At 35.5% G+C, this 138,010-nt stretch overlaps 1 protein-coding gene and 1 pseudogene across 1 annotated transcript; one reads left to right on the plus strand and one right to left on the minus strand.

The window, feature by feature from the left end:
* The first annotated feature begins 27,978 nt into the window (after positions 1 to 27,978).
* On the plus strand, positions 27,979 to 118,348 carry LCORL (ligand dependent nuclear receptor corepressor-like). The gene is made up of 5 exons (XM_011969481.1): positions 27,979 to 28,046; positions 39,105 to 39,234; positions 90,215 to 90,466; positions 112,585 to 112,678; positions 114,007 to 118,348. The coding sequence occupies exons 1-5, from the start codon at positions 28,008 to 28,010 to the stop codon at positions 115,037 to 115,039; spliced, it is 1,548 nt and encodes a 515-aa protein (XP_011824871.1). The 5' UTR covers positions 27,979 to 28,007; the 3' UTR covers positions 115,040 to 118,348.
* Positions 85,980 to 87,581, minus strand: LOC105531545 (annotated as a pseudogene).
* Positions 118,349 to 138,010: the final 19,662 nt, after the last annotated feature.

Here is a 138,010-nt window from a genome sequence, read left to right on the forward strand (position 1 = left end):
GGCTTTTGCATATTTGTTTTCTTTCTGGATTACAGTAGCTGCTGCTCCATTGCTACTTTTTGTAAACTGTTGTTTCTAAATAGAACTACATGGAAAAAATGTATCAGATCATGATCTTACACCTCAGTGAATAAAGTGAACATACTCTTATAACCACCTCCAGATCAAGAAATGGAACCCCCAGAAGTCTCTTCATATCCCTATCCAGTCACTAATCTCTCCCACTCAATATATGAATAGTATTCTGACTTTTTAACAAAGTAGATTATTTGTGCCTGTTTTGGGAAACTTTGAAATGGGATTATATAGTATGTATTTTGTGTTTAGCTTCTTTAACTAAGTATTTTATGTAATTCATTCATGTGGTTGCCTATAGATATAATTGGTTCACTTTTAGTGCTCTATAATATTCTGATATGTAAGTATATCAAAACATTTATCTTTGAAGGATATTTAGGTTGTTTTCATTTTACAGTCTTAGAAACAATGCAAAGAACATTCTTAGACATTATACATTCTTAATTTTGATTCAACTCCTGGTATATTTTTAAACTTCGTTTTAGTTGTCGAGATTTTACTTTTTCCAGGAGTCCTTTTTTAACCTCTCCAAGTTTGAGATTTGCACCCTTCTTTGTGCAGTGATCATCACTCTGTTTCTCCTATCATACACATTTACGCTATTTTTAATTGTTTGCTTTTTTCTCACCAAGTTCAAAGTGTATGTGTGTATGTCCACAAAGAAGTGTACCATATTTTCCCCTTCCCTGTCTTTCTGGCACCTACCAAATACATAAATATTTGTTGAGCGAATGACTTTTTAATATTGTCACTCTTTCAGTGCAAAAAAAAAAAAAACCCCACAAATCTAATGGAAATTGAGTAACAAACTTAGTTACTCTCTGTCTTTGTTTTGCTCAGTTAGATGTGCAGAGTTACCTTAAAATGGGTTATTGTCAAGTTATGCTAAAATTTTTTCATGTGCCAGGCATCTTGTCCCTTTTGTACACTCATTCTACCCCACAGCTATTGTGTAAAGTATTTCTGGACATTGTTTTTATAACTTGTGGGACATTGAACAACCTTATTTGTAGCAGACTTAGTATGTGCTCTTCGTGGGTGGTCTTGAGTGTTGAAAATTGCCAAAAGACATTTGGAAACTGCCAAAAAGACTGAGAAATTGTATCAAAAATGAATTGAGATTTTAAGGAACATTGACTTTCTTCCCCTATTTCCCACCTACTAGTGTCCTTAAAACAATTTCTTACCAAATTGTCACTGAATTTAGGTTAAATTAAGTCACTGAGATAAACCAGAGTTTATAGTATATTGTGCTTTTGCCTTAAAAATTGATTACTCTTGCAAGTTACTTGTATGTACTGTCATATGCTACGTAAAGACATTTTGGTCAACAACAGACCACATATAAGAGGGTGATCCCATAAGTGTATAATGGACTTGAAAAGTTCTTATCATCTAGTGATGTCTTAGACATCCTAATGGTTGTGGTGCAATGCATTACTCACGTGTGTGTAGTAATGCTGATATAAACAAATTACTGCCCTTCAAAAATATGCCATATACAATTATGTACAGTACGTAATACTTGATAATAAGTGAATGTGTTACTAGTTTATGTGTACTATACTATGCTTTTTTTTTTTTTTTTTGGAGACAGGGTCTCACTGTGTCACCCAGGTTAGGAGTGCAGTGGTGTGATCATGGCTCACTGAAGCCTTGACCCTTATCGGTCTCAGGTGATCTCCCACTTCAGCCTTCTGAGTAGCTAAGTTTCCCGATGTGCACCACCATGCCTGGCTAATTTTTGTAGTTTTCGTAGAGACAGGGTTTCGTTATGTTGCCCAGGCTGGTCTTGAACTCGTGAGCTCAAGGGATCCACCCACCTTAGCCTCAAACTGCTGGAATTACAGGCATGAACACCATATCCGACCATGTACTATAGTTTTTTATCGTTATTTTAATTTTTAAAAGTCCTTCAGGAGATATTCCAGAAGAAGGCGTTGTTATCATAGATGACAGCTCCATGCCTATTATTGCCCCTGAAGATTTTCCAATGGAACAAGATGTTAAGGTGGAAGACAGTAATATTGAAGATCCTTACCCTGTGTATGCCTAGGCTAATGTGTGTGTTTCTGTCTTAGTTTTTAACAAAAAAGGTTAAAAAAATTTTTTTAAAAGTTTAAATAGAAAAAAGTTACAGAATAAGAATATAAAGAAGTTGTATTACAAAAGAGCCAAAGATTTTTTAAAAATTAAAAGTTTATAATGTAAAAAAATTATAGTAAGTTAAGATTTTTGAAAGAAAATAAATTTAGTGTACTCGTACAATGTTTATAAAGTCCATAGTAGTATACGATAATGTCCTAGGCTTTCACATTCACTCATTACTCACCCAGAGCAACTTCCCATCCTTCAAACTCCATTCATGGTAAGTGCCCTATACACGTGTACTATTTTGTATCTTTTATAGCATATTTTTATTGTTCTTTTCTTTGTTTAGATATGTTTAGGTACACAAATATCCTTGTGTTACAATTGCCTACAGTATTCAGTACAGTAACATTCTGTACAGACTGTATATAGTAGGCTTTTCTATTTAGGTTTGTGTAAGTACATTCTGATGTTTGCACAACACAACAACAGTAGTAACACCTCAAAGATGCATTTATCAGAATGTGTTTCCATTATTAAGCAATGCACGAGCCCTTTATACTTGAATATTATTTCTTCAATTTGCAAGAGTATTTTGTTTTTCATTTTTAGCCTTGTTTATCCTGAATTTGTCTTCTCTGAAATTAAAATTTTCATCTTTGTTTTAACCATTGTGTCCATTACTGACACTCAAACAATAATGGTAGTATATCTTCTACCATCCAGAATTTGTCTTCTCTGAAATTAAAATTTTCATCTTTGTTTTAACCAATGTGTCCATTACTAACACTCAAACAATACTGGTAGTATACCTTCTACCATCCTCTTTCTCCCAGTTTTTCTTAGGCTTTAGCTCTTTATTCTTGCTGATCTCAGACGTTGTATGCATCTTTATCTTTCTTTCCCACTAAACTATGAGTTTAAGATAGGTGTTTATTGGGAGCTCAATAAAACTTAAAAAATGACGACTTTTGTCACTTGTTTTAGTGTTCTCTAAAGCATTATCATTTGCCACAAGTGCTCATTTGTATATTAGTCATCTTTCTTATTATTTAAAAACTGTTGTGCTTCTTTATTGAAAAAGCATTATGTTAAGTAAACCCTTTATCAGCCATAAAATTCAATTACTTTTATTAGGTGAATCACTGTGACAGATCCGGAGGGTAATATAAAGGCAGTAATATTGTTCCTGTTGTCAAGGAGCTAAACATTCTAGCCCTCCTCCCCAACCCACCTTTCCCCAAATTCTCAAGTCATAAATGTAATTAGAATATGAATGTGCTTGGAGAATGTGGTGTTGGTAACAATGAATTCCAACAAATAAGATTGGAGAAGGCGTTGAGACTATAGACCAGTACATACTTGTTTGTATGTTACATATTAACAAACTGTTGTTTAGTGTGGTTAGGTAATTGTTCAGTTTGTGATAAAACTAGAAGAAAACGTTTTAGTTTAGTTTGGAAGACAGGACACTTGACAGATGAGCAAAGATGGGTAAAAAGACATTTCAGATAGTACGTGCAAAAGTTCAAACGTTTAAACAACGTAATGGGTTAGTTGTTTCTTATAAGTGCCTGTAATTTACTTATGATGGAATGGTTGGAGAAAAGGCAGGAGTTAGATCAGGGAAGGCTACGTATGCTGTCTTAGAATATTTATAATTTGTTTTGTAGACAGTAGAGAGCCAGAATTTAGTATAGACTTTTTCCTTTCTGAATGGTAAAAGTTGATTAAAACAATGATTCTGATATCCATTATAAAAGCCTTGAAAGAGATATTTTAGTGAACCTTGAATTTTCTGTACTGCTGAGAAAGATGTTCAACAGGGTTGAATCTTTGATATATCAAACTTACTGTTTGGAATTATGAAACTTTTTTTTTTCCAAGTTATGAACGATGTCAGTCTCTGGAAATTTTACAGAGGAATATAGTGTATGTTCAGCTACCTTGCATTTAAAGGAATAATATATGACAGATGAAATTGAAATTCCCATCTGTCATTTGCCAGTCCATTTTCCTTTCCTCCATCCTGGAGGTGTATATTTTTCACTCACTATCAGTCTTCTGTAAAGTGTTCATAGTCTTTTCTGTAAGTTATTTCAGTATAATGAATCAATTATACTTTATTTACTAGGTATATTTTATAAGAGTTTTTCTGTGTCTGATTATTTTACTCAACAAAACTATTTAAATTGTATCTTTTATAGCATGTTAACCCCAGATTTTGTCCTTTCATTTCTCTACATCTAGATTATTTAGCTACATTTGCATAAAATGTACTTATCAGTGCTATAAATATAAAAATTCTAGTGTTACAACTTTATAAGTAATAATTTACCAAGTTAGTAAAAGATAAAGGGAAATAATATGGATATAGCCTGTTTAGAATATATCTCCTGAATTTGTGCCTAAGAACTTAGGTATGAGTAAATCTGGTTCACACATTTGAATTGTATATTTCTAGTTTCTGACAGCATCCAGCACTTGTTTATTGCATTACATTTTATCAAGAAGTTCCAGTGCAAATTAATTCGGTATCTGGAACATATGTGTTTTACTAAATGTTTTTCTTGAAATAATTAAATCTTCCTATGAGGTGTTGATAATATTCCAAGTCTTAAAGAAGAGGGATCAGTGATTCAGATAGATACATTTGTCCAGAATTACTACAGCTAGTACCATGGCAAATCATGGACTCCAGCCTGAGTCTTCACTCCATATTCATTACATTCTATATTTCATGAGAGGGCAAAACAAACTTACATAATATTAGATATAAAACTCAGGACACTAATGAAAGGGTGAGACTAGTTTCCCCAACAGTAACTAAGAAGCATTTAAATAGACTGAAATATTCTAGCATCAAATCAGTTGTGTTTAAGCCTTCAACAGGGGAACCATATATCTTGTACATGTATTTATTCCTCAGTAATTCTTTATGACTAGTTTGGTTTCTACTTGTTGCATAAGTATAAATTAGGGAAATCAGTGGATAATTAAAGTGTTCTTTGGATTTTTCTCATTTAGTGTCTATTTAGATACATTGATCCGGTTTCTTTAATGCTGAGTTTCTCAGCCTTGGTGATATTGACATTTTGGGCTGGTTAATTCTTTTTTATTGTGAATTGTTTTGGATATTTAGCAGCACATTTGGCCTCTTCCCACAAGATGCCAGTAGTTTGGGATTAAAGAGACCAGGACCTTGTAATAGCAACACCTTTACTAATCGAGACACTGTAGTCCTTAAGTCATAGCAGAGAATACATCTGACATATACCTAAAAGAAAGGACTGAACAGAATAGCAAAAAAATGCTTAAAAGAAAGGTAGTAGTTACCCTGAAACTAAATAAATTGAAAAAGCACTAAACAAAACCAGACAAAAGAATGGGTTGTCTTTCTTAGAAGAAAGTAGGATGTAAATAAATAGAGCATTGTGGCTGTGAATTTCAGAAAGTTACCTGATGTGAGGAAAGATAATTATTAGTAATAGGCAGTTTTTAACTTGCAAATTGGGCTGCATTCTACAAGTTGTTTTGAGGATGAATATATTTGGTTTCAGAGTGAAATTTTTCCCTCAAACATTTATGCAACAAATATTTGAATGCCTAACATGGGCCAGGCATTGGGCTAGCATAGCCAGCAAGATGACAGGATGCCTCTGCTTCTTTGGAGCTTATAGTATTTTGTGGCACTTATCAAATAAAAAATCACATAAATGTTAATTTATGTGTTTTTTTCCCCCCTTCTGTTACTCCCCTTCTCTCAGTTTGAGTTGAGGGCACAACTCTTGTCTCTTTTTACTCACTACTGTATCCCCAGAGCACCTGGTAAACATGCAAATATTTGTTAAATGAATAATTGATTAGTTGAAGGAGACATAAAAAAATTACACATGATGAAGTGGAGTTATGATCAGTGCTCCGAAGGGAATAATACAGGGGGTTATATAATTTAAAGCATGTAACAATGAATCGAGTCTAAAGCAAAATAGATTAGATGAAACTTTAAATTGAGGCAGTGATTCTTAAACTATGACTTTTAAGAATGAGTAGGAGTCATCCAGACTTGTTTTAGGAATGGAAATGGGGGTTGGAGTGTATTGTGACTGAAGAAACAGCTTCTGTGAATACCTGAAGGATCCACATTTTATAGGGTTTGGGTGTTGGCAGGTGTGAGGGTTAGGGAGTAGCATGATATGAGATGGAATATTGATTTTTCTTCTGTTTTGTACTGAAATATGGAATATTATAAAACAAAATAGCATCATGACAATATGGCAATGAAAATAGAAAAGCAGCTTTTAAATGGTAATTTTAAAATATTTTCATTTTGATACTTGAAGAAAACTTGTTTTAATTAATTTAATTAGGAAATTAGACCCCATCTTCCACCTGCATACTGATGTCCTCTAAGTCTTTGTTTCTACCTCCTGATATATTTGTTTAGTTTATTCCCCACATATCCAACCAAAAACGAACTTCATTTGAATCTACCACTCAAAGCAAAACAAACCTCATGGATTTCTTATCTTAGTGAATATTTAATCACTCTATTTCTCAAGCCAGAACTTTTTTACTTCTCTCACTCCCACCTCAAAATAATGAAGCTGTGTCACTAAATTATTTCCATTTAATTGTATTGCTCAACACTATCTTCTTTCTCTCAGGTAAACTTCCACCACCTAAATGTACATTCTTGTCTTTCCTCTGATGTATTTCTGCAAGCTTTCTAACCATCCTGTTTTCATTCTTTTCCTTTTTCAGTCTATCTGCCACGTGCTGTTTGAGCAGCCCTTTCTGGATGTAAAGCTAATCCTGTTTCTTGACTTCAAGGCTTTCTATGGTTCATTTGGCTTTCAAGATAAAAATTAACTCCTTGGCAAAATATAACTAGGCTCCTCAGGATCTGTGTTGCACACGTCTTAAGCCTTTTATATTGTCCTCCTTTCATATCACATTCTTGCCCATTTTTTTTTTTTCAATTTGAAAACATAGGTATTTAAATTTAAGTTAATTAGGCCGGGTATGGTGGCTCCTGCTTGTAATCCCAGCACTTTGGGAGGCCGAGACATGAGGATCACTTGAGGTCAGGAGTTCAAGACCAGCCTGGTCAACATGGTGAAACCTGCCTCTACTAAAAATACAAAAAAAATTAAGGCAGTTGTGGTGGCACATGCCTGTAATCTCAGCTGCTTGGAAGGCTGAGGCAGGAGAATTGCCTGAACCCGAGACAGAGGTTGCAGTGAGCCTAGATTATGCCACTGCACTTCAGCCTGGGCGACAGAGCGAGGGTCTGTCTCAAATAAATAAATTTAAATAGAACTAAATAAAATTTTCTCAGCCACTGTATTGAGCAGCAAAGATTCAGAATGTTTCTGTCATCACAGAAAATTTTATTGAATAGTGCTCTTCTTAAGCATATCAAGTTTTCTTGTCCCTGTGTCTTTATACATGCTGTTCTCCTTTTCTAAATGTGTAATGTGCCCTTCCTTATTTTGCCTAGCTAACATTTGTTCTTCCATTAAGACTCCACGTAGGCATCATCATTTCTGGAAAATGGCATCTTTTCCTGTCTCCCCAACCCTAAAGTCTGTGTGTTGTTACCTTTTGTCTTAGTGTCTTTTTGCATTTAAACCCAGGAGTCAGTACATAATAGCAAAATTCTAACAAAGTATAAATTACAGTTTTACATTTATGAGTATGGTGCATGGATTTACCAGCATGTGAGTGACACTTAAATGGATCTCTCATCTGAGTACTGAGTAAAGAAGCACTTCACTAGTTAAGTGTGACCTTAGGAAAAGATAGAGTCAGTTTGTTTGTTATGGAGGTCAAAGTTATCAGATTTGCTCCTTGACTGATAGTAATTGCATACCCTTAAGCAAATTTTAAAAAGTAGAATTGAATCTAGCAACTTAAGAATCTGTTCACAGATAAATAGGTAAATTTACAGGTAGATAGAAAAGCATTGCATCAGAATTATACAATGTAATTAAATCAGACGTATTTTCATTATGAAAACACAGCATTAAATTTGTAGCCATCAGATCAGTTTTAATAGCATTATGATAAGCAGTGATATAGTCTGGCTCTGTGTCCCCACCCAAAATCTCATGTTGAATTGTAATCCCCACGTGTTAGGGGAGGGACCTTGTGGGAGGTGATTAGATCATGGGGGTGGTTCCTTCATGCTGTTCTTGTGATAGTGAGTTCTCACGAGATCTGATGGTTTTATATAAGGGGCTTTTCCCCACTTCACTCAGCACATCTCTCTCCTGCTGCCATGTGAAGAAGTACACATTTACTTCCTTTTCCACCATAATCACAAGTTACTTGAGGCCTCCCTAGCCGTGTAGAACTAAGAGTCAATTAAACCTCTTTCCTTTATAAATTACCCAGTGGGTATTTGTTCATAGCAGCATAAAAATGAACTAATATAAGCAGATTGGGGAATATTGAAAACGTTGTGGTATGTATTCTGAAGTTTATAGTATGATTACTTGTCATCAGAAAGTTTTACCTCTGCTCCCCTTTTATCCATTACTCTGCATCTCACCATCACTTTGTGTGCTTCACTTCTGTAATCATAATTTCAGATATACCTCTCTGTGAGGGTGAGGATGAGGGTGAGGAGAGATTAGATTGAGCAAAGTTTAGGGCTTCAGATATGGTATTAGTGGGTATTATAAAATATTTTATTTTTTTCTTTTTAAAGGAGGGCAGGCTTGAAATTTTTGTCCATGGCTGGTCTTGTGCCCTAAGAAAGGGGCAAAAGACATGTTCTGCCTCTTGTCTATTTGTAATAAATTTGGTGACTGTATTTTATTTACCAGAGATCTGGATACATGTTCTAAAAAGAGATGGGTTTTTACAATTGTGGTTTTGGGTTTGTTCATTCAGCAATATGAGGCTATCGTGGAATAAGTTTAGATGCCAAATATGTGTCAGAATGGCTTATGGAAATAATAGATTTCCCAAGATATTTCTGATTTCAAATATTGCAACTTGGAATGTGTGACTGTCAGAACCCCAGTTTTCTGAACTCAGTTGACTCCAGTTACATTTGGGATTAGAAAAGCTTCTTTGATATAGCTTAGATACTTTGAATTGTGTGACACAAATAGGTATGGTAAGCATTTAAAGATGAACAGATATTAATGAGGAATGGTTTAATTAGAGGCTCTTTCCTTGAAGACACAGAATTTGAGTTAGACAGAAGAAGGAATGGAGAAGAACAAGGAGTAGAGGCCTTAAAGGCAAAGAAGAATGAATGAGCAGAGTATTGGGGAATAATTGAAACAGAGGAACACCAGAGTAGAGTGGAGGATTAACTAGTGATAAGAGAGATTATGCTAGGTAAACTAGGACTAACTTAAATTCTTTTATTAATCTTTTATTTATTAAAAAAATTTATTTCTTTGAATTTTCCTCTAATTTTCCTAAGCTCTTCTATAAAATGTTATATTGATGTGAATATACCTCATTATCCTTACATTTACTCTTAAAAAACTTTTTTTTAAAATTTTTTTTGAAGGTAGTTTTTCTGTGTGTATTCTGGAACATGATTTTGCTTTCGAATCATTGTTGTGCCCCCATACAAAATGCCTTTTATTTTTGAGGATCATGGACTTTTTAGTATGGCATGAGTGTGCTAAAAGCCAGATATCTTTCCATATTCACTGGTGGCTTTGACACCTAGTTTTTAATCTGCCATCCTTACTTTAAACGCTGATAGTGCAGTCGTCAGTCAGGGCCAGGACAGGGCTGATGCCCTGCGTGGAAATGCTACACCACCAGCAGAAGGCCGAGACCTGCTTACCTGTACCTGTTCACTTGTAATAAAAAGAATTCTCCAGAAAAAACAAAAACAAAAACAAGATGGGAATTTAATATATGAATTTATAGTCACTGTCATTAATAATGAACTTTACCCTTAGTGCATATCATGATGCAGTAGGCAGAATTCTAAGACAGCCCTCAAGACCAACCCTCCCACCCCACCCCACTCCCCCACCTCATGATTAGTTTTTTACAAGGCACAGTTGACATTAAGAGAGAGATTATCTGAGTAGGTCTGACCTAATCTTAAATGAGCCTTTTCAAGCAGAGGATTTTTTTGTTTTGTTTTGTTTTGTTTTGTTTTTCCCTGCTGGTGGTAGAAGAGGATGTGGGAGATTCAAATTCTCTGCACAGTTGCTGGCTTGAAGATGGAGGGAGCTACATATTAAGTAATAAAGGTGGCCTCTAGGAGCTAGAGGATGGCCCTTGGCTGACAGTAAGAGAATGAGGACCTCTGTCCTGCAACCACACCAAACTAAATTGTGCTAACAAGAGGGAACTTGGAAGCAGATTTTCCCCGGCACCTCCAGATGAGAACTCAGCTTGGTCAACCAGCCACATCATACCAGGCTTCTGACCTAAAGAGCTGTGATGAATAAATTTGTGTTCTTTTAAGGCACAGAGTTTGTGGTCTTTTGTTATATCGTCGTAAATAAATAATACACATGCCTTGAATGATCAACTAATGATTTTTACGACTTGAACAATATGAAAATATTTTATAGTATTTTTAATTTTATCTTTTTCTTTTTTATTTTGAACATACATGCAGATATTGAGGGTACACAGTCAAGTTTTTACTGATGGGACTTGTGTTCCAAAAGTTTGGGAGATACTTCTGCAGACTCTGTACCTAGAATTTTTCAATATCTGAAATCATAAACTCTAGTGTAATTCACTGGCTACTACTTTCTCAAACTCAGTAAACTTGTTTTGGTGTCATTGAAACATTTTGCCCTTGACACTGCCCATGTCTTTCCCCATGTGCCCAATTAACAAATTCTTTTACTCTGGATCAAAGTAAAAAGAGGTGCCATAGAAGGAAATCGTTATTCTGATAAAGATATGATATCTACAAAAAATCTACGGCAAGTATTATATGTGACTTCAAAATGTTATAAGAATTTCATTGTAATCAGTAAAATGGAAAGGATGCTCATTATTTCCAGTTTTGTTTAACATTACCTTGAGGAGATCATCAAAACAATAAAATAAAGGAAAATAATTTGGAAGAGGAATTACAATTATCGTTTTCCACAGGTATTTGTATAGAAGTGTAAGAGAATCTATAGATATACTATTAAAGCTGGTCAGTTTAGCAAGTGTTTTGGATGCAAATTGGCCACATCCATGTAAACCAAAAAGAAGGGGTTGTTTTTGTTTTTGTTTTGTATTTATTCATTTATTTTTGAGATGCAGTCTCACTCTGTCCCCCAGTCTGGAGTGCAGTTGCGCGATCTCGCCTCACTGCAACCTCCACCTCCCAAGTTCAAGTGATTCTCCTGCCTTGCCTCCTGAGAAGCTGGGATTACAGGCACACACCACCACACCCAGCTGATTTTTTTGTTTTTCATAGAGAGAGGGTTTCGCCATGTAGGCCAGGCTGGTCTCGAACTCCTGACATCAAGTGATCCACCTTCCTTGATCCCAAAGTGCTGGGATTACAGGTGTGAGCTGCCATGCCCAGCCAAAAACAAGATTATTTTTAAGTTAACATTTTTGATGATTATAAAAACTATAATGTAAGCAAGAATAATTCCAATAAACAATGTGCTAGACCTTTATTAAAGAAATGATAAAATGTTACTAAGAATATTTTTAAAATCATAAAATAGTGATGTTTAACACACTGCGGTGTTAGCTTAGGAGTAGATGAGCAGATGAATGGAAAGTCTAAAAAGAAAGTCACAAAGAAACATGGGAAACATAGCGAAACCTTGTCTCTACTAAAATAAAAAAATAAGCCAGGTATGGTGGTGCATGCCTGTGGTCCTAGCTACTCAGGAGGCTGGATCAGGAGGATCACACGAGCCCAGGAAGTGCAGTAGTGAGCTGTGATAGTGCCGCTGGACCTCAGCCTGAATTCCAGAATGAGACCCTGTGTATTAGTTTGTTTTCACACTGCTGATAAAGACATACCCGAGACTGGGCAATTTGCCAAAGAAAAGAGGCTTACTGGACTTGCAGTTCCACATGGCTGGGGAGGCCTCACAATCACGGTGGAAGGCAAGGAGGAGCAAGTCACATCTTACGTGGATGGCAACAGGCAGAGAGAACTTTGTGCAGAGAAACTCCCATTTTTAAAACCATCAAATATCAGAGATTTATTCACTATCACCAGAACAGCATGGGAAAGACCCGCCCCTATAATTCAGTCATCTTCCACTGGGACCCTCCCACATGGGAATTATGGGAGCTACAAGATGAGATTTGGGTGGGGACACAGAGCCAAACCATATCATCCTGTATGAAGAAAAAGACAATCCACAGGCTTGAAGAAAATATTTGCAGATGGATGAATATCTCATAAGGGATTTGTGTTCAAAATAACTCTCTCTTACAGCTCTATAATGAAAAGACAAATAACTCAATTGAAAAATGGGCAAAAAATTTTAATAGACATTTCACCAAGTAACTTACATGAAATGCCAATGAACACATGAAAAAATGTTCAACATCATTAGTCACTAGGGAAATGAGACTGCACTTTGCATCCACTAGAATGACTATAATCAAAGTGTTGGTAAAGATGTGGAGAAATTGTTATGGGAATGGTGCAGGCATTCTGGAAAGCAGTTTGTCAGTTTTTTAAAATGTTAAATATAGACTTACCATAGACCCAGCAATTATATTCCTATAGACCTACCTAGTAGAAATGAAAATCTATTCCATGTAAATTTCATAGCAGTTTTATTCACAACAGCAGGCCGAGCGCAGTGGCTCAAGTCTGTAATCCCAGCACTTTGGGAGGCCGAGACGGGCGGATCACAAGGTCAGGAGATCGAGACCATCCTGGCTAACACGGTGAAACCCCATCTCTACTAAAAAATACAAAAAACTAGCTGGGAGAGGTGGTGGGCGCCTGTAGTCTCAGCTACTCGGGAGGCTGAGGCAGGAGAATGGCGTAAACCCGGGAGGCAGAGCTTGCAGTGAGCTGAGATCTGGCCACTGCACTCCAGCCCGGGCGACAGAGCGAGACTCTGTCTCAAAAAAAATAGCAAAAAATGGAGACAACCCAAAGTTTCATTAGCTAGCAAATCAATAAACAAATGTAGTATATCCATACAATGGAATGCTATTCAGCAATAAAAAGAATTGGAATACTGATGTATGCTACAACATGATGAATCTCAGACACATTATGCTCGGTGAAAGAAACCAGACACAAAAGTGCATTCTCTTTATATACAGTATCAGAAAAGACAAATGTATAGAGGTGGAAAGTGAATGAATTTTATGGTAGTAAATTATTATTTTTTTAATTATACTTCATGTTCTAGGGTACATGTGCACAACGTGCACGTTTGTTACCTATGTATACATGTGCCGTGTTGGTGTACTGCACCCATTAACTCATCATTTATATTAGGTATTTCTTTTAATGCTATCTGTCCCCCCTCCCCCAACCCCACAACAGGCTCCAGTGTGTGATGTTCCCCTTCCTGTGTCCAAGTGATCTCATTGTTCAGTTCCCACCTATGAGTGAGTCATGCGGTGTTTGGTTTTCTGTCCTTGCAATAGTTTGCTGAGAATGATGGTTTCCAGCTTCATCCATGTCCCTACAAAGGACACAAACTTATCCTTTTTTATGGCTGCACGGTATTCCATGGTGTGTATGTGCCACATTTTCTTAATCCAGTCTGTCATTGATGGACATTTGAGTTGGTTCCAAGTCTTTGCTATTGTGAATAGTGCCACAATAAACATACGTGTGCATGTGTCTTTATAGCGGCATGATTTATAATCCTTTGGGTATATACCCTGTAATGGGATGACTGGGTCAAATGGTATTTCTAGTTCTAGATCTTTGAGGCACCGCCACACTGTCTTCCACAATGGTTGAACTAGTTTACAGTCCCACCAACAGTGTAAAAGTGTTCTTATTTCTCCACATCCTCTCTAGCACCTGTTATTTCCTGACTTTTTAATGATTGCCATTCTAACTGGTGTGAGATGGTATCTCATTGTGGTTTTGATTTGCATTTCTCTGATGGCCAGTGATGATGAGCATTTTTTCATGTGTCTGCTGGCTGCATAAATGTCTTCTTTTGAGAAGTGTCTGTTCATATCCTTTGCCCACTTTTTGTTGGAGTTGTTTGGTTTTTTCTTGTAAACTTGTTTGAGTTCTTTGTAGATTCTGGATATTAACCCTTTGCCAGATGAGTAGATTGCAAAAATTTCCCCATTCAGTAGGTTGCCTGTTCACTCTGATGGTAGTTTCTTTTGCTGTGCAGAATTTCTTTAGTTTAATTAGATCCCATTTGTCAATTTTGGCTTTTGTTGCCATTGCTTTTGGTGTTTTAGACATGAAGTCCTTGCCCATGCCAATGTTCTGAATGGTATTGCCTAGGTTTTCTTCTAGGGTCTTTATGGTTTTAGGTCTAACATTTAAGTCTCTAATCCATCTTGAATTAATTTTTGTATAAAGTGTAAGGAAGGGATCCAGTTTCAGCTTTCTACTTAAGGCTAGCCAGTTTTCCCAGCACCATTTATTAAATAGGGAATCCTTTCCCCATTTCTTGTTTTTCACAGGTTTGTCAAAGATCAGATGGTTGTAGATGTGTGGTATTATTTCTGAGGGCTCTGTTCTGTTCCATTGGTCTATATCTCTGTTTTGGTATATGGTAGCAAATTCTATCTCAATAAAGCTATGAATGGACAAGAAATACAGACCCACATCATTTTGAGACTTCATGAGTGATGAAAGTGGCCTGAAATCGAATGGTGCTTCAGATAAAATTTTCTGTTTTATACTGTTTATAAGTTTATAAGAAAAAATTAATTCCAATATATTAAAGAACCACATGTGAAAACCAAATGCACACTCGTATTCACATGTAAAATTATTTTCGACTTTCAAAAATTTTTCTTATGTAAGAAAAAATAAACCATAAAACAAGATACAAAAAAAGGTTAAACTATAGTACACTAAACCAAAAGAACCACTCAAAAACAAAATGAAAAGTTAAGTCATAATTGGGAATGTTTGCAATTTATGAATTTGATAGTTATTACCCAGAATACATAAAACTATGCCTGAATTCTTAAAAGGCCAACAGTTCGGTTGAGAAGTGGCCAAAGCTGAAATAGCAATAATTGAATTCAGAATATAGATAGAAAAAAAAAAAAAATCATTGAGATTCGGGAGAACAGCAAAACCCAATCAACAGGAAGTAAAAATCACAATAAAATGATATAGGAGCTGAAAGACAAAATAGCCAGTATAAATAAACAAACAAGCAACACACCTAACTGATCTGATAGAGCAGAAAAACACACTACAAGAATACCACAATGCAGTCATAAGTAGTAACAGCAGAATAGACCAAGCTGAGGAAGTGATCTCGGAACTTGAAGACTGGCTTTCTGAAATAAGACAGTCAGACAAAGAAAATAGAACGAAAAGGAATGAACAAAGTCTCCAACAAATATGGGATTATGTAAAGAGGCCAAACCTACAAATCACTGGCATCCCTGGAAGGGACAGGGAAATAGAAAACAACCTGGAAAACATATTTCAGGATATCACCCGTGTAAACCTCCCCAACCTCACTCCACCCCCCACAACTGAACCAGGAAGAAATAGATTCCCTGAAGAGACCAATAATGAGCTCCTAAATTGAATCAGTAGAATACCCTACCAATCTAAAAAAGCTCAGGACCAGATAGTATCACAGCCGAATTCTACCAGATACACAAACAAGAGCTGGTACCATTGCTACTGAAACTTCCAAAAAATATAGGAAGAGTATCTCCTCCCCAACTCATTGTATGAGGCCAGCATCATCCTGATACCAAAACTTGGCAGAGACACAACAATAAGAGAACTCCAAGATGATATCCTTGATGAACATAGATGCAAAAATCCTCAACAAAATACTTGGAGACTGAATCCAGCGGCACATCAAAAAGCTAATACACCACTATCAGGTAGGCTTTATCCCTGGGATGCAAGATCGGTTCAATGTATGCAAGTCCATAAATTTGATTCATCATACAAACAGAACTAAAGACAAAAACCACGTGATTATCTCAGCAGATACAGAAAAGGGTTTCGATTTATTGATTCAGTTTCCCTTTGTGTTAAAAATTCTCAATAAACTAGGTATTGAAGGAACACACCTCAAAATAATAAGAGCCACATATGACAAACCCACAGCCAACATCATACTGAATGAGCAAAAGCTGGAAGCATTACCCTTGAAAACTGACACATGACAAGAATATCCTCTCTCACCACTTCTGTTCAACATAATGTTGGAAGTGCTGGCCAGAGTAGTCAGACAAGAGACAGAAATAAAGCACATCCAAATATGAAAAGAGGAAGTCAAACTATACCTGTCTATAGACGACATGATTCTATATCTAGAAAACCCAATAGTCTCAGCCCAAAAGCTCCTGCAGCAGATAAACAACTTCGACAAAATTTCAGGATACAAAAGCAATATACAAATATTACTCTCATTCCTGTACACCAACAACAGCGAGCCGAGAGCCAAATCAGGAACTCAGTCTCATTCACAGTTGCCACAAAAAGAATAAAATACCTAGGAATACAGCTAACCAGGGAGATGAAACATCTCTACAGTGAGAATTACAAAACACTACTCAGATAAGTCAGAGATGACACAAACAAAAGGGAAAACCTTCCTTGCTCATGAATAGGAAGAATCAATATCATTAAAATGACCATTTTCCCCAAAGCAATTTACAGATTCACTGCTATTTCTATCAAACTGTCAATAACATTCCTCACAGAACTAGAAACTACTATTTGTAAATTTGTATTGAACCGAAAAAGAGCCTGAATAGCCAAGGCAATCCTAAGCAAAAAGAACAAAGCTAGAGGCATCACATTACCTGACTTCAAACTATACGACAGGTCTACAGTAACCAAGACAACATGGTACTGATACAGAACTAGACATATAGACCAATTGGATGGAATAGAGAGCACAGAAATAAGGCCATATACCTACAACTGTCTTATCTTCAACAAAAACAAGTAATGGGGAAAGGACTTCCTTTTCAATAAATGGTACTGGGATAACTGGCTAGCCATGTGCAGAAAATTGAAACTAGACCCCCACCTTATACTTTATACAAAAATTAACTCAAGATGAATTAAAGACTTAAATGTAAAACCCAAAACTATAAAAAGCCTTGAAGACAACCTAGGCAGTACCATTTAGGACACTGGCAGGGCAAAGATTTCATGACAAAGATGCCAAAAGCAATTGCAGTGAAAGCAAAAATTGGCAAATGGGAACTAATTAAAGAGCTTCTGCACAGCAAAAGAAACTATCAACAGAGTAAAGAGACAACCTGCAGAATGGGAGAAAATATTTGCAAACTATGCATCTGACAAAGGTTTAATTTCCAGCATCTATAAGGAACTTAAATTTACAAGAAAAAAAAATTCCATTAAAAAGTGGGCAAAGGACATGAACAGACACTTTTCAAAAGAATGTGTGCATGCAGCCAACAAGTATATGAAAACAAGCTCAATATCACTGATTATTGGAGAAATACAAATCAAACCACAGTGAGATAATATCTCACACCAGTCAGAATGGCTGTTACTAAAAAGTAAAAATATACCATGCTGGCAAGGTTGTGGAGAAAACAGAACACTTACACACTTGGTGGGAGGATAAATTAGTTCAACCATTGTGGAAAGCATTATGGGCAGTTCCTCAAAGAGCTGAAAGCAGAACTAACATTCAAACCAGCAATCCCATTACTGGGTATATGCCCAAACGAATATGAACTGTTGTATTGTAAAAGACACATGCACGCATATGTTCATTGCTGCACTATTCACAATAGTAAAGACATGGAATCAACCTAAATGCCCATCACTGATAGATTGGATAAAGAAAATTTGGGGTGTGTGTGTGTATACGTATATACACACACACACATATATATACACATATATGTATATATACATACTGATATACACATATATGTATATACATATGTATATATACATATATACACATATATGCATATACACACACATACCCCATGGAATGCTGTGCAGCCATGAAAAAGAACAAGCTCATGTCCTTTGCAGGGACGTAAATGGAGCTGGAGGCCATCATCCTTAGCAAACTAACACAGGAACAGAAAATCAAATACCACATATTCTACCATATAAATGATGAGAACACATGGATTCAAAGAGGGGAGCAACAGACACTGGGACCTGCTTGAGGATGGAGGGTGTAAGGAGCAAGAGGATCAGAAAAAATAACTATTAGGTATTAGACTTATTACCCATGTGATGAAATAGTCTACACCAAACCCCTGTGACATCAGTTTGCCTATATAACAAACTTGCACATGTACCCCTGAACCTAAAATAAAAGTAATAAGAAAATCCTGGATGACTCTAGCCTGTCATCCAGGCTAGAGTGCAGGAGCGTGATCATGGCTTAGCTCACTGCAGCCTCAGCCTCCTGGGCTCAGGTGATCCTTGCACTTCAGCCTCCTGAGTGGCTGGGACTACAGGTGCATGCCACCACTCCAAGCTAATTTTTTTTTAATATATATAGAGAGAGATGAGATTTCGCCATGTTTCCCGGACTCAAGCACTCTGCCCACCTCAGCTTCCCAAAGTACTGGGGTTACAGTCGTGAGCCACCATGTCTGGCTAAAGGATATCTGAAAGTAGAATATTTAAAATATACTGAAACTCAATAATCAGAGAACTGCAAATTAAAATGGGAATAATTTTGTATTCATGAGTTGGACAAATATGAAGTCTGATGATAACTTTTGGTGACCATTTGGGGACAATAGGAACTCAAATATTGTTGGTAAGATTGTTAAGATGATTCAGCCATACAATGCAATATTTATTGTAGTAAAGTTTAAAATATTCATACTCTAGGGTCAAGTAATCCTACTTAAAGATTTCTACTCAGTAGAAACTACCAGTCGGACAGGATAAGCCATTTATGGAAGGTTCCAATGCAGCAATGTTTGTAATAACAATAACAACAAAAAAGTTATATAGCTTTCAGTAGGGAAATGGGTAACTATGTACTTATACAAATGAACTCTATAGTATGATCAATCTTAAAGAACTATGAATTTTGGTCTTTGGAAGGGTTAAGTTATGTAAATCAGTGGTCCCTAACCTTTTTGGCAGCAGGGACCAGTTTCACGAAAGACAGGTTTTCCATGGACAGGGGCATGGTTTTGGGATGAAACTGTTCCACCTGAGATCATTAGGCATTAGATTCTCATAAGGAGTACACAATCCAGAATACTTCACAAGTGCAGTTGACAATAGGGCTCGTATTCCTGTGAGAATCTGATCTAACAGGAGGCACAGCTCAGGAGGTAATGCTTGCTTGCCCGCTGCTCACCTCCTGCTGTGTAGTCCCTTTCCTAACAGGCCACAGACTGGTACTGGTCCATGGCCCTGGGGGTTGAGAACTCATGCTCTGAATCAATCTTTCTTCTAAAAATGAAAAGTGCTGGATTTTTAAAAAGTTTCAAATGGCTAAGAATTAAAAAGACAGTTGAGAATACGCAAGCTAATTTTAGAGGTAAGTAGAAAATGAGAGGTAAAAAGCTGCTGAAGCTTGAAGTCTTTGTTAGTACCACATATTTGTGTTTTCATGGCTGTTTAAACAAGAGGATCACAATTCTAGGGCCATAGCCTGTCCAAATAGTTCTATGGGAGATCGTCTTTACATTAAGCTGTGACATCAAAGAATTATGCTTTAGGATAAACGCAAGTAGATGTAAATCATCTTGCCTTTCCCCAGTCCCAAAAGCTTGCCTTGGTGATGATCAGAGCAGGAAAAGAAAAGTAAAGGTAGAAAATATCAAATATTGAACTTGCCACAGACCAGCCCTCTAGTAGATCTGTACCCTGAGTCAATCAAGGAACTTCAAGTCATGAAATTAGTTTGAAGCAGGGATGAGTTTCCTATTAGTGTTGTAATGAATACCACAAGTTTAGTGGCACATGACAAATTTAGTATCTTACAGTTCTGGAGGTCAGAGGTCTGAAATGGGTCTCACTGGGCTAGTATCAAACTGTAGGCAGGGACATGTTCCTTTATGGAAAGGTCCAGGTCAGAATCAATTTTCTTGCATTTCCCAACTTTTGCAGGCTGCTAGCATTCCATGGCATGAAGTCTTCTTTTATTTCCAAAGCCAGCAGTGCTGGTTGATTCTTTCACAAGTTCATCTCTCTTTTTCTGACGACTCTGCCTCCTCCTTCCCCATATAAGGACCCTTGTGATTATGTTGAATCCACCAGGATAATCTTATTTTAAGGTCAGCTGATAAAGAACCTTAATTCCATCTGCAGCCAGCCTGTTTCCCCCTTGCCATGTATCTTAGTTTGCTCAAGGGTACTGGGTGCTAGAACTCTCTGGGGGAGAGCACTTCCATTCTAGGCCTTAGAAAATTTGATCTTTTGAGGGCAAAAGCCAGTAAGTACTGAATTAATTGCATGAAGAAACAAGGCAAGATGAGCAAGAGGCATCAGACTGCAGAAACAGACTCACTCAAGAAAAAGTATTGAAATGATTGGATACCAATTTAATTTTTAATACTGATTTTTAAAATATTTCATATTTAAAGAAATAAATTATAGACCTAGATAACTGCAAGGTATGGAGAGCTATTAAAAAGTTTTTAAGTTTTGAAAAAACAGAATAAAGCTTGTATAAATTGTTGAAATTAACAAGTCAGAGGATGAACGTCTACCTCTGTGCATGAGGGAGTAACAGAGTTTGGACTTACCTTCTCCTGTAGACAGCTGGGAAACTGGACCACATATGCACAGACAGTGGAAAACAGGGAGCACAAAACTGGTCCCTGAGAATAAGGAAACTAATGATTTAGGCCATATGATCATGCCAGCTTTTTTGCTTGTAGGTAATTTGCAGATTATAGCACAGACAGGGTTGGCCTAAAAAGAGCCCAGTGGGCTTGCTGACTTAAGAAGGCAGAGATCTGCCTTTAGTGTATTGTGAGTGGCTGGAATTTATGAGGTCATTGTACCAGAACGGAGAGAGCTGCAGAGAGAAAGAGCTCAAGAAATCAGCCCAGAAGAATGGCTCCAAGACATTAACAGGAATGTTCCATGGGTGGTGATACATCCTGGGCATTTACTTTCTTTTTTATACTTCTTTACATTAAGTGTATTCTACATGAACATATGTCACTAAAAAGAACAATACAAAAATAAAAAATAAAAAAATTAAAAAAAAAAAGAAATCAGCATGCAGTGGTGCCCTTGAATCTGGCTGAAAACCAGTTAGTGTGTGTAGGGTGACATCTATAAAACCTGACAAATAACACCTTTGGGAAAGCAGTTTCTGGGACATATAATGCAAACAATTTTCAGAACTTATACAGGACTGGCAATCATTATTCAAGTTCCCACCACCCAAAGTGAAAGCAGTCATCGAAGCCAAGAAAGCTAAACTTTTGGGTTTTTTTCTTTTTGAGACAAGGTCTCGCTCTATTGTCCAGACTAGTGTGCAGTGATGTGATCATAGCTCACTTCAGACTCCCAACTCCTGGCTCAAGCTTTCCTCCACTTCAGCCACCCAATTGGCTGAGACTATAGGTGTGTGCCACCACTCTGGGCTAAGTTTTTAGATGTTTTTGTAGAGAAGGGGTCTTGCTTTGTTGGCCATGCTGGTCTCAAACTCTTGGTCTCAAGCAATCTTCTTAACCTCAGCCTCTCAAGGTCTTGGTATTATAGGCGTGAGCCACTGTGCCCAGCCCTTTAAAAACCTTCCTTAAAAACCTCAAAATGAACTTTAAGTAACTTACCTTCCTGAGTAAACATGGTCTGACTCCCTTTAAAAATGGGGAACCCTGCACTCACAATATAAAATTCACAATGTCTGGCATTCAGGCAAAAGTACTAGATATGCAAAAAAGCAGAAAAATGCAATACATAATTGGGGGAAATACCATCAGTAGAAATAGAACCAGAAATAATAGATGATAGAAATTGCAAAGAAGTATATTAAAACTGCTATTAAGGTTTGCTAAGTTATGTTCAAGGACTAAAAAGATAACATGAACATAATAAGAGGGAAATGGAGGATTTAGGGTAGAAACAAATGGTTTGTGCATCAAATAGATACCAGCACAGAAACAAAAAAAAAAATCAGTCCTCTCACACCATCCACAAAATGTAATCAAAATGGGCCACAGACCTAAATGTAAAATTTAAATCTCGATAACTTTTAGGAGAAAGCCTTTGCATCCTTGGGGTAAAGAAAATGATCGTTAGAGCAGAAAAAAACACTGTAAAGAAAATACTATGCAGCCATAAAAAAGGTTGAGTTTGTGTCCTTTGTAGGGACATGGATGCAGCTGGAAACCATCATTCTTAGCAAACTAGCACAAGAACAGAAAACCAAACACCGCATGTTCTCACTCATAGGTGGGAACTGAACAATGAGATCACTTGGACTCAGGAAGGGGAACATCACACACCGGGGCCTATCATGGGGAGGGGGGAGGGGGGAGGGATTGCATTGGGAGTTATACCTGATGTAAATGACGAGTTGATGGGTGCTGACGAGTTGATGGGTGCAGCACACTAACATGGCACAAGTATACATATGTAACAAACCTGCACGTTATGCACATGTACCCTAGAACTTAAAGTATAATAATAATAAAAAATATTAAAAAAATAATAATAAAAATAAAAGAAAAAAGAAAAAAAAAGAAAAACTGGGTAAATTATCAAAATTAACAACTTTTGTTCTTTGGGAAACGCCATTAAGAAAACAAAAATGCAAATGATAGACTAGGAGAAATATTCACAACATATATTATTAGACAAAGGAATTGTATCCAGAATATAGTTAAAAACAAAATAGGAAAGGCTCTTATAATGCTATGATAAAATGTCTGACAACCCAATTAAAAATTTTGCAAATGATTTGAACGGAGGTATCTGAAGTAAGCCTGTGAAAAGATGGTCAATAGGGAAATACATATTAAAACCACGTGGAGACATGAGGATATTAGAATGTTTTCTACAAATCACTCCATTTATTTATTTATTTATTTACTTATTTATAGAAAGCAAAAGAAAAACACAGCTAACCAAGTGGTGATTGGGATGTGAATCAGCCATGGTAACTTTCATACATGGATGGCAGATGGCAGGAATGTAAAATGATACAATAATTTTGAAAACAGTTTAGTTTCTTAAAAAACTAAACATAATCCTACTATATAACCCTACAATTGCACTGTTAATTATTTGCACAAGAAAAATGAAAACATATATCCACCAACTTCTGAATAGATTAAAAATTGTAGTATATCTGACATAATGGAATATACTGAGAAATAAACTAGTGATAACCAGCAACAAATAAAGCTCAAAATTATTCTATTGAGTGAAAAAGACCAGCCCCCACAAAAGAGAGTCTGTTCTGTAAGATTCGATTCTCATGAAAGTCTAGAAAATAGAAACTAATCTGCCATAGAAATCAAAATAATTCTGCAGATTTAGTGAACTCAATAAATAATCAAAATAATTCTGCAGAGTTAGTGAGCTCAACCAGGAAAACCATGCCAAGACACATAATCATCGAACTGCTGAAAATCAGTGATGAAAAGAAAATCTTAAAAGCAGTCAGAGAAAAAGGCACATTATGATGTACAGAGGAACAGGGGAAAGAAAGATTGTAAACTTGCCAGCAACTATGCAAACCACTGGACACTTAAAGCACATCTTCAGTGTGCCAAACAAAAAAAAACAAAACAACAACAACAACAAAAAACAAAACAAACAAACAAAAAAAACTGTCATCCTACAACTTTATACCCAAAACAACATTTTTTTAAAAATTGAGACAAATGATTTTGTCTTTTAAGAAAAACGGTAGCTAGTAGAAGATCTTTAAGTATAGGTTTACAAACACACACAAAAAGTGACATTGTGAGTAAATTTAAAAGACTTTCTAATGTTTTAATGTATTTAAAATGTTTTTAAGTAAGTTATATATAATGAGATTTTATTCTTGCATACTGATTCTTACATATTGATTCTTACATACTAAGTAGTACTATAATGTTTTAAAGTAGATGTTGAAAAGCCAAAGTGAATTTTGTAAACCTTAGGGCAAGCCCTAAAAAATCTAGAAGAGGTATAGCTATTAAGTTTATGGTGGCAACAAAATGGAATACCTCAAACTTCTCATTTAACTTAAAATAATGTTGTAGAGTGGAGAATAGGGAGGGATATATAACAGAGGAAATAAATAGCAAATAAGATGGTAGATATAAACCCAACGATTTTAATACATTCAATTTTAATGGTCTAAACACTGTCCTCAAAAAACAGATATTTTCAGACTGGATAAAAATGCAAGATTCAACTCTGTTGTCCACAAAAAACTCAATTTGAATATAAAGACATAGGTTAAAAGTTAAAGAATTGGAAAAAAAATACGTAATGAAAATGCTGCTAATCGTAAGAAAGCTGGTGTAGCTGATATAACAGTAGACACAATAGAATTCAGAACAAGGACAAGGAGGAGCATTTTATAATGATGATGCCAATTCACAGAGGGGACATAAAAATATGCAATATAAATATACCCAATAACAGAGTATCAAAATACATGAAGGAAAATTGGCAGAAAAGGAGAAAGGCCAGAAAATCATGAGAGATAAAAGACCCAAAGAACATTATCAATCAGCTAAATCCTAATTAACATTTATAGTACATTCTTCCCAATAAGTACAGACACATTCTTTTCTGTGTTACATAGAATATTCACCAGTGTAGATCATATGCTATCCATAAATTCAGTTTCAGGAAATTTGGAATGACTGTAATGTTACAGTCATTTTTACATGTAATCTTACATGTTTTACAACCTCAAAGAATCTTGTACATTTCAATAACAGGCTAAGCCCAGTGGCTCATGTCTAATCCAAGCACTTTGGGAGGCTGAGATGGGTGGATCACCTGAGGTCAGGAGTTTGAGACCAGCCTGGCCAACATACATACATACATACATACATACATACTAAAAATATAAAAACAGCTGGGCGTGATGGCATGTGCCTTTAATCCCGGCTACTCAGGAGGCTGAGGCAGGAGAATTCGCACGTACCCAGGAGGTGGACGTTGCAGTGAGCCGAGATCGCGCCACTGCACTCCAGCCTGGGTGACGGAACGAGATTCTGTCTCAAAAAACAAAAAAAAGAATTCAGCAAAGAGAAAGATTTCTGAACAATACCTAAATATTTGAAATTAAGCAACACATTTATATCCTATGGGTAAAATAAGGCATCACAAGGGAAATTATAAACGATTTGAGCTAAATGAAAATAAAGAGACAGTATATCACAGTTTATGGGATAGAGCTAATGTAGTGAATAGAGGGGAATTTATAGCTTTAAATGATTTTATTGGAAAAGAACAAAGGTCTCAAATCAATGATCTAGGCTTCCACCTTAAAAACTTAGAAAAATAAGTTTGGTGACAATAAAAAATAATTAGAAAGAAGGATATAAAGAGGAAAGGGCAGAAATGAAAAACATAGAAAATGAGTGATCAAGAAAGAAAATAATTGAAGTCAAAAGTTGATCTTTTGTAAAAAGATCAGTAAAATTACTCAATTTTTAGTCAAGTAATCAGTGAAAAAGGAGAGAAGATACCTAAACTGGTATCAGGAATGAAAGAGGGACATGACTACAGATTCTTCAGATGTTAAAAAGGTATTAAAAGAATTTTTTGAGCAACTTTTTGCCAATAAGTGCTGTAATTTATACAAATTACCAAAACTGAATTAATAATAAATTGATAGCCTGAATAGTTTTTTTAGTTTTAAAAACTGGGCTTATGATTAAAATTTCACCACAAAGAGAGCTCCAAGTCTGATTAATAATTAATAAATATTACAGTACACAAACTCAAAAAATGGTGAAGGTTGGATCATTTCCCAGTTTTCTTTATGAGGCCGGCATTACTCTTACCAAAACCAAGTAAAGCCATTACAGGAGAAAAGATGCTTTGGAAAGGGGTTTGGGATGTTCCAGGTAATTACTCAGAAGGTCACAAGGGTACCATTTGAGTTGATGGAAATAATTTCTGTCTTGGTTGTGTTCTTGGCAAAATGAAAGTATGGATTTTCAAAAGTTACTGAACTTTATTTTTAAAATGGATACCTTGTATTATATGAAAATTATACCTCAATAAAGTTGACTTTTTTTAAACAAAAAGATGTATTTGTCAGCAGTTTGAACCATAAGAATTTCATGAAGTGGAATTTATAGTAGAAGAAATTAACTAAAATGCAGTAAAGAAAGCCAAAGAGACATAAAATGCAGAAGAGAGTTAGTGGCATGAAGACTATAATGAGACCAACGAATACACTTTTGATCAGTCTTAGGAACTGTGTTATCAGCAACAGATGCTCACAAGTGCAGTAATACTTTTGAAGCAAGTCGATGACAGAAAAATAGAGTATCTTCTACTATAAAATAGAATAACCCTTCTATAGAAGGATTTGGGCTTAATCTGTCTGAGTCTCTACCCAGTGTGATAGCTTGCTCAGGCAGTAGGTAGTTCATTCACTTTTTTACCAGGAAATTTCTGCTCATGGGAACTAGTACTGTCATTTCACAAAAGATTTTATTTCATTACATATTTACCAAGTATCATGATAGCTACCTTACTTTGTGAAATCTGAGACATTATTAGTTGTAGGATGCATCAGTAGTTCATGTTTTATTAAATGAAAACCTGTAGCTAGTTTTTTACTATGACAGTAGATTTTAAGATGACTCTTGATTTTGGAGATGTTAATGTTTTTCAAAAGCATCTTATAACTTATAAAATTTTCTGTAGAAGTATTAATAATGTTTTATAATTTAGGAATACCACTGAGAAAATCTACTTTTTCTTTGATTTATAGGGTCTGTCATGCTGTGTTTAGTTTTTTCCTCCCAAATCCACACATGGCTTACATTAGTTCCTTTTCTTAGCTTCTCAATTATTTTGCCATCAGGATTGTATTTTTTTTTCTTTGGATGTCTGTAGTTGATTGTTGCTTAAAATTAAATATGTTACTTCAAAGTCAAAAATTGTAAAATCTTAAAACTAGTATGTCCAGAAAGTGTATTTTTGAGAAATTAATAAACTAGGGTTTTGTTAACTTGACAAGATTTTCAGTAATTTTTTTTACCTAAAATTTAGGGCAATCTATAGCAATGACCAAATTGTTGTGTTTTCATTTTTACAAGTGGGTTTAAATTGTGTACATCATATATTTAACAGAAAGATTTCTCCCTATTGACACTCATATACTCATTCTTGTAATTGATGTTAAAGATGCTATTTTTTTGTATTTACTTTTTTAACACAAATGTAAACAATTATAATACATGGCCTTCTAATTATTCTTCCCCTCTCTACAAGATTATTACATACAAAATCTGCCCATGATATTTTACCCAGGAATATTTCTAAATGATAAAGTTGTTTAGTTGTTTTAGTAGTGAATATTTGCATTTTGATATTTTAATTTCTTTACAGTCATGTAATTTCTGGTAGTTATTGTGTGACTGTTATATTGTATATTGCCTAGTTCAGCTTAATGCAGCTAGAGGAAAAATACTTCTGATATGTTAAATTAATTTGCTGATTGATACAGAGTTTATGACTTTAAATTGTAAAACATAACTTTTCTAGTAGTTAATATGCTTTTCTCTCTTTAAAAACACAGGTTTTGAGAGTATTTTAGAAGGGCTTTATGGACCACGGCTACGAAGAGACCTCAGTTTATTTGAAGGTAATTTTTGAAATTTTATTTAAAAATTGTCATTTCCTATTCTACTTTAAAAATGAAAAATTGTTGTTCTATACTAACTTTATATTAAACATGAATTTATGATCCTATTTAATTAGAAAATATTTTAAAATTAATAAAGTAATCCAGATTTTTTATTACATATCATATTTTTTAAAAATTTTGTATACTAAATCGAAATAGAAAATAAAGCTTGTTTGGGGGTCAGTGATGTAATTTTTGTTGTTTTATAAATTCCATGCCCTAACTTATGCTTAAATAAGATTTTTTAAAAAGTTAATTAAATTAATTGAGTTAGGTAATTGCTTAATCAAATTATTAAACTTTAATTGAATTATTTGATTCAATTTAAGTAAATGTTCAATTGAATAATTGCTTTCTAAAAAGCTATCACCCAAATTTTCACTTTTGTTTGTTCTTTTAATATTTTTCTTAGTGAAACACTTGTGAATATTGGGAAGGAAGAAACAATGGCTAAGTGAACTAATATACATTGACTTCCTTTTATTTGTTTTTGTTAGGACATCTCTTTCTAATATCTGAAGAGCTAGAGTTGTAAAACATTTTTTAAATGAGGAATTTATAGAAAATATTGAGTAGGGCCGGGCGTGGTGGCTCAAGCCTGTAATCCTAGCACTTTGGGAGGCCGAGACAGGCGGATCACCAGGTCAGGAGATGGAGACCATCCTGGCTAACACGGGGAAACCCCGTCTCTACTAAAAAAAAATACAAAAAAACTAGCTGGGCGTGGTGGTGGGCGCCTGTAGTCCCAGCTACTCGGGAGGCTGAGGCAGGAGAATGGTGTAAACCCGGGAGGCGGAGCTAGCAGTGGGCTGAGATCCGGCCACTGCATTCCAGCCTGGGTGACAGAGTGAGACTCCGTCTCAAAAAAAAAAAAAGAAAAGAAAATATTGAGTAGAAGTCAGGAGATTAATTTTTTCTAGTCTCTTAAACCTGTAAGATCAACGTATTTCTAACCTATAAACTTGGCTCTTCACTGGCATAGTTTTCAAAAATAAGTAGAGCCTTTGTTGCTGTTGTCCAAAGGAGAAGTGTCCTTGGTAGTGATATTGTAGTAATGATGCTAATATTTAATCAATTAAAAATTTGTTTAACTTAACGTGAATACATTTCTTACTAGGCATGACCTGCTTTGATTTTCTTTCCAACTATCATATCCAAGGGATATTACTAAGCAGTAACTTACAAGATTTTCTTAATTTCTTAATATAAATTTTAAATATTAAGTACAATTTATTATTTTAGGATTAGATTGTGTTTCCAAAGTGTTACATCCTGCTTGTAAATTTTTTTGTATAATTATCATCATATTTTATACAATTTAGGCCAAAGAGCAAGTTTACTATCAGATTGAAAGTAATTTATTTTTAATAATAAAATCTAATGCTTTTCAAATATGGTTGGGAAAAAGGATTTTTTGTGTATATGCAATTTTGAGCTCCTGTGTATTACTAGTACACCCATTCTGAAAAAGTTTTATCAATAAATATTCAAAGCTTAAAAAAAATCATAATTACACTGTATTTTTAGGTATCACAAGAAAATAATCAGATAAGTACGCAAAAGATGTATTCTATATAAGGCTGCTCATTATAGTTCATTTAAAGTTGTTTCCAGTTTTTTTTTTCCTATTACGTATTTAAAAAGAGGCTATTTAATATTTTATATTTATAATTGGGATATATGCAGGTATTAACAGTTTTGTTGAGTTTATTAATGACGTGGAAGGATTGTTAGACTCAAGAAAAGCAAGTGCAGTATATATATAATGTATATTGACTCATTCTATTTTTGTAAACAAAACAAAAACTGAAAAAGAAAGTATGTATGTTTTCATTGCAAATGGACTAGAAAGAAAAGACACCAACATGTTTGTCGTGGTTATATTTGAAGTATGGATTATGCATAGTTTTGGTTTCCTTTTATATATGTGGCTTTTTCCAAAATCAAAAATGTATTATATAATTTTTAAAATGTGAAAATTATGAAACTCTTAAAAAGCACACCTTGCATTTTTCTTACTGAAACTCTTACCAGTATGGGAAAGGGAGGTCTATGGCTGACTAAACTAAGATCGTTACCTATTTTTACCAACAATTAGTTTTTTCAGTGATTTCGATTATATGTGTAATGCTAGTGTGGAATATCAGATGAACTTTATCCGATATTTTAATTTACAGAACCATAAAGGAAATATAATTTTATTTGGGTTCTCATATGTGTAAACACTTTCTTTCACATATAACCTGTGTTTTCTTAAACTGTCCTTGGAATGGGAATGAGATCTTCCAAGAATATAGGAACATAGCATGTTTTCAGTCTTTCCCATGAGGTTTTCAAAGAATTTGTGGATTATCTTAAATGTATTGCAACAGCTTTAAGGCCTTTGAGGTTCTCAAACCTTGAAGACAAGGCATTAAACCTTGTATTCGTAGCAACTAGTCAGTGCTCAAAAGTGTCTTTATTGCCCATTGAAGCCCTCGGGCTCCTGGCTGCTGTTGGGCAATGTAGGTTACAGGTTTGCAGCTGTTATGTTCTATTGCTCATGATACAGGCAGCCTGGAACTCAGATTGCCACTCCAGGAAATACTACCTTGTGTATTCAGAGTTTTATATTTTACATTATACTGTTCGTTATTTATTATAGCCACCTCTTCCAAAGGCTGCAGCTCAGATACTCTTGGAAGCTTTTTGATCTGTGATGTAATTGCAATACCACATAAACAGGTTAGCTGTTTTATAGCTTGTTTGGAAATGTAGAGCACAAGGGGAGAACATTTTTGTAGATATATCTGAAATTTTGGAGTACAATTCATTTACAAAATGAGTAGTGTTGGTGTAGATTTTCTGCTTTGTTTTTTGAATGAGCAATTTCTGGATCTTGTATCTGGTCAGTTTTATGTGCTGTCGTTACCTTCCACCATACTATGGTACTTTCCATTCTACTGAGACACAAAGTATCACTAAGGATCCTTCTCTTTTTTGTGTAAATACATGTTTTAAGTTAAGGAAGTGATAGTGGTGATGGTGGGAGTAGTTAGAAGTTTACTGCTCATCTTTATTAATGTTGAGCAGGGTAATTCAGTTTTGAATCACAAAGCTGAAAGTACATATGAAAGATATCCCAACAAAATATTATCAGTCAGATGGAACGATAGCCATGCACAACATGACTTTAAGGGTAGAGACTCCAAAATGTACCCATTCCAGTGTTTTATTATTCTTTTGGCTTAAGAGAGCTTTTTTTCTGAAATCTCTTAATTTTAATCATTTCTTATTTTAACGTAGTTTTGCACTGAATTAAATATTTTTGTCTGAAATATTTAAACAATGCTAATTTTAGTTTAACCAGTTTTTCTGCTGAGTTTACGAATGAACAAAGGAAAAATCTAAAGAATCAAGAATTTAACCCATGCTTGATGTTTCTTCAGCCATCCTTCAAGATAATATAATTCTTGTATATTCTTGTATATTATCCTAAGTTCTTTTTAGTTATAAAATTAAATACATATTATATACATTTAAGTTAAATACACTTTTAGTTTGCAAACCTACTCTTTTCTCTTGAAAAATATATTCTAAAGTTCATCCTACTACCTTAAAAATCAACTTTGGCACAGCGTTTTAAAGGTAAAGACTTCTTACCTTACATGCTCTTGTTTTGAGAGGTTTACATTTTAATTTTTGAATTTGATTCACAACCGCCTCCAGATTGAGTGGTTTTGAAAGAAACTTTTGAGTGCTGCTTATTTTTAATTTGTTAGAAACAAAATCTCCTTTAGTCTGTCTTGTGACTGTCCTTATGAAGAAAGCATAACTATTCTCTTTTTGGAGTGAGGTCTCCAAGGAAGTCACAAACTTCACACATTTGTGTACTTTTAGAAAAATTCCCAGTACTCTATGCCTGTCTTGCTCCTCCATCTACCCTAACTGCACTTCTGCCATCATAGGACTTTTTAAGCAAAAATTACTCGTTTCCTGCCTTAATCTTTTATGTCTTACTGGTAGGCCAGTTTCTTTCATCTGATTGGGGGAAGGGGTCATCTGATTTTATATACTTGGCTATGTTTATTTACAAAAATATGAATAGAACGTATGTCGCATGAACCTCAATGCATTATGGCTGTGGAAACTGATAAATGCTTACTGTTTTTTCTGTAGGTGTGGCAACATACCAAAGGCATTATTTGTATCAGAGATTTGCAAGTTACAGCATGTGGGCTAAATCCAGCTTGTTGATTGTTTTTGAATGGCTTATGAACTAAAAGTGGTTCTTACATGGTTAAAAAAAGTTAATATTTCATGAAAATTATATGAAGTTCAAGTTTAATTTTTCAATTAATGAAGTTTTATTGTACGTAGTCTCACTCATTCTGTGACTATGGCTGCTTTTATACTATAATGATGGAATTAAGTAGTTGTGAAGAGACCGTATGGCTTGCAAAACCTAAAATATTTACTATTTGGCTGTTTATAGAAAAGGTTTGCCGACTCCTGACTTGTAACACTGAAATTTAATATGCTTGGCTTAATATCATTTTTTCTACCTGTTAACACTATGGAGACAACAAAACTACTTTTTAATAACATTTGTTTGATGAAATATTTTCAATGCTTATTTTGTGTTAGATGCTGTGATTAGCAGTAAGGAATAAAAGGTGCGTAAGTAAAATCTCTTCTTACTAGGAACTCATGGCCTAGTATTTACTGAGAAGTTGATAGTTTTCTAATATGAATTGTTGATTATTTATATTATATAATTAAAACCAGAGAATTTAATGCTATTTTATTATTAGTTACAAATTATATTAGCCCTTATCACATATGTATGTTTAAGTTGGTGCAAATGTAATCGTGATTTTTGCCATTACTTTTAACATTCGAAAGTAATGTCAATAAAAAGTAATGGCAAATGGCTGGGTGCAGTGGCTCACGCCTGTAATCTCAGCATTTTGGGAGGCCGAGGCAGGCAGATCACTTGAGGTCAGGAGCTTGAGACCAGCCTGGCCAACATGGTGAAACCCCATCTCTACTAAAAATACAAAAATTAGCCAGGCGTAATGGCGGATGCCTATAATCCCAGCTGCTCAGGAGGCTGAGGCAGGAGAATCGTTTGAACCTGGGAGGCGGGCGGAGGTTGCAGTGAGCCGAGGTTGTGCCACTGCACTCCAGCCTGGGTGACAGAGTGGAACTCCGTCTCAAAAAAAAAAAAAGTAATGGCAAATGGCAAATAAATCTAAAGGCAGAAACTGCGATTACCTTTCCACCAACCTGGTATTTGATACATACTTATCTGAGGTAAAGACTTACCTGAGTATAGTCATCATAATGCTTGTAATACAAAGACTGGAGAAACAGGCTAAATATTCAGTAATAAGATTTGGCTAAATAAATTGTAGTGCATCTTTTTGATGGACTATACTTAACCAAAAATTACTTTGAGTATGGGAAATATTTGTGGTAAATAAGCATAAAGGTATAATATTATTTTAATTTTTTAAACTAAAATATTTTAGAGCAATTTTAAATTTACAGAAAAAAATTGAGTAGAAAGTACAGAGTTTCCATGTACTCTCTTTCCTCTGCCTTCAGGTCCGTGTATATTAGCACATTTTGTGAACCAATTGATACATTATTATTAACAAAATTCCACAGTTTACATTAGGGTCACTCTTTGTGTGTTGTGCAGTTTTATGGGTTTTGCCTAATGCACAGTGCGGTTAATCCATCATTATAGTATCAGACACAGTGCATATTGCTGCCAAAAAACGTCTCCTAAACTCTACCTAGTCATACCTCCCACTTCCCCAAACCTGTGGCAAACGCTAATCAGATTCTTATGGTCTCTAAAGTTTTGTCTTTTTTAGAATGTCATATAGTTGGAATCATACAGTATGTAGCTTCTGAAGATTTGCTTCTTTCACTTAGAAGTGTGCATTTAAGGGTCCTCTATTACTTTTCATGTCTATTTATTGCTGAATAATACTGCCTTGTATAGATGTACCCACAGTTTGCTTATTCATTCACCTATTGAAACACATATTGCTCACTGTCAAGATTTGCCTATTAGGAATAAGGCTTCTGTAAACACTCACAGGCAAATTTTTTGTGGACAAAATGTTTCAACTCATTTGGATAAATATTTAGGAGCGACATTGATAGACTATGTTTAGTTTTGTAAGAAACTGTAAGGGTATCTTCAGTGGTAACTGTACCACTTTGCATTCCCACCCACAATGAATGAAAGTTCCTATTGCTCCACATCCTCACCAATATTTGATGTCAGTGTTTTGGATTTTAACCATTCTAACAGGTATATAGTGGTATTTCATTGCCTTAATTTGCAGTTTCCTAATGACATGATATTCAGCATCTTTTCATATGCTTAGTTCCCACTACGTATCTTCTTGGGTGATGTATCTATTCAGACAGAGTTTGATATTTGGACAATGATGGATTCATAGAGTAAATGAAGAAATATTTCCCTTGCTGCTGTTGTTAGAGACAGATTGTATGGAAATCATCTGGGTTGGTGGTTTCTGTTTCAGAAGGTTTTTAATTATTAATTTCTTTAATAGATATAGGGCTGTTGAGGTTATCTATCTTACCTTGTGTGAGATTTGGTAGTTTGTGTCGTCTGAGGAATTGGTCCATTTTATTTAAAGTTGTCAAGTTTGTAAGCATGATGTTGTTCATAATACTCATTTATTATCCTTATAATGTCCATAGGATCAATGTGATGGCCAGTCTTTCATTTCCAATATTAAAACTTTGTGTTTTCTCTTTTTTTCTTGATTGGCTAGCCAGACTTGGCTGGAGGTTTATTAATTTTACTGACTTTTTTCCCCAGTGAACCAGCTGATCCTAGTTTTTTAAGTGGCATAAAATATAAACTAGAAGAATCTATAGCAAAATGTTAATCATTGTCTATGGATGATGGGATTATGAATAACTTTTCTCCTTTGTACTTTTCAATATAATTAATACGTAATTTCATAATGAAAAATTAGTTTTTAGTTGTATTGCCTGCTGATCAGTATCTTTCCCTCAGACCAACACAATTATAACCAGTGTTTCATGATCTTCATGAAAAATCTAGCTCAGTATTCTTCTTTTTCATTTTTCACTGAACTTTGTCTTTGGAAACACTGAATTTACAGCCTATAGATAAAGGGACCAAAAAGCATTAAAACACTCAAAAATTATGTATTAATAGGTTATTTAGAAGAAAATAAAAATAACATCTGTTGAGGTGTTTTACACATGCTTTAATTTTTACTACAACTTTAACATGCAATGATTATTCTCTTTTTCAAACAAAGAATCTAAAACTCAAGAGAAATTAACTTGCCTGACTGAGGCTACATGAGTATGTGGAAAAGCCACAAAAAGTTCAGTACTAGGGTTCTCCTATTTCAAAATCTGGATTAGATAAAATGATTCAAGGCAGATTTTAACTATAAGAGTATATACCCATGGTGGAAAGGTTGATCTTTGTCATTCATTAACTATTAGTTTTCATTATGACATCACCTTTTACTAATGAAGCTATTTCTATGAGATATATAATTTAACCTTTTTTGAGTTTATGCATTACAGTTTCAAAAAGAGAAATAACATCTTTTAGAGATGAGTATCTTATTCATTGTTTGAGATATTAAAATGAATGTTTTATTTCAGCATTTATTTAGTTTTTAATGACATGAAAGATAACCTGGGGAGAGTGAAAATCTGGCCTAGAGTTGATTTTTCAAAAGCTGTTTTCACATATAGAAAAATTTATCCCACCAAACATCATTTGTCTGGCTTAAAATAAAAAGTTAATATAGAAAGAGTGATTAAATATTTGTAAGTAAAGCTGTACATTTTGAACTCAGAAAAATTTAATGGTCTTTATATTCAATTGATTATTGATTGCCATTTATTTGACTGTGTAAGCGTTTGTTATAATTTACATTTTCTTGACGAATTCCTAAAATATCTAAAATAAGTGACAATCTCAGCATGCCTTGATACTATCTTAAAACTGGCAATTGTCTTAATCTAAAATTGTTGGCCCTTGAGCCAGGATGTTTATCACTGAAACTTTATGAAACCTTATAGCTATTTTTTAAAAATACCCCTTCCTGAAGCCTACAAGCTGTTTTCCAAAAATTAATGAGACACTGATTTTTTTTTTTTTAAAAAAAAGGCAGTAAGATTTCCTTGACCTATCAAAATTATGTTATGCTTGGCATGTGAATCATGTTTTTGGCACAGCAGTTCCAAAACAACTCCAGAATCTTTTACATGCTTATGGATGATCTGGTTCAGCTGGACTCCAGGCGGTGAGTGGGGAATAATGTTTTCACATGAGTGTTAGGTCCCAAGTTCCTCTTACGTTGTATGGTGATTCTGTCCTAGTGAGGGGGTAAAAATTTGAAACCTACGTAAGCCTACATAGCTAGAGTTCTATAGGAGCTGGGTTTTTAATTATATAGAATGTTGAAACTTTTTGATTTGTCAGATTTTACAGAAAGTGACCAGTTTTCTTAATGAAAATTTAAGTAAAATCTTTCTGTAAACTGACCTTATTAAATATACCTACAATGATATAGGATTAAAAAATAATGACTGGTAATTCTATCTTGTTTATAACTGGCTTTTGTATGGTGCTTCATAGTTTATAAAGTATTTTTACATTTTTTCATTTTATCCATAAGTTAGGTGATGTGATCCTTATTCACATATGAGGTAATTAAAACAACTTTGTGGCTTGAAAAGCTTAAACTAGTAAGTGGGATTCCACCCCACATTTTCAGAAACTTCAAATCTAGTTATCTTTCCATTACCCTACACTGCGTCTTAGTTCCCATTCGCTGCTCTAAGTTTATGTAGATATTAGTAATATATTTGTGTACTACTGCAGCAATTAAAGGGAGTTGTTACTATATTCTTTATATTCCAACATACTATCTTTTCTGATCAATGTTTCGGGGTTGATTTGGGGGAGTCCTAGCTACTGATCCCAACTAGTATTTATTCATTATCATTCCAAAAATGAAAAACTTTATTTTCTGTGCATTTTAGCAGAGACAAGTATTCAACTTCATTATATATTTCAAAAGTATGAAAATTGCGGTAATAGACCAGTGTTTTTCAAATTAGTTGCAGTATAGCTGCCTTAGATGGTAATGATTTTGTTTTTGAGATTCTGCATATGAATTTATTTGGGAATAGCAATTGGGGAGAGTTTCTGCTGTAAGGGTTAAGTTTTAAAATCATGTCTATGCCAAACATATTTAGGATGACAATGTTATTATGCCTTCATAAAATTCAGTAGGAACCATTTTTGTTTTCCAGAAATTCTCTAATATATTACAACAGTTGGAATGTAAGGAGTATTCTTCTGGGAAAAAAAATTCATGTTTTATATTAAATAATACACTTATTTGTTTACCTGATTTTTACTCTTAATTCTTGTAACAAAGCCTTTAAACAAGATAATAAAAAACCGTTCTGACTTTGAGCTATAGACTTTTACTTGTTTTCTTGGGCATCATTCCATTTTCTGAAATCTGTGGGCTTTTCTGGTGCTTTCTTCTATTTCTCTATTTTATGTTGTCTTTCATGGTGTGCAAAGTTTATTTCCTCCAGATATCTCCCCCTTTGTTCTGATTTCTTTCATAGCAAAAATAAAATTAAAGCACAATGATAAGTTGACTCTTTCAGAAAGTTAGATGACATTTAAAACCCTATTGTTGGAAAATTGTTAATTTATAACCAGCTCATTGTTCTTGCTATTTTGTCCCATAATAGTGCAGATTACTCTCCTTACAGCCTTCTCTGTTTATTTCTAGATGTCATGAGTTTAATTTTAAAGTTAGTTCTTCTCCCCTTACTGTTAGTTTTTTAAAAATTATTATGTGAGCCATTGCTGTGGAGAGTGGTAATTTTATTTGTTTTAATAAAGTTAGTATATTTAATGAATTTTTTCCCTCTTTTAAAGACTGTGAACCAGAAGAGCTGACTGACTGGTCTATGGATGAAAAATGTTCATTTTGTAACCTACAGAGAGAAGCAGTCAGTGTAAGTTTTAGTGCTATGAAATTATCTTTAAACTAATGCACAATTGTAACACAGTTTTTTTTTAAATCTCAATTTGTTTTGAAAATTTGTGACTCACAGTGGAAGTTTAAATATTTGATTTTGGTAAATGAAAATAATATTTTAAAGTCTTATGTTAGAAATCTAACATTTAGCTTAACTTGCAGGTGAAAATCTTAGAAAACTCTTCTTTTTTTACTTATTTATTTCACATTTCTTTCTTACTGTTCCCTGACTCATGAAGTTTAGTTCAGGTCTATTTTGTGTTTAGGTATAGAGGGATGAGCTTGAAGGCCTACTTTGGTCTGAGACCACCCTACAATCTGATGTCTTAGAAATTAATAGTAGGGGAATAATGTGCTACTTTTAGCCTTTCACTTACTCTTGAAGTCTTTTGGATATCATAATTATCTCCTGTGTAAATGATGACATATGTAAGTGTCTACTGTATACAGGGCATAAACTGTGCAGCCAGCATCTTCTTGTGTGGTGGGAAATCCTGATTTCTTTTCTACCGTTGTGAGAAGGGCTGAGAAGAAATGAAACCTTGAGAACTTGTACCAATTTTGGTCAGATTAGTGGGTAAACACAACTGCTTTGTTGTTAAAACTCTCTGATAGGATTACATTACTGGCATGCCAATACAGTGAATTTATTCACCAGTATGTTTTATATGCTCTTTTTTTTTTTTTTTTTTTTTTTTTTTTTGGCTATAGTTTTGCTAAGGAATAAGGTTATTTTGACTCTCTATCAGAGCTATTTCTTTTTTCCTGACTCTTATTCTGAAATTTGTGTTCCCTCTCTCTAATTTGATACAATTTAAAGGGTAGATCAAACGAGCATTTAGAGCATTAATTTTTTGTCTTTTTTAATGGAATTCCATGTTTGAATTAAAAAATGATTCTGGATGTTGTTGTTTTCTTACACTTTTAGGATTGTATACCATCTCTTGATTCTTCACAGTCAACACCAACAGAGGAGCTATCATCTCAGGGCCAGTCCAACACTGATAAGATTGAATGCCAAGCAGAAAATTACCTAAATGCACTCTTTCGAAAGAAAGGTAATATTGGTATGCTTTGTCATTTAAAATTTCCAATAGAGATATAAAATGTTTGAATTTTTTTACACCAAAGTTTTTTATATGTCAACCTGTCTACTTCACTCTTTATTCTTTCTTTATTCTTAATTTTTATATTTTTAGGGACAGTAGGAGTCTCAATCATTCTAGTACTAGTCTTGTATTAGGCATTCCTCTTCAGCATTCTATTTTCAAATATCTCTCTGACTTTATCACACATTTTCCTCATCTACTATAGGCACCTTTAAAAATTTTTCCTTATGCTTCTGGTCTTTCTTATTGTATTGCTGTCTTGAACACTTCAAAATTTGTTTGATGTTCAATAAATTATATGATATTATATTGCAAAGCTATACCTAATAATGTAATAGTTAAATCACTTATCAGTTTGGTTGGAGTGTATTTGCTGACTTACTATTTCAATATTTATTTGGTAACTTGAATTTGCTTAGTAGACATTAAAAAAAAATCAGTGTTCTTTTTTATTTCTTGTCTCTCCAAACTACTCAAACCAAAGAGCTTTTGTTTTACTTGTTCCCTTACTTTACACACATATATCAAGCAGAAGTAGTTTTTATATTTTAGTTACTTGGGAGAATTAGAGAAATGTAGAACCTTTCATGTTTTGTTCTTGGCTGTTCCCACAGTAATAGAGTGTCTTATTTTTACCACCTGGACATTTGGAGTAAGTTATGGTGCATGTTTAGGTTGGGGGATTATCCTCTCTCTCAACTTTGAGATTAAGAAAATATTACCATATTGTCATCATCTACTTGTTGACCCTATTTTACTCCTCTTTGGAATGAGATATCACCAGATATTTTTCTACTAAATTGATAACTTTCATGTTTAAATCAATAATGTTTAAAATAGTACTTGCCTGTGGCACAAGTCTTTTGTTTAGTCTTAAGTGTTCTTTTATATGTTGAAATATGGAAATCCTCTTATTAAAAGAGTCATTAATATAATTTAAAGGCCTAAAATTAAGAACTATAATTTTTAAGAGCAAAAGACTGAAAATCTTTTCCTTTGTGTTACTGTTGAGAAATTCGCATTATCTTTAAAAATCAATTTTTTTTTTTCAGAATTTTTAGTACAGTGTTAAAAATGTTATACAGCCAGGTGCAGTGGCACGTAACTATAGTCCCAGCTAATAGGTGGGCTGAGGTGGGAGAATTGCTTCAGCCCAGTTGTTCAAGGCCAGACTGGGCAACAAGACCTCATCTCTTTAAAACAATAATTTTACATGCTTTCTTTAAGGATTTTATAACATTAATTTAGAAAATTTTATTCTGTTAGTATTCACTTACAGGAAGAATTATGTTATCAGACTTGTATCACTAAGAGAACTGGAAGAAATATACACATTTACACACATGCACACAGTAAGTTTCATTTACCTTGGAACTCATTACTCAGTCTCTTTTTCCTTTGAGTCATTTGTAATGGTAATAACTAGAAGTATCAGTAATAATAGCCTTTAATTTTTGATAGTATGGAGTTAACCTATGCTCCATTGCCCTATTAAGAGTAATCAGTAAAAACTTGGTACTATTTCAGCTGATTCAAGCATCTGGGTCTCCAAGAGGTCTCCTACCAATGGTTGGGTGAGTGTTCTTGGATATTTAGTGACCTCTCCATTTCTGGATTTCTTCAACATCTTTTGAAAGATTGCAGAGTTTTTAAATTAAAGATTCTTCTTAGTGTTTTTGCGTTATTTTGGGCCTTTGTTAATTTCTTTATTTGTAATTCATCACTTTCCAAATTTAATTAAACGTAAAAGATTTTCTGCTTGTTTACTTGGGCTTTTTAAATTTGCTTTCAATAAAATCATTTTAGAGATTTCCAAATGGTCTGACCAAGATGGAGCTAGAAGATAATAACAGTATCTTTTAAATGGTCTTAACTCCTTTTTTAGTTTGCCATTTGAGTTCTACTATTAACTCTACTTTGAAGTGAAAGGCAAGAAATATTATTTTAAAGACAGGAAATACTTCTGAGTCTTTGGAGTAGCATTTTAACATGTTGTTAAAACATCTTTTTAGTGCAGATTTTTTTTTTCCTGAAAATATCCCAAATGCAGTCATTTTTAGGGATCCTGGATATGGATGGTATTAGTATTCCTGGTACTTTAAATCTTTTGCTTAGTTTGAGGAACATATGCATGTTGATCATCTTGCTAAAACATAAAGAACTCTTTTAATATCCTTATGGTAACTAATTTATTGTCTTTCCCAACTTATGCTTTTTGAGATGGTGCTAATGATAAATATAAGCTATTACTATTGAGAATATCACTACCTGGGATAATGATGACGATTGATATCATCAGTTGTGATTGAGCACTAAACCTTTTTTATGCTTTATCTCATTTAATGCCAAAACAATATTAAGAGGTAGGTACTGTTTAGTAGGTAGGAACAGTGAAGCTCAGAGACGTTAAATACCATGATTTTTAACTGTGTGCTGAACATTTGAGTCATCCAGAAGAAGTTCAAAAAATGAACAGTGTTCTGTGTGAGGAGCACCTAGATTCTTTTAAGTACTAAGTAGAAAACACTTCCCATTCTCCACTAGTTAGCAGACTAGGATTAGAATTACTTTATTTGAATTAAGCAGACTAGAGAGGAACTATGAGGAATATTCTATATTTCTCATAGGTTTCTATTTTCTGTTCATGTGGCTTCTGAACAATTTCAGTGATTAATTCCCTTGTAGTGCTTAATAATAGATAGGTTGTAGGAATGCCACTGGCATTAAACCCTCTCAAGACTGGAAGAAGCATATTGCTTAAATACAGCTCAAGCAATTCATTGTATTTAGAAGCTAGTCAGAAATACTCTTTTAGGGTTGAATAAGTCAAATGCAAAGAGAAGGATGTTCTAGGACAAAGATGAACTTTTAACTAATTTTGTATATTCTTTACTTTAGAAATGTTTAAAAATTGAATTCCTTCTAGAGGTTAACACTAAAATTAAGTAGAGTGCTAGAGTAGAATGGAAATCTCCATTACAGGGACTTTGTTTTGTTTATTGCAGAATCTCAGCAACTAGGACAGTACCTGCATCTTAGGTCCTGAGTTAATATTTCTTGGGTAAATAAATGACTACTAAGATAAACTCTACCTAGCTATCTTTCAGTTTCTCCAAATATTCAGTAGTATTAGTACTTCATTTGTTCTGTTTTGAAGAAGTAAATTATTTTGTACATACATATAGTTACCTTTCTCTGCTTTGTACTTAAAGTATTACTGGATATAGTTTGAGTATCAGTTTGTTTGGAATGTTGATAAACGTAGGCATATAGCTATAAAATGCCTTGTCCAGCCTTGTCCACAGGTATTCTCATGAAATGTAAACTAAGTTATTTTGACCTTTAGCTACAGATTCTCTAATCACCTGAAATGTTTAAGTCACTGGCTTATGATTCAGGAAGATGTCTCATCTTTTATTTTTAAATTGAAGGCTGCTGGACTTGACTAAATTGGACAGATAATATGTACGTAGTAGCTGAACGAATCCTACTGCTATCTGTATAACAAAGTCATCCTTCATCAAAATGTAATGTTTTTCCTGCTTTAATACCCACACATGCTTAGTATTCACGTACCCACAATTCTGTGTTTTTTTCCTGAAGACCTTCTTGATGAATTTGATGCCGTTAGTTGAAAGCTCCTATGAACGAACTCTTTTCCCTCAAGTTAATTGATAGCCAGGTTTTATATTAACAACTTTTTTTTTCCCATACCTTTTGGGAACACAGGCCCTTTTTCTTTCAAACTGTTGTTTTGTTTTGTACTCTAGCATGATATAAATACTAGTATGGTTCACTGACCAGTTGGGTTATGACTGATGATAAAGTAATTGATTTCTTAAAAACAGGTAGTGCTAATCTTTTAGATTGCTTTTCTCTAAGTGCAGACATCCTTGATTGACTATGTAAATTTAACATGATTCATTCAGGCCTTAAGTATTTCTTATATAAGTGTTCCTTTGTGATGTCATTGTGGTCATACTTTGAATTTCTCTTATATAGATTGTCCTTTTGGAACTCTCAGGGAATTTTAAGTGTCGTAAAATAACTGATATACCGTTACAAGCTGCATTCAGAGGTGTTCATGAAAAGATTTTTCTCCTTTTCTTACCAGGTATCTGTAAGATAGTAAACAAATTCTGAGAACACACTTAAAATTAGAACTGGATTGAAGACTTTACATTTCTGATAAAAATCTCCCTTTTACTTGCGAGTCCATCCGTAGAAGGAATTAAAGGAAATCTACCAGTTCATCCATCATCACCCAGATTCTCATCTCCCTTTGGCTTTTTAATTCCCTAATTTGACCCAGTCTCCTACCCCTTTACAATCACCCAAATTCTTTCTACTTTGTCTTCTGGAACTTCTGGTCTTCCATCAACAGAATCCCTCAGTCTCTTCTCTGAGTGTTCCTCTTTCTTTATTGCTCTAATTGAAACCTGTGTGTTCATAAAGGATGCTTTTGTAGCCTTCTCACTTGCTGATTGTTTTTAATTCCTTACTTTGTGTAACATAAGGAGGTGAACTGGCAGGCAACCTCCAAAATCTTTATATCTGCCCTGCTTGCTCAAAACCATGACCTTCTTTGAAGCCATGACATTAAAGTATTCCATCTACATTATCGTCTCTACCAGGCTTTTTGCTTTCTTCCTCCCAAATACTATTCCCATCATAGCTCATGTTGGCTTCAAATTCTATGTAGCTGATACGTCTAACACCCTGGCCTCTCCATTGCTTGATCTCTTCATTTCCAACATTCTTTTCCTTTATTCTACTCTAGCCACCTTTTCCCACATTCCTATACCTTTATCACCTCCCAAGTCTAGTATTACCTATCCCTTTCTTTGACTACCATCTTATCCCAATACTCTCATTCCACTATTTATTTTTTATTTATTGTATTGATACATAATATTTATACATATTTACAGGATACATGTGATATTTTGATACGTGCATGAAATGTGTAATAACAAATTAGGGTATTTAGAATATCCATCACCTCAAATAGTTATTTTTGTGTTGAGAACATTTCACATCTTTGCTTCTATTTTGAAAATACAATATATTGTTATTAACTGTAGTCACCCTACTGTACCATCAGACACTAAAACTTGTTCCTTCTAGTTAACTGTGTAGGTATGTACCCAACCTCTTCATCCCCTCCCACCCTTGCCAGCCTGTGATAAATATCATTTTACTCTCTACCTCTATGGAGGTCAGCATTTTCTTAAGCTCCCACATATGAATGAGAACATGTGATACATGTCTTTTTGTGCCTTTCTTATTTCATTTAGCATAATGGCTGTCTAGTTCCATCCATTTTGCTGCAAATGGCAGGATTTTATTCTTTTTATGGCTGAATAGTATTTCATTATGTAGATATACTACATTTTCTTTAACCATTCGTAGACATTTAGGTTGAATTCGTAAGTTGGCTATTGTGAATAGTACTGCAGTAAACATGGGGATGCAGGTATCTCTTTGATATACTGATTTCCTTTTATTTGGGTAGATACCCAGTAGTGGGGTTGCTGGATTGTATGGTAGTTCTATTTTTAGTTTTTTGAGAAACTTCTTTACTATTTTCTATAGTGGCTGTACAATGTACACTCCCAGAAACTGTAAAAGAGTTTCCTTTCCCCTTCGTATAAGCCAGCATTTGTTATTATTTGTCTTTTTTAATAATACCCAGTCTAACTGGGGTAAAATGATGTCTCATTGTGGTTTTGAATTGCATTTATTTCCCTGATGATTAGTGATGTTGAACATTTTTTTCATATGCCTGTTGTCCATTTGTGTGCTTTCTTTTAAGAAATGTCTATTCAGGTCCTTTGCCCACTTTTTAATGGGATTATTTGTGCAGGTATCCAATTTATTTTTTCACCTCATTGCAGCCTTCAATCTGTAGAACACACCACTTTCACTCTTGAGTACCTCCTCATGATTTCACTTCTCTCTGTACTCAGTTCAGATACTGTGCTTGATAACCATGATCATTTTTCATGTAAAATCTTAACTCCCTTTCCTCTCTTTGCCTTTGTCATGTTTGACGCTCAGAATCTTATCTGTGTTTTAATTCACTTCTCATTTACTACACGCTTATTTACTACACACTTATTCTGAAATAGCTGAACTTGACTAGAGGAAAACATCCAATCATGCTGTTTTTCTAGGTCTCCTTTATCTAGTCGATTTCCTCTCTTACAGATAGTTGTTTTCTCTCTCTCTCTTCAAACCTCCACCAACTAAAAATTCTCTTTCCTTTTTGTAGAACAATCACCTTCTATTATACTGTATACTCTATTTGTTTTATTTTTTGTTTGTTATCTGTTGCCTTCTGCTAGAATATAAGCACCATGAGGAACTGAATTTTTGTTAACTAGTATATTTCAAGAACTAGCACACAGTAGGTGTTTATAATAATATTTGTTATTGTCCATACTTTTGCCATCTCCACTTTCCACCTTCCCTTCTCTTTTCAATCCATCCTAGTTAGACTTTCTTTCCTACCACTCCACTGAAATTGTTTTATCAGTTTCACTGGTAATTCCATTTTGTCCTATTCAAAGGAATGCCAGTCATTTCTCGTCTTAGCCTTTCAGCATCATTTGATAGAGCTGATCACTTTCTTGGTTTCTGGAAAATTATACCCTTCGGATTTTTTTGCCTTTCTCACAAATTGGTTCTTTCACATGATCCTTGCTGGTTTTCTTCTTCTTGACCTTTAAATGTTGAAGAGCCCTAAGAATTAGTCCTCAGCTGTCTTCTCTTCTTGATACACATTCACTCACTTGATGACCTCACTCAGTCCTATGGCTTTAATTATCTCATGTGTGCTGATAATAACTACATAGTCAATCTAATCCTGACCTTTCTTCCCGCTTTACCAACTCTTAAATATCTAACTGCCTAGTTGATATTCTTCACTACAGTGGCTAATAGGCATCCCACAATGACCAGTCTAAAACAGAATACTTGATTTTAATCTATTCCCCTTCCCCAGTTTTTTCCATCTTTGTGAAAGGTATCACTCGTGACTCAGTTGGTCAAGCCAAAAGGCCAGGAGCCTTCTTTGATTTCTCGGTATCTTTTACAGCCCACATGCAACCTATTATCAAGTCTCTACCTTCAAATCTATTCTAAATTTCACCATGTCTCATCATTTCCATTGCTACCACCTTAATCTGAGGCCCATCTGGTCTGGTTATACTACTAAAGAGCCTTCTAACTAGTCCTTTTGTTTCTACTTCTCCCCCGTCTTACCTATTCAGCTTTCTATGTAGAAAGAAAAATGATGTTTCTAAAGCCTCAACCAGATCATTATTCCTCTGTCCAAAAGCATTTAGTGGCTTTACATGTCATTTAGAATAAAATCTCTCAAGGACTCTTTGTGGTCTGGTTCTGCCTATTCCTTGACCACATCTTATTATCCATTCTTTTGAATACTTACTGGCTTTTTGCTTTTCCTCAAATGTGCTAACCTTATTTTCTTCTCAGGATCTTTACACTTGCTGTTACCTCTGTCTGGAATCCTGTTTCTACCAGTGCACTTTGCTAATTTCTTCATATCATCAAATATTGCCTCTCTCCTAACAGTGCACTGCCCTCACCACCATATTGATAATTCATCTCAGTCACTCTTTCACGTTATGTTATGTTATGTTATGTTATGTTATGTTATGTTATGTTATGTAATTTTTGAGACAGAGTCTCGCTCTGTCACCCAGGCTGGAGTGCAGTGGCCAGATCTCGGCTCACTGCAAGCTCTGCCTCCCAGGTTCACGCCATTCTCCTGCCTCAGCCTCCCGAGTAGCTGGTATTACAGGTGCCCACCACCATGCCCAGCTAATTTTTTGTATTTTTTGTAGAGATCGGGTTTCACCGTATTAGCCAGGATGGTCCCAATCTCCTGAACTCGTGATCTGCCCGCCTCAGCCTCCCAAAGTGCTAGGATTACGGGCATGAGCCACTGTGCCCAGCCCTCATGTTATTTTTTTAAAGTCTCCTTGACTCCCCTTCAAATCTTCTTATGTGCCACTTCTGGAATGTAAGAACAATTTAGGCAGGGATTTTGTGTTTTGTTATATCCCTAGCACCTAGAATAGTACCTGGCACCATTAACACTCAATAAGTTAACTGAGTGCATTTAAACATTTTAGAAAAGAAATGTTTTCAGAATCAAAATCAATGCTTTAAAATCATGATGGCCTTTCAATGGTTTTTAAAAAACGTAACTCACAGCTGCAGTATGCTAGACCTTTAGATAAACATCATGAGTGAGTCCTGGCAGTTGACAAGTAAGTGCTTATATTCTAAGATGTTCTAGGGATCCACCAGAAATACTGAAAATATAAGTGATTCTATATTCCTTTCAGAAATGTTTAGTCATTATTCATTTAGTGGTTTTGTACATCCCTAATATCCTTTGGGGTAAATGTTTAAATTTGAGGGGAACAGATGCAGGCGGAGTTGTGGAGAAAAGGAAAGAATTATACACTGCTGGTGGGAGTGTAAATTAGCTTAGGCATTGTGGGAAGCAGTGTGGCAATTCCTCAAAGAGCTAAAATCAGAACTACCATTCAACCAAGCAATCCCATTGCTGGGTGTATGCCCAAAGGATTATAAAATATTCTACCATAAAGACCCATGCATACATATGTTCATTGCAGCACTGTTTGCAGTAGCAAAGGCTTGGAATCAACCTAAATGCCCATCAGTGGTAGACTGGATAAAGAAAATGTGGTGCATATATACCATAGGATACTATGCAGCCATGAAAAAGAATGAGATCATGTGCTCTGCAGCAACATGGATGGAGCCAGAGGCCATTATCTCTAGTAAACTAATGCAGGAACAGAAAAAAAAAAGTATCACATGTTCTCACTTATAAGTGGGATCTAAAATAATAAGAAGTAATGGCACAAAGAGGAGAACCATAGACACCGGGGCCTACTTGAGGGAGGAGGATGGGAGGCAGGTGATAGGAGGGAGAGGATCAGGAAAAATAACTGTTGGGTATTATGCTTAGTACATGAGTGTTGAAATGGTCTATGTGCCAAACCCTCATGACATGAGTTTTCCTGTAATAACAGACATGCACGTGTACCCCTGAACGTAAAATAAAAGTTTTTAAAGATTGTTTTTGAGGGGAAATAAATGGTTTTTTAAATTTATCTTTATATAATTTGTTAGTTTTTCTAAATAATTTCTTTGTGTATTCTAATTCATTACAGTAGGTGAGAATGCAGACCTGATCATCAAAAGAGATGTAATTCTATTGGGGGCCCTATTTTTTGAATTACCATCTGTCTTTAGGTAATGCTTCTTCCCTGTGCTGTCTCTAATATGGCAGTCAGTAAAATTAGCCTGTATTTAATATATAGCAATCTGTATGTGCTGTTCAAAAATCTTTATATTTAAGTACTTAATGGGAAGAAGCACTTTTATGTGGAAGTAACAGAAGAACTAATGTGTGCTATATGACTGGCTGGTATTACAGTATCTTCAGTAAGCCTTTTTAGTGATATTTCTCCCAGTTTTCTTGAGTAACTCATGAATTCACCAACTGTATCATCACCTGTTTGTTCTTGTATAGAATGCTACTAATTTAGTTCTTTCTTTTCCCCAGTTGTGACTTTTCCCCCAAGCACAACTAGCATGTTGGGCTTTATAAAACATATTTCTGGTCCATGACTAGTTTATTAATTCAAGAAAGATTTACTAAGCTCCTACTACATGCCAGGTTCTGCTCTAGTGAACAAAAGAAAAAATATCCCTGTCTTCATGGACCTTTATGTTCTAGTGAAGAGAGGCCGATAATAAACAAGTAAATTATACCTGTGATTGAATGTGTATATACACACACCCAAACCTCTTACATGCTGGTTGTATATGAATATAGATAAGTGCCATGGAGACAAAGTGGAAAGAGGGACATAAAGCATGGAGATGGTGATTACATTTTTATAAATGGTAATCAGATGACATTTGAGCAGAGATGTAAAAAAAGTTGAGGTAGCAAGCCATAGAGATCTTAGGAGAAATATATTTCAGGAATTAATAGCAATTTTGAGAAATTATGGATTTGGCATGTGGTAGTGATTGCTATTCCCATTCTTCAGTTTTATATAATGTTTGTTTTTCTCTAAAGAACAATCTAAAATTGTAGCATTGTAAAGCAGGAGGGGGGGGAGTTAGAGATTGTCTGTGTTTCTTTGCATACAGAGAAATAGTAACTTCACCAATGAACATGTACTGTAGTGTAAACAAATAATGAAATGTTAGATAATTAATGATCGTCAATAGCACTTAGCAAAATAAATAAGGCAAGTTTTTAAATGTCCGATTAATGGATTATAGAGTTGGTTGTGTGAAATATGGTGGTTAAAAAAAGAAATAGGAGCTTTAGCTCCCATTGCTGTTTGGTAGTGAATTAAGCCAGAGTGAACTGGTGAAGTAGTGAAATAGATGCCCGAGGTTCATCCTTGTCTGAATCCATGGAAGTAACTCTGAACCATCAACTGAAGCAATAGACAAAGCAACTGGATGAAAAAACTCCTCAGAATGCATAAACTGTTTAAAGTTACTTCACTTGCACTTTTTCAGCTCCTGGTCACCCAATACTTTATTTGTAGTTTAATTTTTTAATGTGATGAGTCTTCTCCAGTCATGATCAAACTCACTTGTAACAACGAACATTTTATTTGTGTGGTCTAAATTTCCTAATTTCCTTTTTTTTTTTTTTTTAAGATTCGGTGTCAAGTATTTGTGACTCCTTTTTCTTTGCTTGACTGGTGATGAGCATCAAGTGGAAAGATTTTTTCAGTTATAAACTTCAACATTTCTACTGTCCATTTCATTAAATTCAGCCTCCTTTAGCAAGATATAAGACTTTTTGCTTTACAGTCAACATTTCCGTTAACTCCTGAAAGTTAGCAAAATATGTACTAGATTCTTCCATACTCCATTCATTGTTTGCGGTGATACTTTCCGCCAAGCCTGATTGGCTAATAGTATCATCTTATCAAAACTCTTTCATAAATCCTACATTAAAGAAGTGTTAAATGTATTAGCACCGCACATCAGATATTCATCATCAATATACTTGAAGTGTGTGATACGTCCTTTGTCTGTAGGCTGCGTTAATGACATTCAGTTGGAAGGCAAAAGAGTCCATTTAAATATTCCCTTCAGAAATAATGTTAACAAGAAAGAGATGTACATAAGCCTGTTCTATTATCAGAAGTGCCTTGTTTAAGATTTTCTTTCTCCATATGTTCCTTGATGAATAATAAAGAATGATTCTGTACAACATCATGAATACCTTTATACCCAAGCTTTATGATTTGAACACCATAAAATAAACATTCCTTCCTTTAATGAATTCCGTTAATGAATTCCTTTAATGAATTCCATTCATTCCTTCCTTTAATTCCTTCCATATGTTCCTTGATGAATAATAAAGAATGATTCTGTACAACATCATGAATACCTTTATACCCAAGCTTTATGATTTGAACACCATAAAATAAGCATTCCTTCCTTTAACATTACCTTAAGGGTTCTTGAGTTTTTCAAGTGGTATACCAAAAAAGGTTTTAGCTTAATATCTTTACACTTTCCACTTAAAAAGTAATGATGTCTTTGACATCTTGATGTTCTAATGCTGTTCTTATCTAAAAAAAAAAATTGAGGTGGAATTTTTCCCCCATAAAAGCTCTAGTTCATCAGGATTGAAAATGTGCATAGTGGTTTAAACACATTTGTCAATAGTGTAGTTTTTCACATTCAACAAGGAGTGTTGCTACAGCCTCACTGTCAGCAGAAACTACTCACTGAACTGTGATCCTCAAATTATGTAGTTTGTACAGTTCTTAAGTTTCTCAGACCCTTCTGTACGTCCTTTAAAACTCAACTCTTTCACTGAATTGTTGCCTTCTTCATCTGAGGTACACTATAAATACAGTGTGATTGTTAAGAGAATTTAAGAAATAGATTTTATGGAATTAAAAGAAGTATAAATTCTACTTGAAGTAAGAGTTAGTAGAAGAAAGTGTATTGTTTCTAGTACAGGCTTTACAATAGCAATAACAGTTGAGCAGAATTCCCTCAGTAGAAGAAAGCAAAGGAAAATGGATAGCTCCTATATCAGGGTGCTTGATTTAAAGTTACTAACTTTGGCCATGTTAAGGAAAAGGGGATTATTGGGAGACTATTCAGGGCTCTCATAATATCTAGAGGCTAGAGGGCCAAGATTGGCAAATAAGAAAGAATCCAAGAGTACAAAGGAACCACAGCCAAGGACACATTATAATAAACAAGTCTGCATGACCTCAGGTTTATGCTCCCATAACGTGTTCGTTTTTCGAAGTCCTGAGAGGATTCATTTAATTGGCCCATTCTAAGACATCTCTCTGCCCACCCTTAGCACCACTGAGAAGGAGAGGAGGGATCTGGCCCCTTCCACATCGATTGTACATGTAGTCAAAGGATGAGAATAGCACTCTGGAAAATGAATATGCCCAAACAGACCAGGTGTATAAAAAGCATAAGATTCTAGAGTTGTCAGGTGAAGTGTGTATGCTTTTTATAATGGTGCTAGCTAAATCCTAGAAAAGGGGGAATTAGGATACTAAAAATAGGAGACTTGGTTGCTGGACAGTACACACACACAAAACCAGATGTCCATTAAACCCCTTAATTTGCCAAAAACAAGGACATATTCTCAGCCCTTAGGCTGCTTAGACCCTACAGTATTTGACTTTGTTGATCACTCCTCTCTTTTTTGGAAACTCTCTTTCCTTTGGCTTTCACTGTACCATTTTCTTTTAGTTGTCTTTACTCCTCTGAAAATTGTTTCCCATTTTCTCCCTTTTTTTTTTTTTCCCCCTTTGATATAAAGAGGAAGGTATAAGTCGGGTAAGGTAGATTTTCTTATTCTTTGTTTCATCCCTTAAATGTTATTCTCTTAAGGCTCAATTCTCATCCTCCTTTTAATTTTATGCATTCTCCCTGGACAACCTTAAGCTTCAGGTTCTCACATCCTCGTGATAGACAATCCGCATTGCTGGTCATGATTTTTCAAGTTCATATTCCTGGCTGCTTCTAGGTTATCTACTTCCGGATGCAACCCACAAGAATTTCAAAGGAGGTACTATGTATAACACTGGAAAATTTTAGTTCTTCCTTTTGACTTCTACTCCTGTCTCCTCTGTTAAAATATGAAATCTTTGAGGACAGACACTGTCTTTTATTTCATCATTTTTTTCTAGTACTTAGCACATGTATTTATGCTCAATACATGTGTAATGAATGTTTCCTATTCTGTTCTCCAGAAAATGGGAAGTTTAAAACCCTATTCTGTGGCCCAGGTTCCTTATATAAATAACCCATATCCCCAGTTACCTTGATTAGAAACTTCACACTAAATACTTGTTGAGTAACTGAATCTACCAGGTCCCCTCAATCCCATTGATTCTACTTAAAATATTATTTTTTTATTGACCATGCAGGTGTTCATATTTTCTTGGCTATACCATAACCCTCCACATATTTATCACTTTCTTTTAAAACAAAGCCATTATTCTCTTATCTGCTGCTGCTTAGTATCAACACTGAAATCCAATTATATTTATGTGTACTTTAGTGTTTTTCTGCTTCTTATTTCCTCTTTGCTTGATAAACTCTAAATCATCTTTCACGGAAGAAATGTTTCATAGTCCTTGATTCCTTTCCTGTTTTCCTTTTCACTACCTCCAGGCAAAAATAAAAGTTTCCCTCTTAGATTTCCTGTAACACATTGTATATGCAAAATGGAACATAAATTAGATGTGCTTTGCCAAAAAGAGAGAGGATAATAAGAAACTAAAACCTATGTGGGTATCTGTTATGCTTGGTGAGAATACACCCTATACAGATGGTGATACTGGAGTTAATGGATTTACTGGTCTTTTAAAAAATGTCCTTATTGTAAATTGACAATTTATAATTGCATAAATTTATGGGGTACAAAGTGATTTATGAACACAACTTGGAATAATTAAATCAAGCTAGTTCATACATCCATCACTTCAAATACCTAACATTTTTTGTGGTGACAACATTTGAAATTTACTCTCTTAGCGATTTTGAAAGGAATAGTACTCTATTTTTAACTCTATTCATCACATTGTGCAATAAATATAAAAAAAATCCATATTCCTTTTGAGATTGTGTACTCTGTGACCCTGTCTCCCTATTTCCCGTACCCCCAGCTTTGGATTCTACTCTCTACTCCTTGTATTCTACTCTTCTGCTCTCTACTTCTTGAATTTGATTCTTCTGGATTTCACATACAAGTGAAGACATGTAATATTTATCTTTCTGTGCCTGGCTTACTGCACTTTATATAATGTTCTCCAATTCCATCCATGTTGTTGCAAATGACAGAAATTTCCTTCTTTAAGGCTGAATAGTATCCCATTGTGCGTGTGTGTACATACACACATATGTACACACACCACATTTTCTTTATTCAGATTCATCTGCTGCTGGACACTTAGCTTGATTCCATGATTCAGCTGTTGTGAATAATGCTACAATGAACATGGGAGTGTAGACATTTCATCAACAAACTGATTTCAAATCTTCTGGGTGAATACCCAGAAGTGGGATTGTTGGATCATACAGTAATTCAATTTTCAGTTTTTCTGAGGAACTTCCATCCAGTTTTCCATAATGGCTATACTAATTCACATTTCCACCAACAGCACACATGGGTTCCCTTGTCTCTGCAATTTTTTCCTCTTTTAATAGCTCTTAGTTTCTATATGCCTCACTTACTCTAAGTATCTCTGCAAATAGAGTGTAATTCTCATGTTTAAAAGATGTATGTTTCCTAACACACAATGATGTATGAGATTATAGACCTTAAAAGATGTCAACTGCACTTATGTGCTATTTAAGGGATTTTTAAGGATAATTTTGACTCTACCAGGATGAATTTTACCTTTCTTTGTCAATTTTAGATATTATTTTGTCATTATCTTCTTAAGAGTATTGATCTTAGTAAATTTTAAACTCCTTAAAGGCAAGGACTACCTTAATAAGATTTATATTTTCAGTTCCTTGTGTAATACATTTATGTTTTGAATGAATTTAAGTCTGTGACATAAAACAAAAACATAACATGCTCTTCAAATGGGATGTATACTTGCTTCTCGATTTACTAAATTACACATTTTAGGTATAAGTGGTGGGAAAATGAAGTCTTTTTTTTAAAACTGCACGTTTATACACATTACATGCATGCGTGTGGTTTTTAAAATAACATGGCTAAAGCAGTCTAACGAATTTTAGGATACCATATACAGTAATACAGTTCAGAAAAATTGCTAAAAGGCCAAGGAAATAAAGGAGGAGCCTACTCAAAAGATAGTGTGAAAGCAGTTTACTGTTCAGCATTCACCTTCTTGGTTGCCATATGGTTAGATGTCTTAACGTTTTGCTCTATAAAATAATAGTTTCTGAGGTGGGTTTTCATGGTTTTGTTTTGTTATGAGAACTGATGTTTACATATGCAATTTTCCTGCCACAAATTTTGTGTTAGAGGATGCGTGGAAACAAGAGTTTGGTTTTTTTAAACTCCTCAGAAAATCTGTATGTCTTCGAGGTCTGCTTTTCCCTGATTTTTCTGTTTCTTACTTTTTAAATTCTGTCTCATTAAGTTTTTAAGTTCTTCATGGTGTTTAAATGTGTTTAAAACAGTGGTTATCTCTGTTATAAAAACAGCAGGCTATTAGGTAACTTTTCAAGTGAAACTACTGTAACAACTATTTTGCCTAGTTTTTTTTTAAATATAAGATATACGTTGTCAAAGCATAAATACAGAAAATTTTCACAGCCATTATATATAATGCATCTAAAACCCTAATCCAGATTTCTTAAAACTTTATTTCCTCTTGATATCTTAACCATAAAACTAATTTGATTGTAGTCTGCCTACAAACTTAAGATAGCCCAACATACTAAATTTGTTGGTATTAGAATCTCAAGTTCATGGCCTTTTAAGGAAAAAGTAAAATTTGTAATGCTTGTAGAAATTAACCAAGGACTGAAATATTCTAAGTCTCCTGAACTTGGAAAGGGAGAAAAGGAGGGGTATATTGCTGGGTCAACTATTTTTTTTGCTAGATAATTTTCTCTATATATTCCGTATATTCTAGTTGTATTGATGATAAATTCTAGTGTTAAAAAAAACCCCAAGTTATAAGCCAGTGACTGAAACAATCCAACATCTCAACTATTTTATAAAAGGTTGAAGTTCTGTCATGTCATAAGTGATTCTGATATTTTTTGTTTCTGTTCTCACATAAAGATTATTGTCTTTTAAATGCAATTTTTATAATAATAGTACTCTGTAAAACATGCTTTAATAATACATGAGTTTTCCTGTGTACCTCATTTAATAATGTGATGTAGAGTTAACTGCTGTCAAGAATTACCCTTATATCTAAGGTACTTTGGAACCTCAGTGTCTTAGTCTTTCTCCGTGTTTCTTATTTACTAAGATATAAGGAGTCTATAACTCTTGCAGAGGGTATGATTAAGTACCATACCTGGGAATTGTGATAAATTAGTTTTGTATATTATTTCACCATTTTTATTTTACGTATAATTATGAACTGTCTGCTGCACCTTACTGTCTGCTATTGGCTAGTTGTATATTATATCCACAGCCTGCTCATACTGTTTTTGTAAAGTTTATCTATAGACTTTCCAGCCTGTAGAACTGTGAGAAACAAATTTCTGTTGTTTATAAACTATCCAGTCTTAAGTATTTTATTATTGCAGCCCAAATGGACTAAGAAAAGTGCTCTGTAAAATAGTATGTGCGTATAGTCAGGGGTTATTATATAAGATGCCCGCTGAAGTGCAGGACTTCTATTTATATACATCCTCCATAAAATAAGGATTCTCCAATAAAAGGAACCAAAGCCCCTTGGAGAAGTGGTTGTTTTCATGGCTGGGGCTAGGAAAATGCAAGATGAGCAACATTTTGTGTTGCCAGAAAGTAAGGAAGTGCTCAAAAACAAGTATGAGAACACAGGAGCCATCCTGAAAGAGCTCCTGATCGCCAGAGATGCAACAATTTGAGCAACAAAGTAAACAATAGTTTTAACAATAATTTGGATTATTACCCATAGAATAAAATAAATATCCATGTTTTAATACTGATATAAGTGAATAAATGAGGAGGAAGGGGCAGTTCTTTCTTACAGAAATAAATATTCCAATTAAAAAATGTGGAATGGGATAGTGAATAGGTACAAAGAAAAGGTAGAAGATTGAATGAGTAAGACCTAGTATTTGATAGCACAACAGGGGGACTGTAATCAATAATAATTTAATTGTACATTTTAAAATAACTAAAATCAATGAGCCTACCTAAAAAGACTCTATATCTGCTAAAGGATGTAATAGGGAAAATTGTAGTCACTAGGGAATCAGACTTGTGCTTTAACAAGTCTAGGACATTCACAAATACAGTGGTCAGGTCCTGGCTTTAATTAGGCAAAAAACTATGGACAGTGGCATGGATAAGGATGAGTAAACTAGATTTAAAACTAAAAGAAGATACCATGCCCATATCCTCTTTTAAGGAAAACCATCTAGGGTGGGTAGCTTCATTAAGCTATGGTAGGACATGACTTTCACTAAAACCTTAAGTAAGGTATGAGTAACAAATGAAATTTGGAAGTATATAATGGGTCTGGCAAGAGTTTTCTTTTGTTATAATGGTATGGATTCTTATGATAATGTGTCTGTACCCCTTAACTTACCGCCACCAAAAAAAAAAAAACTCCTAAAATGTTATAAAAAGCAAAGATCCTATGATTCTGTATTCTTTATATTCCTGTGACCTGGCATATTCCTTGTTCTACATGGGCTGTTGAGACCATCAAATCTGTAGAATAAAAAGAAATTTCAGGAAGCCCACGTCCACTTACTTTATCCTTGACTTTGTATTTATTCTTTGCAGTGCAAACTCAGTGGTGAAATAGTAAGCCAAAGTGAAAGCAACATAAGCAATGTGTTAAGTCTTCATTCTTGCTAACCTTTGAACCAGCTAACTTCCTTCCGGAAGAAAAATCATTTTTCTCTAATAATTCCTTTCAGCGAGTGTTAGTAACTTTTGGCATAAAGTGTGAGAGAATAAAGGAATGTCTTCTCATTTTTGTTTTTCTGTGCACTACCGATTTTAAAAGATTAGTTTATTGCTCAAATATTAATGCAGTCCTTATTCCCTTTGAAGAGTGAAGAGTCGTTTCATTTATGAGATACTCACTGAGTTACCTTGTTGAGTTATGGTACCATGGTTGATCACCGAATACATGAGTAACGTTTAGTGTTTAGTCTCAAGGAGGACATTGCTTGTTATAGTAGGATACAGTGGAGATACAATAGGGAGAATGATACATGAGTTCTTGATTCTCTTGTCATCTCAGGGGTGTTGAAATTGAAGACAAAATGAGCCGCCAGATCCGCGGTCCCCAACGTTTTTGGCACCAGGGACAGGTTTCGTGGAAGACAGTTTTTCTCAGGCAAGGTGTTGCAGGGAGATGGTTTCAGGATAAAACTGTCAGGCATTGGTTAGATTCTCATAAGGAGCATGCAACCTAGATTTCTCTCATGCACAGTTCACAATAGGGTTGGTTCTCCTATGAGTATCTAATGCTGCTGCTGATCTGACAGGAGGTGAAGCTCAGGCAGTAATGCTCACTTGCTGGCTGCTCACCTCCTGCTGTGCAGCCCGGTTCCTTACAGGCCATGAACTGGTACCAGTCTGTGGCCTAGGAGTCGGGGACCCCTCCCCTACATATTCTTCCGAGAAATATATGATCTTTGTATTGTATTCTTCCATACTAGGTTGTTAACTCCTAGAGAGCAGAAAATACATAGATTTTCTCAGTATCTTTTATTACCCTGAGCAAGTATCATAGTTATATTAGAGTTTTGATAATTGATTTTTAGTAACTTATAAAAATGAAAGATGATCTCTAGTTGAAATCTAGCTCTGTGCCTCTGTAATTATCCTATTACAGTATTTTCTAGGTAAATGATTCTTTTTAATACTCATTAATAGTAATTTGTTTGCATTTTGCTTACAGTCTTATGCTATTTGAAAATTAAAGATGATAAAAAACAACGTTTGGGAGGGTCTTATGGCTCATTCAGTAGATAAAATAGAGCCATAGCAGGAGTCTTGGTAGCTAATTATTAAGCCTAATTCCTCAGTTTACCTTTCGGCTTGTTATTGTAGCATTTAGATATTTTGCATGGTCCTGTGACCAGAGAAGAATAAATTTAAATCCAATAGTAGTCTATACGGGTCCTTACAAAACTTAACTGATTTAGAATAGACTTTTTATCCTTATTTGGGTTTCACTCTATTGTGAAAATACTAGCTTTTCTTTGGAAACAAATCTGCTTTTTAACACTTTTACTTTGTTTTACATTTGTTCCTAGGAATGCCCCAGCTATAGCAGATCCGAAAGCTTATATAAAGGTTTTGACATTTCTTGGGTACCATACTGGTTAGATTGGTTGTGTTCTAACAAGTCAAACGTTTGTGGCACCCCTAACTGTAATTCTCCATAGTAGCCTCTAGACAGTAACTTCAAAGCTGTGTTGAAGGTGGCTATGATAGGAATAAGGCATTATCTAAATGACTCTCATGGGTCGGAGATTTACACTATTTAATAGCAAGTGTCATCACTGCTGAGGAGGCAAAAAAAAAAAAAAAAAAACAGTCTATCATGGGAAATGATCCAGCATTCCAAATAATTTCTGGTCAAATTTCCACTACAACTCAGACTATTGTGTAGAGAAATATGAACATTGGGGTAATGTATCCAGAGTAAATTGCTTGACTGCCTCCCTATAAGAGGAAATTGGTTTACCCTTCCTTTTCAATTACTGTACTTAAGTGTTTCGTATATTGAGGGTAAGAGGCTAGCTGGAAGACTTGTGCCATTGTTATTCATCTCTTCTGAACTTGTCTTGCATGGTGGAATATATCATTAGCTTATATAAGAAGTGGAAGCTGGATGAAGCAGGATGGGAGTGGAATGTCTGGGAACATTGATACAGAATAATTATGGCAGTCTATGGTTATGATCATTATCAATGATTTTTTTTTTTTTTGGAGACGGAGTCTCGCTTTGTTGCCCAGGCTGAAGTGCAATGGTGCATTCTCAGCTCACTGCAAGCTTTGCCTCCCGGGTTCACACCATTCTCCTGCCTCAGCATCCTGAGTAGCTTATAAAAATGTATGAGTGCATATATAGTATATATGCATATAGTGTATATATGCATATATAGTATATATGCATATAGTGTATATATGCATATATAGTGCCTCAGCCTCCCCAGTAGCTGGGACTACAGGCGCCTACCACCCTGCCTGGCTAATTTTTTGTATTTTTAGTAGAGATGGGGTTTCACCATGTTAGCCAGGATGGTCTCGATCTCCTGACCTCTTGATCTGCCCACCTCAGCCTCCCAAAGGGCTGAAATTACAGGCGTAAGCCACCGCGCCCGGTCCTGATAGGGATGCATTTTTAAACATTTATTTCCTTTTTCTGATAATATTCAGAAACCTCTGAATCTTTTCTGCTTTATTTTGCTTGGCAAGTTGTTCTCTGACCTCTCTTTTTCTACCTCACAGTTATAAGAAATGAAACAGTGGATATAGCATTTCATAACTGCAACTTAAAATCAGCATATACTACTTTGCTGCTGTAATTCTCATGATACTATTTATCAGATTTTTGTGTATCTTTAATTTTACTTTCTAGCTCAGAGATTCTTAACCTGGGATCCACATAGTTTGCCCAAAAGTTCATGGATAAGATTTCATGAGTCCATGAACCTGAATGGTTGAAAAAATTACATTTTTATTTTCATTGACCCTTAGTTGAAATGTAACATTTGCTTCAACTGTAAGCATAGACAACAAACAACAGTGGTATTAGTAGTACCTATTCCAGTAATAGAAATTATAAATATTTTTATATCATATCTTGAATTATTTTTTACATTCTCACTACTTTGAAATTATGGCAGATATTGGACTTACTACTAGATTTTATATTTTAATGCATTAAAAAGAGGCATATATATTACATAATATATATTACATATATTACATAATATATATTACATATATTACATAATACATATATTGCATATCTATTACTATATTATAGTAATATAAAACTGTTTTAATGTAGTTTGTTTCCTATATATTCATGCATTTAAAAACATGATTCAGAGAAGGAGCCCATGGGCTTACCCACACTGACAGAGGAGTCCTTGCACAAAATAGTTAAGAATTCTGTTTACCTCCTTTACTATTTAATGTTTATACTGTCCCTAGAATGTCATACCTTAAGGACAGTGTCCTTATATTTTGTATACATATATCTACCTATATATGTATATATAGTATATATGCATAAAGTGTACATATGCATATAGTGTATATATACATACATACGTGTGTGTATACATGTACGTATACTTTTTTCCCAGATTTTTTTCCAGATTTCGTCCCCTCTCCTGGCTTCAGCACTTCACCTCTGTTTAGATGAACCACTGCCTCTTTCATTATTCTTTTCTAGACACCTTCACATATATATTATGGGAAGAATTTTAAGTCACTGGATCTAAAACTAAACTTATTTTGCCTTTAAAACTTGTTTTTTTTTTTTTTTTTTTTGCTATGTTCCCCTTTAACTTAGTGCCATTGATGCTTTCCTACTCACCCAGAGTTAAATTGCAAGAATATTTTTTTATTCTTTGTACTTTCTTACTCCTTTCTCTGAAAGGCGTTACAATAAATAGCTAGGGATTATTAATGAGGCTGCTATGAACATTCTTGTGTAAGTCTTTTTTTTTTAAGACATCTGTTCCATTTCTCATGGGAAAATACCTGGGAGTAGAATTGCTGGGTTATAGGATCAATGTATATTTAAAATATAAAACATGAAAGCTATTTATATTATCTAATATAAAAGCTATTTATATTCAAAACTGCCAAACTTGTAGAAAATGTATTATTTGAGTCTTAGCAATATGTAAGAATTACAGTTGCTCCACATGCCTTTGAGCAATTGATGTTATCAGTCCGTTACTAGCTATTCTAGTGGGTGTGAAATGGTATCTCATTTTGCTTTAAATTGCATTTCTTTGATGACTAATGATGTTGAGGACATTTTCAAGTTCTTACACACAATTCATATATCTTCCTTTTTAAAGGATCTGTTCAAGTCATTTGCTCATTTTTAATTGGGTTTGCTTTCTGTTGATTTGTAGGTGTTCGTTATAAATTCTGGATAAAAGTCCTTTGTCAGATCATTACTAATATTTTATGTTTGTTGAATAATGCTTTAGCCTGATTGAAGTGCTTTTATAGACTTTGTCCCTAATTAGTTGGGTAGATTAACCTTGTGAGGTTAAAGATGTATTTGTTCTGATGCCCTCCCTGAGGTAGGTAAAGAAACTAGACACATAGAAGAAACTAAATTAAGACTACGACAACTAAGAAAAGAAAGGAGAACTCAGAAAGAGATTGAGAGAGGCTTAGCAACTTTACTTTTTGAGTGGGTTATAAAAATTGTTTTATATTCTAAGTATTTTGTATAATAAATTAAACTTTAGACACAATTACAAAATGAAGTAAAACTATACACCCAAGATCATTAAAGGATCTGTTATTAATTTGTAATATCAAGGTAAGTCCAGTAGGATAGAAGTTTGAATTTATGGCTGGGCATGGTAGCTCATGCCTGTAATCCCAGCACTTTGGGAGGCTGAGGCAGGAGGATCACCTGAGGTCAGGAGTTCAAGACTAGCCTGACCAACATGGAGAAACCCCTTCTCTAATAAAATACAAAAAATTAGCTGGGGGTAGTGGCGCATGCCTGTAATCCCAGCTACTCGGGAGGCTGAGGCAGGAAAATCGCTTGAACCCGGGAGGCAGAGGTTGTGGTGAGCCGAGATCACGCCATTGCACTCTGGCCTGGGCAACAAGAGCAAAACTCTCAAAAAAAAAAAAAAAGTAGTTTAAATTTATAAGGCTAAAGCTTCCTTTTATTCCTGCCAGATGTAAATATGTAACCTAATTTGAAAATTTTATTAAAATTCTAAATGTGTTATAAATTTATAAACGTGTAGCCCAGGCCAAATGACTCCCCTGGCTGCTTCCGTGCTAGATATAAAAGTAGACCAGATTTTGTTCTATTGTATTGCCCTTTAGTTCCTGTTTTTATTTGAAAAATATACAGCTAGGCTTATCCATAAAGTAATAATATAATGAATTTAAATTTGTCTTTTTATATGGCTTAACTATACCACTTAAGTTATTGGGGCAAGGGTGTGTGCTACTGTTTCCCTTCTGGTGTTCTAACTAGCGTACTTGTTAATATGTTTCTATGGAGAATGATGTGAAAAAGGAGAAGAAATCTAAGTCTGTAAGGTTTTTCATTTATTCCCTTCATCACAGGAGGTTTTGGTAAGGGAAGAATGAAATTATTAGTGAAAAATCAGTTGTTTATTATGAATTTGAGAAGTTCAGATTATTGCTATTCTTATATTCTACTGTGACAAATGCTTTATAAAGTTAGATTTATTAATATTATTCTTTATATTGAGGGATTACTGGATATTGATGATATAATACAGTGGTTTTGGAAGATAACACTTTTTATTAATGGATACTGCCTTTTTACTGTTTTTCCCCCAGCTGTCTGATATAGTACGGCTGCTAGAGCTTGTTTTGTTGAGTTGTATCTAGCAGTGGAAGCATATTACAATGTGCTAGAAAAACAATTGCAATAGAATGTTGGCAAAATTTTTCAGAAAACTTGGAAGTGACTACAATGTTAGCCCAGAGCAGTGTTATTTTGGCATTAAGGAATGGGGACAAGAAATAAAGACTCACCTAAGCTGGGAATGAATATCTCTGAATTGTTCCGGAGGATTATGGGGGTATCTCATACATGTGATTTGATAAATTTTTTTAGCCTTATATGTAAATTACATAAGATTATAAAATGTATATAATGCATTATTAAACTATTGCAGAACAATAAAAAATGACCCATGACTACTGAGCTTATTGACTTACATATTTGTTCAACTTAATCTATTGTACATCCTACTGCTGGTGGTGATTTGGAACTTTCTACAGTATTCTGTGTGAAGAGAGGTTTGGAGTTGAGGGAAACTGAAATGATCTTTTCTGATTAAACTAAATTATTGTGAAGGGGAGGGAAGGATAGAATTAGAAACGCATACATGAAAAGGAAAATGATGCATCAAAATGTTCTCCCATTAACCTCTTATAAAATATAGGTATCTTTCTCTGTTTGAACTTTCATTATCTAAACTCAGGAATTAAATAAGTTCAGATAAATTTTCAAATAAATTCCTTGCTGTTGAAAATTCAAGAACCAAATAGATTCAGATTCTGCAATATCCATTGCTATCAGAACTTTCTCTTCAAACTATGTGAATTCAAGAAGTAAATAGATTTGAATAAGAAGTGATACACATTTTATTGTTTTTGTTGGTGAGACCACATGATCTGGTGGAAAAAAATACCGATCTGGAAGATAGGAAACCAGTGTTCTAAGCTCTGCCAGTATGCCACTGTCTCTGATTTGATCTTTCTGGATTTTCGTTTCTTTCTCTTTTCTTTTTTTTTTTTTTTTCCCCACTATGAGACTGGATTAGATTTTATCTAAAATCTGGTAGGTCCAGAATTCTAGTGGTCCTGAAAAGTGGATAAAAGTTTAGGAGCTATTTTTAACATTTCACAAAGGCTTAAGAAGTCATATAATTATCTGCACTAAGACTGTAGATCTAACAAATTTCTTTTATATTTGGATCAAATTGATATTACTCTTTATAAAAATTGCCACACCGAGGTACTTGTGTCTTATTGACAATGTTTTTGAATTAAAAGTAGAGAATTATATTATAAAAGATTGGAAATCATTAGCTATATGTTTTCCAATGTGTATTTCCAAAGGTATAGGTGAATAGTTTACTCTTGTAAGTTTCGTACATCTATTTAATATTTCTGGAGAATTCAGAGATCTTTCAGTGGTCATGGTTTTTTATTACCCAGTAATGTGTAATATACTTTCAGAGGACTTAATTCCAAAATTGCTTTTTCAGTTATTGTGTACCTACACTTAATTTCATTCTATGTTTTTGTTGTTTTTCAACTGTAGTTAAATTATGTTCTAAAAATTTATTGATTGTGTCAATCTGTTTGCATTACTATAAAGGAATAACTAAGACTGGGTGATTTATAAAGAGGTTTATTTAGACTCACGGTTCTGCAGGCTGCACAAGAAGTGTGGTGCCAGCATCTGCTTCTGGTGAGGGCCTCGGGGAGGTTACAATCATGGCAGAAGGTGGAGGAGGAGCCAATGTATCACATGGTGAGAGAGGAAGAACAAGAGAGAAAGGGCGAGGGAGGGAGGGAAGGGGAAACTGCAAGGCTCTTTAAAACAACCAAATCTCACGTGAACCCATAGAGTGAGAATTCACTCATTACTGTGAGGATAGCACCAAGCCATCTTTCAGTGATCTGGCCCCATGACCCAAACATCTCCCACTAGACCCACCTCCAACATTGATGGTCACATTTCAACATGAGATTTGGAGGGGACAGAACATCTAAACCATATTACTGATTAATTCTTTTGGAACTGTGAGTAGTATTTTTTTTTCATGGAAATATATGTTAAGTAGTAATTATTTTCTAAACTACAAAAGACTGTATTGGCAATTAATGGTTAATACACTTGATTTGTATTATTTCAGCACTGCCATCATTGATAATTTGTTTTCTGAGAATTAGATTCTAAATCTGGAAGAAGAAGAACACATTTTACTCTTCTCTCCAAATGTTACTTTGATTCCTTCTTTCTTCTTCTGTACCTGCCAAAACGGCCATATATAGTATTGAAACTTCATTAATGGGCAAAGTATGTAATAACCGGGCATCTGTATAATATCACTTTTTTTTTAGTCAGGACTGCTTCATTTGTTCTCTGTGAAACTGCATATTGAGTGTGTCAGTTTGAATGCCAGTGAGTGGGCAGTTAGTTACATAGTGGGTAACTGATTTGTTTTCACTGTCTATTTTTTAGAAAGACTTAATACTTTATTCTGTTCTAGCCTGAGGAGAAAATATATTTTAAAATACCTTGATACCATGTTTCGTGAATGCTTTTAGTGTATGGAGAAAAACAATTTTACTATTGAGATACTTGCTCACTAGTAGTAAAGAAGTGCCAAGTGAAGGTGCTGTGTAGTTGTCAAAATGTGAATTGGAATTTAAAACTTTACCCATAATGTGGAATTATTGTTGCTCCATAATTCTGCAGATCTGCATTCCTGCATTTCTATGATTATTCACTTACTGAATGATAAAACTTGCAGCTAAATTTGTCTTCAACACACCTTTCTCAGAGCATCAATTATATTATTCATTAAGGAATAAATAGGATCTCTAAAGCATGTATCAACATCAGAACTAAGCTTTATGAATTATACAGTGCATCTAGTGATTCCTTATTCTAAAAGATCTCTGGTGCCATCTACTGAATGCTTTTTAAAGGAAAAAACATGAAATCAAAAAATAGATTTTCACTTAATTCAATTTTTTGTTTTGTTTTAATTTTCAATTAATAGAACAGATTTAGGTTTACAGAAGAACTAAACAGGAAGTACAGAATTCTCATGTAATCACTTTTCCCCCATCCCCTCAGTTTCCCCAGTAACACCTATCATTGGTGTATTTCATTTGTTACAATTGATGAACAAATACTGATACATTAGTATTAACTAAAGTTCATAGTTTACATCAGGATCAGTTTGTATATGTAGTACAGTTCTATGGATTTTCCAAATACACAGTCATGTGTCCTTCATTACAGTATCATTCATAATATATCACTTCCCTAAAAATCCCTGTAATCCATAAAAAATCCCTGAAGTCTAAGGACTTGATACTAGGAAATAAAAAGGAAGAGTCTTAAAATCATAGGATCAGAGGTAGCAGTCTTGGCAAGGTACCATTTCTGAAGAAGAGAAGGGTGAGTTAGAAGGAATATTACTTAGAATCTTGTTAATAAATGGAAGGAAGAAATTAAGGGTCCTGTGGAAACAAAAGAGAATCACAAAACTGAAAGCATATCAACTCTTCATTCCACTCTACCATTCAAAATGCACCACTAATTAAAGGAACTATACCATACCAGCATAAGGGTTCTTTTCATCCAGATTATCTCTGTATACAGCAGTTTTTATGTATGACAGTAATTGCTGGTTTGGGAATATAAAGTAATTCAAAATGAATAGAATATAGGACATATGAAATTCTCTTTAAAAAAACAAGCAGAAAAACAGAAGAATGGTACATCATAACACTTCAAAGTGAATTTATATATTCTTAAAAGAAGCATTGGCAGATATGATAAAACACCTTACATAAAATCCAGACATTCAAAAAGAAATAGATAAAAAGGAAGATGGGAATTGAGAATTGACTAAACTTAGGAATACAATTTTAGAAAAAGAAATCCTGTTAGAAAGAAAGACTTAATTTCAAAGGAGAATAGATTTGACTGAAAATATAAGAGTCTTTGGAGAAAGCTTGAAAATGGCTGAGAGAATGAAAATGAAATAAAATGATAAAAAGGTAGAGTAAAAAGTTGTTGCTAGAACAGTGCTTGAACAGCAAAAAGTCCAACACAGGTGTAATTGGAGCCCCAAAGAAGAAAACAAAATAGTGGAACATATTGAAACTATAATTTGAGAAAACTTTCCAGAAATATATTTGAAACTACATAGCTCACTACATACCTGGGATAATTGACACAGAATAGCAAATTTTGAGACATACAGGTAAAACTATGATAATTTTTAAAAAGAAAAAACCCAATGTACCTCAAGACAAAAATACTAAGTCACAAAGATAAAAATCAGATGAATCAAAATTCTCAACAAGAACATTTAAAGAAAGACAGCCCCAGAGCAACATTTTCAAAGAAGTTAAAAAATAAGCGAAACTTTTGTGTTCCGTCAAGTTCTATTTCGTGTATGAAGGTGGTCAAAACATAAATATGCAAGAACTCAAGAAATACTGTATTTAAAGCACTACTAGAATAATCTACTGGAGCTAACATTTTCTGTAAAGGACCCAGAAAATAAATATTGGAGATTTTGCAGGCAATATGGTCTCTATTGCAATTCACCATATTTGCCATTATAATAAAAATATCCATAGACAGTACATTAATGAATTAGTGTGGGTGTGTTTCAATAAAACTTTATCTACAAAAAGTGATGGTGGGCCACATATGTCCCCCTACCTGCTCACACTCATACTCTATGGCATATTTCATGAAATTAATAAATGGCAAAAGGAGCGATTGTGAGCATTGGCCATATTTTATCTAAGGCTAAAGCAGAGTGAAGATTAGAAAGAGTGGGAAATGAAGTAGGAAAAATTCATTGAGTGTCATTTAGGTATTATTTAGGAATCAAAGATATCATTTGAAGCCTGAATACCAAACAGCCTAACTAAGGAAAAGGGGACTAATGGCATCATAAGAAGGTAAAACTGGTAATCAGTAAAAAGACAAACCATCTTAAATATTGAAAAATTTTACAAAGCAAAGAAAAAGGACCACATGAAGAAAGAAAAAGAAAACGTAACTCTGTAAGCTGACACTAATATATGAGTCATTGTAGGACATGTGAAAACATTGAACTCCCCTATTAAACAGGTGTCTAGAATGGTTCATGAAGCAAGACTCAGTTTGAGCTGTATATATTGGCAAGACATACCTGAAATAAAATGATTTTAAAAGACTAAAAGTAAAGGAGTGAGAAAAGGTATGGACGGCAAATGAAAACAGTAAAGAAAGCCAAGATTAATTCTAATGTCAACCAGGGTAGAAATTGGGCGGCAAAAGGGCTACTTCATAGTGTTAAAGACACTTCCTCTGGCTTTTATTTACATTTTTGAGGAAAAGCTGATCTGTTTTCCAAAGTGGCTGTAGCATTTTGCATTGCCACCAAAATTGTATGAGGGTTCCAGTTTTTCCACATCCTCCACAACACTTGTTATTTGCGTTTTTTTATTACAACAGTCTTACTGGGTATGAAATAGTATCTCATAGTTTTGATTTTCATTTTCCTAATAACTAATCATGCTAAGCATCTTGTCATGTACTTATAAGCCATTAGTAACATCTTCTTTTTAGAAATGTCTATTCAGATCATTTGCCCATTTTTCATATTTGGCATGTCTTTATTGTTGAATTGTAAGAGTTCTTCATATATGGTGGATATTGGACCCTTATAAGACATATGGTTTAGAAATATTTTTTCCCATTGTGTGGACTGTCTTTGTTTCTTGATAGTGTCCTTTGAAGCTTAAAATTTTTAATTTTCGTGAAGTTCAGTTTATCCATTTCGTTCTTGTTGTTTGTGCTTTTAGTGTCAGATCTGAGAAATCATAGCCTAATCCAAGGTCATGAAGATTTAAACATATGTCTTCTAAGAGTTTTATAATTTCGTCTCCTATATTTGGATCTTTGATCCATTTTGGGTTAATTTTTGTATATAGTGTGGAGTAGAGGTCCAACTTCATATTTTGCATTGAAATATCCAGTCTTCCCAGCATAATTTGTTGAAAAGATTATTCTTTCTCCCATTTAATTGTTTTGGTACTCATCAAAAATAAATTAACTGTATATGAATGCGTTTATGTTCGGACTCGATTGTTTTCCATTATTCTACATGTCTGTCCAGTAACACCTAGTCTTGACTATTGTATTTATAGTAAGCTTTGAAATTAGAAAATGCTAATCCTCCAGTTTTGTTCTCTTTCAAGATTATTTTGGGTATTCAGGGTCCCTTGCATTTTTATGTGAATTTTAGAATCAGCTTGCCAGTTTCTATAAAACTGCCAACTGGGATTTAGATAGGGATTGTGTTGAACCTGTTGATAAAAATTGAGGAGTATTACCATCTTAACAATATTAAGTTTTTCAATCTGTGAACAGAGGACGTATTCCTATTATATTATTTTAAGTCTTTATTATGTTTCCAGTTTTCAGTGTACAATTCTTCCACCTTTTAAAGTTTATTTTTTATAAGTATTTTATTTGTGATGCCATTGTAAATGTGATTTTTTAAAAATTGCATTTTGGATTCGTTTTGTGCCATTGGCTAGAAATAAAATTCATTTTTGTATATTGATTTGGTATCCTGTAACCTTGTGAACTTGATTATTAGTTCTTAATGTTTGTTTGTATACAGATTCCTTAGAAATGTATGTATATAAGATTATACGCAAATATACAAGATTATACAACGGAAATCTAAATTAAATTTATATATCACAAGATTATATTATTTATATAAAAAGAGAGTTTTGTTTCTTCCTTGCCAATCCAGATGTCTTTTATTTATTTTTCTTGCTTTATTCCCTTGGCTAGAACACTCCAGTATAGTGTTGAAGTGATGAGAGCATATATCCTTGTTTGGTTCCTGACAAAGCATTCTGGGGGAAAGCTTTTAGCCTTTCACCATTAAATACCATGTTCCCAGTGGATTTTTTACAGATACCTTTATGAGATTTAAGGACATTTTCTTCTATTCCTAGCTTGTTCATTGTTTTTGCCATGAAAGGAAATTGTATTTTGTCAAGGACTTTTTCTACATGTATGGAGATTATGTAGCTTTTGTTCTGTATTCTGTTAATATGTTTGTTAACATGCTGAATTATATGAATTGATTGATTTTTGTTTGTTTGTTTTTGAGACAGGCTCTTTGTCACCCAGGCTGTGGTGCAGTGGTGCAGTCATGGTTCATTGCAGCCTTGCCACTGTCTGAGCTCAAGTGATTCTCCCACTAAGTAGCTAGGACTACAGGGGCCAGACATCACTAATGCCTGGCTAAATTTTTGTGTTTTTTGTAGAGACAGTGCTTTACCATATTGCCTAGGCTGGTCTCAAACTCCTGGGCTCAAGCGATCTGCCCACCTCACCATCCCAAAGTGCTGGGATTACAGGCTTGAGCTACTCTGCCCAGCCAGGATGGATTGATTTTTATATGTTAAACCAACCTGGAATTCTTGACATAAAGCTTTCTTGTTCATGGTGTATAATTCTTTTTAATGTGTTACTGGATCCTCTTTGATAGCATTTTATTGAGTACTGAGTCTAGAGGGACAAACCTTGTATTATTATGCTTTGCTTTATTGCGCTTTGTAGATTTTGCATTTTTTTAACAAATTGAAGGTACGTGGCAGCGCTGCATCGAACAAGTCTGTTTGCGCCATTTTCCTTGTAACATGTTCACTTCATGTCTCTGTGTCACGTTTTAGTAATTCTCACAATATTTCAAACTTTTTTAGTATTACTGTTGTATCTGTTATGGTGATCCTTGATGTTATGATTGTAATTATTTTGGGGTACCACGAACCACTCCCACATGAGAAGATGAAATGTGTGTGTTCTGACAGTTCCACCGACCACTCATTTTCCCATCTCAGGCCCTCTTCTTCCCTGAGATACAACAGGATTGAAGTTAGGCCTATTAATTACGCTACTATGGCCTCTGAGTATTTAAGTGAGAGGAAGAGTCATATGCCTCTTATTTTAAATCAAAAGCTATAAATGACTAAGCTTAGTGAGAAAGACATTGAAGTCGGGATAGGCCAAAAGCTACTCCTATCACATCAAACAGTTTCTGCACAATGCATCACATTGTGTATGCCAAGGAAAAGTTCTTTAAGAAAATTAAAAGTGCTGCTCCGGTGAATACATGAGTGATAAAGCAAATCAGGCTTATTGCTGATAGGGAGAAAGTTTGAGTGGTCTGAGTAGAAGACCAAACCAGCCATGACATTCCGTTAAGCCAAAACCTAAACTAGAGCAAGGGCCTAAGTCTCTTTAATTCGTTGAAGGCCGAGACAGCTGAGAGGAAGCTTCAGGAGAGAAGTTGGAAGCTAGCAGAGATTGGTTCTTGAGATTTAAAGAAAGCTGTCTCCATTACATGAAAGTGCAAGGTGAAGCAGCAGCAAGTGCTGATATAGAAGCTGCAGCAGGCTATCCAGATCTAGCTAAGATCTTTGATGAAGAACTGTACCAAACAATAAATTTTCAATGTGTTAATACATGAAACAGTCTTCTGTTAAAAGAGGATGCCATCTAGGGCTTTCATAGCTAGAGCGAAGTCAATGCCTGGCTTCAAAGCTTCAAAGGACAGGCTTACTCTCTGGTTATGGCCTAATGCAGCTGTGACTTTAACTTGAAGCCAGTGCTGATTTACCATGCCAAAAATTCTAGGGCCTGTAAGGATTACACTAAATATACTCTGCCTGTGCTCTATGTGTAGAACAACAAAGCCTGGGTGACAGCACATCTGTTTACAGAATGGTTTACTGATTATTTTAAGCCCACCGTATTATTCAGCATTCTCTGAAAGGACAGGACTAATACGATAGATGTATATGTGAAAAGGAGTTTATTAAGGAGTATTGACTCACATGATTACAAGGTGAAGTCCCATAATAGGCTGTCTGCAAGCTGAGGAGCAAGGAAGCCAATCCAAGTCCCAAAACCTCAAAAGTAGGGAAAAGGAGTCTGAAATCCAGAACCTCGAAAGTAGGGAAGCCACCAATGCTGCCTTCAGTCTGTGGCCAGAGGCCCGAGAGCCCCTGTCAAACCATTAGTGTAGGTCCGGGAGTCCAAAAGCTGAAGAACTTGGAGTTCAAAATTTGAGGGCAGAAAACTTCCAGCACAGGAGAAAGAGGAAGGCCAGAAGACTTAGCCAGACTAATTTTTCTACATTCCGCTGCCTACTTTTATCCTAGGCAAGCTGGCAGCTGATTATGTGTTGCCCACCCAGATTGAGGGTGGATCTACCTCTCCTAGTTCACTGACTCAAATGTTAATCCCCTTTGGCCACACCCTCACAGACACAACCAAGAACAAGACTTTTCAATCTCATCAAATTGACACTCAATATTAACCATCACACCCCTTGTCAACTTGAACCTATACACATCTGAAATCACACATAATATTCAAATAAAGACAGCAGCAAGGTAATAATTGTGCCTAACATAATACAGCTATCCTTAGTACAGTGCACCAGTCCCCAGTCGAAATGCTATTACATAAAGTTAACAGCACTTTATTTTTATTTTTTTTTATTTTCTTATAGGAATTTTATTAAATATTATTTTATCAGGTTGGGCCCAGTGGCTCACGCCTATAATCCCAGCACTCTGGGAGGCGGGCGGATCACTTCAGCCCAGGAGCTCGAGATGAGCCCGGGCAACATGGTGAAACCCCATTTCTACAAAAAGTACAAAAATTAGCCTGATGCGGTGGTGTGTGCCTGTAGTCCCAGCTGCTACCCGGGAGGCTGAGGCGGAAGGATTGCTGAGTCCGGGATGTTAAGGTTGCAGTGAGCTGAAATTGTGCCACCGCAATCCAGCCTGGGTGACAGAGTGGCACCCTGTTTCAAAATAAATAAATCAATATTTTATTAAATCATTTTGTCAAACTTTGAATAGGCCTCAATTGAGCATAGTAGTAACTTACGTATGTGAAAACAAATACTCCAAAAATGGACGACAATTAATCTATAGACATACATTCAAAAAATTGTATCTTAATGATTACCACTACAAAATTGTACAAAACAGCAATCATTGCTTCACATGCTATTCAGAATTTTACCCCTCTTTTATCCTCAATATATGCAAAAGGCAAAAAAAAGAATTTGCCTTTTGGGTTATACGTGGGTTGCTGGGATTTGGCTTTTTAACATTTTTTGGTGAAGTTTGGGGCTAAAACCTATCAAGTTATCTTGGTTAACAGCACTTTAATGCTGATATGAAGTCAATAAATCTTACGACACATGATAAAGGGAAAAGAAAGGAAATAAAATGAAGATACTTTCTTAGTACAAGTGTATACATGCACAACATGTTCTTTTTTTCTGAGATGGAGTCTCACTCTTGTCACCCAGGCTGGAGTGCAGTGGCATGATCTCAGCTCACTGCAACCTCCACCTCCTAGGTTCAAGTGATTCTCCTGTCTCAGCCTCCCAAGTAGCTGGAATTACAGCCTCGTGCCACCACGCCTGGCTAATTTTTTGTATTTTTACTAGAGACAGGGTTTCACCGTGTTAGCCAGGATGGTCTCGATCTCCTGACCTCATGATCTGCCCGCCTCGGCCTCCCAAAGTGCTGGGATTACAAGCATGAGCAACCGCACCCGGCCACAACATGTTCTTAATAAATTGAGGAGGAAATGCTTATGACATTACAGTCCTCGTTTCTGTAACTGGTCACGTGGTCGTAACTGGTATTGATTACTACCTTCTTCTACTACCCATTCTGTATCCCCTTTCCCTTCAGCAGGCACCTCAGTGGGCTGTGGGTTTTTTCCCGATGGAGTGACCTAAGGTTTCATTCTCAAAGGGTCTGGGACGTTTGTAATCCTGCCTGGATTGGGCTGCTGTAGCTTCCCATTGACCTTAATCACAGAGCATGGTAATACTAAGAGATGCCCTAAGGGATCTCCTGTATTCCACACATACTCTTCCTTACCTCCACTGTGGAGTAGTAGACTGATTGCATCTTGATAGTTTGTCTGGGTCAGTCACCCCAGCCAAACTGTAACTCCCTTCTTAGCCTGTTGACTGAGAGGTAGGGGGACCCCAAAGTATCCAGGTGGCAGTCTTAACTTCCAGTTTAACGGAATCGTTGTGTTTCCTGTTGGCAGCATTCCTCCCTCTGGAACTAAGATCTCTAGGCCAGCAGTACGTAATGTTACAGGAACAGGAAGCAAGAATTTTGCTAGTGGATCAATAGGGGTGATGGTGAGTGGTGCCACTTCAACTTCCACCCCTTGACTCCTGGACCCATGAATCCTGGCTATGGGAGAAACAGTACCATACATGGAACGCTGATTCGGAGCATGCACAGCCTTCTGGAGAACTTTGCCCTAGCCCCGCAAAGTATTGTCATCTAGTTGGAGTTTTAATTGTGACTTCAAAAGGCCATTCCACCATTCTATCAATCCAGCTACTTCATGATGATGGGGAACATGGTCAGACCAGTGAATTCCATGAGCATGAGCCCACTGCCTCACTTCTTTAGCTGTAAAGTGAATGCCTTGGTTAGAGGCAACGCTATGTGGAATACTGTGATGGTAAATAAGGCATTCCTTGAGTCCACGCATGTAGTCTTGGCAGAAGCATTGCGTGCAGGATAAGCAAACCCGTATCTGGAGTGTCCGTTCCGGTGAGGACAAACTGTTGCCCTTTCCATGATGGAAGAGGTCCAATATAATCAACCTTCCACCAAGTAGCCGGCTGATCACCCCGAGGAATGGTGCCATATTGAGGGCTCAGTGTTGGTCTCTGCTGCTGGCAAATTGGGCTCTTAGCAGTGGCTGCAGCGAGGTTAGCCTTGGTGATTGGAAGTCCGTGTTGCTAAGCCCATGTGTAACCTCCATCCCTGCCACCATGGCCACTTTGTTCATGGGCCCATTGGGCGATGACAGGGGTGGCTGAGGAAAGAGGTCATCCTATCCTCTTGATTATTAAAATCCTCCTCTGCTGAGGTGACCCATTGGTGAGCACTCATATGAGATAGAAATATTTTCACAGTTTTTGAGCACTCAGAGAGGTCCAGCCACACAACATCTTTCCCAAATTTCTTTGTCACCAATTTCCTCATCATGATTCTTCCAAGTCCATGACCATCTATCCAAACCATTGGCTACAGCCCATGAATCAGTATATAATCGCACATCTGGCCATTTCTCCTTCAAAGAATAGTGCACAACGAGGTGCACTGCTCAAAGTTCTGCCCACTAGGAAGATTTCCCTTCCTAGACTTGGAAGGGAAAGTCCACACTGCATGGACTTGGAAAAATCATGATTGGGAAATTGGTGACAAAGAAATTCAGGAAAGATGCAGGTGCTGCCCTTGTAAATCTGTTTTGCAAAGTATTGGTCAAGAGTATGTGTTCTGGACCCTCCCAGCTGGGATGAGTAGGTCTAAAGTGACTAATTTACTCTAACATCCCAGTCTCCCTAAGCCTTTGGATCCCTTCCTCTACATTAAACCAAGGGAAATCAGGCATTTCCAGCTTGCTCACAGGGGTCCGTCTTTTTTTGGGGGGAGGTGGGGTGCAGGGATAGAGTCTCACTGTGTCATCGAGGCTGGAGTCCAGTGGCACAATCTCAGCTCACTGCAACCTCCGCCTCCTGGGCTCAAGCGATTCTCCTGTCTCAGCCTCCCAAGTATCTGGGATTAAAGGCATCCGCCACCACACCCGGCTAATTTTTGTGTTTTTAGTAGAGATGGGGTTTCACCATGTTGGCCAGGCTGGCCTCGAACTCTTGACCTCAAATTATCTGCCTGCCTTGGCCTCCCAAAGTGTTGGGATTATAGACATTAGCCACTGCACCTGCCCTTGAGCCCATATTTAATCCATATTTCAGCTAAGCAAGCAAATAAACTATTAGAACCTTTTTTTAACTCCCCAGGCTGCAACATTAAATGCAGAATTCCTGCTTAGTGAGCCCAAATCAATAAATTCAGCCTGATCCAACTTTGTTTCTTCCACCATTATCCCCCATCCTTCATATTCATTCCTATGCCTGTCCTCCAGATTTCTGCTTATATAAGTTAGAAAACTCAAACAGTTATTTTGGAGTGTAGCGCAGCTCATCATGGGTAACACTTTGAACCTTCCCTCTAGGGGCCTGCCAGATCTTTAGTTATAGGTCTAAAAGCAAACAGGGGTGTTAGGGTTGGATCCTGAGGAGAATCGGCACTGTCTTGCCTGGCAGCTGCCTTGGGAGGCCATCACTGTTGCCTCAGGCAGTGTACGGTTAATCTCCTCAGACAAAGGTGGAAAGGCTGATGGCTGCGCGGGTTGGGAAGGGGATGTGTTGGGGATGTTGCCACCACTGGGAGTGGGGAGGCTGTTTCCTCTGACTAAAAAGACTCATCAGAATTTAGTAGATTAGTGCTCCCAGCCTCATCAGGATTCTCCCACAAGTTCCCATTCCAAGTTGCAAGGCCCCTTCTTTTACAGTCAGTGCCCTCACTTTAAACACTAGACACCTTGTGAAACTGTGTGTGAACCTTTCGTTGCAGGTCAGCCACTCGCATGATAAGAGCTTGTGTCTGATTTTCCACAATTTCAGCTCTTTCTTGACAGGAGATAAAACTCTCACTCAGAGCAATCTTATTACATTTGAGACTCAGCATGTTGTTCCTCTTGAGCCGGGAGATAGAATCCCTGAGTTCATAATTTTCTTTCATCACTTTGTCTAGTGAACTTAGGAGCAAACAACCAACTTCATTATATTCCTTGGTTCTTTACATATGGTCAAAAGTATTATGTACAGAGTCACTAAACTTGCCTCTCACAGGCAGTGAATCAGGAGTATCAAATGCATTTATTTTGCCTAACTCTAAACAGTTTATGCCAAGGACTATCAGTATTCTCCATACTATTAGAGGTAGAGTTCTTAACATTTTTGGTTCTAATCATATTAAGCAGCCAATTCCAGAAACCCAAAAACCAACATAAAAACTCCATCTTTAAACTTCTGTTCCTCTAAAACCGCTCCCGGGACCAAAATCTGTAATTAGTCAAGACAGGACTAATAGGATAGATGTATATATGAAAAGGGGTTTATTGAAGAGAGTTGACTCGCACAGTCACAAGTTGAAGTCCCACAATAGACTGTTGACAAGCTGCGGAGCAAGGAAACCAGTCTGAATCCCAAAACCTCAAAAGTAGGGAAGCGGACAGTGCAGCCTTCAGGCTGTGGTTGGAGGCCTGATCACCCTGTCAAACCACTGGTGTAGGTTCAAGAGTTCAAAAGCTGAAGAACTTGGGAGTTTGATGTTCGAGGGCAGGAAGCATCCAGCAAGAGAGAAGAATGGAGGCCAGAAGACTTACCCAGACTAATTTTTCCACATTCCACCACCTGCTTTTATTCTAACCGAGCTGGCAGCTGATTATTTGGTGCCCACCCAGATAGAGGGTGGGTCTACCTCTACTAGTTCACTGACTCAAATGTTAATCTCCTTTGCAGCACCCTCACAGACACACCCAGGAACAATACTTTGCATGCTTCATTCCAGTCAAGTTGAATATTAACCATCACATCCATTGTTGAGACCTACTACTCAGAAAAAAGAATTCCTTTCAAAATATTACAGCTCACTGAAAATGCACTTGATTACCTAAGAGCTCTGATGGAGATATACAAGGATATTAATGCTGTTTTCATGCCCTGAAAACAAGAACATCTATTCTGCAGCCCATGGATCAAGGAGTAATTTCTACATTCAAGTTTTATTATAAAAGAAATACATTTTGTAAGGCTGTAGCTGCCATGGATAGTGATTCCTCTGATAGATCTGGACAAGGTAAATTGAAAAGCTTCTAGAAAGGATTCACTAAATGCCGTTAAGAACATTACTGATTCGTTTGGGCGCGGTGGCTCAACGCCTGTAATCTCAGCACTTTGGAAGGTCAAGTGGGGCAGATCACAAGGTCAGGAGTTTGAGACCATCCTGGCCAACATGGTGAAACCCTTTCTCTACTAAAATACAAAAAAAATTAACCAGGTGTGGTGGTGCGCACCTGTAGTCCCAGCTACTCGGGAAGCTGAGGCAGGGGAATCGCTTGAACCTGGGTGGCGGAGGTTGCCGTGAGACGAGATTGCGCCACTGCACTCCAGCCTGGCAACAGAGCAAGACTTAGTCTCAAAAACAAAAAAATAAATGTAAAAAAGAACGTTGCTGATTCATGGGAGGAAGTCAGAATATCAGAATTAACAGAAGAAGTTGCTTTGCAAGAAGTTGATTCCAGCCTCATAGATAACATTGAGGGCTTCAAGAGGAAGCAACTGCAGACGTGGTAGAAACAGCAAGAGAACTAGAAAGAGAAGTGAAGCCTGAAGATGTGACTGAATTGCTGCAATCTCATGTTTAAACTTTAATAGATGAAGAGTTGCTTTTCATGGATGAGCAGAGAAATTGCTTTCCTGAGAGGGAATTTACTTCTGGCAAAGATGCTGTGAGCATTGTTGAAATGACCGCAAAGGATTTAGAATATTGCATAAACTTAGTTGATAAAAGAGTGGCAGGGTTTGAGAGGATTAACTCCAATTTTGAAAGAAGTTCTACTTGGGGTATAATGCCATCAAATAGCATCACATGCTACAGAGCAGTGTTTCATGAAAGCAGAATCAATCAGTGGGCAAATTTCATTGTTGTCTTAATGTAAGAAATTGCTACAGCCACCCCACCCTTCAGCAGCCACCACCCTTATCATTCGGCAAGTGTCAACATTGAGGCAAGACGCTCCACCAGCAAAAAGATTACCACTTGCTGAAGGTTGAGATGATTGTTAGAATTTTTTAACAATAAAGTATTCTTAAATTAAGGTATTTGTTCAGGAAAAACTCTCTCAAGCTGCATTTTTTCCTATATTTTCATACCACCACAACACAGAAGACTTCTGTGACCAGAGGCCTGGATGGTTTTCCCCACATACTGAGCAGTGGACACCACCTGGGTGCCCTCTAATTCAATTCCGATACTATCTACCTGGAGATAGTGTTACATTTCACAGGGCGACTGATTGGCTTCACGTTGGGGTTCCATGACCCCGTCTCTGGGTTCGATTAATTTGCTGGAATGGCTCATAGAACCCAAGGAAACACTTAACTGGCTTATTCTAAAGGATATTACAGAGGATACCGATGAAGAGATGCACAGGGCAAGGCATGGGGAATGGAGTGTGGAGCTTCCATGCCCTCCCTGGGCATGCCACCCTCCAGGGCCCTTCACATGTTCAACTATCTGGAACCCCCCGAACTCAGCCCTCGGGTTTTTAATGGAAGCTTCTTGACATCAGCATTCCATCTTCCAGAGTACAGGGGAAGACCATCTCTAAGGAGGGTCTTAAGACCCACAGTTACAAAGGCAGGGGATTGGAGTCCTACGTTAGGGCAGGTGAAAGGAGGGCAGGAGAGATTCTGTTTCTTGGGGCCTGCTCCTGAGACCTAACACACCCAACACACCCCTAATAAAAGACTGTAACAAGGGCTGTGGAAGTTAGGAGCCAAGAACCATGGATGAGAACCAACATGTAACATTATACCACAGGTATGGGTACTTCTTTAGACATAATGCTATTACACACTTAATAGACTATAGTTTAAACATAACTTATAGGCACTGGGAAAGCAAAAAATTCTTGCTACTATCTTTATTGCAATACTTGCTTTTTTCCAGTCATCTGGAACTGAACCTGCAATATCTAATATGTGTATTGCTAATGGATAGGGTTTTTTTATTTGATAGTTTTCATATGCTTTCTCTGGTTTTGATATCAGGATAATATTGACCCATAAATAGAGTTGAAAGTGTTTCTTCCATTTTATTAAAGAGCTTTTAAGGATTGAGATTAATTTCTCTTTAAATATCTGGTAGAGGTTACCATTGAAGCCATCTGTTCCTGGGCCTCTATTTGGGGTAAATTTTTGGTTATGAATTCAATCCCTTTGCTTTTTACAGGTTTATTCATATTTTCTGTTACTTCCTGAGTCAATTTGGTAATTTGTGTCCTTCTAGGAATTTGGCAATTTCATCTAGGTTATCTAATTTATGGGTGTACTGTTTTTTATAGTATTTTCTGATAATCTTTTGTGTTTTTTTAAGATCAGTGGTGGTATATCTTCTTTCGTTTCTGGTTTTAGAAAGTAACTCAGGCCTTCTCTAGTTATTTTCTTGGTCTGTCTAGCTAACGGTTTGTTTAGTCCCTTACTTGTGATTATTTTATTTTACTTTTTTTCTTGCTGCTTTCAAAATTTATTCTTTGTCTTTGGTTTGATTAGGATGCATCTAAATGTGATCTCTGAGTTTATTGTGCTTAGCATTTGTTGACCTTCTTAGATGTGTAAATAAATATTTTCTTCAAATTGGGGGCGTTGTCATTTTTTTTTTCAAATATTTTTTTCTGCTTTTCTCTCTTCTTTCCTTCTGGGAATTCCTTTTGTAAATCTTGATACATTTGATTGGTGTCCCACAGGTCTCTGAGGCTCTGTTCACCTACCTGCTTACCTACCCTCCCCATCTTTGTCCTTAGACTGAATAATCTTAGTCTGCCTATCTTCAAGTTGATTGGTTCTTTTTTCTGCCAGGTCAAATCTACCAGTGTATATCTAGTGATTTTTCATTTTAATTTGTGTACTTTTCAGCACCGCAATTTCTGTCTGGTTCTTTATTATAAATTTATTTAATTGCCTGTTTAGTGAAATATTCTCCTCATACTTTAGTTGTTTATACATGGTTTCCTTTCATTCTTTGAACATATTTTAAATGTCTGATTTAAAGTTCTTTTGTCTAATAAGTTCAATATCTGGGCTTTCTCAGAGACATTTTCTGTGGACTTTTTCCCCTATGTGTGATACGTTTTTATGTCTTTGCATGTCCCATAATGTTTTGTTTAAAAACTAAATATTTAAAATAATACAGTGTGACAACTGGAAATCAGATTATCCTCCACCCCAAGGTTTGTTGTTGCTGTATCATTGTTGTTATTCTTTGTTTAGTGACTTTTCTAAACTAATGCTGTGAAGGTAGTATTCTTTGTGTTCTGTGCCCACTGACATCTTCACGTAGTTAGCTTAGTGATCAACTAATGATTGAACAGAGGTTTCCTTATATGTCTACAATCGTAAGACTCTCAGTGTTTGCCATGGGGGCTCTGTGTGTCTTGAGGGGGAAGGATGAGAATAGTGCAGTTGTTTGTTTTGGTGTTTTTTTGTTTTGTTTGTTTCGTTTTTTGTTTTGTTTTGTTTTTGTTACCTTGTAGCTTCAGCGCAAAGGAAAAACGGTGCAATTTAAAATGCCATAATAGCTTGCTGTACTTGCTGAGATTCAGTTGATTTTGAGATTCAGCTGATTTTCTTGAATAGAGTAAGCTTTTGGTTAATTCCCAGAGTTCTTTTGTTTAATGACGTTACATTCCCCCTCCTACCCTGCAAAACAGCAACAACTACTCGCAAGAGACCCACACAGCATTAAGTGTCAAACCGGAAGAAAACCAGTCACCTTTCTGAAGTATATTTTCCTAGCTGTTTTCCTGATTTAATCTTTGCTCGATAATCATTTCTTAATTTTGGCATCTTTTGCTTTCTGTATATTATAGACTGAGAATTTTCAAAACAATCAAAACCTGCTATCTCTTTGTTTAACAGTCTGTAGTAAGCTGCTCTTGCATTGCTGTAAAGAAATATCTCAGCCAGCTCAGTGGCTCATTCCTGTAATCCCAGCACTTTGGGAAGCCAGGGCAGGTGGATCACCTGAGGTCAGGAGTTCAAGATCAGCCTGGCCAACATGGCAAAGCCCCGTCTCTACAAAAATACAAAACTTAGCCGGGTGTGGTGGCAGGCGCATGTGGTCGCAGCTATTTGGGAGGCTGAGGCAGGAGAATCGCTTGAACCCAGGAGGCAGAGGTTGCAGTGACCCAGGATCATGCCACTGCACTCCAGCCTAGGTGACAGAGTGAGACTCTTTCTCAAAAAAAAAAAAAAAAAGTCTCAGCCTGGCCAACATGGTGAAACCCCGTCTCTACTAAAAATAGAAGTTAGCTGGGTGCAATGACACATGCCTGTAATCCCAGCTACTCGGGAGACTGAGGCAGGAGAATCACTTGAACCCAGGAGGTAGAGGTTGCAATGAGCCAAGATTGTGCCGTTGCACCCCAGCCTGGGTGACAGAGTGAGACTCTGTCTCGGGAAAAAAAAAAAAAAAGAAAAAAAGAAATACCTGAGGCTGGGCAATCTATAAAGAAAAGAAGTTTGGCCAGGCATGGTGGCTAATGCCAGTACTTTGGGAGGCCAAGGCAGGCAGAGCACTTGAGACCGGGAGTTTCAGACTGGCCTAAACCAACATGGCAAAACCCAGCCGCTACTAAAAATACGAAACTTAGCTGGGCATGGTGGCACATGCCTGTAATCCCAGCTACTCAGGAGGCGGAGTCATGAGAATTGCTTGAGCCTAGGAGGTGGAAGTTGCAGTGAGCCAAGATCATGCCACTGCTCCAACCTGGGTGACAGAGGGACACTCTCTCAAAAAAAAAAAAAAAAAAAGAAGAAGAAAATTAAAAGAAGACATTTAATTGGCTCATGCTTTTGCAGTCTGTGAGTCTGTGCAAGCATGACACCAATATCTGCTCAGCTCTAGTAAGGACCTCAGGAAGCTTAAAATCATGGCGGAAAGCAAAGCAGAAGCCAGCACATCACATGGCAAAAGAAAAAGAGAGAGGAGGTCCCAGACTTTTAAACAACCAGATCTCACATGGACTGAGGGAGAACTCACTTATTACCAAGGGGATGGTGCTAAGTCATTCATGAGGGATCCGCCCCATTATTACCGAAACACCAGTGGTTTGATGTAGGTCTTGCTGCTTGCTTCACAAAAAGCGAATCACTGACACAACAATTATTGCCAAGAAAGGCTTTAATCAGTTGCTGCAGCCAAGGAGATGGGTGCTCAATCTCAAATTCATCTGCCTGACTAAAACTAAGAGTTTATATAGCAGGGGAGAAATGTAACTGTGTGTAAGAAAACAAGAATTAGGGAAGGGGCAAGGACGCAATCATGGTGAATGAGGGATCCATGATGTGGTGCCGTCGTCTGGTGAGTTTCAGTTCTTTGATACTTTCTTTGAGAGGCCTGAAGGTCCTTTTCTGAGGAAGGAACTCAGATAAAACAAATACAAGTTTCAAGCTTTTTAAGACCAGAAGGGGCAATTTCTATGTTTATCAAAAAGAACAGTCTGTGGGGGCAGTTGGGTTGGTTTCACCATGATCCGATCACCTCCCATCAGACCCCAACTTCAACATTCAGAATCACATTTTAACATGAGATTTAGAGGGGACAAACATCTAAACCATATCGCAGTTCTTCCTTGAGTTTATCTCTTTCTTTTTACACTTTAATTAGCAAGAAGCAGCCAGGGGCCACCTTTCACACTTTGCTTAGATATATAGATCATCCAATTCATTGGGCACATTTTCTACTTCCCAAATTACTGAAGATAACAGTGTTGTGAAACTTTCTCCCATTACATAATTCCAGTAATATTTACCTCATTTTTCTAGAAGTTCTTACTCTGCAGCCTTCTTAAAGGCTGTATTAACAGCTTATTGAAATTACTTCAATCTTCCATTAATACTATTCCCAGAGACCACTTCCTGGTTCAAAAGTGACACCTACATTTTCAGTTTTTTATTACAGCAGCATCCCACTAATATGCACCAAAATCTGTATTATTTACGACTCTATAACAAATTACTTTCCAAATTCAGCAGTTTCAAACAACAGACGTTTATTATTTCACATTTTCTCTGGGGTCAGGAACCTGAGAATTGCTCAGCTAGTTGGTTTTGGCTCACTTTTTCATGAGGCTACAATCAAGGAGTGAGCTGGGTTGTGGTCATAGGAGATTTGATTGTTGTAGAATGTCTTGCAAGTCCACACATTTGGCTGCTTGCAGGAGGCTTCCATCTTTCTTCACGTAAGCCACCTCATGGGACTTCTCATAGTTATGGCTTTCTCTAGAGTGAGTGATGAGAGAGAGAGAGATGAAGAAACAGGTAAGTGAATGGGAGAAGGAGATAGAGGAGAAGGGAAAGGGAAGGGAAGGGGAGAAAGAAAATAAAAGGAGAGGAGAAGCGGGGGGCAAAAGAGAAAACAACCAAGAGCACCAGTGTTCATCACTGTCCAGTATGAAAACTTCATTCATTTTTAACATAATCTCCAAAGTGACACATACTTTCACAGTATGCTATTGGTTACACAGACTACCCATGATACAACATGGGGGGCAAGGGGGTATTGCACAGCAGTGTTATATCAGGAGGCAGGAATTATTGAGGACCATCTTGAAGCAGCAGCCACACAGGGCTTTTTAAATTAGTTAACTTTGAAAAATGAAGAAATAAGGCAAAAAATAAGTGTTCTTGTCTAATAGGGGGCAGTAAACCCTATTTCTGGGTGGCAACATTCTTCTAGGCAAATATTTACTACTAGCCTGATCGTTGTAAAAATTTGAGTTTACAATTCCTAACCTACATCTAGATCTTCAGTTATTTGCTTTTTTGTAGGTATAACAACTTGTGCAAGTGATTTAGGAGACTCACTAACCAGTCAGCAGCTGAGAAGCATTCTCTTTGTCTGTCTGTCTGGTTTTCTGCCTCTCTTTTGCCTGGTCCTTTGGTCTCACACATGGACTTATTCCACAATATAGTATAAAGAGACAAAAAGTGAGTGGGTGAATAAAACAGAGTAGCACTATTTATTGTGCTTTAAACTTTGCTGTAAATTCAATCCTAAAGTATAGCCCTAGTCACATGATATGGGTCTAATAATGTCTGTCCTTTATGGCAGATATAATCATATTGAATTGATAAAGTGATGATGTTAGTAATACATTTCAGGACAGTTAACTAAAATACCTAAAAGTAAAGCTAGTATCTCCTTTAAATACATAATACAAAGCAAGATTAGGTTTGAAAAAAGGTGAAGAAGAATGTTCATAGAAGCCTTCAAAGATTTCTAAAGATAATCATCAAGCAGTAGTATATCTTTGAATCCTATGTGCAACAGGATATTTCTTGTTTTGATAGTGCACTTTAGTTAGGTTACATGTGCTAATATAATCTAGCTTGGACCAAAAACGTATCACATGGGTTTATAAAGTATGTCTTTTATATTTTTCCAGTTATGAAGTTAACAAATAAGAAGGGACTTTAAAAAGTTCATGGAAAAAATGGAATTCAAAGATAAAAATAAAAAATACAAAGTTTATTTCTCAACATAAGCTCCATCCAATTCAAGACACTTTTGTAAGCAAGGATACCAGCCATTTAGTCCATACTCAAAAGAACTGGGAATGTAACCGTGTCAGTGCAATTTTTTTTACATTATTAACTGAAGAAAAATTGGTGACCTTTAAAGTTTTTTTAAGATTAGGAAACAAAAAAATTAGAAGACATCAAATGAGGATTATAAGGTGGATGCCTGATGATTTCCCATCATAACTCTTGCCAGATTGCCCTTGTTTGATGAAAGAAATGAGCAAGAGCATTATTGTGGAGGACTCCCTGGTGAAGCTTTCCTGGGCATTTTTCTGCTCAAACTTTGGCTGCCTTTCTCAGAACACTCTCATAATAAACACATGTTATTTCTTTGACTCTCCAGAAAGTCAACAAGCAAAAAGCCTTGAACATTCCAAAACACTGTTGCCATAACCTTTGCTCTTAGTCTGTCCGCTTTGGCTTTGACAGGACCACTTCCATCTCTTGGCAGCCATTGCTTTAATTGTGTTTTATCTTCAGGATTATATTGGTAAAACCATGTTTCATCGCCTTTTACAATTCTTTGAGGACATGCTCTGAATCTTGAACCCACTGGTTAAAATTTTTTCATTGAAAGCTCTGCTGTTGTCTGCAACTGATCTGGGCGCAATGGTCTTGGCACCCATTGAGTGGAAATCTGCTCAGCTTTAGTTTTGGAGTCAGAATTGTGTGAGCTAATGTCCATCAAGATGTCTATGATGTTGACTATCATTCCTGCTGTTAATCACCAGTCTTCTTCAATTGGGATGCAAACAAAATGAATTTTTGTCCTCACAAATTGATGCAGATGTTCTGTCACTGCAGGCTTTATCTTCAACATCATCTCATCCCTTAAAATGAGTTGTCCATTTTTTTGACCTCTGAACTTTTTATTGGCCTTCTCCTCCCCAGAGGGGACCCTGCTTCTGCTGGCTTAATGTTTCAAAACTTTGGTATCATTGGTCTCAGGTACCACTTTGCCATCCACTATCCAGTGGCTGGTGGTCTTTTGGATGGTTTGCATGGAGTTGCTGCTGTCCAGGGCATCACCAAGATTGAAGTCCTCACCGTCTTCCAGCAGGCGTCGATAGATGGTGATCTTAGCCTCCAGCTTGACCTTGATGTTTGGCAGGACCTCGTACTCCTGGACCTGGTGCTGCCCCTCTGCCCGGGTCTGTGCCAGCTCCGACTCCAGGTGCAGGAGGATCCCATTGAGCTACTCCATCTGTAGGGTGTAGTGGGCCTCCACCTCCCTCAGGCCATTCTCCAAGCTGGCCTTCAGGTTTCTCATCAAGTCCAGGTCCATCTCCAAGGACTGGACTATAAGTCTCAACTTCATGAGCACCATCTCAGCAGCTCCAGCTCCGGCAGACTGCGTGGTGATCACTGTGGTGGTCTCCTCAATCTGCTGAGACGCTGAGACCAGTAACTTGTCTGGCTGCTCTCGGTTCTTCTGAGCCAGCTTGTTGTATTGGGCCCAAATGTCTACCATGATCTTGGCAAGGTCCTGAGATTTGGTGGCATGTACCTCCACAGTCACCCTGGAGCTGGCAGTCTGGGCTTGTAGGCCTTTTACTTCCTCTTCATGGTTCTTCGTGAAGAGCAGCTCCTCCTTGAGAGCCTCCATCTGTGTCTCCAGCTGCAGCCGAGTGACATTGGTTTCATCAGTAACTTTGCAGGAGCCCAGGATGTTGCTCTCCACAGACTGGTGCACGGCCAGCTTTGTCTCATACTTGACTCTAAAGTCATCATCAGCAAGACGGGCATTGTCAATCTGCTGAACAACGCAGACATTTTCCACAGTATTTGCGAAAATCTGAGCCCTTAGGTCCTTGATGGTCTTGAACTAATGGTTCCAGTCTCTGCCCTGGGGTCCCTTCTTCTCCAGGTGCCCCCGATTTTGCTCTCCAGCTTCTCTAGTTCTTGGTGTCCAGGCTCCTCACTCTGTCCAGATAGGTGGCCAGGTGGTCATTCAGGCTTTGCATGCTCTGGCCATTCAGGCCTTACGTGGTCTTCTCGTTCTGGATGCCTTCCTTTCCTGCCAGACCCCCAGCCATCCCCATGGCCAGGTCCCCGGACCTGAAGCCACCCTGGAAGCTGGTGGAGCAGGACATGGAGATCAGGGAAACAGAGCTCCCGGAACCTGCATAGATGCCAGCCACGCTGCTGACCAGTCAGGCACCGTAGCTGGGTGCCTGGACGGAGTCCAGGAACCAGTAGCTGGTGGAGAAGGTGGAGCAAGTGGTGAAGCTCATGCTGTACGGGGAGGAGAGCGAGAGGACGGGACTCAGACTTTGCCAACGACCAAGTTATCCATTTTTAAACTGCTGATTTCTTTAGAACATTATCCTCATAAACTTTTTCAAAATTACTAGTGATTTTACCATTCTTCCATCCAAGCTTTAACGTATAGTTAATATTTGTTCTTACTTCAATTTTAGCAGAACTCATGTTGCTCTGATACTGGATGTTTTCAAACTGATGTCTTATCCTTCTTAGTGCCTCAAGCTAGATGCCGTTTACACATGTTATAACAAGTTAGTAGTTTATTTTGGTGCAAAAAATTTTTGAAATTTATGCATAGTTTTTTTATAATGTGCGTTTTCCATGAACTTTGAAGACCCCTTGTACTTTTATTTATTTACCATTTGGTGATTTAAATAAAATATAAGTGCTTAGCCTGCATCTTTTTTTTCTCCTATTATTTCTACTAACGGCTAACATTTACTGGACTATTAATATGCCAAGTACAGAGTTAAGTATTTTATCTACAATCTCATATAATCCTTACAGCATCCAGTGAGCAAGCCCCATAAATATTATCCCAGGTTCTATTATTATTTCTGTCTTAATGAATGCAGAAACTGAGGCATGGAGAGAATATGTAACTAGCCTAAGTTCATAAAGATGGCTAAGATCCCGAACTATAGCTAGGTCGAATAGGAAAACGAATAGTGTCCCTCTTTCCTATCAAGTTCTAAACAAACAATCGAAGTGAAGGCTAAAATTGTATTTTTCTTATAGGCCCATAGTTCCCTCTTTCAGATGTTTTTCAGAATTCAAAATTCTTTGTTTTGAAACAGGTAATACAATGTTTTGTAATATCTCCAACAAGTCTGAGATAGCACCCTGTGATCAAATGTATTGACATTTATGCAGGACCAGTTTATATCAGCTTAAGTCACGTTTTGCTACCAAATGTGATGGTAGTTGTGGTGAGGGTGGGTTTGTTGCCTCTCCTCACCTCCAAATAGTATATTTTGAAACCTTCTTGCATTTTAGAACGATGGACCTATTAATGATAGATGCTGGTTGGAAGGCTTCTCTTTAAGTCTTTTAAACAAGTGTTTTAACTAATACTGAAACACAGAACTAGGGAGGCTTACCACTTCAGTCTCTTAACAACGGTGGATCAGAGAAGGCCTATTCATTTAACACTGATCTACCTGAGTAAGGGTTTAGACATTTAAGGAGTACAGAACTAGTATCTCTACAAGTAGGCCCATTTCTAAGAGGAAAAAGTGTATCCCTACTCAGAAAACAAGTATCTCTAGTCATCCTTCCCAATTTACCAATCACCCTGCATCTAAAGGATCAGAGTAAATAAAGGGAATGGAGCCAGACCAGAAATGTGTGTATAAAAGCCACCACCCCCAATACTAAATCTCTATATCACTATTATAAACTATGTATGTAAGTGATCTGTTCTTATCCCACACTTCTTACTATAAAATCGTTCAGTTGTTTTACCAACTGTATAAGTTTCAGATAGAGTTGTATTATTACTGTTGAACTTTGTTATAGTTGTAGTTGATCAAAATGGTTTGGTTAAAACTCTCTATGATATTCTCATTTTACAAAAATATCTTAGGATATCCATGCTAAAATATTTAGGAGTAAATTGTCCTTATTCTGCAGTTTCAGTGGTTCTACAAATAAAAATAAAGTAAAAAGAAAGCTAATTTGGCAGACTGGTAACAGTTCTTGAATATTAGTAGAAGCTGTGTCGTTGTACTATTCTTTCATTTTTTATTTATGATCAAAATTTTTCTATATAGGCCGGGCGCGGTGGCTCAAGCCTGTAATCCCAGCACTTTGGGAGGCCGAGACGGGCGGATCACAAGGTCAGGAGATGGAGACCATCCTGGCTAACATGGTGAAACCCCGTCTCTACTAAAAAATACAAAAAACTAGCCAGGCGAGGTGGCGGGCGCCTGTAGTCCCAGCTACTCGGGAGGCTGAGGCAGGAGAATGGTGTAAACCCAGGAGGCGGAGCTTGCAGTGAGCTGAGATCCGGCCACTGCACTCCAGCCTGAGGGACAGAGCGAGACTCCGTCTCAAAAAAAAACAATTTCTGTATAAAAAATCGAGGAAAGAAAAAATCCTTGATGATGACATTCAGGACATACATGAAATGCACATTTTACAGAATTGGAGAATTTAATAGATACAGAATTATAAGAATTTAGATGTTTTCCTAGTTAATGCATGCACATTGTACATTTGGATAAAATTTGGTTACTTATACAATTTATGTTCACATACTGAGTGTTTTAATATCTAGTAAAGTATATCTGAATGAATATTAGAACTCTTGAGAATAAGTTGTTCTGCTTCTATGTCTAATTCTTTATCTGTATTTTAGTTTGGTACCAGAGAATGTTTAATTGTAAGAAATAATTAAATATGCCACATTTTTGGTTGATATATTATTATAAAGCTAATTAAATCTACAAAGCTTTTATTGCTAATTCCCAGAAAACATTGGCAGTTATGGACTGATGCTAAAAGACTTCTGAAGTCATTAATTTGTAATAAAAATAAATTTAAATGTTGGTGATTTGCATTTCTCTTTTTAAAATGATTATTATATTTATTTCTTCCCTAGATCTTCCTCAGAACTGTGATCCTAACATTCCCCTAGTTGCTCAGGAATTAATGAAAAAGATGATACGTCAATTTGCGATTGAGTACATTTCAAAAAGTGGTAAAACTCAAGAGAATAGAAATGGTTCAATTGGACCAAGTATAGTATGTAAAAGTATCCAAATGAATCAAGCAGAAAACTCCCTTCAGGAAGAACAGGAAGGCCCCTTAGACCTCACTGTGAATCGAATGCAAGAACAAAATACTCAGCAAGGTAAGATTTTTTGTGTGCATGTAGTATATAATTTGATGTTTTATATCGTCAAATGTATATTTATAACTTTTATATTCATAGCCAAATTTATTTTGGATGTAATATGACTTTTAATTTGCTTATGTACTGGAGAAAAGCACCATTTGCAGCTTCTGTATTTGCATCTTTGTGTATAAAAGAGAAAATTTGAGTTACTCGCAACTCCGTTTGCAATAAAAAAAGTGTATCCTAATAAACAGCTTAAAAATAAAGCATATAAATAAATAAAGGATATAAATAAAAAGATGTTTATAAGAAATAATTATTTTTATAGTGGACAGCTGAAAACAGTAAGCACTTGCTTGTTCAGTTTTTTTTTTGTATTTAAGTGAAGGGGGAAAAAGTAGATGATTTATCTTCCAGTTGTTTATAATGTAACTGGGAACAGAGGAAATGGAATATCTGTGACAAATGTAATGTTATCATGTAACTAACTATATGGAGAAACATTTGTCATAAGGAGCCTGAATGATGATGACCATGTTGGACTTACAGAGTTTAATTAAAAGAGAACCATTACTTCACAGAGGAAAGGCAAGAGGAAGAGCCTTTTAAGTGTGTGTGAAGGACTTAAGTGTTTATCAGAACAAAGGATAATTTAGGTAGCTTTTGTTAATATGGGCTAGGAATAGTGTTGTCAGTCTTTGAAGCCATAAGAAAAAAAGTCAGCATTAAATTTGATTCCAGAAGGCAGTGATGTTAGTTTGGGGCTCTTAAGAAGAATATACTAGTTAGGCCAGGTGCGGTGGCTCATGCCTCTAATCCCAGCACTTTGGGAGGCCAAGGCGGTTGGATCACCTGAGGTCGGGAGTTCAAGACCAGCCTGTGACCAACATGGAGAAACCCCGTCTCTACTAAAAATACAAAATTAGCAAGCATTGTGGTGAGTGCCTGTAATACCAGCTACTCGGGAGGCTGAGGCGGGAGAATTGCTTGAATCCGGGAGGCAGAGGTTGCAGTGAGCCGAGATCGCACCGTTGCACTCCAGCCTGGGCAACAAGAGCGAAACTCTGTCTCTTAAAAAAAAAAAAAAAAAAAGACAAAGAGTATACTAGCTAGTGTTTGAAGATACAGTCTTTTCAGTATGTAAATCAGATTAAAATTTAGAGGGGCTGGAATATGGGAATAATTTTTCCTTTTTAGTTCCCTAACACTAGGTTGCAAGTATTTATGTGACAATATCTGACAAATTTTAAGATAATAGGTTATAAGACAGAGAAAGAAATGTCAAAGATAACTATGATACTGCATGGGTGTCCAACCTTTTGGCTTCCCTGGGTTGCATTGGAAGAAGAAGAATTGTGTTGGGTCACACATAAAATACACGAACACTAACCATAGCTGATAAGCTTTAAAAAGCCGGTAGGGGGGTTCCCTGTGTTATTTTTATGATATCTGCCACCACAGATAAGTAAAAAAATCCTTGCAAAGGGTTGAATACCTGTGAAGGCTTAAGGAAAAAAGTATCAGTACACAGAATTTTGAAACTCGGAAAATAGAGGATTTTTAGAATTGTTTTTATTTGCCTTTCCATGCCTTATATTCCCTTATATCTCCTCTCCTTTTGGGGATTTCTGAAGAGACTAGAACATAGACTTTGGTATGTGACAGACTTGTGGTTGAAATCCTAGCTCTGCTACTTACTTAAGTTACTTGAACAAGTAACGTTACCTGTCAGACCTTTAATTTCTTCAATTGTAATTTGGCCATAATAATAATGGACCCATTGGAGCACTGTGAGAATTAAATATGTAGTAACAAACTCATGAAAGATACTCAAATTCTAGTCTCACCGTACTCTCTACCTCCCTTTCCTTATCACCATAGAAGAAGCCTTAGAAGTAATGTGATAATGATCTATAAATACTTGCATGACTGTTACACTAACGTAGGACTGAGTTTTCTGTGAATGGTCCAATGAGTTGAGTTAGGATCACTAGCTAGAGGGAAACAGATTTCAGGTCTAGATAAGAAAGAATATTTCTAAGGAAATTGCTAAGGAAAGAAGGACTGTTTCTCTGATTGTCTCGTCGTTGAAGGTATTGAAAAGCATCAGATGAGTGGTTAGAATAGATGGCATTTTGGCCCGGCATGGTGTCTCACCCCTGTAATTCCAGCACTTTGGGAGGCTGAGGTGGGTGGATCACGAGGTCAAGAGATCTACATCCTGGCCAACATGGTGAAACCCCGTCCCTACTAAACATACAAAAATTAGCTGGGCGTGGTGGCGCACGCCTGTAGTCCCAGCTACTCGGGAGGCTGAGGCAGGAGAATCGCTTGAACCCAGGAGGTGGAGGTGACAGTGAGCCGAGATTGCGCCGCTCCACTCCAGCCTGGTGACAGAGCAAGATTCCATCTCAAAAAAAAAAAAAAAAAAAAGAATAGATGGCATTTTAAAAGTAAATTTCCAGTCCTTAGATCTTTGATTCTGTGAAGTGGCAAGACAGATCCATGTATATGTAGAACACGAGTCATGTAATTAATTAAATTATTGTAATAGTCTAAACAAAGTGCAAAAATATGTGAAAATCCTCAGGTTGGAAAGAGTAGTGATAGTGGATATAAATCTATAACTAGTCTTCTTGATAATTTTAAGTTTTTGGATGACTTCTTGTCATATGTGATTCTAGTCTTCTTACTTGAGGATAGAAATTACTTAGTTTAATGTGGTTTGAAGTATAGAGGGCACGGGGAAGAATGATGATAGATGAAGCTCAAGAAGTAGGTAGGGACCAAATTTTGACTTTTCTTGGGATCATAAAAAGCTACCAGACTGAGAGTAACAAAATCAGATTTTCTTTTATGAAACCATTCTGCCATGGTATGGATTGGTAGTTTCTTAAAATTTGTCTACGTGTACACCAAACAAGGAAAAATGAAGCACATGCCCTTTGATGCATTAGTATGTACATATGGGTATGTGTGTATGTACCCACTAACACAGTATGTGTACTAATCTTTTAGGATTTAAATAAAGATGTTATAAATAATTTTTAAATGTTTTGCTAATCACGATGACTTCACTGCCAGTATCTTATTGAATGATAATATACTTTAGAAGAGTTTAATTAGCAGTGATAGAAAGTATAAACCCATATTTCACATAGCTTCCCTTAAGAATTTAACCTTTTTTTGACCTGATTTCACTGTTTTTACCTCATAGTATAGTCAATAAAGAGCTCGTACTAGTGATAGCAGTGTCAGTTATGCCTTTTTTTAATGTTGCTATTTGCTAGTGCTTACATTTTTCATATTATTCTCACTCTATTTTTTTAACAATACTTATTTAAGCCAGTTATTTATTTGGTGAGTTACTTTATTCAAATTAGATGACAATAGATAATCTATCCATAAATGATATAGATACATTTATGGGTAGTATAAACCATAAGTTTATGAAATTCTCCATGCCAAATGGTTTTATAGGTAACTTTATATACTCTTAAAGCAACAGATAATTCCTATTTGTGCTTTCCTTTTTTTCTACTCTGTTTCAAAGAGTAGAAAAAAAAAGAAATGTTGGTATAATCTTGATGCCAAAACCAGACAAAGATAGCAAAAGAAAGAAATACTGCAACTTACAAACCTAGGTGCAGAAATCCTTAATAAATATCAGCAAATTGAGTAAAGTGAGGTATAAGGACATAATAATGACTAAGGAGGCATGGATGATTAAGCATTTGAAAAATTTTCTTAATTTTCTAAATTAAAAATTATATCCTAATAGATACAAAAAAAATTTATTCTATAAAAGCACTTACCAAACTAATAATCTATGGGCACTTTCACTACCAAAAACATTATAACCTAAAGATTTAAAATAAAAGATGACACAAAAAATCCACGCTATCATCAATTTTAAACATTTGATTTAAACATTTGATGAGAGGTCTTTACTCAACTACTCTATTAGAAAATCTAGTTTTAAAGAAGTTACATTTGCAATAGCTGCAACAACAGGAAAAACAGTGAAATGCCTAAGAATGAAACGGATAAACTGTATCAGGTCTTATGGAGAATATTATAAAAATATATTGAAGGAAGAAAAAGAAGAGCAGGAAAATGAATGATTCCTTAAATGAATGTGAGGACTGATGCTTACAGATTCAGTGTCATTCCGGGCAGAATTCTGACAGGATTTATTGTTAAATGTGGCTTGCCAATCCTAAAATTTACAAGCAAGACTTAAAGAACCAGGAATAACCAAGTCAAGGTGGTAAATAAAGTCTTGCTAAATGTAGCAGCACTTATTCAGTGCAGTAATTAAAACAGGGTGCTATTGGCCAGGATAAAAATAAGTAGGACAGATCAGTCCAAACATTAGCTCCCAAACATTAGTGGAATCTTAGTACAAGACAGAAATGTCATTATAAATCATTGGGAAGGATACCGTATTCCTAAATAGTTCCAGGGCAATTGATTACCCAAAAGGAGGATAAGGGGCAGATCCCTACCTTACACCACTCATAAAAATAGTTCTAGTTGGGTTTAAAGGCTAAATGTGAAAATCAGAACTGAAAGAGAGGAAATTATAGGATAATATCTTAATTCAAAATAGGGAAGAAGTTCTTAAAATGCAAGAATCACAGTCCATACAACAATTTTGCATATTTGACTATACTCAAATCTAAAACTTAAGTATAAAGTCACTGAAGAAAGTGAAATCTCAAGCCTCATCTGTAACTGATGTATCTAGCAAGCATTCAGCTAACAGAACTACAGCCAGTTAGACAGACAACTGATGAGAAAAATAGACAAAGACAAGTCTCAGAAGAAGATATTGGAATAGGCAAATAAGCAAAGAAAAAGATACTTACAAGAATATCTTGCCTAGGCTTCTTCCCTATATAGGATTCTTTTATTCTGTATTATAAGAGATGGTAATTCAGCTTCTGAGTGAGTAAGTATTTACCAAAAATCTTTGACAACTCTAATATTTAAGCTCATATCTATGAAGAATGTACTCATTGTTTTATATTTTTTCATCTGCAGTAGCATTTTACTTTGCTGTAAATACTTGTAAAAATTATTATGTCTTTAAGACTTCTCTTTTCCATGATAACCTTTAGGGTTTTCTTCCATTTTGTTTTGTTTTTCTTTCTGCAACAATATGAGAAACTCTAGTCCTTTGACATAGTAATGCTGTAAATGTTTGTTGAAACTGTTGTTTCTTCAAATGTCTGTTTACTATAGAAATCTTTTCAGCTTCCTTAATTGTACTTCATAAGTCAGTTTCCATCTTACTCATTATCATTGCCTTCTCTTTCACAAGCTCTACACTCACTTAAAATATGGTTACCCTGAGGAAAACATGCCTATTTTCCTCTCCATTGTACTTTCTATCCAGGCATTTCAAATATTTGAGGCTATTTCTTTGTGCATTTTAAATTATTTAGATTTGTATAAATACTCTGAGCCTCAAAAGCTGGTAGAAAAGTAAGGCATGCATTGCCCATACCCAGGATTCTTTTTCGTCCTAGTACATTAAGAAACAGGTATAAATAACCTTAGTGTGTCAAGTATGTATTTTTTAAATATCAGTTTTAATCTGGGGCCAGAGTAAAAACTTGTAAATTCCAATGTACAAGAAGAAATTTGCAACTTAGAGACCTTTATCATTACTGTTACAACTATGAAGCATAGGCAATCCTATATAGAACAAGATCAGATTTGGCAGAGATGGAACAGCAATACTTCATTAACTTTGTTAATGCAATTTTCTACCATAAGAGATCCAGTGAGTATTCTGGTAGAACTTTCATCATAGTAAACCTCTCAATGCATTGTAATTGTTTGCATGTTTATCTGCCTTTGGGAGCAGGAAACTTGTCTTTTTTCACTTTTATGTCTCCACTGCTTGGTATGGTACACAGTATATTGGATTTATTTATTAATTAAAAATCTTCACCATCCTCAAATGCCACTGATAACTAAAATGAGAATTGAGACTTGACCATTGCATTTAGGATGTTTCTGCAGTGAAATTTTCTATTTTAAACATTTTGGTTAGAAAATATTCTGAAATATACATTTTAATACTTTTTAAAATGCCGTGCGGAACATTGTGTCATGATAATGGACATAAACTATTGTACTACCATGTAATGATTTGAAATTTTTAGGATTATTTTCTTTTTTATTATTATTATACTTTTAAGTTCTAGGGTACATGTGCACAACAACGTCTCTTAATTAGCAAAAGATAAGTTTTTTTTACTTCGAAATGTTATCAGTAGGGTAAACTTTGGAATCCACAACTTCTAGTAAATTTCCTGTCAACAAATTATGTATAGGACTAATACTAAGTAGGCTTCAAGTGATTATTTGAGAGACTATATTGCATAAAATATATGAATTTCAGCCGCATATTTAGCTGTCATTAAGTATCCTTTGTTGCTGCTGCCACCACCGTTCTGCTTTCTTGGCTGTGACTAAGGTAGGTGTTACTATGTGTAAGAGAGCCACGTATAGTTTTATGATGTTATGTATGCTTAATTATGTGGTTTATAAATTAAGTTTTGTAATTCTGTTTGGAAATCACTAAACAGTTTAAAGTTCAATTCAAAAAAATTTCTGTGTCCACTAATGAAATTGTCTATCTTTTTCTATGCTGAGCTTTTGTTTTCTGTGGCTAAAAACATGTGGAAGAAAGTGTTATATTCCATGCTTGGGAAGATGCCATGTTTTAGTCTACCTGAAAAATAAAACATATGTCTAGATGGTCCTGTGTCCCTTCTAATCTAACCTTCTCTGACTGCAGGGATAGAAGAAACAGGTGATACTTTAAAATTCCAGATCTAGGCCTACGCTGTCCTGCTGAAAGTGCTTTAATGGCTTCATATTGCCCTTTAGATAAGGTTTAAAATCCTAAACTCCGGGAACCAGCCCCTGCCCGCCTATCCAGCCACATCTTGTGTCTCTGTTTCTTTAGTCTTCATATTGGCTTCTTCTCATTTTCTTAAATATGTCGTACACTCTCAGAACCTCAGAACACTGACAGAAAAGCTGCCTTCTACGCCAACCAATTTTTTTTTACAAATACGTATTACTTATTTTTTTCCAGGTCTCCTTTTAAACATTACTTTCTTAGGAAAACCTCCTCCACACCTCCCGTATTGGATGTACACAGACATACACGTTGATATTCTTATTCTTACTCGCATTTAATTTGGGGTTCTTACTGTATTTTTATATAATATCCTATATTGTTTTGTAGCATTTGTTACCCTTGTAATTATTTGTTTCAGCCATCTTATCTGCTATTTGTCTTGTTATGCTTTTTTTTCCTCCTTATTTTCTTTTGGATTGGGTTTCCTCACTTTTCTTTCTTTACTTATTTTGCAGTTATATACTCTACTACTATTCTGTTTGTAGTTACCTTAGGTTTTAAAGGTGTACTTAATATAAGAAATTTAGAGTCACTTGCCCTGACACTTAACAGCTATCTTCAGTGCTGTGTTTCCCTTCTTGTGACATCACAACTTAAACACAACCATTTGTTTTATATCATCAATTTTTGTTGAGAATTACATATATAGTTATCATCTCTTTTGCTTATCATTTCTTCTTACATTTCACATGTTCTTCTGGGATCAGACATTCCTTAAATAAGGACTTATTGGTAGTAAACTCTCAGGTTTTTTTGTGTTTTTATTTCATTTTCTTTTTCACTTTTGTTCTTAAAAGATGTTTTCTCTAGGTACATAATTATCTGTTTGCTACGATTGTTGTGGCTGCCAACTAATAGTCTTTTCCTTAGAGGTAACTTTACACACTCTACTTTTGGGCGCTCTCTCTCGCTCTTTCTCTCCCTGTTTTGTTTATGGTATTCTGCAGGTTGTCTTGGATATGTTTGGAAGTGGATTTCTTTTTTTTTTTTTCTTTATATAAGCCACAGAATATATTTAATTCAGATTAAACATGAAACTAGAATAATGTTCTGTCCTTATCAAGTAGCAATTACATTTTTTTAAAAAAAAAAGAACAGTACATTTCTGTCTACATTCCGGCAGTCCAGTAAGGCAGCACAGGTGACATGCAGTTTGATGAGGTGGCAGGGGAAGCAGATTTCTTTTCTTTATTCTACTTAGGAGTTATGTGTTTCCTAAAACTAAGGAGAAATCTCTCATCAATTGTGGACATTTTTCAGCCATTATCTGTTCAAATATATTTTTACTCTCACTTTTATTTCCTGTCAAAATCCGTTGAGACATATTTTGGATCTTCTTATTTTATCCTCCCTATCTCTTCGTTTTCATATTTCCCATCTCTTTGTTTCTGTGTATTATCATGATTAGTTTATTCAGAAATCTTTCCCAATTTACTAATTCTCTTTCAAGCTGTTTTAATCACGATTTAACCTGTGTCTTGAGTTTCTAATTTGTCATTATACTTTTCATTTCCAGAAGTTAATTGTTACTTTTTCCAAATGTGCCTGTCAGCATGCCCATAATTTTACAAAAGAATCACTAAGCAAGATATCAAAAGTGACTGGGAGGGTTATTTTAGACAAGATGGTTCAGGAAGACCTCCATGAAGAATTGAGTTTGAGCTGAGACTTGAATAATGAGAGAAAGTCCTCCATATGAAGATCTAAGGTCTGGGCATTTAAGTCAGAAGAAATATCAAATATAAATACAAAATATCAAAACTCAGGGCGGGAATGTATCAGATGTTTGAGGAACTGTATGAAGATTGTCTCAGTCAGTGAAAACCAAGAGATTGTTCAAAGCTTTTTTAATAAGGTGAGATTATAGAATGTCAAGAAATAAAATTGTTACGGTGTATATAAGCTGGATTTTTCTTTTTTCTGTTGTGTAAAGAATGTCATTTTTTTAAAAGTGTACTTTTTAAATTCAGAAGTTCCATAAATGCTACTATATAAAATGTCAGTTGACTAACTTAATTAGGTATATAAAGCAAAAAGAAAAAGAAAAAAGAAATTAGTGTCCTCTGTTGCCATTCAATTTTTTACAAAAATTTGTTATATGGGTTAAGTATTCCTTATCTGAAATGCTTGGGACCAGAAGTGTTTCAGATTTTGGAATTTTATCTTATTTTGGAATATTTGCATATACATAAGATATCTTGTGGATGGGGCCCAAGTCTAAACAGAAAATTCATTTATTTCATATACATCTTATACAAACAGTCTGAAAGTAATTTTATATAATATTTTAAATACTTTTGTGCATGAAACACTTTGTGTTAAGTACTCGTATGATGTAAAGTTGATCACCAACCCCATGGGTTTCCAAGTGTCAATTCTCGGTTTTTTTCTTTTCCCTTGTAATTTCTCCTTCTTTTCCCTTGTAATTTCTCCAAGTATTCTCTCCCCAAAGAGATAACTTTCCTACCTACTTTATAACCTTCAAGTTATCAATATGCCAAAATTGGGTTCTTATGTCCAGTTGTAATAAAGATAATATTTTGTATTTAATCTTCCTCTTGGTTTTCTGTTATATTAAGGACAAAATTTATATTTCTTTTAATGACTTACTAGGTTCTGCCAAGATTTTGTTCCTGCCTACCTCTCCGGACTTGTTCCGTTTCCTTCTCTTCTTGGCCTAGGTGCAAGTCATACTGTCTACGTCTGACACTTGCCAAGCCCACTCTGCTTCAGAGTTTTTCCTTCATCATTGCTGATCCCTTTGCCTGGGTTACTCTGCCTTCAGATATTCTTGTTTTTGTGACTTGCCCCCTGTTCATCATTTCTATCTTAGCTAGAGCATCACCTTAACAATAAGAAAATGATAAATTCCAAATTCCAAAATGTAAACAAAAGAAACTTTTGCATGACACAAAAGAAATCACTATTATAAAAATCAAAAGACAGTGGCAGTCTGTGAAAAAATATTTGCACCTTATAAAATAAAAAATTATTCTAATCTATTAAGAGTTTCAAAAAATTGAAATGTAAAATATCAACAACCTGATAGAAAAATGAGCATAATTGTACTGTCAATTCATAGAAGAAATTTTAAAAGCCCTTGAACATAGGAAAATGCTCTCAACCGTACTCATGTGATTCACAACTGTCACACTGATAAGAATTAAGTTTAGCTATATACCCTGTCAAAGCTGTTAAGCAACAGACATTTTCATGCATTACTGTGGAAATACAAACTGGTACAGTCCTTATGGAGGAATTGACAGTATCTGTTACATTTTATAAGTATTTGTCCTCTGACCTAGCAATCCGATTTCAGGAAATCAAGCCTTTAATTACACCTGCACAAATACGGAATAATATGCATTCAGGGTGATTCACTGGGACATTATTTGTAATAGCAGGACATTGGAAATAATCCAAATATCCATCAGTAGTGTCTTGGTCAGTTAAATTATTTATATCCACACAATGGAAGGCAAACATCAAAAAAAAAAAATGGTGAGAATGATCTCTTGATAGTGAATTTCCAGGTTTTCTTGTTAGGTAATAAAAAGCAAGATGCAGAAATACATATATTACATGCTCTCTTTTGTGTAGAAAAGCAGGGAAGGTAAGCCAAAAACTAATGACAGTGAACATGGTTACCAAGAAGAGGATGAAGTAAATGAGGCAGATGAGATGGGAATGGAAGTGCTCTCAACAGACCTTGTTATTTAGTTTTATGTAAATATTCTGTATATTCCAAAGGATAAAAATTTTTTTAAAGTAAAGCAATCCCAAAAACTTGAAGTGGAATATAACAGATAAACCTGGCTGGGTCAAATTAGTAACATAATGTTAGTAACATAACATTGAGAAAAGAATTATATCAAGTGATTTTACCCAGCATTTTGACTATACATTCTTAGTGAAATCCATTCCAAGGGCAATAGAATATATTCTAAGGGCAAAAAAATACTTTAAAATATGCTTAAACCTTTTTTTAGTAATACTAGTAATAATATTGTCATTACTTTTTGAGTCGGTAGAACAAATCAAATATGTAATCATGTTAACATCATTAGGAAACCAGTATTTTCAGTATAAGATAAAAAACAAGCAACATCAAGTATAAAACCTTATATTGCATGTGGATTGGAAACGCAGTGCAGACCGTGAATTATTTTCAAAAATACACATTTCCTCATCTGACCACTGAAACAACCTAAAAGCAATGAAAACTCAGTGGCATTGAACCTAAACCTGGAGTGTGGTCTCTAAGCATTATTTCTCTTTAAAAAGAAGAAGACCTCTTTGGACTTCAGGTTTGGACTAGGAAAAGTACAAGATGAGCCTGGAACATCTTGTGCCAGCAGGCAAGGAAGCCCAAAGATGAATTTGTTAAAAGAGTACAGGAGTCAATGTTAAAGGTTCCCAGGTGGTCAAATACAAAAATATTTGATCATCAGTAGAAGAACAATTTCAGTGGAATGAAAAATATTGAATGTTTTAAAATGTACTCATTTAAGAGAACCAGAAACTGAAAGTGTCCCCCAGAGTTGGTAGTCTCTGTTGGAGGTACACACCACACCAGTTCTTTACTGCGAAAATTAGCAATTAAAATAAAGTGTTAAGCATTTATCTTGCTTTTTCTATACAAATTGTATTTCAGGACAACCAAATCATTTAAAGAAAATTCTTGAAGAATGTTGGCTAATAAATATGGAAGGCATAATAGACTTAAAATATTACTATTTTTCCACTCCAATAAGATAATTGAATCAAACAACAGCATCAGAAGATAAAGACTAATGTAAATTAATACAGCCACTATTGAGAACAGTTTAGAGGTTACTCAAAAAAACAAAAATAGGGCCACCATATGATCCAGCAATCCCATTGCTAGGTATGTACCCTTAAAGAAAAGGAAATCAGTATATCAAAGAGATATCTGAACTCCCCTGTTTATTGCAGTATTATTCACAATAGCCAAGATTTAGAAAAAACTAAGTCTCCATCAACAGACAAATGGATAAAGAAAATGTGGTACATAAACACAATGGAGTGCTATTCGGCCATGAAAAAGAATGAGATGCTTTCGTTTGCAACAAGATGGATGGAACTAGAGGTTATTATGTTAAGTGAAATAAATCAGGCACAGAAGGACAGACTTTTCATGTTCTTACCTACTTGTGGAAGCTAAAAATTAAAGCAATTGAACTCATGGAGATAGTAGAAGGATGGTTACCAGAGGCTGAGAAGGATAGTGGGGGGTGGGGTAAGGAGGAAGTGGGGATAGTTAATGGGTACAACAAAATAGAATTAATAAGATCTAGTATTTGATAGCACAACAGGATGACTATAGGCAATAACAGTTTAATTGCACATTTTAAAATAACTGAGTATAATTATGTTGTTTGCAACACGAAGGATAAATGCTTGAAGTGATGGATGCCCCATCTGCCCTGATGTGATCGTTATACAATTGTATGCCTGTGTCAAAATGTCTCATGTACCCCATACTCAGTAAGTAACCACAAAAATTAAAATTTACAAAAGAAACACAGGCCAGGTGTGGTGGCTCATACCTGTAATCCCATCACTTTGGAAGGCTAAGGCGGGTGGATCACCTGAGGTCAGGAGTTCGCGACCAGCCTGGCTAACATGGCGAAACCCTGCCTCTACTAAATACCGAAAAATTAGCTGGGCGTGGTGGTGCATGCCTGTAATCCGAGCTACTTGGGAGGCTGAGACAGGAGAATCACTTGAACCTGGGAGGCGGAGGTTGCAGTGAGCCGAGATCACGCCACTGCACTCCAGCCTGGGCAACAAGAGTGAAACTCAGTCTCAAAAAAAAGAAAGAAAAAGAAACACGATGATACATTGTTTCACATCCACTAGGGATGGCTAGAATCTAAAAGATGTGATAAGTGTTGGCAAAGATGCAGAGATTTGGACCCTTGATACATTGCTGGTGAGAATATAAAATAATGCAACCCCTTTGGGAACAGTCTGAAGTTCCTCAAAAGGTTGCGCATCTGGTTACATAACCCGACAGTTCGACTCCTGGGAGGCTGGAAAAGGCTGTGGGGAGGGGGATGGAGAGAGGTTGATCAACAGGTACAAAGTTAGGTAGGAAGGATACTTCTTGTGTTCTATTGTACAATAGGGTGACTATAGTTAATGATAACATATTTAAAAACAGCTAAAAATATTTTGAATGTTGTCACCACCAAAACAAGTGTTTGAGGTGGTGAATATGCTAACTACACTGATTACTGTACAATGTGTACATGTATGCATGTAGGGAAACATCACATTGGACCCCATAAATAGGTACAATTATGTGTCAATTCAAACCAATAAAACATATATATATATATATATGAAGATAAAAAGTATAGAGGAAAGGTTATTTTGAGAACTTTACAACAAAGGAGTCAGATTGTCACCATCAGAACACACTGATCACTTGAGCATCATTGAAAATAGACTTTATGTACCTCTTGATATGTCACTTCACCTGTGAAGTATTCTTACCAAAAATGTTGAACATGGGTCTAAACAGTTCTGAGACTGATGGTTCTTAAACGTAGTCAGGAAGCCCTAAGAATCCCTGAAACCCTTTCAGGAGATATACCAGGTTAAAATTGATAATACGTTATTTGTTCTTTTTACTCTTCATTCTCTCACAAGTATGTATAGTAAAGTCGCCCAGAAGCTACATGATGTGTGATATCTCACCACAATCAATGCAGAAGCAGATGTGAGAATTCATCTGTTTTCTGTTAAGCTAGACATTAAAGAGACATACAAAACTTCTTAAAACATAATTCTTTTTACTCATTTTGAAGACTTTTTCATAAATGTTTTTATGAATGTTAACATTTTTAGCGTTGTTATCAATTATACTTTTCAAATCTTTTTATTTAATTGCTGTTATGGTAAATATCAGTAGATATAGCCCACATAAACAAAAGGTCTTTAAGGTCTGCAATAATTTTTAAGAGTAAAAAGGAATTATGAAATCCACAAGTTTGAGAGTTACTTGCTTTATTGCCAATTCCACGTTTATCAGAATTATTATACAAGGAAATTTTTAAAAGCAAAGTAAATGATACCACAGGAAAAGAGTGCTGATGGTCGTCAACTTAAGATGGTTCAACTTACAGTTTTTCAACTTTACAATGGGTTTATTGGGATATACATGCATTTTTGACTTACTGTATTTTTTTATTTACAGTGGGTTTATCAAGACATAGCCCCATCGTAAATTGGGGAAAGTGCCGCCCTAAATTGGAGACCATGGCCAGGCATGGCGGTTCACACCTTTAATCCCAGCACTTTGGGATGCTGAGGCAGATAGATCACTTGAGGTCAGGCATTCAAGACCAGCCTGGCCAAAATGGTGAAACCCCATCTCTACTAAAAATACAAAAATTAGCCAGGCATGGTGGTGCATGCCTGTGATCCCAGCTACTTCGGAGGCCAAGGCTGGAGGATCACTTGAACCCAGGAGGCAGAGGTTGCAGTGAGCCAAGATCATGCCACTGCACTGCAGCCTGGGCAGCAAACCAAGACTCCATCTCAAAAATAAATAAATAACTTAAGACTCAAATGTATCACACTAAGAATCAAATGTAACACAGACACATAATTTGATTCTAATTGAACATACCAACTGTAAAAACACATTTTGGACTCAAGAAATTTCAGTGCAAATTAGGCATTAGAGGATAACTTTACCTATTGTAGAAAAACTAGAAAACAAATAAGAAAATGAAGAAAATAAAAATTATCCTGTATTTTTCCACCCAGAGCTATCTGTAGGTGCTCCTGTGTTCAGTCCTTCCAAACCATTTTCTGGAGAATGTCTACGTGTGCACAAAACACACTCGCAGTGCTCAGCCCCACTGACCTACTACATGAGATATAGATCCTCTGTAAACTGTTTGCATAATTTACACTTTTGACATCCTTATGTTGCTAAGTATTTTTCTGCAGAATCATTTTAATACTTAAATTGATTTACTTAGTTCAGTAGTATGGAAGGATCACATATTAATTGTGTGTCTTATATATAAACAAATATTCTTGAGCTAAGGTTTTAAACTCAATCTTAATTTTTACTTCAGAACAAATTCCTAGAAGTGAAATTGCTGGATCTAAAATAATGCGCAGTGCTGTTGAAAGTCAAGATAGTAGGAGTAAGGGCGAGGTAGTGACCGGAAGAAGATACTGAGGTGGGGGGGCGTCAGGGTTGACACTGCTAAGTAGGTGTAGTTTTTATATGGGAATGTTGAGTTCATGAAAATTCATTAAACTGTATAGTTAGATTGTACTTTTATGTAAAACATTTATAAAAGTCTTTTTAAAAGTAATCATTTTTGGAGGAGCATGACAAGGGGTCTCAAATGTATGGTTTAAAAAAATCAAGTCTTCCACTATGACATTGTTGCAATAAGTATACAAACCATGTTTTAAATAGTATATTCGGCTAAAACTTTTTACAGAATAAGGTAATGTAATATAGGGGATAAAAGAGAACATGTTCTTTAAAATGTTTTTCATAGGTAGTGACTTGAAGCCTTTTGAAGCCATGATTTAATTCAGTACTTGCAGGAATAACTGAAGAAAGAAAAAAGAATTACAATAAAAGTCTAAAATGGCATTTGGGGAAATGTTGAAGCCTTATTTTAGTTTCACCTGTAGTATTTTCCTAAATTTGCTATTATAAATGTTTACATCTTAAATTCACTATAAGCACTTTACTCTGATTTATATCATCTCTTATAATGAATAAATAGATTAATGAGTTCTGTAGTATTTCAGCAATATATGTACAAAATAAAACACAACGGGAAGAAAATAACCTTCCAGTTAAAAAAACTATTTGAGCCCGGGCATGATGGTTCATGCCTGTAATCCCAGCACTTTGCGATGCCAAGGCGGGCAGATCAGTTGGCACTCAGGAGTTCGAGACCAGCCTGGCCAGCGTGGTGAAACCCTGTCTCTACTAAAAATACAAAAATTAGCTGGGTGTGGTGACGGGCGCCTGTAATCCCAGCTACTTGGGAGGCTGAGGTAGGAGAATCACTTGAACCTGGAAGGTAGAGGTTGCAGTGAGCTGAGATTGTGCCACTGCACTCCAGCCTGGGCGACAAAGTGAGATTCCGTCTTAAAAAAAAAAAACTATTTGACTTGCAGAGGTAGGCAAATGAAGGAAAAACCAATCCTAAGGCTGGAATAATGTGCTACTCTTGTATTATTTCTCCCATGACTGAAACCCCGTGGTTAAGCAGTAACAATCAAAACAGTTTTATTTGCAGTGAACGTAAGACTTCAAATTTTTAAAATTGAAATTTGGATAAACCCAGGGAATGCTTTTACACTTTGTTGATTTTTTGCTAATTGAGTTTACGGATTTTTTTTTTATTATGGAAACTTGGGAAAGGCAGAAAAGTATGAATGTATGTACACAATCACATATTTTAACTGCTCAACGCTTTATCAACCAAAGGTCACCATTGTTCCCATTTTTGTATATTTACTTCCACAGTTTATGCTATATTGTATTTGATTTGAGGGTTCTTGTTTTACATGCAAAACATGTTTACGTCATCTGTATATCAAACTTTATATCATACCTTTTTGTTATAGTAGCATTTGCATTTACATGTTTACATCATCTGTATATCAGATTTTTATATCATACCTTTTAAAAATGTTACAGTAGCATTTGCAGTTTTTTCATGCTTTATTAATGGCTTTAATGACAGTATTAAATCTAATTCTCAAGCAAGTGAAGGAACCATAATTTATGTAACCATTTTTTAAATATTTAGGGTTTTTTAAAAATTGTACAATCTATGGTATATCTTTGTATATAAAACCTTTTTTATGTTAAATATTATTTTCTTAAGCTAGATACCTAGAAGAGTGTAAACATTTTTAAGATTTTTGATGACATATGGCTACATTGTTTTTTGTTTTTGTTTTTTTTAAGAGACAGGAGTCTTGCTATGTTGTCCAGGCTGGACTTAAACTCTGGACCCAGTTCTTCCATCTCAGCCTCTCAAGTAGTTGACTTCTCTCTCATTTTCAGTTTTATCATCATTAAAACTTGCATATTAATAAATCTGTGCCATCCAGTTGTTGTGAGAACTGGATGAGTTAAGACATGTAATGTTTGTAGCAAATGCTTCGCACACTTTCAGTACACTATAGAAAAATACAGTTTTAAACCCATTAGGTTTAATGTAAGTTACTAATATTTTCTAGCAATCAGTTGAATATAATTAACAAAACCGTAAGAATATCCTAGAGAGGAGAGTAGCAAAAGGCCAGATAAGAGATGAAACAGAATGATTTCCTTGGAGGGGTGGAAAGCAGTTCTGTATTATGAAGGTTCCAGTTGTCCTTTTTGAATAGGTCCTTTATCAGAAGTTTGCATGACAATACAGGAAAGAAAATTTATGAAAAATTGAAATCTGAATTTTAACTAAAAATTAACCCAATAAAGTGAGTATTCAAGAAATTGCCCAATTTGGCCATGACTTCAATTTTTGAAACGTCAGTTTATTTTTAACTTTAATTCCGGTAGTGTTATATAGACAATTACCTGACCTTGTTCAAAGATTGGATTGGCTTATCTTTAATTCTGTACATTTTACAATAGTGTTTGATCGGAAATAACTAAATTATAATGTTAAATGCCCCATCTCCAACCAATAAATGAAAACAATTTTGTATTTATTATTAAATGTTAGTAAAAAGTTTGAATATACAGAAAAATACAATGTAATAATCATGTACTTGTTAACCAGAATTAATAAATGTGTTATTTGGTCATATTTACCTCTGATTTGTCTTCTCTTAAAGACCTAAAGTATTTCTAGAAATACAGTTAAGATCCTTTTAGATCTTCTTGTTTACCCTTGAAAGCAACCAGTGATACTACCTATTTATGTATCTATAAACAAAATAGTTTTGTGTGCTTTAAATATTCACATAAATGGCTTAATAAATACACTATCTTGTTCACTTTAATCCTGAAGTTTACTTATTCACCAAAAATTAAAAATCACCAGCAACACTAAGTGTTATCAAGGATGTGAAATTTGGTAATATCTGTTGTTCAGCACTTTACTTCTGAGAGTTTATCTTAGAGAAATTATTGTACATGAAGACAAAAAAATTTATAAGAATGTTCATTTCAGCATTGTTTTTAACAGTGAAAAACTAAAACAACTTGAATACCAACAGTAAATAAATGGGGAATAAATTACAGTGTAATAAGATAGACTGCAGAGAATATACTAGTAAAATTGAATTAATTACCTCCCCCCACTTACTTAGTTTATATTATCCTGTCATAGCATTCTAAGTGCTTAGTTTTATCTACACTATTTACTACAAAATGGTGGGAGAGGATTCCAAGAGTTTATTTTAAATGGATTTTTATCATGTATTTTGGGTTAATTTTAGTACTTTGGAATGATGTACACACAAAATCTAGTTATATCTCCACTGTGAAGGAGTGATGTAATCACCATTCAGATAGATGTAATTATCAGGAGCAAGAAAATATCCTTCCCCTGCCCCCGCCATTCCTGGTCTTTCTCTATCCTTCCCAAGCTGTCTCTCTCATTGTTTTTGTTTTTCTAATTCAGACAATCCTAGGAATAACTTCTTTTGACTTTTCCAGCCCTTGAACTACAGGCTTTATGAAGAAAAGGGAATCATGCTATGAGCAAAATAGTATAGATGGTTAATACTGCTAACAAAAAGTGAGATTTTCTATAGATAACTAAAACTGATCTAAAATTCTTAATGGTATTAGAACTATTACATATTTATGTATTTTGTGTTTACTATGTAAACATTAATTGATTAAAGAATTTTAATGCAATGTGACAGAAATATATGATGGAGTACATTTTTCATTTTCACTAGATAGTATAATGCGTTACTTTCTTTGTCAAATCCTTTTAGAATAAAACTTTTAACATAGCCTAGATGTGGAGAAAGGGCTATGAAGAAGAGAGAAAAGCATTTCTCAATGGGGTCATTATTTAGGCTTCGTAAAGAGAAAGAATCAGAAGTATAAGCCTGTTTGCATAGGTTTCTGAAAGATGGAGTAGAGCTTCTGTGCAGCTCATCCAGATTAAAATGCGCTATAGTTAGTGCTTTATGTGTGAGTAGTCCAAAAAAGAAAAGAAACCTTTATTACCCTAGGTAGAGAGCTGCAGCCTAGTTTTTATAGTATCTGTAAAGGAAAGAAAGGGGTTTCCTGTACCTCCTTTCATAATTTATATTTTATGGATTAATTTTAAATGGAGCATATCAAGTCTAACAGCTTAGAATCAGGGAAATTTCATTACTTCATTCTGAGACTAAGAGTAACAGACTTTGGGGAGTGTGTTTTATATGCCATAAACTGTACATAAAATGAGCAAAATCAAAATTTGTGAATAAAGTTATAAACTTGAATATGGGTTTGGCAGTTATCCTTTCTTATAAGTTCTTAAAGTAGTAAAATTTTAATTGCTAAAAAAGAGAAATGAGATGATAGAACAGAGAAAACATTTCTTTCTCCTTTTAGTAGGTTTTAGCACTCTACCAATGTTTAGTAACACAAATGAATAAGTCAAGATCCTGGACCTTGAGGAATTCAATCTCATGGGGGAAAAAGATGTATAAATCAATAATTGCACGATAGTGTCATACGTTTTATAGGATGCTGTCCACGCAGGAAGACAAAATAAGCATCTTCTGCCTGGGCGGGGGATCTGGGTCTTCAAGGATAAGTAGAAGTTTGATGAGTAGACGTTTGACAAGTCAAATAGGCAGAGGAAACAATGTACTGCAATTTGAGAGGCATACCACTTTGTAGCACGTTTGAGGGAATACAAGTAGTTAGATACATGAGCCGTGTGAGGCTTGAGATGAATGGAGACTAAGTTTAAAATTAAGCTGGATGGGTAAACTGGGCCAAGAAACTGTCTTTAATAATTTTTCAAGATAGTCTGTGCCAGGTACTTTGCTGCTTCAGTCTGTCCCTTTTACCCTTCTAATCTATGGGCTCTAACCTCTGGCCACACTGAATTTTTCCAGTTCTTTGAAATTCTATTCAGCAAACATTTAATCGAATACATATTGTATGCCAGGCACCATTGTAAGCCACAGGGATATATTGATGAATAAAATACGCGTGGTCTGTGCCTTCACATAGCTTATAGTCTGTGGCTAGCACTGGTAGGTATATAAGCAACTAGCATTACATTACAACCTGCTAAATAATATAAGTAAGTGTTACTGGTATAGTAACCTATAATGACGATCAACCAACTCTATGTTGTGTCCTGAGTGAGGCTGATGAGTTAGATTTGGTGAGAATTAAGAGGGTTGGGCGGGGTGGGAGGGCAGGGGGCAGGAGTAAAGGAGTACGAATCTTCTAGGCAGAGGAAACCAACTCCAAGTGTGAAAGCCCAGAGACAAGAAATAGCATAGCACTTTTCCCAGCAGGTTGCCCTGCTCCACCTTTAGCTCCTTGCGGTCCATTCTGCCATAGCAGATTGATCTTTTAAAAACCTAAATTGAAATCTTGTCGGTCTTCCACCCAGAATCCTCCAGTGGCTTCCTGTCTCTGTCAGAATGAAATGCAAAGTTCTTGCCATGGCCCAATGGCGCTGCGTAACCTCTTCCTGCAGCATTTCTGATCTCAGCTCACTCTTGGCCTGGCTTACTTCATTTCAGATACCCTGGCCTTTGCTATTCCTCTGACATTCCAGACATGGTTCCATATCACAGCCCCTATACAGACTGTTCTTTCAGAAACGTTCTCCCATGTATCTGCTTAGTTGGTGACCCTCACCTTATTCAGGGCCCTGTTCAAATCAAAGAAACCTGCACTGATAACACTGCATAAAACAGCAGCGCTCTCAGCCCCACCCTCATTACTCTATCAGCTTACTCTGTTATTCTCCAGAGTGGCACTATCATAATTACTGGTGGTAGTGGTGCTGGTTGTGGGGGTGTATGAATTATCTCATTAGATCCTAAGCACTGTGACAATGACTGTGACTGACAGTAGGTACTTGGTGTGACTTTTTTTTTTTTTTTTTTGATGCTCTTCTAGTGCCTAAAATAGTACTTTGCACATAGTGAGCACTCAATGAATTATTGTCAGAGTCTATATAGCAGGCTATAGATAGGATATTTTGTTTTATTTTTCATCTTTGTATCTGCCCAGGAACATACGTATTTCATGGATTGATTATGGTTACAGTAAAACCCAGTTGAATATTTTAAGCCCAGTTGAATTAATATATCTTTAACCATGTATTTTTAATAATTTTTCTTATAGCTAAAACTTTTAGTTTTTTAGCTAACAATAAAAACATTCACAGAATTCTTTGCTGGGTTATAAATTCATGGTTTATGTTTATACTTTTTGATCCTGAAGTATGCCAGATTAACAATAAGTCTGAATCATTGAATTTTTATTTACGTAAATGTTATATAGTAACTGCATTTTAATAACATCCATAGGCAGTTATTTTATAACATTATTTTTCTAAAGCTGCATTATCGTAAGTTATGTCTTTAGTCATAGATACAAGCACAATATATTATGTAGGCAGTGATTTAACTATTGTATAGTTCAATAATTTAAAAGAGTAAAATTTTACACTATGAGTTCTAGAAAATATATAGTTCTCATATATTCCTATACATACAGCCACAGTTTACCTTTTGCTAGTCCTAGTAAATGCTAATTATTCAATTCTCTTACTCATCATCACATTTTCTGTTCTCTCTGTTTTGTACAATTTATATCACTCCTACCTTCCCAAAGCATTATCTGGGCAGCTTTGAATGGAAAACAGTCATGAATGAGCAATCAATGGCTATTCACTACAAAATGGTAGAGAGGTGACTAAAAGTTTATCTTAGACAAATTTTATATAATATATTAGTTTCTTCATATCACCTGGCAATGCCAGCTCCTTCTCTGTTCTTTTTTTCCTATATAGTGCCTTCCCAGTCATATCCTGTTCCTAAACCTGTTTAAGATGAATAGGTAATGGCCACATATCAAATACTAGTGTTATGAATTAGTAGATCAACAAAATATGAAATATTAAAATGTAAGGATTGCCTATCTGTTGCAAATATAAAGTTTTTTCTCTTGCAAAAATTATAGGGGATGGAGTGTTAGATCTCTCTACAAAGAAAACCAGCATAAAATCTGAAGAGTCATCCATATGTGATCCTTCTTCTGAAAATTCAGTGGCTGGGTAAGCAATATCTAGGAAATATAATTTAATATTAATATAAAATTATCTCTGCAGAGAACTCTTAATACTATTCTGAGTAGTATTGACGTATATAGTTTTCCTCCAGAATTTTTGTCACTCATAAGTGTCTCTCTCTCATACCTTTCATTTGTCCTTTCTCTTTCTTTTTTATTCTTTCTGTTAAAGAAAAGTTATCAGAACAATCACCAAACTTTAGTTCATGTTACTAAAATGAACTACCAACTTAATCATAGAATACAAACTAAGAAGCAGGACAAGTAAGAGAATATTAAATTAAATACTCAGGAGACAATTTTAAGGGAAATATGTAATTTATTAATTTTTTAAAACAATGAACAAATTCTAAAAGCACTGTACTTACTAATTGTTAACGCTAGTTTATAGTGTTTAGATTTTCTTATTGCACTTTAGATGTGGTGGCAAACTACTTAAGCATATCTAGTAATCACCACAAAAAGTCCTTTCATGTTTTGAAAAGTGTCATTAATCATTAAATAAATAATTAGTAGTGAAATGCTGTTCTGTTGGATTTTTGGATTTTTTTTTACAACTTTTTTGCATCTTCCCATTAACTAACTGCACAGGAAGCTTTTTTGTCACATTTAAATCTTAGAGGTAGACTGTAATTTGTTTCAACTATGACTGTAGTAGTATTTGAGTCGTAAGGTATAGTAAGCTTTCTGTTTGAGAAACTTTGAAAATTACAGTGATACATTTGAAATAGAAGTGACATTGATAATATCTAAAATGAAATTATTCAAATATAACTTATCTACTTGTTTCAAGTTTTAAGTTCTTATCTAGAGAAAAATTAGTCTTGTGGAAATATGGGATGTTTGTGTTTGGAAATATTCCTGCTGCTACAAATTTCCTTTAAAGGGGTTGACTCTTTTATTACTTGTTTAGCGGTAACGTCACGTTTGTACTAACAAAAACTCCTTTAGGATTTGGGTACTTTTTATAATGGAACTCTAATTGTACAAATAAAATTTATAAGTGTTGCTCTACAAGCATCTGTCAGAGGAATAGCAACATCATGAGAATATTTTTACAAATACTGAGTTAGGATTTTATGTTCTTGGAAGGTCTGCCCGTTGAGGCCACCGTATCATTGACACATTGTCCTACCAGGACTGTAGCGTTTGCTTTGATAAGGAGTAACTACTACATCTCACAGACTTAAAAGTGTCATAAGCAGTGATGTTACCTAAGCAAGGAGTATAATAAAGGAGTGGACCCTCCCCTTCCATAGCTGTGTGAGAGTCTCTCATGCATCAGTTTACCATCGTTTCATTCCATCCATCCAGGAGACTACACAGAAACAGAGAGGACTATGTGGAAAGAAGTGCTGAGTTTGCAGATGGTTTGCTCTCAAAAGCTTTGAAAGACATTCAGTCTGGAGCACTGGACATAAATAAAGCAGGCATACTTTATGGCATACCTCAAAAAACTTTACTTCTTCACTTAGAAGCCTTACCAGCAGGGAAGCCTGCATCTTTTAAAAACAAAACTCGAGATTTCCATGATAGTTATTCATATAAGGACAGTAAAGAAACTTGTGCAGTGCTGCAAAAAGTAGCCTTGTGGGCAAGAGCTCAAGCAGAGCGCACAGAAAAAAGTAAACTCAATCTACTTGAAACCTCAGAATTAAAATTCCCAACAGCTTCCACTTACCTCCATCAGCTAACTCTACAGAAAATGGTCACTCAGTTTAAAGAAAAAAATGAAAGCCTCCAATATGAAACTTCAAATCCTACTGTACAGTTAAAAATTCCTCAGCTACGAGTAAGTTCTGTCTCAAAATCACAACCTGATGGTTCTGGTCTGCTGGATGTTATGTATCAAGTTTCCAAAACCTCTTCAGTCCTAGAAGGATCAGCTCTCCAAAAACTGAAAAATATACTCCCTAAACAGAACAAAATAGAATGTTCTGGGCCTGTAACTCACTCAAGTGTTGACTCTTACTTTCTACATGGGGACCTCTCTCCTTTGTGTCTTAATTCTAAAAATGGAACAGTTGATGGAACCTCTGAAAATACTGAAGATGGATTAGATCGAAAAGACAGTAAGCAGCCCAGGAAAAAACGTGGCCGCTATCGGCAATATGATCATGAAATAATGGAAGAAGCTATTGCAATGGTAATGAGTGGAAAAATGAGTGTTTCCAAAGCACAAGGAATTTATGGGGTACCTCACAGCACTTTAGAATACAAGGTAAAAGAAAGATCTGGAACACTGAAGACTCCTCCGAAGAAGAAACTACGATTACCAGACACTGGGTTATATAATATGACAGATTCAGGGACTGGCAGCTGCAAAAACAGCAGCAAGCCTGTGTAGATTACTTGTTAGGAAAATGTGTGTGTGTGTGTTTGCGTGTGTGTGTATGTGCACAGGTGTGTATTTGTGTGTCTATATACACACATGTGGGAATTACAAATGCTCACTCTGACAGGAGACATGAAATTTTACAGTTCAAAAACCACTTACATGCCTTTTGAAAAAAAGTTTTATTCAGGGTTTTCACTGTGGACAGAATTATATAGTTGCTTACTTAATTCTGATAGTTTGTATTTAATCCTTGTATAAATAGGTGAAAAAGATTCAGGTTTTCTTTAGTAGTCAATAGCATAAAGCGTTGTGGGAAAACGAGTAATTGTCAAGTGAAACATTTTTATTGGTGAAAGACCATTCCAGCCATTCAGTTGAACCATCTTATAATGGAAATATGGTATTAATAGTTTATGAACATTCTATACAACATACTTAACAGTTGTTGTATGTATGTCAAACAACCAATCAAAGTTTAAATAGACAGCTATCTCCATACTAAGAAAAATTAATATATACAGTATTAGTACACTACAGTGCATTCTATGAAATACAAAATGCACTCAAGTGCATCCACCAGGAATAGAAAAGAAAACCTTAAAGGATATGTATAATGAAATTTAATATTTATCATTTAATAGTTGATTTAGCAAGAAGTTGGGGTTTATAAGGTATATACTTAAAAAAAAAAAACTGACACATAGTTAACCCCAGCAGCTATAGAACCCTTTAATATAAGATGGAGTACTAAGAACAAAAAATAATTTAAATTTAATTATTAAAATAATTTAGTTTTGTTTTTCATTTGAAAAATAAGCTAATGTGTAAGGTTAGAAAAGAAAGTTGGAATGCAACTTAGAGCATGTTTATAATGTGCACAGAAAAAGCTTGAGAATGATAATTTTGGTTTAAATGTGCTGGTTAGTTGATGTTATGACTACTTTAAATTTTAAGGATTGTGACACACTCCTACTATTGAAAAACCTCAGTGTAACTTTAATATATTTGCTGCTGTGACATTTCAAGACATTTTCAGTTTATCAAAATGAATTGCAGATTTCATTTTGGTGGGCGATACATTATCATTTTGCTAATAACCAAATTTGCAGTTTGTTCAGGGTCTTGAATAGATTTACAAATATTTAACACTGAAGCTGTTTTGAACTTTCAGTAATGTAAACTCTACTAATTGGGTAGTTAGAAGCTGGGCAGTGCATTTTAACTTTTACTAGACTCATAAGAGAGACTGGTCATTTTTACATAGCAGTTTTAAAATATGGGTCAAAGTATCCTTGTTGGATTTATGGAGTATGCAACTGTAGTGGTAAAATGTTATAAAGCATATGCCTTCATATAAAGAATAGGGATTTGCTTTATGTATTCAAAATTCTCTGAGTGCCCCCTTTCTCTGTTAAAATTCAGGTTCTGATCATTTTTCTAAGCCAGTTTTCCTAAGTCCAAAAGGAATACTTTTAGCTGAATTTTAAAAATAAGTGCACCTTGTCAAATACTTGTGTTTTTACACTTGTGTTTGTGTGTATTTAATAATCACATATACGTGTAATACTAAAGAGATTTTCAGCTATTAAATTTTAAAACTGCTTACATGTTTAAAGAAACTGAAGAGTGAGAAACTACACAACCAAGCAGTTATTTGGTCTCTGAGATCTATACTGAACCCTCTTCAGCTATTAATGTTACCTACACACTAGGGTATGAATCCTCTTTTTTTTTTCAACCCAAGAAAATATACATCATAGATTACAGAACAGCAGATGTCAGGGTCATCTTTCTTTTTAAAGAATTAAGCCATATTTTGTGAGGGCCAGAACTTGGATTATTTAGTATATTTCCCCCTTCCCCCAATGAAAAACAAAGTTAAAGGTAAAGTACATATTTCAAAACAATTTTATTGACCTCTTTATACAGAATTTTACTTGGAAAACTTTGGGGGCTTTGAATGCATTACATAATATTTATATTGTATTGAGCTTTTTTATTCCTCACACTATATTTACATTAATAAATTGATTAAGAAGTTTATAGTAAAGGGAAACTTACAGAACACTTTTGTATCATTTAAAAGATGACCTGACCAAAAACTTTACAGGATTCATAAATCAGGGATCATTTTGCTATTGACTTCACAGTAATCAGTAGTTTTATAGGTAATATTATAGTTAATTTGCAGCATTTTAGTACTTGTATTATTTATTTTTGGTCAGAAATAGTAAATTAAAATATTTTTTGATAGTTTATAGGTAATAATCAACCCATAACTTTTAAAAGAAACAAAACATTTCTATTATTGAGTTAACATTTGATTATACAAACTAGGAAAGGCAGGGAAATTCCCCTTCTCCCCAGTGGTTCTATTAAGATGACCTTTATGTTAAACTTTCAAAGTACTTTATGAATTTAGTTACCAGTTACTATTTATTAATTGACAATTTTCTGAAAAATCCCATTTCAGCAGACTTAATGAAGGTGAAAGCAATCCTTATGTGCTTTCTACTTATTTGAATGTTCCTCAAGTATTTTATATTTAAAAAAAAAAAAAAGAAGGAAAAGAAAAAACAGTGCCTCTGTTTTTAGAAAACTACTGCTCAGTAAAGTTGTTTAAACCATTTCTGGTAGCTAATGACAATTTTATATTAAATTGTATACTAACTTTAGTGAGACTGATTTTTTTAGTTGTTTACAGTACAAATACTTGTATTTGTTTTTTAATTGCAGTATTTCCATTGTCGCAGTAATTTAGTAAAACTCTGTGGCTGCCTTGATTTTGACAGATTTTGTTAATATAAACTGATTGTTAGGCAATTAGTTATATTTATGCATAAATCAATTGCACTATAATTCATGAATTATTTATTACAATATTTTCTAATGAATTCATGTATCTGTCTTGTGTTGTAAATGTACTGTAATTCTGTTCCTACTTTGTGTTGTTATATATCTAAATCTGATTGTATGAATTTTAATTGTTCAGTTAACGTGTTTCTAGGTTGTAATTTGTAGTAAAGCACTTCAATGCTTTTGCACTTAAATTTACAACACTGTTGGTGTGTGATTGATTTACTTATTCAGTAAAAGAAAAAAAGAAAAGAAAAGAAAAAACTGACTACACTGACTTCTTTGATTTACTTTAGGAGGCAGTTTTATTAAATATAGTATTCTAATTTACTTTTTCTGAAGAAATATTCCAACATGTTTCTAATGGGCAAAATGGATAGTCACTTACTAAAAATAGGCAGGATGTTTGGTTTATAAATCAAACAGGAAAAGATTAGAAAACTTTAAAAGCAAAGGATCTACCAAAAAAATACAATTTTAGAACCTTGTATAATCACCCGAGAATAATTCTAGGCTGGATACTTACCTGTGCGTTCAACTATTATTTACTCATTACTAGGTTTTTATTTAAGATCTTAACATGCAACAAATATGGGGGAAAATGTTTGAAGCCAAATAAGCATATTGTGAAGTTCTATAATTTGAGATCTTAGTTTTCTGCTATCTGATACATAAGATAGAATCTAATATCTGAATATCTAATTTATACCTTTATTAAGCTGTTCTTATAGCATTAGATGGGAATTACTGGCTACCATAGTATTTTTGAAATTCCATTATTAATAAACTGAATAAGAAAACTCTAAAAGCTTTGCTTAGAATGTCAGAAGAGGGATATAAAAAGTGGTTTTGTAATTTTGTGAGTTTAATCAAGTTGATATTACACCATTGTTTCAGAATACTTAACACTAGTCATTAGTTTTTATTATTTATACCGCATACCTGGCTTTATTAACAAAAAAAAGGCCTTTGAGCATTTCAGGAAGAGTTATGAATGGTTATTAATCTTTAAAATACAACATATTTTTCCAAGAAACATGTAAATTCTTTGTTATGCCATAACATCACTTTAGAAACTGCTGAAGTGCATCTCTCACAACATTCTGGGTTTTCTTTTGCTTGTGTGAAAATTAGTCATTTTTAATTTGCTGGAAAATAATATAATTATATCGTAATCTTTGATAGTTATCATTTCTTCCTGCCCTTGCTCTCTACATGTATTTTTTAAAACTATCTGATTGAATCCTGGGAGTCAATTGCATGATTTTACACTCCCAACCATGACAAAATTTATAAAAAATTATTTTCAAAAAGGAAAGGATACTAGGGTCATGTCCTATCTTCATCTGTCTAGAGGCAGCAGTGGACTTTAAAAGTTTTATTGTAATTTCATATCTCTTCTCACTTTGTTTGATAGCTTCTTTATGTCAAATCACTAGTTTTAGTGAAACATTGGTTGAATCTAGTAAAGTTAATCTTTTTTTCCAGAAAAGTTTTGATCACGTTTAAAATTTGCTTTCTTATTTTTGCTACTCAAATAACATAATTTTTATAAAATATAAGTGAAATATTACTTATCTCTGAAACAGGCTATATCAGTTTTAGGCAGCAAAATAAAAATATTCCACTTCCTGTTTTAAAGTAAAAATCTTATAATTTTTAATATAGATGAGCATAAAAATTCTGTAGTTAAGCAAAAATACATTCTTCAATAGTAATTCATAATCAGCATTATTCCAACCTTAAATAAAATTTCTAGAAATCAGGAACTATTAAAAACAACAAATGTAATAAACTGTAAGTGAAAGGCAATTTTCATGTACAGAGTTTGGTGATATGTTTAATTAAAATAGATACTTTTCTGAAACAGAACTCTTTAAATATATTTTATTCTTCCTGCTGCTGGTATTGGATTAAAAAAAAAAAAATTTGTAGACTTCTATATTGGTTGATAAGCAAGCCCGGTTCTTAGTTCAAGTTAGATGTATATTAGTTTCTGTAGTGGGCCATTTTCCGGCATTTGAAACTTAATAATTAGGTAAGTAATGCCTTTAGCTTTTATGAAATTACTTTAGTATTTAACATCAATTAAAAATAGATTTTATTTTTAAATAGCTAACGCCTGCAGCTTAATCTTAGGCAGGACATTCTCTTATTTATATAAAATCTAAATCCCTTAATTTTCCTTGTGATTATGGGAAGCTTTTACTATTTTCACTGCCTTGGAAAAAATATCTATTTTAAATAAAGATTGTACTCCTGCATTTTATTTTCCTTATTTGCACTAATGTACACTGATAATTATGTATCAGAATAATTTATAAAATGGCTACTTTATAAAAATTTAACTCCTTCTGAAGCACTTTCCATTAAATATTCTTAATACATTCAAAACATTAGACATTAATATATAAATGTAATCATATGTATAATCATCAGCTTTTATATTGCAAAAATAGGGCTTTGCTTTGACTTATACTTTGTTGTAGGAAATTAGTTATGAGTGCTTCATTATATTTTTGCTAAACAATAATCAAAATGCCATTATTGCAGCTCTCTAGGAGTCAGGAGTCCAGCAATACCAAAATATCTTTTTTCGAACGCTGTTAAAATTATAACTCCTTGTAGTGGTATTTTTGCTGCAATTCATTTTTTGTTTGATTTTTATTTTTAGTTCAACTGTTGATGCAAAATCAGAGGAAGCTTCTAAAATGGAAAAAAGAAAATCAGCATTAAGCAAAGTTTTGGAATCTTTGTGCATACATCACCAGCAACAAGTTTTGGCTATGTTGAAATTTCTAGTCCAAGAGCAGAATGCTGCTTCTCTTTGCTGTTGTAATACATCATGTGTTGTGTCTTCAGAATCTCAAAAGCCCTTAATCGAAGATAATTTATATGGTCTGTTCTGTAGTTGTGAATATAGGCTGGCAGAAAAAGGTTGTTTACAAAATGAAAAACAAAGCCCTGGTTTAGAACCTCTGCCAGTCTGTATTAAAGATTTAAATTGTTTATCTTGCCAAACTGTAACTGTTGAACACATTAAGCCAGTAGTGAATAGAGGAATTGCAGACAGTTATAATTCTCACAGGTGCTGTTCTGGACTGTTACCAAACATTCACTCTACAAAATCAGCCATTCGTAGTCCTCTTTTGTCAAAGGAAGTATGTGATCTTTCAGTCACTCTTAAAGATGCCAGTAGATCTCGAAGTCCCTCACCCCCACCATTATCACCTGTAGAAACTGAAGGATTTGAAACATTGAAAGACGTCATCTCAGAGATTTCAGCCTTAGAAAATAACAAACTTGAAGCAAACATTAACCAGCCTCCATCTCTCACACCAGCAGAAATAAGCAGCAATAAGAGTGATCATGAAGATAAAATACTTAAAACTAAAAAATCCAGTAACTCTTATTCTTTACTCTCAAATGACAGCAATAATTCTGCTACAAATCATGAAAAAGGTGAAACTGCTGTAATTTTTCAAGATTTAATGGATCGCATTAATGAAAAACTAAAATCAATAGAAACCACGGATATGACAAGCCTTGTACAGTTATCTAGCAGTGATTGTAATACATATAATGATTTAAAATTGGGAGATTTCATAACGTCTCTCTTGCATAATGCAAAAGCCAGTGATTATAGTTTTATGGAATTATTGAGTCAACACGATAAAAAGGTAGAAAATAAAATTATTCAGACAAGATTTCGAAAGCGTCAAGAAACTTTATTTGCAATGTGCAACTCCTCTGATTCACCCATGTTTAGAAGGCAGTCTTTACAGATAAAAAGAGAACTTGCTAGTCTCGATGAAAATTTTACAAGAAAAAAATACACCGAGAAAAGTTCAAGGAAGTTGACACAAAACAATGATATATCTTCATCAGACAAAGGAGAATTCTATCACGACCAAGGGTCTTCTTTACAAAATTCTAAAAGACTTCAAGATAAAAATGTTGAAACATCATTTTCACCAAATTATGCATTACAGTCACTGCAACTACCTCTTCATAGCTCAGAAACTAACTTGTCTTTTAATTCATTTTCAGAAAGCTTTAAAACAACTTCCCCTGAGAAAATGAGCTTAAGAAAGCCACAGGAGAAATCTGCAGATGGAAAACAATTTTTGCAAAATCATAGGAAAAATCCTAAGTTAAGTAATACTCAAACTCTTTTGAGAAATGATGCTTCTGGACTTTTGAGCAGAACTAAACGAAATATTGTGCCTCCAGGGTGGTATTCTATATATGTAACAAATAATTATGTTTTTAAAAAATCACCTAAAGCCAAAAAAGTATCCGAATCCATAACAAAAAACGTTCCAGTGAAAAATATTCACATTGAAAGCTCACACAATATAGACCTAAACAAAATTGCAATGAATTCTAATTTACAAGTTGTTGTGAAGCGTTTGGAAGATACAATAAATATAGCCAATAAATCCTGGAATAATCAGCCATTATCAGAAGGATGTAAAGCATCCAAGAAATTGATAGAAATTGATGGTAAAGATCAAAATGCTGACAGAAATATGACTCTTACTCTAAATAGAATGACATGCAAAGAACAGAGCTTATCAAAATCTGTGGTAGCATCCAGCAATATTATCAAAAGTCATTGCATGCCTACAATGGATTTGAATAACAAAAGACTTGAAAATCTGAAAAAGTCAACTATTTTAGATATGGGTTGCTTGATTTCCAGTGTTGAAAATGTACCAGCAAAATATGAAGGTATTGAAAGTTCATCTGTTTCCAACTATTCTAGTCCTATCAAACTCATGTTTTTATCTGAGGTTAAAAGTAGTGAAGGAGTCAAATATACTTTAACTTCAGTTGGTACTTCCCATTCAAATGTTGTTCTCCCTTCTGAAAAACCTACAATCCATCATGTAACTGAAGAAAAAACAGAAACAAATGAAGATATCTCAAATGCGAACTCTGAAAATTATCACTCCAATCATTATGATACTGATACTCTTCAAAGAGAACTAAACAAATTCAATCATGCAAAAGAAACTTCAGGATCCTCTACAATGTTTATAGGTGATATAAATAGTGATAAGCCACAAGAAGAAACTACGGACAATTCAAGCAGTGCTACTGATCCATCTTTTAAAAGAAAACCAGGTAGACCAAAAAAAATAGGTCCCCAAGTTGTGAGACAGATTAAGCGACCAATTGGAAGACCACCAAAGCCTAAAACTGATCAAACAGACATCACTGTTTGCCAGAATGAGCCCGTTAGTGCTGGAAGGAAAAGCCCAGAATCTCTCATATCAGAAGTAAAAGAAGGTATTTATAAAAAGAGTATTACAGTAACTGTTATTTACGGAAGATCAAGAAGAACTAAAAGGCATGTTTCTGAAGGAAGTGTAAACATAAGCAACCTTATGTCTTTAAACAATAATGCTGGGGATTTTCCAACTGAATATAATAGTCCCAGAAATATTAGTGAACACAAAATTAACTTGGGTGAAAGAATAAGTGCTGTCGCAAGCTTGACTACTGAAAGTGAGATCTTGGGGTCTGGCTTTGAATATGTGAGACCCATCAAGAACAAATCTGTGATACCTCAGCCTTCCAAGAACATTGTTCGACCAAATCAGAAGCCTTTGGCAATAAGTAGGAAGCCTGGTAGACCAGCAAAAGTGAAAATCTCTGGCATATCTGTGACTATTAATAGAACTTCACCTCAGGAAAGAGAAGTAAGTATTAGCAGCTGTTTGCCTCCTTTAGAACAGGAAAATACGTTAGGAAAAAATCTACCTGAAGAAAAGTATGACCAACAGTGCACTAAAATGGATAAAATAAGGCACACTGAAGCTGATATATTTAAAAATGGATCAAAAAGTATGATTGCTACTGTACCTTTGAGACATTCTATTAGGGACAGAAAACCATCTCTGCATTTCTTACATTCATTAGCATCTTCTAGCTCACTTATTTATAGAAATGCTCTGCTCCATAAATCATATAAACTGCATTTGCAGAAAAATAAAAGTCAGAAGGAAAAACATAGACAGTCAAAGATTAAGATAGCTTACAAAGATACCCCAAGAAACAGATTTTCACGGAATGCAAAAAAGTGTTTGGAAGATAATAAATTAGTACCTATTTCTGAAGTATCCTTGGATCCTATAATTTCATCAAACCCTTTGCTCAGGTGGTGGGCTACCTCTGCTTCAAATGATTCCTTATTAGAGGAATTAAACAATAGATTTGAGCAAATAGCAAATGCTTGGGTGCAAGTAAGTGGCGATGAAGCTGAAAATTGTATTCATAAAAAAAGAGAGCACATTGAAAATGATCATTTCAAAGTAGCAAGCCCTTTGGAAACTTGTCTTTTAGAACTTGAAGTTTCACCTGTAAAAATGCTTTTTCAGAAAAAGTATGATTTGAATGAACTCTGTACTTGGTTTATGCAAACAACAGAAACACAGTCTCTTTCACTAGTTAGAAAAGCAAATGCCCGAAACCCTTTGGAAGTAATAAATACCAGGGGAATCAAATTAGGGACCAAATATTCTGACTTTAATGCCAGCCCCTTCAGAAAGCACTTTAAAAAATTTGCACTCTCTTCTCCTTCAAAATCAGCAGAGAAGTTGCATATACTGCATAAAGTGACTAACTCTCCACTCTTAAATGTGAAAAGTAATTTAGCAATAGCTAGATTAAAAAGGACTGAGTTTAAGAGGTTGCATCATGAAAGGTGGAAAAGAGAGGGAAAGCTGCACAACCATGGAACGGTTGACTGGAACTCTAAAAGGAGAAACTTAAGATTTTTCTGCCAGAACCAATTTTTAAATAAGACTGAGGGAGAAACAAATGCTGACATCCCACTCCAAGGAAAAAGCATAGTAGATAATCAGTGTGTTTTGCCACCTGAGATCAGGGGTAACTTGCAGCAGAGGGTAGTAATGCCTGACTTCAAAATACGTGCTAGTTTCGAGAATAAATTTAAGTCAGAAGCAAAAGAGAATGGAACAAATTGCAGCCAAAAAGACTTTCAAAAGGGACCAAGACTAGAAAATGTGTGTCCTAATAGTTGGAGGTCAAAAACCTTAAAAGACTGTAGAATATTTTTGAGGAAGCTCAACTGTCTTGAACACAGAAATACTTTAAAGCTAAATACAATCATTTACTCTCCTGAATCTACTGACAGTGGAAATACTCATCAAACTCATATGGAAGAATCAAAGCGCTTTACTTTAAGATCTCATTCTGCTAGGCAAAATTCTTTTAAAAAGCAATCTAAAGAAATAGAAAATGCTAAAGCAAATAATCCTTCAGCTGATGAATTTGCTGACCATCTTGGCAATAGTAAATTAAGCAAATGTATTAACTTTGACAAGAATCCTGATAGTTTTGAAGTTCTTAGCAATTTGAACAAAAGAAAAAGACCACCATGGAAGACCACAGAAGTATCAACAAAAAGACATAAACGACAGTCATGCAACAGTGGACAAATGGCAAACTATTTTTCCAAATCCCTAGGTAAGTTCTTCTCTATGTAATTTTGAAGTTTCATTGTAGGTGCCTTGAGTAAAGTATAACAGGTAGAAAAGGAACAGCTGATTCAGTTTTAATTAGTTTCCAAAATATTTGGACAACCTAATTTCTTGGCACCTAGTATGAAACTCATGAAATTAGGTGCTGCTAACTGTATCAGTGTGCTTCCCCACCTCTTAATATGTCCAGGATTTCACACAAAAATATATATAGTAGAGACATAGAAATCATCTTTAAAATATATTATTTTAGTAATGTAGATGTTATCTCCTTTTGCATTTGGTTGATCTAATAAAATCAGTAAGCAGTTTGACAGATAAATATAACCAAGTAACTAACTAAAAATTAAGTACCACACTATAGTAAATATTACTGACTTGAGAAATCAGTAACAACTTTGAGACCATGTTTTAAAAAAAGTAAAGACTATCTGTTAAATTGATAGATTGTAACATATTATCCTAGGATAATCTTAATCTCACATCACCCACCAAGTTGTTATGTCATTTGGAACTCACTTTAAGACTGATGATTTGAAGAGTGGTAGAGCACCAATATTTTTAAAAATAAATCAGCAAACTTGTTGAATAGTTTTTTGATATCAGACATTGAGTTCATTTCCACAGATATAAAGATGAGGATTCTTTTTCACAGATAATCCGTAACCTAGCAAGAGAGAAAGAATCATGTACAAGTTATTGTTAAGGTAATGCCAAATTCAAAATGCAAACCAGAATTACCTTAGCAAACAATTACATCCTTTACTCAGTTATACTGACTTGATGTTGGTGCCTCAGGGAGACTCAAGGACCCTACAAGCTTGTCCGACCCACCGTCCGTGGGCCACGTGCAGCCCGGGACTGCTTTGAGTGTGACCCAACACAAACTTTTAAACTTTCTAAAACGCTATGAGATTTGTTTGTGTTTTTTTGTTGTTGTTTTTGTTTTTGTCTCTGTAGCTCACCAGCTATTGTTAGTGTTAGTGTATTTTATGTGTGGCTCAAGACAGTTCTTCAGCGTGGCCCAGGGAAGCCAAAAAGATTGGACACCCGTGCTAAAACCTAGTAACTATAATATAGGAACACTGTAGTTGCCAATGTAGCCGTTCCCAGCTCTTCTTACTGATAAGTACTGGACAATGAGGGATATTGAGGAGTATGGAAGTACTTACTGATTATTTACTTAACATGAAAGAAATTTTACATTTGGAAATGTAAAGATATTATATAGTTGCATCATTATATATTTTAGGGGTGTTTTAGGGAGAGTTGGGGAAGTATTGGCTTTTTTTAAAACTTGTTTAAAAGCTAAAATAGGTAGTATCAGGTCTTATATTAAAATAGCAAAAGCAGTAAATTCTTGATTTTTAATAAGTTAATGATTTTATGACCCCCAAGATTCAGTTATTCAACTATATAACTTTAAAACCTATTTCAGAAAGTAATGATTAAAATTTCAAATATCTAACATGCACTGATTAAAATTTGAAAGGTTGGCCAAAGTAGATTCTCAATTATAAATGATTAATCAAAACTTTAAAAAGTGACCTCTGTTTCTTGTTCTCGGGATAACTAAAAATATCAAATGCCATGTCAGGAAAAAGAGAAGTAAAAAAAAAACTGATAATGTATTTTTTTTAATTATAAATCATCTGAAAATATACACACATATTTCTTAAAGACTATCATGAATGGAGAATAAAATGTAAAGCTTCATCTTAAATTCTTTATATCATCCTCATATCATACTGTTACAGTTTACCAGAAGTAAATGCATTAATTCATTTTACAACAGAACCGTATTTTGTCCTTTCAGCTTCTTAATCATTGTATCTTCCTAAGAAATAAATATCAAGCGTATTTTAATGTGATTATTTACCCCCCACTAAATATGAAATCATCCTAGAAAAAATAAGATGGAAGATGCCTAATTACTACTTTTTCAAATTAATTTCAAAATCCTTTTGGGCAGTTTTAAAATTTTTAGTATCGTATGAAGAGCTGTTTTTCATCTTTCTCATTTTTAAAATTACTAGTACTATTTCCTGTTCTGCTTAAAGTTTTATCTATCTTTCACTGATAACTTTCCTTCATTATTTTTTAACATTCTTTTTTTTAGTCAATCAACAAGGACATTATTTTTATAAAGTTGTATTTATAGAAATATTTGTTATATTTATCTGATTTTTAAAGTATTATTTTTTTCTCATTATTCTTGGTATCTCATACTTCTTTTTGCCTTTTTGGAAATGATGCTAAAACTCATTATTAGTTTTATATGTGTTTTTCTTCTTCATAGAATAAATTACTGACTGAAGACGTAAGAGACTTAACAACCAGACTTTTCTAGAAAAATTTCTAAGGCAGTGTATATAAGGAAATTTTGAAATATATCTATTGATGAAAAGTTTTGCTTCTATCACAAATATCTTGTTTTATACATTTTGAAATGAACTGTCCAGATATAATTTATGAGTTTTTAAATTTATACTTCACCACATTTGTACTGCTGTATATATCAAGTGTGCACACGGAAAGGAGGCAGAAAAATGCAATCCCATTCTATTCTTATTTCAACAAGTATTTAATGAATGCCTACAATATGTTCTTAGGCACTGTGGAAGGTTCAAATAGTTCCTTTCCATCTAAGGGAGAAAACAAGGCCTACATCATTTATTTAATAAATAGAATGTATTTCATTTTTTAAGTGGGATATTATATGCTTTAAGGGGATAGAATGGTTAAAGTCATGGTTGTTGCTCTTATGGGGATTACCATGTCATGAAGGATAGAAAAATGGATAGGCAGTTTCAGTAGAAGGATGATGACTGCTATGATCAGAGAGAGAGCGATGGATTTTAAGAGCACATTAAAGGGAAACTGAACTCAGATTTAGGGAATTAGGCAAGATTTCCTACGTTGTTGCATCTAAGCTGAGGCTTGAAGGAGGCAGATGTAGTAGAAGTTGGAAGAGGAGTGTTTCAGGCAGTGCAAACGATGTGGAACATTTGAATGACAAAAGAGAGCAAGCAGCCTGGGCAACATAGTGGGACCCCATCTCTGCAAAACAAACAAACAAAATTATTCAAGTGTGGTAGCCCACACTTTGCTTGAACCTGGGGGATCGAGGCTTCAGTCAGCTATGATTGTGCCACTGTGCTCCAACCTAGGTGTCTCAACAACTTTTTTTAAAAAAGAGCAAGCATATGTGGAATATTGAGTAATTTATCAGAACTGAGGCATAAAATAGGAATCATGGATCAGGAGGGAGTGGGAAAATGGTAAACAATGAAGCTACTGAGGGAAGCATAGCCCATATTGTGAGGTCAGCATCAAATAATGAAAAAAAAAAGTTTTAAGCCCTATTAGCAGTAATTGAAAAGAATAGATTTGAGATCTATAAAGTTAAATCAGTGTCTTAAAGATTAGAAGAATAAAGGGAGAACATCCAGGTTTTTGCCTTGAACATCTGGGTAGAGGATAGTAAGATCTACTAAGATAGAATGCTCTTTAGATGTGAGGATTTGAGGTGTTTAGTGGGATATCCAAGAAAGGATGTTAGGAAGCAGTTATGGATATGCTTCCTAAACATATGGATCTGTTTCCTAAGAAAAAGGCCTGAGCTGAGATAAGGGTTTGTGAATCAACAAATAACTGAAACCATGAGAGTGGAAGAGATTACAATGAGATTATTCATTGTAAGATTGAAAGAGCCTAGGAAGTCAGAGCCCCAAAGATTTAGGGAAAAGGAAAGATGTATACAAAAGGAGACTGATGAGAGTAGTTGAGAGGTAAGAGGAAAGCCTGGAGAATGTGGTGAATGGAAATGTGTTGTAAGATGAGAGAAGGCAATGTAAATTGTTGATAAGAAGTCAACTAAGATGAGCCCTGAAACGGTTCCATTGAATATAGCAATAAGCGTTTATCTTAGTGGTTGGGAAAGAGTAGCTTTGGTGGACTAACAGAGCCACAAGTCATATTCAAGGCTAGATGAGTTAAATGAAGGAAGAGAAAGAAAATTAGCACAGAAAACTATAATGGGCCATGAATGGAGAGAATATACAAAAGTTAGCTAGATTAAGCTGGGGTTGAAGACAGGTTTAAAAGATATATATTTATACTAATGGGAAAAAGCCAATAGGGAATAAATGATTGAAGATACAGAAATGAGATGGCAACCAATGGAAATGGAGTGAAGCCCCTGTGTAGATTATTGGGTATAGGATCTAGGACATGGTTAGAGAGACTGGACTTAGCCAAAAGGGTCACTTTTCTCTTAAAAAAGAAAAAAAAAAACAAAACAGGGTAGTGGGAACAATATGTGGGAAAGCAAATCGGTAATTTGTGGGCAGAATCCTGAGATATTAGAGTTCATTTTCTATGAATCAAGAGGTAATCAAGAGTAGTATGTGGGATTGGGTAATTGGGGAATATGGACAAGGTTTGGAATAGCTGTCTCAAGAAATAGAGGATAGAACAACTAGTTTTATCTTAGCTGGCAGAATGTAAGCCTGGAGAAAGGTGGGTCCTTAGATTTAATAATAGTCAAGTTCGCCAAGTGGGAATGACAGTACAAAGAGATCCAGCCAAGAATATATCTGTTCTGTGAATAGTGAGCAGCTATATGATCAAAGCAGAGTTCTAGAGAATCTTTTCTAGTAGTAGCACACAATATAGATTCGGGGGATGGAGGATGGGAAATGTGTGAAGGGTCAGTTGCAGGAGATGATTTTTGAGATGATAATGACCTAAAAATGGAGAGTGACTGTTGGAAATAATATAGACCTTTTTAATATCGGTATCTTTTGAGTTCCCAAAGCAAGTGTATATCTTTTCCTAATTGATAAACATCTCGATATAAATAAGCTGACTCTGGACACCTCTGAGTAAACTTTTAAGAATAAAATAACCTAATGTGGTCTTGAAGCTCCTGTAATAGTAGTACTCATCCTAAAACATTAAATTTTCCCATAAGAATTTCGAATTCAGTTGACACTTTGAATCGAATTCTGAGATGACTGAAAAAAAAAAAAAAAGTTTGTCATCTTCTTCTATTTTGCCATCTCTCCTCAAAAATAACTGAATTTACATTTTTCCCATTCAAAATTCTGGTTTTCACACAGGTTTATAACTGATGGCTGATTTTTGACTAAGTAATATACTCCTTCAACTACCAGAAACCAAGACTAACCATACATACTCCTCTGATCTTGCTTATGAGCATTTTAACACATATTTGGAACACTGAACACAAGATAAAAGTGAACTATACTTTAAGTAAAACTGTTAAGATTTGATTCTGTTAAAGTATTCTAATGAAATTAGGAATTTTTTTACACCAAACTCCCCTGAGGAATTTTTTAAAAAGATACATTCTCTTTATATTTGAGTTTTTCCCCTGTAATTTTCTTAGGAATTGAGTAAGATAAGAGTTTAGGTTTTAAAGAGTCTCTAATTTTTGCCATAATATTTTGTTAAAATGTAAAACAGCTAAACAATCTTCGTCTTGATGTTTTTTCTTAGAATTTTTCTTGAATATTTTATATTCCATTGCTTTCTCAACTATTACTGAGTTTTCAGGATATTGTTTTACTAATTGCCCCATATCTTTCACAGAAAATCATTCAGTTTATTTAACAAAGATTGGATATTTTTCTTTTGATTTATCAGGCGTTGTTTTAGATGTTCAAGTCACAAAGGAACTCAAGGAATTTATCTAGAAGATATTTCAAGTTTTTACTTTGGCAACATAATTAGTAAAAGAAATACAATTTGGCTTATTCCACATACTAGTGGTTGTAGAGAGCAGAACTATTTTCAGACATAGATTTAATTCTCTAAATTGGGAAGTCTGGCCCATGGTATATTTTATAAATAAAGTTTTATTGGAACACTGCCATGTTCATTCACTTATATATTGTCTATTGCTATTTTTGTGCTGCAGAAGCTGAATAGTTGCAACAGACACCATAAAGCCTACAGAGTCTAAACTATTTACTACCTGGCCCTTTGCAGAAAAAGTTTGCCAACCCTGTTGATATCACTACAATTTTGATATGGTGTGGCTTGAAAAAGATAAAAAATAAGTTGTTGGCTTTTAAAAAATATATTAAGGTCATTCTATCTTGTTCGTCACCAACACTCCGTCTACTTCTTCCTCAACACTCCCTCCCTCAACACAATACAATGTATTTGACATGTTAGCTGTTTTGTTTTGTTTGATCTTTACGGGTCAATATCTGTCTTTGTCCAGCAGAGTGGTGCTGGGGGAGCCATGAGCACCAGTTGTATTCTGTTTTGTAAATCTTTATTCTCTCCCTGCAGCCTCCAGACCTGCTTTCTCTATCTGAGGTAAGTTCAAGGGTCACCCTTTTCTTCTTTAACCAGCTGCTAGCACCTGCTAGAAGGAGATTGTTTTCAATGCTTCACACCATGATAAATTCCTGCCTCAAGGTCTAAATATTCTCTTTCTCCTTTTTTCTTCCTTCTCTATTTCTTAAGAATTCAAAAGTCTTAGTTCAGCTCTCCTAACTACCATTTTTTCTTCTCATGTTTCCTGGGCAGTAACAGTTTTCTTGTTGTGGAGCTGAGCATTCTGTGATTATCATTAAGCCTAGTGAATTCACCTGTAGTTTAATTACAAACAAAAAAGGCAAGGGTAGGTGTCTGAATGATTTCATCTTGCCACTTTTTTTTTCTTGTTTGTGTTTATTTAAACCGGACCTTGGCTTCTTTTTCCTTCTCCCACTTCCAGGCAACCTGGAAAATGCATTTATTTGCTACCTTTTTCTGTGTTATGCAAACATAGAAAGCTAGATTTTAAAAGCCTGTACCTATACACTCTTTTTATTTATTCAAAAGTGTTTGTCTTCTGCATGCTAGGCAGTATGTTAGACACAGGCGAAATAGTGGGGGCAAAACCAGATGTGGCTCCTACCCTCACAGTTCAAGTTTATTTGGAGAGGCAGACATTGAGTAAATGCACAAATCTGCTGCATTCTCAGTATGTGGTGCTATGGGAATTTAATTTTGGGAGGTTTTACCAAGTGAAGGAACAGTTCCCTGAGCAAATGGCCATTAAGCTAAGCTGTGAAGGGTGAGGAGGAATTAACTAGGCCAAGTGGTAGAAAACCAGTAGGGGTCGGAAAAAGGATTTGGATGTGGAAAAAATGCTGAGGTGTGGGATTCTTGGCAGGTTAGAGGTGTAAGTCACGGCCAGTGTGTCTAGTCAAGAGAGAAAGAAGGAGATGATGTCAGATGTAGAGAGGATTGAGAAGGAAGCAAAGGAACAGACTAAAGAAGTTCTTATGAGCCATGCCAAGAAGTTTGTCTACTTTCAGTGGCTCCCATTGCACTTAGAACAGAGATTTAAATTGGAAGTGGATGGGGAAGATAAGACATAATCAGATTTTCCTTTCTGGAAGATTTCCCTGGTTGCATTGTGAAGAAGGAAGGGTGTGGGGCAAGACACCTAACCATACTGAGACCATTGTGATTCACAAACTTTAGTGTGCATCAGAATCACCAGCAAGTCTTGTTAAAACAATTGTTTGGATCCACCCACAGAGTTTAATTGAAGAGATATGGGGCGGGGCCCAAGTGATACTTATGCTTCTGGACCAGGAAGTACACTCTGAGAACCACTGGTAATAGAGTGTAAGTGTTATAGTGGTAGAAGGAAGATTATTTACTAATATGAACATGTTATAAGTTTCCCTTTAAACACTTCTTCAGCTATATCACAAATTTTGCTCTGCTGTGTTTTCATTTTAATTAAATTCAAAATAATTTCTAATTTATCTTGTGATTTCTTCTTTAGCCCATGGATTATTTAGAGACATATTAGCTGGGCGCAGTACTCAGGCCTGTAATTCCAACACTTTGAGAGGCTGAGGCAGGAGGATTACTTGAGCCCAGGAATTCAAGACCAGCCTGGGCAACATGGCAAGACCCTGCCTAGAAATGTGTTGTTTCGTTTCCAAATATTTAGGGATTTTTCAGATATCTCTGGTGCTGGTTTCTAATTTAATTCTAATATACTGTTTGTGAATTCAGTCTTTTTGAATTTTTGAGATGTATTATATGGCCGAGAATCTATGCAAATCTAAGTAAATGTTCTGTGTGTTCTTGAAAATAATGTATATTCTACTGCTGTTGAATGAAATGTTCTATAAATGTCGGTTAAGCAAGATGATTGCTAGTACTGTTCAAGATTTTTCCATCTTGGTGAATTTCAGTCTACTTGTTCTATCTGTTTTTGAGAGGGGAATGTCAAAATCTTTGACTATGATTGTGGATTTTTCTTTTTATCCTTTCAGATCTGTTAGGTTTTGCTTCATGTATTTTGAAGCTCTATAAATAGGTGCATTTAGAATTGTTAGGTACTTTTTATTAACTGACTTTTTTATCATTATGAAATTAACCTCCTCTTTAATCCTGAAAATGTTCCTCACTCTGGAATCTAATTTATCTGATAACTACTAGAGTCGTTCCAGCTTGCTTTTCACTACTGGTGTCATAGTGTATCTTTTCACAATATTTTTATGTTTAACCTATTTGTGTCTTTATGTTTAAAGATGATCTCTTTTATTAAGCAACTTAGAATCGAGGCTTGCCTTTTTATCCAATGTGACAGTCTCTGCCTTTTCAGTAGACCACTTACATTTAATGTCACAATTAATATGGTTGGGTTTAAATCAGCCATCTTTCTATTTTCTATTTGTCCCACCTACTATTTGTTCCCCCCTTTTTTCTCTTTTCCACCCTTCTTTTGGATCAATACAGTGTGTTTTATTATTTTTTCAATCTCCTGATTTGCTTTTTAAAAGTGGTTGCTGGTCAGGTGAGGTGGCTCATGCCTGTAATCCCACCACTGTGGAAGGTCACTTGAGCCCCGGAGTTCAAGACCAGCCTGGGCAACATGGTGAAACTCTGTCTCCACAAAAATCAGGCAGGTGTAGTGGCACATGCCTGTGGCCCCAGCTACTGGGGAGGCTGGGGCAGGAGGATCACTTGAGTCTGGGAGGTGGAGGTTGCAGTGAGCCAAGATCATTCCATGGTACTCCAGGCTGGGCAACAGAATGAGACACTGTTTAAAAAAAATAAAAATAAAAAAAGCAGTTTCTGTAGGATTTATAGTATACATCATTAACTTACCAGAGTTCTGCCTTCAAATAATAATATAGTACTTCATGGGTAGCCAATAATTTTTTTTATCTTTATTTTCGGTTCAGGGGTACATATGCAATTTGTTATATAGGTAAATTGCATGGCACGGGGATTTGGTGTACAGATTATTTCATCACCCAGGTAATAAGCATACTACCCAATAAGTAATTTTTCAGTCCTCTCCCTCCTCCCACTCTCCACCCTCAAATAGGCCCCGCTTTTTGTTGTTCTCTTCTTTAGTCCGTGTGTACTCAGTATTTAACTTCCACTTACAAGTGAGAATCCTTATAAATGTTTTGTTTTCCATTCCTGCATTAGTTCCCTTAGGATTATGGGCTCCAGTTCCATCCATGTCGCTGCAAAGGACATGATCGCATTGCTTTTTATGGCTGCATAGTATTCCGTTGTCTATATGTACACATTTTCTTTATTCTACCAATGATGGGATTTAGATTGATTTGTTATGTCTTTGTTATTGTGAATAATGCTGTGATAAATGTACATGTGCGTGTGTCTTTTGTGGTAGAATGATTTATATTTCTTTGAGTATATACCCAGTAATGGGATTGCTGGGTCATATGGTAGTTCTATTTTTAGCTCTTTGAGAAATCGCCACATTGCTTTCCAAAATGGCTGAACTAATTTACATTCCCACCAGCAGTGTATAAGCATTCCCTTTTCTCCACAGCCTTGCCAGCATCTGTTGGTTTTTGTTTTTGTTTTTTTTTTGACTTTTTAATAATACCCATTCTGACTGATAAGAAATGGTATCTCATTGTGGTTTTGATTTGCATTTCTCTAATGATTAATGATATTGAACATTTTTTCATATGCTGCGTGAATGTCTTCTTTTGAAAAGTGTCTGTTCATGTCCTTTGCTCACATTTTCCTTTTTTTTTTCTGAGACAGAGTCTTACTCTGTTGCCCAGGCTGGAGTACAGTGGCACAATCTCAGCTCACTGCAACCTCCACCTCCCGTGTTCAAGTGATTCTCCTGCGTCAGCCTCCCAAGTAGCTGTGATTACAGGCACCCGCCAACATGCTCGCCTAATTATTCTATCTTTAGTAGAGATGGGATTTCGCCATGATTAGATTCCTAACCTCAGGTGATCCGCCCACCTCAGCCTCCCGAAGTGCTGGGATTACAGGCGTGAGCCACCATGCGCAGCCTCTTTGCCCACTTTTTAACGGGTTTGGTTTTTGCTTGTTAATTGTTATAAGTTCATCTTATAAACTCTGGATATTAGACCTTTGCTGGATACATGGTTGACAAGTATTCTCCCATTCTGTCAGCTGTCTGTTTACTCTATTGGTAATTTAGTTTAATTAGGTCCTATGTGTCAATTTTTGGTTTTGTTGCAGTTGCTTTTGGCATCTTCATTGTGACATATTTGCCAGGACCTGTGTCCAGAATGGTATTTCCTTGGTCAGCCTTCAGGGTTTTTATAGTTTGAGGTTTTACACTGAAGTCTTTAATCCATCTTGAGTTGATTTTTGTATATGGTGTAAGGAAGGGGTCTAGTTTCAATCTTCTATATATGGCTAGCCAGTTATCCCAGCACCATATACTGAATAGGGAGTTCTTTTTCCATTGCTTGTTTTTGTCAGCTTTGTCAAGGATCAGATGGTTGTAGATGTGCAGCTTTATTTCTCAGCCTTCTTTTTGGTTCTATTTGTCTATGTGTCTGCTTTTGTACCAGTACCATGCTGTTTTGGTTACTGTAGCTGATATGGTTTGGCTTTGTCCCCACTCAGATTTCATCTTGAATTCCCACGTGTTGTGGGAGGGACCTGGTGGGAGGTAATTGAATCATGGGGGCAGGTCTTTCACATGCTCTTCTTGTGATAGTAAGTCTCACAAAATCTGATGGTTATTATAAGGGGAAGTTTTCCTGCACAAGCTCTCTTCTCTTGTGTGCCACCATGTGAGACATGCCTTTCACCTTTCACCATTGATTGTGAGGCTTCCCCAACCATGTGAAACTGTGGGTTCTCCATTAAGCCTCTTTCTTTTGTAAATTGCCCAGTCTCAGGTATGTCTTTACCAGCAGCATGAAAATGGAATAATACAGTAAATTGGTACCAAGAGTGGGGTGCTGCTGAAAAGGTACCCAAAAATCTGGAAGCAACCTTGGAACTGGGTAACAGGCAGAGGTTGGAACAGTTTGAAGTGCTCAGAAGAAGACAGGAAAATGTGGGAAAATCTGGAACTTCCTAGAGACTTGTTGAATGGCTTTGACCAAAAGCCTGATAGCAGTAGGGACAATAAGGTCAAGGCTGAGGTGGTCTCAGATGGAGATGAGGAACTTGTTGGGAACTGGAGCAATGGTGACTCTTGTTACGTTTTAGCAAAGAGACTGGCGATATTTTGCCCCTGCCCTAGAGATTTATGGAACTTTGAACTTGAGAGGGATGATTTAGGGTATATGGCGGAGGAAATTTCCAAGCAGCAAAGCATTCAAGGGGGAACTTGGGTGCTGTTAAAGGCATGCAGTTTTATAAAGGAAGCAGAGCATAAAAGTGTGGAAAATTTGCAGCCTGACAATTTGATAGAAAAGAAAGACCCATTTTCTGAGGAAAAATTCAAGCCAGCTGCAGAAATTTGCATAACTAATGAGGAGCCACACGTTAATCTCCAAGTCAATGGGGAAAATGTCTCCAAGGCGTATCAGAGGTCTTCACAGCAGCCCCTTCCATCACAGGCCCAGAGGCCTAGGAGAAAGTGATTTCGTGAGCCAGCCCCAGAGTCCCCATGCTGTGTGCAGACTAGGGACTTGGTGCCCTGTGTCCCAGCCACTCCAGGTGTGACTAACAGGGGCTGAGGTACAGCTCAGGCTGTTGCTTCAGAGGGTGGAAGCCCCAATGCCTTGGCAGCTTCCACATGGTGTTGAGCCTGTGGGTTTACAGAAGTCAAGAATTGAGGATTGGGAACCTCTGCCAAGATTTCAGAAGGTGTGTGGAAACGCCTGGATGCCCAGGCAAAAGATTGCTGCAGGGGGAGGGCCCTCATGGAGAACCTCTGCTAGGGCAGTGCAGAGGGAAATGTGGAGTCAGAGCCCCGACACAGAGTCCCTACTTGGGCACTGCCTAGTGGAGCTGTGAGAAGAGGGCCATTGTCCTCCAGACCCCAGAATGGTGGATCCACCAAAAGCTTGTACCATACACCTGGAAAAGCCTCAGACACTCAAAGCCATCCCATGAAAGCAGGCAGGAGGGGGGCTATTCCCTGCAAAGCTACAGGGACAGAGCTGCCCAAGACCATAGTAACCCACCTCTTACATCAGCGTGACCTGGATGTGAGACATGGAATCAAAGGAGATCATTTTAGAGCTTTAAGATTTGAGTACCCTTTGCCCATGCCTATGTCCTGAATGGTACTACCTAGGTTTTCCTCTAGGATTTTTATGGTATTAGGTCTAACATTTAAGTCTCTAATCCATCTTGA

This window comes from Mandrillus leucophaeus, unplaced genomic scaffold (genome assembly GCF_000951045.1).
Source record: "Mandrillus leucophaeus isolate KB7577 unplaced genomic scaffold, Mleu.le_1.0 Scaffold894, whole genome shotgun sequence".
In the NCBI taxonomy this organism is placed as follows: Eukaryota; Metazoa; Chordata; class Mammalia; order Primates; family Cercopithecidae; genus Mandrillus; species Mandrillus leucophaeus.

Coding starts and splice junctions, on each gene's coding strand:
- LCORL (XM_011969481.1), top strand. CDS start 28,008: ATGGACCACGGCTACGAAGAGACCTCAGTTTATTTGAAG. Junction 90,467..112,584: donor AGAACAAAATACTCAGCAAG/GTAAGATTTTTT, acceptor CAAAAATTATAG/GGGATGGAGTGTTAGATCTC. Junction 112,679..114,006: donor TCTGAAAATTCAGTGGCTGG/GTAAGCAATATC, acceptor CCATCCATCCAG/GAGACTACACAGAAACAGAG.